The sequence below is a fragment of the Calonectris borealis genome, chromosome Z (assembly GCF_964195595.1).
Source record: "Calonectris borealis chromosome Z, bCalBor7.hap1.2, whole genome shotgun sequence".
NCBI classification, from domain to species: Eukaryota; Metazoa; Chordata; class Aves; order Procellariiformes; family Procellariidae; genus Calonectris; species Calonectris borealis.
The window spans coordinates 59,551,737-59,695,163 of record NC_134352.1 but is presented as its reverse complement, the minus strand read 5'-3'; the positions used below and the strand labels follow the sequence as shown (position 1 = coordinate 59,695,163).

General features: G+C 41.2%; 4 protein-coding genes across 14 annotated transcripts; 2 read left to right on the top strand and 2 right to left on the bottom strand.

Annotated features, from left to right (window-relative positions):
* The first annotated feature begins 39,254 nt into the window (after window positions 1-39,254).
* On the top strand, window positions 39,255-76,640 carry FAM169A (family with sequence similarity 169 member A). 3 transcript variants are annotated; one of them, XM_075136854.1, is made up of 13 exons: window positions 39,255-39,383; window positions 55,235-55,372; window positions 56,799-56,898; window positions 57,952-58,037; window positions 59,427-59,598; window positions 61,925-62,104; window positions 63,384-63,512; window positions 63,731-63,840; window positions 66,022-66,076; window positions 66,432-66,570; window positions 70,249-70,414; window positions 71,287-71,493; window positions 72,266-74,524. In XM_075136854.1, exons 1-13 carry the CDS (start codon window positions 39,255-39,257, stop codon window positions 72,806-72,808), a joined length of 2,154 nt encoding a protein of 717 aa, XP_074992955.1. In that variant the 3' UTR covers window positions 72,809-74,524. The 3 variants fall into 3 exon arrangements, with proteins under 3 accessions (XP_074992955.1, XP_074992956.1, XP_074992957.1); XM_075136855.1 differs by having other exon boundaries at window positions 39,335-39,498; window positions 63,728-63,840; window positions 72,266-76,640; XM_075136856.1 differs by having other exon boundaries at window positions 39,350-39,383; window positions 63,728-63,840.
* Window positions 76,641-78,911: 2,271 nt separating this feature from the next.
* Window positions 78,912-83,486, bottom strand: NSA2 (NSA2 ribosome biogenesis factor). Its single transcript, XM_075136858.1, has 6 exons — window positions 83,401-83,486; window positions 82,974-83,161; window positions 81,729-81,879; window positions 81,218-81,397; window positions 79,864-80,056; window positions 78,912-79,191 (listed from the first exon to the last, which is right to left on the bottom strand). The coding sequence occupies exons 1-6, from the start codon at window positions 83,401-83,403 to the stop codon at window positions 79,124-79,126; spliced, it is 783 nt and encodes a 260-aa protein (XP_074992959.1). The 5' UTR covers window positions 83,404-83,486; the 3' UTR covers window positions 78,912-79,123.
* A 1-nt stretch (window position 83,487) lies between these two features.
* On the top strand, window positions 83,488-102,995 carry GFM2 (GTP dependent ribosome recycling factor mitochondrial 2). Of its 9 annotated transcripts, none has more exons than XR_012670893.1 (22): window positions 83,489-83,858; window positions 84,219-84,287; window positions 84,629-84,716; window positions 85,258-85,342; window positions 87,133-87,178; window positions 88,178-88,275; window positions 89,325-89,450; window positions 89,855-89,943; window positions 91,159-91,247; window positions 91,494-91,554; window positions 91,646-91,831; window positions 94,488-94,568; window positions 95,296-95,444; window positions 95,969-96,109; window positions 96,192-96,291; window positions 97,121-97,310; window positions 98,614-98,690; window positions 99,192-99,330; window positions 99,398-99,647; window positions 101,075-101,190; window positions 101,430-101,612; window positions 102,069-102,995. XR_012670893.1 is itself a non-coding variant. In XM_075136846.1 (22 exons), the coding sequence occupies exons 1-22, from the start codon at window positions 83,623-83,625 to the stop codon at window positions 102,195-102,197; spliced, it is 2,664 nt and encodes an 887-aa protein (XP_074992947.1). In that variant the 5' UTR covers window positions 83,510-83,622; the 3' UTR covers window positions 102,198-102,995. The 9 variants fall into 9 exon arrangements, 7 of the variants coding, with proteins under 7 accessions (XP_074992954.1, XP_074992948.1, XP_074992947.1 ...); XM_075136846.1 differs by having other exon boundaries at window positions 83,510-83,858; window positions 99,462-99,647; XR_012670894.1 differs by lacking the exon at window positions 98,614-98,690 and having other exon boundaries at window positions 99,462-99,647; window positions 102,069-102,652.
* Window positions 102,989-121,454, bottom strand: HEXB (hexosaminidase subunit beta). Its single transcript, XM_075136857.1, has 14 exons — window positions 121,023-121,454; window positions 120,761-120,918; window positions 117,924-117,989; window positions 117,098-117,144; window positions 116,778-116,888; window positions 114,278-114,379; window positions 112,533-112,662; window positions 110,632-110,812; window positions 109,485-109,571; window positions 108,825-108,897; window positions 108,035-108,209; window positions 105,990-106,080; window positions 105,669-105,773; window positions 102,989-103,360 (listed from the first exon to the last, which is right to left on the bottom strand). Exons 1-14 carry the CDS (start codon window positions 121,313-121,315, stop codon window positions 103,297-103,299), a joined length of 1,683 nt encoding a protein of 560 aa, XP_074992958.1. The 5' UTR covers window positions 121,316-121,454; the 3' UTR covers window positions 102,989-103,296.
* Window positions 121,455-143,427: the final 21,973 nt, after the last annotated feature.

Sequence of the window (143,427 nt, the reverse complement as noted above, 5' to 3'; positions counted from 1 at the left end):
AGGGGAGCTGAGAGCCTCCGGATCCAGATGAGATGAGGGGGTACTCCCAAAATGTGGCGATGTCCAAGGTGAGGAAGGAGACACAGCAGCATTCAGGGGAGGGGACAAAAAGGGCAGCTCCCTTGCTGAGAGTCACTGTGCTTTCAGCACTTCTTGGGGTGGTATAAGGTCTTCTGTTATTTAATCTGCTGTTTGCAGCAGATGTCTGTGGAAGAGCAAGTCATCACCAGCATCCAAGCAAAGAGTAAGGCCCCTCAACAGAGTGCAGCTGTTCTGGGGAGATTGGATTTAAATCAGCATGGAGCAGCTCATGCCAGGCAGCAACATGCTGCTGGCCTGGCAGCACTTTTGCTTTTGCAGGGTCTCCCTAGCCAATTTTCAGCCAGTGGGGTCCTGTGCCAGGTGTTGTAAATGCCAAAAGAGACCCAGCAGTAGATCTTCAGCTGGGCTGTGGCCAAGCCTTCCTGTAATTTAAAACTGTTTTGTCTGGAAAGGTGTATGAAGGGAATTATAGGCAGCTAAGCAAAAATTGATACAGATCCTAAGAGTCAGACTCCGGGGTGGAAAATATTGAATGTTCTATTTTCTGTTTCATATTTTGGAACATGATCCCATTAGTATACTGATGCCACATTAGATATATAATTAATTATATTAATTATATTAATTCAATATTAAAATTTTAATTTAATCTAGTTTAACTATGGAAGCTATTTAATTTCTATATTCAGTATCTCTTCCCTGCCACATAACCCAGAAGGGGTTGTAGATGTGATGTGCAAGTTGAATTTTCATCTTGCTCTCGTACAGTTGGACTACGTTTTTGAATGATGCATGTAGTTAAGAAATAAATTAGTGCAATGGAAAGGGAATAGATTTTTCCCTTTTATATTTAAAAAATAATGAAGTTAGATGAGATTTTAATAGAAGAGGCTGAATACCAGGAGGCCTGGAAAAGGGATATGAGGGGGAGAGTGTGTCTGTTCACTGCAGAGTTATGAAAAAGGAGGAGGCAATGAAAGTGAGAGATAATGTGCAATCAGATAAAAAGAAAAAAAAAAAAAACAAACCAGAAAGCCAGCCAACTGCAGAGAGAATGTTTTTGTACTTTGGAGAGAAACATCTCAGTTTAAGTACTAGCCAGAGAGTTACGGAAATCCCTCGGAACCATGTACTGCGGCAGGCTTGCCATCCTGTGCCTTTTCATAGTAAGCCTATTTTAGTACATCCTTTTTGTTGCTCATTTCCTCAAAAGTCATACTGGAAAGCACTTCACTACTTGGCTGTTCAAACAATGAGCTCTACTTGTTCTGTGTTCAGAAGGCAACTATTGGCTCAGTAGACCATCACAATAACATTAAGAGGTGTGTTTGGTGGCTAACGCTTAAAGGCAAGGTTCCTGGGTCTGTTCTCAACTTCTTTGCGACTTGAACTAAAGCCTGTTGAAGTCACCAAAGGCCTATGATGTCACTAGGAATAGAAACTACAGGCTGGTTAGCCTCCCCTTGATTCCTGGGAAGGTGATGCAACAAGTAGTCCTGGAAACCATTTCCAGGCACATGAAGGACAAGAAAGTAATCAGGAGTAGTCAGCATGGATTCACCAAGGGAGTATTCACAAATTCATACACAGGAGCTTCTGTCTGAATGTTAGGAAACACATTTTTACTCTGAGGGTGACTGAGCACTGGAACAGGTTGCTCAGAAAGGTTGTGGAGTCTCCATCCTTGGAGATACTCAAAAGCTGTCTGAATGTGGTCCTGGGCAACTGGCTCTAGGTGGTCCTGCTTGATCAGGGCGGTTGGACAAGATGACTTCAAGATGTCCCTTCCAACCCCAACCATGCTATGACTCTGTGATTCTGTGAATCATGGCATGATCTGTCATAGGCAAATGACTTAGCATGCCAGCGTCTCAAAATACTTATTTTCAAAATAAACATATTATCCATTCTGCAGAAGTACTATATTGGTGCATTGGTGAAGTGTTGTGAGACTAGGAGTCAAGGTTGCTGTAATCATTTCTGTGCAGATTTATTAGCATCAAACCAAGATCTCAGTGTAGATTAAACCCTGCCTACTTTTACACTCCTATGCTTCTGTTCCTTGTGGGTCATCTTTGAGGAGCGTTAGGCAGTGTTTGAGACTTTCTGGGAATGGGTATAGTGGATGTCTTGTAGGTACAGTCCTTCTGAATGAATCGCCTCATAAATTTGCCCAAGCTTGTGGGGGACTGTCTTGATGGCCCTGACAGTCTCCTCCTGTCTTTTGTTCTTCTGTGGTCTCCCTGAGGAGAGAGGAGGACCCTTGCACCCCTCTCTTCCGATGCATTCATATCTCAGGTCAATGTCCTCTGTTGACAGAGGTGGCATGCCCCTTCTGGGAAGCACATCCATAGATGTGATGGCCAGACAGAATGAACTAGGGGAGAGATATTTTTAGAATCCAGTATTTCAGTGTTCTTCCATAGGTTGGGAGGAAATGGTAGACAGCCAGCATTCAAAGACAAGTCAGAGACAAGGAGCTGGGTATCAGGAGCTACATACTTAAATATGTTTGGGGCCTCGCTGTTGACCTGACTTTTTCTGATGTCAACACTATTCTGGACTAAGTGCATTGGTTCACTATTTCAGACATGGAGAAACTGCATACTGGGAGACTTTCAGAAGCATCTGGATCAGAACATAAGGTCTTCTGGAAGTTAGTAAGGCTTCTGTCCCTAAATCATTCAGTTGGCTTTTAAACTTACTCTTGTAAAGTGTAAATGGCCAAGGTAAAAGGATTTAGCTTCTTAGCAGTTGTGTTAGAAGGTCAGCGACTCTGCCACTGAGCGACAGAAGCTACATCGATCGGTTGCATGCAGAAACCTCTGAATACTTTGAGGCCTTTGCAGCTGCATCACTGCAGATTGCATCTTAGGAATTCATTCAGTGCCGACCCACTGACCCTGTTAATTATTCAAGAAGTTACATGACTGGCGAGGACCATATTTCTTTGATTGCTGATACATGCGCATTCCCCAAGTCAGCCTCTCTTGAGACAGAAAAGAAAAAATTACCTGTCTCCTCGCTATGAGTACGTGTGCTTTGGTCAAGTCAACGCTCATTGTGAGAAGGGCTCAGAGTGGCTATGGTAGACCCTGTTAGATGGAGAAATACAACTTCTAGGATTAGAGATTGCCTCCTGGCAATCTCAGATGACTGACCAATTGCAGGTAAGATAATCACACACAACCACTAGCAACGTTGAGGATCTTGTGTCAGAACAGCCGACTCAAAATTATTGTGTCTGATATAGCAAAGACAAAAGTTGCCTGGCCCAAAGAATCTGCCATCAGTTTAAAGCTGCATGGAGCTTTTATTTGATTTGGAGCTACATTTTCCTCTCTGTTTGTTTTCTAAATTATTTTCATTCATTCAATTTCTCTTCATCAAAAGTGTGTCCAGAAGTTGTTCTTGAACACAGATAGTAACTAGCTGTGTTTCCTGAGCCTGGATAAATCCAGTGTGATCACAAGGTCCTTTTGATCACAATTCAGTTGAATAAGCTTCATAATGACGTAAGTCATAATAAAACTTCAGGTCCATTTGAAATAGAGATAATACTCAACTACTGCAAAATATTTAACAGAGACCTTCCTTTCTTAGTCCTTAGAAATGAACAATTTTCACTATTTCACAAGAACTATTATTTAGACACCGGGACAGGCTGACCTCTGTTGAGTAATGACTCGTATTGAGGACATTAAAAATCTAATTTTGAAACTGCAGAGGCAGAAGATGAGTTAAAGATCCCATGTCAGATTTCTAGGGAAATGAACTCCCTCTTCATAAGGAGGATTCTGTCTGTTGTTTAAAAAAAATGCAGTGAAGCCCTGTAATACAAGTCACACAACAGAAAATAGATTGGCATAATCAAATTTGTCTAACAATTAGATCAGGGTAAGGGTTTAACAGCCAACTCATGACAAGGGCTGAAAGTGAGGGTCAAAGAAGTTCTAGGTGTGGGGGGAGAAAGGAGGGCTGCCGGCTTGCTCTTACCAGTGAGAACAATTAACTATTTGAACAACTCAATGTAATCTTTTTCTCTCCTGGAGGAATTTTTTATCCTCCAACACTGAGATGGGAAGTGTTTTGAAAAAATATGCTATAATTGAGTGAGGAATTTTTGGTTTGCTAGCTACTTGCGGAATCTTGTAGAAGAGATCATATCATAATAATTTTTGAATCAGTGAATTTGATCAAAGTTTCTGCTAAGAGTTTAAAAATGAGAGATTAAAAGCAGTCTCCTTTTTCTTGGGTCTTGCACAAAATTTTCTCTAGTATGGTCACCTGACCTAAGTTTTGCCATGAAGGTAAAAGACAAGATGAATTTTTTTAAAGAACTGGTTTGTTGGGAGTTTGGATGGCTTGCAGGCAGTAGATGAGAAGGCAGGAAATTGGAATTAGATTTTGGAAGCAGATGCAGAAAAAAATATAGGAAGAGTTAGGAAGGCAATGTGATATGGCTGACTGTCTCTCATAGGTTGTGCTACAGTGCATGGGAGAGATTTTATGTCCGTTTATTTCCTTTTGTGTAAGTCAAATCAAAGCCTAAAGGAAAGCATATAAGGCTTTACACTTTCTTTAATGCTAAGATCTCTTGAGATATTCCACTTAATAATTTAAGTATTTTTCTAACACTTTAAGTACTTTTCTAGTATCGTTCATACTATATTTCCTATAAAGAAATAGTTGATAAATGAAATAGGTAATCCCAATGTTAACTTGAAAGAAAGTTGAGATTTCACATTAGCTCGAAATAGGATGAAGTTTATTTGTACAATCATTATATTTAGGATTGGGGCTTTTACCAGAATAAAGGTCATTCTCGTCATTGATTCTTTAAGACCAAGGCTTAATGGTTGACTCACAGCATATATGGTAAAGCCTTAAGCACCATAACAAAAGAATGATGCTTCATTGCTCAAATGAGACTGGTTGCTAGGAACTTTTTAAAGCATCTTAAATATAGATCATGATGTTCACAGCTGAAGGTAAATTAATTCTGAGCAGTTCAAAATTCAGTAGCTTTCAGATGCTGAAACATAGTCAAGCATTAGAGATTTCCTCTAGGCTCTGTCTTCTAGGCATTATCTTCTTGTCTTAGAGGAAAAGCTCTCAGCACAAATATCTGAAAAAACATGAAGAATGCTGGCACTGTCCCAACATGTTCATCATTGTCGTAATTTGGCAGGGTAGTCTAGGATAGCCTGAGGTCTCATGTTCTATAGGAGGAGCAGAGCCAGGATTTCCTCATGCCCCTGATCCCCTTTTCATCCTGCTGCCTCCATTCCTCCTCCCCCATATACACCCCTTGCCTCCCAATACCTCAGTGCCTATACAGTCCCCTCACTTCCTTTAGATGTCTCTGGTATCCTTCTTCTATCCCCCTCCCATGTATATATAGTGTATCCAGTTGCTGACTGTGTCTTTAGGGTTAGATTGCATAGAACAAGAAAAGAACTTGTGTTGGCACTTTTCTTGTAGCTGGCACATCTGAATTCCCATTGTCTCTCCCAAATCCAGTGAAACAGAGCTGCCTAATATTCTCAGAGCTAGGGAATCGTCTTCCTGTGCTCATTTTCTGGAGTGTCAGGAAGCTCATTTCAGATCTCTTCTCATGGCATATGATATTGCTGCACATTGTAGCAGCTGTATAGGAATACTGGGAGGACATGCAGAAAATACAAATGCAAGAAATAACATTCACTTCCATCAATTTGCATCTCTGCAGCATAAACGAGGGTAAATTCTATGGCCTTTGTAGGGATGAAATAAAATAACTTTAAAATGGTTCAGGCATTATTTTTGTATAGTTGAATTTAATATATCTGTATCTCCAGGTGTCCAAATCTCTCTGAGAATCCTGAAAGTTAGTTAGTCTCTCTAAGGATGGCCTAACAACTCTTCAAATAGTTTATTTGTATAAAGGGATTCCAAAAGCAGACGAATTAGAGAGGACTAGTTTCCTCCAGATTTCTGTCCCTTTCCCTCTCCAGCTCTCCTCACGTACCTGGGACCCTGCTCCCAGGGTAGCATTAGGTCCTTCCCATGCTCCTAGACCTTCTCACCACCCCCAGCACCTTCAGTTCCTCCCAGAGCAGCTTCAGCTTCTTCCCCTCTTCCCACTGCGCCCCGCTGCAACTCCTTCATTTTCTTTTCATGCCCCTTTCTGACTTGCCTATGGCTAGTTTGAAAACTGCTGCACAAATAGGCAGTACCTACCTACATGACTGATTGGCCAGTGGTTTTTTTCAATTCTGTTAATTTTGGGGAAATGTGTAAGAATTTCATAGAACTATGCCCCTTTCAAACCTTGGATGAAATTGGCATATAGATTTAAAATAGAGTTAGAAGAGGATGTTAAGGGGACACTGAGGCAAGCAGGCTATATGAAGTGGAGGTTTTCAAAAGCACAAGGGAATTTAGGAACATTCCCTGTTTGTGGGGAACTATACATAAAAAGTCCAGACTTTTATCAGGTTGAAATATTGGCTAGGGGGATTATTTTACTTTTTATTTACACGTTTATTCCAGTGAAAGCAAGTTGCATGGATGCTGGTGGGGCAATAAAAGTCTTGCCAGTACAATTTCTTTTATTCAGAAACAATACTGACCCAGGCAATCTTTTATATTTTGCCGTATAAATTTTCTACAGCAGGAGAGCCTACCAGTATCTCTACACTAGCAAACCTTATCTGGTGTATGGCTGTGGTCCCAAATATTTTCAGTATTTCTAGACCATTCCCTGCCCCTGTTTTTAGTATCACCTTGGGCCTCTGTGAAAGCATCAAAGATCAATGCTGTGGCACTTAAGTTTCATTTTCAAAATCAAACATTTCAGTGAGATAAGCCTTGTATCATATGTAATGACGAGTTTTCAGCGGCAGCAGCTCTCAGACGGGTGTGGGAGATTTACAGAGAACAAATTGCTGGGGAGCTGCTGGGGCTGGAGCAAGGGGGGTGGCCAGGAAAATATCTGAGCAGCATTTCTTGCACCTGCCAATTCCTGCCTTCGAAAACATCCTCAGTATCACTGTGTCATATGGGGATTCCAGGAGAATTCCCATTCATTAGCATCTTGTAAGGTTAAGCTCATACCATACAACTACAGTCATAAGAAAAAGTAATCTTTTTTTAACATACTCCATATAAAATTTAAGATTTCATTTAGATTACATATTAGCATGCACTCTGCACAAAAAGGCACCTTAGGATTTTCAAATAATTTTTGCAGTGTCATTCATTTACAGTTAAACTGATGGCAAAAGTGAGCATTCGGTGTTTTCCTGCCAGATGTGGCAGCTGTGTGGAACCTCCTCGCTTGTGGGAGAAGACTTTAAATGCCAAAGGCTGAAGGCCCCCAGTCCAGAAACCAGGCACCAAGTTGTTGTTTTATATCACAATTTTTTAAAGTCATTCTTCTTGTGACTAGGAAGGCCCAGATAGGCTTTTACTCTTGAACCCGTTGGTGGGCAATAGCGCTTTGTGTTTATCCACTCTGTCTCGCTGACAGAATGCTGCCCAGTGGCTCTCCGCCACGGTGCCATTCATCGAGAGCACTCCGGTCAGACTGACCAGTTGAGCTTCCTTGATACAAGAGAAACTGTCCAGACCAGAACATCCCTGTTCCTTCGTTTTGCACAGTACCTCTTTCCAGGGGACTAAATGAATGGCTAGCAAGTCTAATGGGAAACCATAAAAGCTATTAGGTTGCAAGCCAATATCTGATAATGGGAGCAGCAATAGATTATTTATCGTCTGTTGGTTTCAGACTATGTTTGTGGTAGTGTCTTGGCATTGATCTCAGTATGCAGTTGCAAAATGCATTAGCAAAGGTCCCATTGTTTAAGCATCCATTACAGAGCAATGAAACATTTCACCAATTAATGCAAACCTTGGTCAAAGCATGTCTTCGGAAAGAGCTTTGAACAGCCCTGGACCAATTCCTTCCTGGAGGAAGGGATCTGTGCAGCAAAGGGTGGGCAGGTTTGTATTAGCTGGAGAATGAGAGCTCGGTGGATAACACCACCCTCTGACAGCACTTGCATTGCGTCCCTTTGAGCTGCGTTTGTCGACATGTGTGACCTTTTTAGGTTTTCTGCTCTGATGGAGAAAAACACATCTCAATTCTGAATACAGAATCAGCTGAACTTGCCAGAATTTTTTACCAGGAAATTATTACCTCCTATGTATCCCACTAACAGCAGCGTGAGACTTAACTGAATAGTTTAGAAGAATGATTCTTCTAAAACCCTTTTGTCCACAAACATCCTCAGACTATTCTGTTTAAAGCTATTTGAAATTTTCAGCCTCTCTGGATACTGTTAATTTATTTTCAGCAAATCTAACCCTAGCTCCCATGTCCAGGGATTTACACACCACAAGTAATTTTTAAAAAAATTTGTAACATTCATGATTGCATTTTTATTGCAATATCTTAAACAATTCTTAGTTATACCACCTGACTAACTAAATTTGATGGGCTGCTCCCCAGTGAAAACTGAGAGACATCTTAGTTCAGGCAGATATCACAATATATTTGGTTTTGATGTCTATTAGCTGCATTATAGCTGAATATTATTTATTGTGCATCATAATTGTAGGATTTCTGCTGTCCCCTAGTGTCTAGTTCATCTTCTGAGTTCAGTACATCCATTACTATTTCTGTCATCCTATCAGAAATTATAAACTGGCTTGCAGTTTGATTTACACCGGAGAATGCACACAAACTTAAAAAACTCAGTTAAAATATTTTCCAGCATAAAAGCTGACTGCCTGATAAAAGCCTTATGAAATAACCAGCAATTGTATCTGTGTAGCTTTAACGTTCCAAGAACGTGCCAGAGACTTTGTGGAGCCCTTTCACACAAGCTTACAGTGAAAAATAAAAAAAATGAAAACTGGAAACAGCTAGAGAAAGCAGATTTAGTTTTTATTGAAGCAATTAGTGCGATTTTGACACTGTGCTGAATTTGCTTAACTTGTTGATAGAGTGAGGTACACCAGACAACGTTTTGAGAGGGCAGGAGTGGCACAGAGCGACTCCCTCTCCTCTGCATCCTGATGACAAACCAAACTTGTGCACCCAGACCCCATCACCTGCTAGTTTAAAACCACTTTTGCACGAGCAGCAGAGCTGAACAGATGGCAGCATTGCCTGACGTGCGGCATGAAGACTGCAATAACTTTGTGAGATGAGATTAAGAGGAGCTTTATGAGCAAGCCTCGTGTCACTGGTCCCAATCCGTACGACTAGTCCCCCTGCCACTGCAGTGAGAGCAAGGCTCTGCCTGGCTTCAGCAGGCTAAAGATGGGGATAATGTGTGAAGTCTGTAAAGTGACCGTGGAACAGAAATGGTTGTTGACATATAGTTCATGCATTAAAACTCATTTCAAATCACTCGTGTAGAATGACCAAGTCTTTCTATAAGACTCTGTAGAGTGAATCCAAGAGGAGCATAGGGTGGCCCTCCTGTCTCAGCATGTTTTATCTCCATCAGTTAATTATAAGAATAAAGAATGCTCCACTGCTTAAAGACTTTTTTGTTACTTCTGTCCTGCATAAGCATGCTTAGAGGTGTCTTCAAATGTGTAGCAGGGGTTCTGGCCTCCAGAGAGCATCCATACACTTCCTCCAGGCAGGGAATAGTTTACACGACTTGAAATATGCTGTGTTGGAGCTTCAGCTGATGGGAGGAATAGTCTGTTAGGGCAGCTTCTATTAAGCTTATGGAGCAGAGCTTGGAGCCAGCAGTAGAGGTGTCTCATGAACTCTGCTCTGAGAAGCTGTCCTGGTTTCGGCTGGGATTAAATTTCTTCCTAGTGCTGTGTTTTGGATTTAGTATGAGGAGAATGTTGATAACACACTGATGTTTTCAGTTGTTGCTAAGTGCCCTCCTAGTCCAAGGACAGCTCCCGTGCCTACTGACTGAGCTAGGTACACAAGATGGGAGGGAACATAATCAGGACAGCCAGCCCAGCTGGCTAATGGGGTATTCCATACCATGTGACATCATGCTCAGTATATGAAGGGTAGGCGTGATCCAGGAAGTACCGATCGCTACTTGGTTATCGGTCAGCGCAGGTGGTGAGCAATTGCATTGTGCATCACTCATTTTGTATATTCTATCATTATTTATTATTATTATTATTATTTTCCCTTTTCTGTTCTATTAAACTGTCTTTATCTCAACCCACGAGTTTTTCTCACTCCTACCCTTCCGATTCTCTCCCTGTCCCACTGGGGGGGCGGGGGGAGTGAGTGAGCAGCTGCGTGGTATTTGGCTGCCTGCCAGGTTAAACCACGACAGTCCTTTTTGGCGCCCAACGTGGGGCTTGAAGGGTTGAGATAACAATAGATCTGACCAAAGTGTGTTCAGGCAAAATTCTTATAAGCATTCATTATATTGATTGGTCACAATGTTGATGTATTGGCTGTCAAAGTTGTGGGGCTGGCTCTCAATGTTGGGTCATGTAATATCTTGCTTGCAGTATGTGTTCCCGTTTGTGCTGTTTATCATTATTTGGAACTGGGCCAAGATTATCATTTTGCTGCTGTTTTATAAGATGATAAAATCATTGGTTGTAAGTCTAATCTGGTATCTGTACTCGGCACTGCCGTCATTTCTGTACCTCGGGAACCACCTCTTAGAAACTATTAGTAATTGCACTTCTTTCTTCTCGGAGAATGAATTTAAGGGGGAGACAGGATGGGATACTTTCTCCCACTTGTTCATCTTCCCTTCCATATTGTGAGAAACTCCTTTTCCTTCTATCCTTTTCATGAAGACGTCCACAATATTCCCTGAGAATTTTGAATATCCTTGGGATGTTCAAACAAGCATGTTCATATTGCTATGTCTCCTGAATGTGGTTCAGGCCTTGTTTAGGGTTAAACAACTATTCAGGAATACTGTCCAGAGATCAACCCTCAGCCACAAGAAAAGAGGGAGGGCAAATGGCGGTGCCTCGTCAGGGCGGGCGGAGCGGCGGGTCCGGGGGGCGGCGGGCAGTGGGAGATCAACCCCGGCAACAGACACGGTGGCTACTCAAACCCCCACGACAGGCATTGCGGCTACTTCAACCCCCACGACAACTCCTGTGGCTACTCAAACCCCGGCAACAGTCATCGTAGCTTCTCCAACCCCTGCGACAGGCACTGCAGCCACTCAAACCCCGGCAACAGGCACTACAGTTACTCCAACCCCCATGACAAGAACTGCCGCTACCCAAACCCCAGCAACAGGCACTACAGTTACTCCAACCCCCATGACAAGAACTGCCGCTACCCAAACCCCAGCAACAGGCACTACAGCTGAACCAGAGGACCAACCCTTGCTGGTATCCGTCGCCCCTGTACAGAAGAGGAAATCTTGGAAGCAGAGGTCAGGTCGTTTAGAAAGGGATGATGGAAAACCAGGGTCATCATGAGGAGGGGAGGAGGAAGAGGAAGAACTCATAAACGAGACAGAAACCACCCGATCCCTATCCCTGAATGAGTTGTGAGATATGTGGAAAGATTTCAGCCGTCGTCCAGGCGAGCACATTGTTACCTTGCTGCTCCGATGCTGGGATAATGGGGCCAGTAGCCTGGAATTAGAGGGGAGGGAAGCCAGACAGCTGGGATCCCTTGCTAGGGAAGGGGGCGTTGACAAAGCAATTGGAAAAGGGACACAGGTCCTCAGCCTCTGGAGGCGACTGCTGTCAGGTGTGAAGGAAAGGTATCCCTTCAAGGAAGATGTTATATATCGCCTAGGCAAATGGACCACTATGGAGAGAGGTATCCAGTACCTGAGAGAAGCAGGCATGCTAGAGGTGGTTTATAGTGACCTGGACAATGACCAAACACCCAAAGATCCAGATGAAGTCCAGTGCACGCGACCCATGTGGCGGAAATTAGTATGGAGCGCACCAGTGTCATATAGCAGTTCGTTGGCAGTACTGTGCTGGAAAGAGGAAGAAGCACCAACGGTAGATGACGTGGTTAGCAATTTCCAGGAATACGAAGAAACTGTCTCCTCCTCCCTTGTCTCAGCTGTGGAGAAACTGTCCCGGGAGGTCCAGCAACTCAAAGACGATAGGTCCTATTCTCCACCTATATGGACCAGTATCTCAGCCACTAGGAGTCAGTGTTCTTCTGCTCAAGAGAGAGGATACAGAAAGTACACACCACGGGGCACCCTGTGGTTTTACCTGCGTGACCACAGAGAGGACATGAGGCAGTGGGATGGAAAACCTACCTTGACGCTAGAGGCACGTGTACGTGAGTTGCAAGGAAAAATGATCACACAAGGGGGTTCCCCAGGAAAAATGTTGCTCCAGTTTTCAGGAAAAACCTGTCTCACAACGGTCCAGTTTCCAGTGAACAGTTCCCCAGACAGAGTAGAAGGGCTGATCTTACTTTGGATTGTAACGAAGGAATTCTTAACTCGCATTTGCAAGAAGTGAGAAATGGATACTATGACCTAGTAGTCATAGTATAGACTAGAGGGGCCCTGCCTCCGGCGAGGTGGAGGAAAGGGACAACCGGGTTTACTGGACTGTGTGGATTCGATGGACTGGCACATCAGAGCCACAGGAGTATAACGCTCTTGTAGACACCAGTGCACAGTGTACCCTGATGCCATCAGGCTATAAAGGGGCAGAACCCATTTGTATTTCTGGAGTGACAGGGTGTCGTGGTTTAACCCCAGCCAGCAAATAAACCCCACGCAGCCGCTCGCTCACACACACCCCCCCCTACAGTGGGCTGGGGGAGAGAATCGGGAGGGCACAAGTAGGAAAACTCCTGGGTTGAGATAAAAACAGTTTAATAATTGAAATAAAACAAAGTAGAACAGTAATAATAACAATGAGAACAACAACAATAACAGAATACACAAAGCAGGCGATGCACAATGCAACTGCTCACCGACCGCCGACCGTGTGTCACGAACGGGGGGCAAGCCCCCCCCCACGCCTGGTTTTTATACTGAGCATGATGTCACATGGTATAGAATACCCCATTGGCCAGCTGGGTCCACCACCCCGGCTGTGCTCCCCTCTCCCCAGTGCAAGCATCACCCAGCAACAGCCAAAGCATCAATGGGCCATCAACGCTCCTTTCACACTGAACCCAAAACACAGCACACCCCCTAAGCTACTGGGAAGAAAGTTAACTCTGTCCCAGCCGGAAGCAGGACACAGGGGGATCCCAAGAGTTAACTGTATTGGAGGCCGAAGTGAGTCTAACCGGGAATGAGTGGCAGAAGCACCCCATTGTGACTGGCCCAGGGGCTCCATGCATCCTTGGCATAGGCTACCTCAGGAGAGGGCATTTCAAGGACCCAAAAGGGTACCGGTGGGCTTTTGGTATAGCTGCCCTGGAGACGGAGGAAATTAAACAGCTGTCCACCTTGCCTGGTCTCTCAGAGGACCCTTCTGTTGTGGGGTTGCTGAAGGTTGAAGAACAGCAGGTACCAATCGCTACCACAACAGTGCACCGGCGACAATATCGCACCAACCGAGATTCCCTGATCCCCATTCTCACTCTTACCCTTCCGATTCTCTCCCCGCCCCACTGGGGGGGCGGGGGGAGTGAGTGAGTGGCTGTGTGGTATTTGGCTGCCTGCCAGATTAAACCACGACAGAAGCTTCAAGCACAGTCAATGTTGCCAAACCTCAGCGTTTTGATGCAAGCCTGACAGTATTTAGTGTTTTTCATGAAGCCTTCGCCTCCTGGCATCGCATTGCATTCAACTGCTGGCCAGCACAGAGGAGTATTGGTGTCCATGCCCATGGAGCAGGACGATTCGGGGCAGAGGTGGCTCCACCTTGGTGAGGATTGACCTGTGCCGAGGAAGACTGACTGGACTTTGAGTCCCTTGGGAGTGTACCTCCTTCCAGGCCATGAAAGGACCTGTTAGCTCAGACTCAGCACTGGACTCACGCTGGTCCCACACGTTGGCATGGTGGCTCTACATCGGGTAGGTTAGTCTGTGACCAAAATCTGGTACAAGAGGAGGAAGGTGTGCTTGTTTTTCTCCTTAACTGCTTTGATTAGAGTAAGCTGTGCTTTGGGGAATGAGAGCGTGTAGGTGGAAAGGCAGAAAAGTGTTTGGTATGCGAAGGCGTATGAAGAATCTAGCCGGCAGCACAGCGGAGGGAGCAAACAGAGCAAAGATGGAAAATGGAAATAGTTGCAGTTTTTACTTATTTGCCTGGGGTTGGAGCATGTGGCATATGAGGAGGGGGTGAGACATTTAGATCTGTTCAGCCTGAAGAAGAGCAGACAAAGAGGACACCTTTTTCCTCTCTTCAGCTACCCAATGGGACACTATGGCGAAGACAGAGACAGATTTTTCTTGGAGGTGCACAGTGACAGGACAAGAGGCAATGGACACAAGTTAGATATAGGAAATCCTTATTAGGTATAACAAAAAAATCTTCACCACGAGGGTGGTCAAGGGCAGTAACAGGTTGCCAAAAGAGGCTTTAGTCTCTATCCTTGGAGATATTCAAAACTTGATCTGCTTGGACGTGCTTTGGGCAGGGCTTGGACTAGATGACTCATTCCAACTGAAACTTCTTGTTTCTGTTATATTTTGCTGTTATTTAGCCACTCAGTATTTCTGGGTCTGGCTTTGAGTCTTTATGTGCAAACCCTGACATAAGGAGCTAATAAGCAGGATGCTGTCAGGACACAATAATTATTAACCATTAAAAATACAGATTTTGTGAAAGTGGGGCTGGCCCTGGTTTCATTCAGATGCACAAGTATTCAGATTACAGTAGGGTTGGGGGAGTAGTGATGATAGTATAGCTGGATTTCTTGAATGGAGCTTTTTTGTATAGCTTGCAAATAAATGTGTCATACACACATTATATTTTCTTGTACGTAAATCTGCAGCTCGTAAAAATATTTCCACTGTTAGTGGAAAAGTCTTAGCTGAAATTTTCAAAGGAATTTAATCATATTCACCTTCAATGGAGCTTGCACCTGAATCTCTGTGGAACTTCACTGAAAATAGGGACAGTTTTGCAAAGAGGTTCTAGCCTAAAGGATAGTACCTGGCATAAAAAAGGAGGTGCCTCAAGATCTTCCACATCAGTGGAAGTCCTGTTTATTTTAATGGAAGTCCTATTTACTTATTAGACAAATATGTAAATTGGTGTAAATTGGCATGAAATGCCCAGTCAGGAGGGGAGAGATGGGGGCCACAATGTGGGCAGGCACCGTGTCTTTCCAGTACCTCCACGCTGACTGAGTGCAGAGGGTCCCGAGAAGTTTGTGCAGGTGCAGTTGTTCCCTTTAGTATGTACATTGCAATACTGAAGCTGCAGTGCTTGCATATGAATGTTACATATAATATTTAACAGATGTCTGCTGCAAATGTTTTTTTCATACAGTTCCCATTTTTGCAGTAGGTTCTTTGATAGAGACACTAGTTAATTTTTTGTTATTACTTCTTAGTACCAAAAATGAACTTCATGCAGGGTGGCTATAATGTTTTCCATCTGCTAGCCACATCAATAATAAACAACAAACTCATTTGTTCTTTAATTTCCCCATAATGGCACAGAAAACAACCCAAAAGCTTTGCTCATTTATCCACTGCTCTGTTGTTGATACAGAGCCAAATGCAGTCCTTATTTTTAAGTCAATGGAGCGACTACATAGATGAATTTAAGCATATTGAACAAATTACACAAAACAATCTCTTATTTTGTTTGCACATCCACACATGGTGTAAGAAGCAATAGAACAGAATAACAGATGCTTCTGTATTCTTTTTTTCAGTAAGTCTTCAACCAAGCACTGAAACTATTTTTTTACGACACTAAAACCCAATACAACTAATATATTCATAATGGATTTTTATGATCCACTCTTGTATCCCCAATGGCTCATTTGCAGAGCTTAATGCAATTTTCCAAAAGCTGAAAAATGTAATTCAGTGCAGCTTCCTGGTCTAAAATCACATTGATTCACTAATTCACTGTTTATAGCTTCTTGTTGCAGACAAGGCAGTTTTTTGCAGACAAGACCTTTCTTGGTAAGTAAAACATAAACCAACTAAAGACCCCAATTCTTTAGTTGAAATAATCAGGGAAGTGTTTAACCACAACTGTTTTAACCTCAAGTACATTTTAAAAATGAAGCATATGCTTAAGTATTCTTCCAGAGTAAAGAGGCTTTTCTAAACTAGTGCCAAAAACAGTCGAGAAGGACCTGTCTACCAAGGAACCGAAGAAGACAAAATACAACGTACCTAAATTAAAACATGTTTAACTCTTAAGTGCATTTTTTTAATTAGGGGAACAGAGCCAAGAATCTCTGTTACATATATAAAACAAACAGCAGCAAAAAATGTAATGAATATAACAAAGAAGTGACCATGAGAACACCAGACCATCCATTTGTTTATCTCCTCCAAAAATGCTCAGCCATGAACTACATGTGCATATTGCAAAAGTTCTAACACTTGGGCCTGGTGAAATCTCCTTGGCCAAAAATGATGATTTAACCTGTCTTAAAGGTGACTTTTTGTAAAAAAAAAGCTATCCGTGTTTGATAGTTGTGGCATTAAAAATGATAGTTTTCTTTAAACAAAACTAAGGGTTGTGAAACTACATGCAGTCCATCCTTCAGAGCCTGAATACTGCTGGCAAAAGAAAGTCCTGGGGCTCTATTCCCCACCAAACCTAGAATTGGAGCCGATCCTGCCACCTCATTTACTTGAGCAGTTCAGTGACTTTGGTAGGACCGTACATTATTCAAGCATGTCTTGCAACACCCTAAGATAAACATTACTCCCCTTTTTACAGCTGAAAGACCAAGTCTCAGAGAGATCAGAAGGTTTAGGGGGTGCCTTCCAAAGTCTAGCTGCCCCCTTGTCTGCTGTCCGAGCCTGCCAGCAGCTAAGATTTTGACATTCAAGTTCCTCTGATGCCTGAAGGACTTCTCCCAGGCACATTTAGAGGCTCTCAGGTCAGTTCCTGCTGCTGCACAGATCAGCTTGCAACTCAAGCCTGTCGGGATTCACAAACCTGCTGTTTCCTCACCCAGCCTTTTAAGGACCATTTCTCTCCTGTGCCCAGAGACACCTGCTGCATTGAGTCCCCATCCCTGGAAGTATTTAAAAGACGTGTAGATGAGGCGCTTAGGGACATGGTGTAGTGGGCATGGTGTGTTGGGTTGATGGTTGGACTCGATGATCTTAGAGGTCTTTTCCAACCTTAATGATTCTATGCTTCTATGATTGACTTCCACATAAAATGCAGGTTCTTCCTGCTGGAGCAACAGGTGAGGCAACACCTTTGTCTTCTTCACGGCTTGAGGTGGGAGGTTTGGTCTAAGTTCCCACATGTGCCTGGCAGCTTTGCTCTAACCACGAAGCCACAGGTTCTTTGGCTTGAAGCACAAGTTGGGGAAAATGTTCCACATGAAGCCATGCTGTTGGCAAAAAATAAATAAGATGGAGAGTGATGTAGGCTGAGAGCAGAAGCAGCACTACAGCCAGGTGGTTTGGGATCTTCTCTGGGAATGGGCATCCGTGCTCCAAAGCCTACCTGTGCAGTTTTAATAACCCAGTCTCTAATTTCCAGCTGATTTCCCTAACCTTCAGTTTTAGCCTTTGTCACAATTGTTGCTTGATTTAAAATGGAATACAAAACCAGCTTCTCTCCTGAAAAACAGCCTGTAGTAGGTGTCTAGAACACTTTATGGAGAGATGTGTGGTTTAGTCTCCTCAGGCAAAAGCAAGAATAGGAGCTGAGTCTTCTGCAGCCTGTAACTCATCTGAGCAGTAACCATTTGGCATTGAAAGGAAGGGCATCCTGGTCCCAGGAACTGTGTTGGAGGCGCAGGAGTGACCCATAGCACAGCGTAAACAGTGAAGGCTGAAGGCAAAGTTTTGCGATGCACTCTTTTGGATGGCATCGCCTTTTCAGGCTATTTTCAGCAGCTCCCTGCCCAACACGCTGCCTGTTGTCCTTTGCAGACAGAAGCCTGTCAGTTCCCACAGGCATTTATTTGGGAACTGAGGATTTCTCTGCAGAGGTGAGTAGTTATAGCTTTGGTGCTGTGAGACTGTGTCCTACTCCCATTATGGATCTGGGCTTAAATTTCTTGTTTAGAATAAGGCACGAGGTTTTGATTCTGGAGAAGAAAAGCAAAGAACAAAACCCCAGAGGCTCATTCCCTTAAGTCTCCCTTTCTGGCGGAGACTCAGAAGCGATTCCCTCCTTGTGGGTGCAGGAGGTCTCTTCCACCCCAAGCAGGCACCTCTGCAGGCTGATGGCACAGGGCATCTCTTTGGGGGACTTCGGCAGTGCAGGCCCTTCAACATGCAGTCTTGCAATTCAGGAACCCAATCAAATTGGTGGTTATTATAATTATAAATGATGCAAACCTGGAACTTACCAAGCAAAGGCAGGCGGTCCTCTGAGCCTGTTCCCTGAGAAGCTGCAAAAGCCTTGAGAATAGCACCATCTCCTGGAAATGCCTCATATAGCTTTGCTTTTCCAAGTTGGCTGAATGCACTTTTTTTCCTAAAACTACTGTCAATCAAACCAATAGTTTGGTTAAGGTATGGCCTACTGCTACAAGAAAGAAAAGAAAGGAAAAGGAAAGAAAGGAAAAGGAAAGGAAAGGAAAAGAAAAGAAAGGAAAAGGAAAGGAAAGGAAAGGAAAGGAAAAGGAAAGGAAAGGAAAAGGAAAGGAAAGGAAAAGGAAAGGAAAGGAAAAGGAAAGGAAAAGGAAAGGAGAGGAGAGGAGAGGAGAGGAGAGAAGAGGAGAGGAGAGGAGAGGAGAGGAGAGGAGAGGAGAGGAGAGGAGAGGAGAGGAGAGAAGAGGAGAGGAGATGAGAGGAGAGGAGAGGAGAGGAGAGGAGAGGAGAGGAGAGGAGAGGAGAGGAGAGGAGAGGAGAGGAGAGGAGAGGAGAGGAGAGGAGAGGAGAGGAGAGGAGAGGAGAAAAGAAAAATCAAAGTGTATTGGGTTTGCATGGCAAGGTTTTGGTAGCAGGGGGCTGCAGGGATGGCTTCTGTGAGAAGATGCCAGAAGCTTCCCCCATGTCTGACAGAGCCAATGCCAGCCGGCTCCAGGATAGACCTGCCAGTGGCCAAGGTCGAGCCCATCAGCCATGGTGGTAGCACCTCTGTGATAACATATTTAAGAAGACGAAAAAACTGCTGCACAACAGCAGTCGGAAGAGAGAGGAGTGAGAATATGTCAGAGAAACAACTTTGCAGACACCAAGGTCAGTGGAGAAGGAGGGGAAGGAAGTGCTTCAGGTGCCGGAGCAGAGATTCCCTTGCAGCCCATGGTGAAGAGCATGGTGAGGCAGGCTGTCCCCCTGCAGCCCAGGGAAGTCCATGGTGGACCAGATATCTACCTGCAGCCTGTGGAGGAACCCACACCGGGGTAGGTGGATGTGCCCGAAGGAGGCTGTGATCCTGTCGTGAATGAGTGGTTTAGAGGCTGCTTAAGGAATCACCGGCAAAGGTGTTAGCAGAAAGTGATTTTAATAGAGATTTATAAAAACGTGTCTTAACAGAGTTCGATGGCAAGGTTCACTCTATCACTTACTACATGAAGTATACAAAGGAAAATTGTTTTATAATTGAGCTAGAATGATTTGAACAGAGACCGAGGATGAAAAGAGTAAGGGAGATCCTCACGTTGAGTCACAAGGTTCGGAGAAGGCCCGGCTGGATTTACCCCTAGTCTCAGACTTGGTCAATGGTTTATGTCTAAGTGATTATATGTGTTTAGCAGCAGTCTAAGGTTCATTCACAGTTTTAAGGTGAATCACAACATTTTAGCAGCACTTAATCATTAACTAATTTAACATTTACAAAGTAAGTTAGTAAGTACAATCACAATAGTAACTTAATTACAGATTATGCTTACTATTAGTACTCACACACACACACAAAGGTATACTGTACAAAAGGTATACCTGTTAAAAATTCCCCTTGAGTTCAGTGAAATATTCACATCAAATGTCTTGCCATTTCTCAACGGGCGAAGAGTTGAGCCTCAAGGAGTGTTTCAGCTGAGGAGTGTTTCAGCCCAGGTCCCGTGTCAGTTGGTGATGGTCCTCCAAATATCGCAAACTTGAGAGGTCGCGAGCTCTGAGACGCATCCCACTCAGAGGGAGATGCTGGGCGCAGCCCACTGCGGTCCAGAAGAGCTCAAAGGGTCTCACTTAGGACCACTGATTATAGGTTTGCAAGATGGTTGGCTTTAGTCATCTGTAAATTTTCATCCTGGCCACAGTCCAAGGTGGTAGTTACTAAAATTCTCAAGGTTTCACTATTGTTCCACTTGAGCTACGACTCAGATAAAGGCATCAGGGGATGACACCTAGGTCAGGCAGCAGAAGCACGTTCCCAGCCTCAGCTATGCAGAGTTTCTGATACGGTCAAGGAGCGCTTAACCGCCAGACTCAGTACACCAAGGCCAAGGTTTCACAGGAATTTCTGAGATCAACAAGCAGCTCAGATCAACAAGCGGCCCAGGAGAAGGGGTAGGGGGCAATGCACCACCACAGACCCTGTGGAGAGACCGTGCTGGAGTAGGCTTTTGGTAGGACCTGTGACTCCATGGAGAGAGGAGTCCATGCTGGAGCAGGTCTTCTGTCAGGACCTGTGGTCCCACAGGGGATCCACAATGGAGCAGTCTGTTCCTGAAGGACTGCATCCTGTGGGAAAAGACCCATGCTGGAGCAGTTCATGAAGAACTGCAGCCCACGGATGGGACCCGTGTTGGAGAAGTTCATGGTGGACTGTCTCCTTTGGGTGGGACCGCACGCTGGAGCAGGGGAAGAGTGTGAGATGGAAGGAACAGCAGAGACAACATGTGATGGACTGACCACAACTTCCATTCCCCGTCCCCTTGCGCCACTCGGGGGGAGGAGGTAGAGAAATTGGGAGTGAAGCTGAGCCTGGGAAGAACGGAGGGGTGGGGGGAAGGTGTTTTAAGATTTTTTCTTATTTCTCATTATCCTACTCTGATTTGATTGGTAAAAAATGAAATTAATTTCATAGAATCATAGAATAGTTTGGATTGGAAGGGACTTTTAAAGGTCAGCTAGTCCAACCCCCCTGCTATGGGCAGGGACATCTTCAACTAGATCAGGTTGCTCAGAGCACACTCTGACCTTGAATGCCCCCAGGGATGGGGCATCTGCCACCTCTCTGGACAACCTGGTCCAGTGTTCCACCACTCTCACCACAAAAAATTTCTTCCTTACGTCTAGCTTAAATCTACCCTCTTTTAGTTTAAAACCATTCCCCTTTGTCCTGTCACAACAGGCCCTGCTAAAAAGTCTGTCCCCATCTTTCTTATAAGCCCCCTTCAAGTACTGAAAGGCTGCAATAAGGTCTCCTCGGGGCCTTCTCTTCTCCAGGCTGAATAACCTCAACTCTCTCAGCCTTTCTTCACAGGAGAGACATTCCATCCCCCTGATCATTTTTGTGGCCCTCCTCTGGACCTGCTCCAACAGGTCCATGTCTTTCTTGTGCTGAGGGCTCCAGAGCTGGATGCAGTACTCCAGGTGGGGTCTCACCAGAGCAGAATAGAGGGGCAGAATCACCTCCCTCGACCTTCTGGCCACGCTTCTTTTGATGTAGCCCAGGATACAGTTGGCCTTCTGGGCTGCGAGCTCACATTGCTGGCTCATGTCTAGCTTTTGGTCCACCAGTAGCCCCAAGTCCTTCTCAGCAGGGCTGCTCTCAATCCCTTCATCTCCCAGCCTGTATTGATACCGGGGGTTGCCCTGACCCAGGTGCTGGACCTTGTCCTTGGCCTTGTTGAACCTCATGAGGTTCACACAGGCCCACTTCTCGAGCTTGTCCAGGTGCCTCTGATGGCATTCTGTCCCTCAGGCGTGTCAACTGCACCACTCGGCTTGGTGTAGTCTGCAAACTTGTCGAGTGCACTCGATCCCACTGTCTATGTCACTGACGAAGATATTAAACAGTACTGGTCCTAATACAGACCCCTACGGGATACCACTTGTCACCAATCTCCATCTGGACATTGAGCTGTTGACTACTACCCTCTGGATGCAATCATCCAACCAATTCCTCATTCACTGGACAGTCCACCCATCAAATCCATCCCTCTCCAGTTTAGAGAGAAGGATATTGTGGGGCACCGTCTCAAAGGTCTTACAAGGTCCAGATAGACGACATCGGTAGCCCTTCCTGTGTCCACTGATGTAGTCACTCCATCATAGAAGGCCACTAGGTTGGTCAGGCAGGACTTGCCCTTGGTGAAGCCATGCTGGCTGTCTCAACTCACTTCCCTGTCCTCCATGTGCCTTAGCATAGCTTCCAAGAGTATCTGTTCCACGATCTTCCCAGCCACCGAGGTGAGACTGACTGGCCTGTAGTTCCCCAGGTCTTCCTTTTTTCGCTTTTTAAAAATGGGGGTTACGTTTCCCCATTTCCAGTCAGTGAGAACTTCACCAGACTGCCACGACTTCTCAAATATGATGGAAAGTGGCTTAGCAACTTCATCTGCCAGTTGCCTCAGGACCCACGGATGGATCTCATCAGGTCCCATGGACTTGTGCACCTTCAGGTTCCTTAGATGGTCTCGAACCTGATCTTCTCCTACAGTGGGCGGCTCTACATTCTCCCAGTCCCTCCAACAGGCATTAGGGTAGTTGAATTCCCCCATGAGGACCAAAGCTTGTGAACGTGAGGCTGCTCCTATCTGTCTATAGAGGGCCTCATCCACTCGGTCTTCCTGGTCGGGTGGCCTGTAGCAAACCCCCATCATAATGTTGCCCATATTGTTCCTGTCAAGTGTTGCATTCTGCCTTTTGTATTTATACCACCTTAATTGAGGGCTAGCTAAATGCACACTTTGCTCACTACTAAACAGTAATTTTCCTGGTAGTCAACTGATTTGCTACAGCCTTTTCTTTTGCAGTTATCTTAATCTTTTAATTTAACACCTTTGCCCACTCTCTGAATTGAAGACCATTCCTTATATTACCCACTAGACTTTTTAATGCTTGAGACATGACTGAATCTTCTTCTCTCCAGGTGAAACCTAGCCTGAAGATGAAGTAGCTGGCTGCAGCGACAGGACAAGATGCTCTGCTTTGTTAGCTTTAACACACCAACCAGGCTGTGTTTCAGGTACTAAGCACAGATCTGCATGTAGGCTTTGCATGGCCTTACATAGTACCTTGAAGAAACAGAAAATCCTTCTATATCTTAAGGCCTATCATTAAATATTGTCAGCTCTTTGCTTCTTCTAGAACAGGTGAGGAAAGAGTGCATAATTCCTTATGTAACCTTTTTTCCATGAGTCATTATTGATAAGTGGGTACTACCTCATTTGGGATCTCAGCTTATACTTATAACTTTCAAGTCCATACTTTGATACTGCATCTTCTTTCTGTTTCTCATTCTTCTGATTCTGTGAATCTCAGCCTGACCCTTCCCAGACTTTTACCTGCATTCTGTTCTCCTGCATCTATCCCACAAAACGTGTGAGGACAAACTGAGGACAAACAAGGGACTTTCAACAAAACTTGCTTTTGTTTTCTTGCAGTTTCCAATCAGTGTCATTCTTTTATTTTTTTTTCCCCAAGTCAAGCTCAAACTATCTGTCTTTGTTAAACTAAACCCAGTTAAAAGTAAACTCAGGGTCAATCCGATTTCAACTAATGCTTTCACCACTGTCAGTCATATGTGCTACGCTTGCTTCTGCTAATAAGCCATGGCTTACAGAATGAAGAATAGATTGCTTAATAAAACAACACCCTTCATGTTCCACTGGTGATGGAAAATAATCTGCCACACTTTACAATATATAGATGCATAGTGGGTTGAACACAGAGTTCAGACAACTGTTGGTACAGTATAAGAGAACGGAGCTCAGTTTCACTGTAAGTGAAAAATATTTTAAAGGAAATGTATCCAGTTGCTATGCCCAAAGTCCTTTTAGAAATGACTGCCCTTTCTTGAGGAGACTAAATGTATAGTTACTAAGTAAAGAAATATATTTATTAAAAAGAAGAGAGAAATTGCAGTGGCTGCCTGGCTGCAGAGCAGTTGTTAAATAGCAGAAAGCAACCTGTGTGGCCTCTGTGCCCTAGCACCCAGATGTCAAAATGGTCCCTCTGACTGCATCTACTCTGTGTGTCTTCCTGTGCGACATTTGTCATTATCCTGGCCAAGCAGTGTGTCCAGGTCAGGCTTAGAGAAACCTGAAATGAGGACACTAGTCACATCAACGTACATCAAGATATTCAGGGAGGTAACGAGTACTATCATGTGTTGCTTGTTATTGGTAATCTCTTCCATCATTTTTCCTTAGCAACCACTGAGACTGTCTCTTCTCAATTAGGAACTCAATTAGGGACCCTTCAGTGTGAGTGATGATGCATGGAGAGAAGTACATTAGAGATTCCTAGTGGATGAGCAAGCAGAGGGGTGTGATGAGTGACGCTGGCCGTTAAGGTCTCTGAATGCTCTTGGCTTCATTAATTCTATTATGGGTATGTATGGGTGGCTTAATCTGAGATGGGGGAGGAGGGAGAAAAGCAGAATGAAGGTTGAAGTGACGTCCTTCTTGCATGCATTAAGCAAAGGTAGTTTATCTAAGGGAACTGAGCACTTACACAAGCAAGACTTCTCCCTGGAGCTCCCTCCTGTGTCCAGGCAATGGAGTGGGGTGGAAGGTGGTTGCTCTTCAGACCAGTGCAAAAAAAGATCATCTCGGTGACAAACAGCAAACAACCTGGCTTGTCTGAGTATTGAAAGGCAGTCCCAGAGGAAGGTACTACATAACACATGCCTAAGTACACCGGTAAAGCTGGTGGTATAAATGGAGAACAGTGCTTTCTGCTTGATGGCTGACCCGCAGACTCTGAAGCCACAAGACTGCCAAGTGAGAAACATGCGCTGAATAGCACCCACAGTACCTGCTGGGGATGGGAAGGAACAATCAGCAGCAGAAATGTGAAAAAGTAATTTCCTCCTTTTTGTGGCACTTTTAATTTCTCTCTCCCTTCCTACATTATTACTTACGTACAGTGTAAAAAGACCTATATAATCCTGGAGGGTGTTCACAATTCACTGTCTATTTATTTTGGTTTTGGTGCAGAGAGCCATAATGGACCACTGTCGCCTTTTCAAGATGTTGATTAACAATTTCAGTTGTCAAACTGGTCAGATTTACATTGCAGGATCCTTCCTCTCCACCAGCCAAACTGCTTTGGGGGCAGTAGGAGGAAAGCAATGGTCGCTGCAGGAATCAGCTGGGAGAGACAGAGAGCGAGCTCTGGCTGGAGGGCACAGTGTAAGCTCCAGCGTAAAGGTGAAGAAACTCGGATATATTTGATGTTTCTTGTTTAGAAGAGAAGGACCAGCGAGCTGTGCCTCAGGAAATTCCCCTGCTTTCATGTAAGGTTATCACACTACAGGCATTGCTGTATCCTGAAGCTCTGGCAATTTCTTGGCAGCTCAACCGAAGTCAGGAATGATCAGCGAAGTACTGAGAAATCAACAAAAACTATGTGCAGGCATTATGTCAGATTTACTCATAAGTATTTCAAAGCCTTGGTTTAGATCTCAGTTTGTAGTGTTAAAGACAACTTTACTATTATGTTCGATCAAAAAATATCAATTAAGATAATATTGACCTACTTTAAAAGATCATGTGTGGACATGGAGTTAAGCAAGAACAATATTTTGTATTAATACTTATCTTTCATTTTTTGAATTTGAGGATTAATTTTGGTCAACATTGAACTTTCCAAGTTAAATTTAAGCATATCGCAGAGCTTATCAATTATCAGGTTGTAGAGATCTGATTTGTGACACATTTTATTTTAGTTAAGAAAACAATTATTATCTTCTTGAATTAGCCTCTTTAGACAGCCTGCTGTGACTTCCAGAGCTCTAGATGCAGAATTAAACAGTAAACTAAAATTTTTAACTACTGTATTTTACACCTGCATTCATTTTAAAATCTGTGCAGTACCTCAGAAACCTAAAATGTCTTTGGAAAAATCTAAAATCTACAAGCAGAAGCAAAGTCCAACTTCTTTGGCAGTCTTTATAAAAGCTTTTTAGATCTCTCCAGATCTTCCCTGGGAAAAAAATGGCTGTTTTTTTCTTACTGGTCCACTCTGATACCAGTTTGGATGGTCAAATTCTGCCTGTCTAAATTCTGCCCTACAATTCCAGCTGGATAGGACATTAGACACTTCTTGTCCTAAACTGCTGCTTGTGTTCACGGTGGCCTGATCCTCCAGCTCCAGCAGCAGCCGGAGGATATTGGGCATCCCAGTGTGTATCGGTCCCCATTCAACAGAAATACAATATCAGAGCAGTCTGCTCCTCATTTATTATAGTTCACAAGGGGTGTGTGGTGGTGCATTCACACCCCTGCTTTCTTCCCTGGGCCACTTGTTGATCTGGGCCACTTGTTGATCTCAGAAATTCCCATGAAACCTCGGCCTTGGTGTACTGAGTCCGGCGGCTGAGCGCTCCTTGACCGTATCAGGAACTCTGCATGGCTGAGCTGGGAACATCCTCCTGCTGCCTGGCCCAGGTGTCCAGCAGAACAGCACCGAAACCTTGAGAATTTTTTAGTAATTGCCACCTGGGATTGTGGCCAGGATGGAAATTTACGGATGACTAAAGCCAACCATCTTGCAAACCTACAATCGGTGGTCCTAAGTGAGGCCCTGTGAGCTCTCCTGGACCGCAGCGGCTGCACCAGCATCTCCCTCTGAGTGGGAGCCTCTCAGAGCTCGCGACCTCTCGGGTCTGCGATATTCGGAGGATCGTCGGGTCCTGGGCTGAGCCCCCTGTGAAGCTCAACCCTTCGCCCGTTGAGAGGGAATGCCTAGACATTCAAAATGAATATTTCTTCACTGAAATCGAGGCGGATTTTTAACAAGTACCGTCTATATTTTTTTTTTATATATATATATATATTTCTCTCTGTGTGTGAACTGATAGTAAGCATAATCTGTAATTAAGTTGTGATTGTAGAGGACTTACTAACTCACTTTGTAAATATTGAATTAGTTAATGATTAAGTGCTACTAAAGTTTGTTAATGATTAGTTGATAATTAAGTGTTGCTAAACTGTGAATGAACCCTAGACTGCTGCTAAACACATGTAGTCCCTGAGATAAAAACCCTTAGATGATTTTCCTTTATATGTTTCATCCATGTAATAAGTAATAGACTGAACCTTGCCATCGAATTCTGTTAGGTCGTACCTTTATAAATCTCTATTATTAAAATAACTTTCTGCTAATACCTTTGATGGTGATTCTTTAAGCGGCCTCTAAACCACTCATTCACGACAGGGCATTGTAAGAGGAGAAATTTTCACTGGGACTAATGAGCAGGGTTTTAATTGCAGTGGAACTAGGACAACAAAATTTCAATTGCAGCATAACTGATTGAGGTAAAATGAGGATATTATCCTCAGGTCATCCTGGGTCTTTTGAAATGATCAGATATGTGGATGCCAGTACTTCATAACTGTACCATGGGGTTGTTTGCACATTCAATCTATGGCAGTTCTTTTTGATTTCAAGTACGGCCTAATAAGCATATACAAATGCAAAATTGCTAGTAATTTGTTTACCCTTTCTGGAACTGCCAGAGCCTCTCAGAGATAAAAGTGATGAGGAATTATTTTTCCCCATTAAAAATTCCATATTTGGGATTCTTGTTCTTCTGAATTGGAATGAGAAGCCAAACTCTCTCCCAGTCAAAGCAATTAAAAACTCTTTGGTTGCAATTAGATGAAAGCAATGTTCATACAATGTCAAAACCTTGTAATGGAGAGGACACATCTGGTAGTCCAACAGAGGTGAAACTATCGCAGCTCCACCCTCCCAGGTCCAACCAGGAGCAGGGCTGAGTATGGTGTGTAGTCCCAATAGGCACACACACAGACATGTGTATACAATACACATATACAATATACATAGCTGATGAACACAGACAGAAAACGCACTACTCACACAAACACAAGCCACACCGATGGCCTCATCCTGTTCCCTTCTCTGGCTCATCAGGATGAAGGTCAGTTGGTGGGAAACATACCTACACATATAAACAAAATATGGATTGCTCCAGTAACTGACTGAGACCTTCACTAACTGGTCCTGGATCCTCAGTTTCCACAGTTGCTAGCACTTGTGCACACAAGCCCCCAGTGCCTGCAGCCCCATTCACAGACATAAGCACAGTATGGATCCCCCAGTAAGTGTCACCTGGATCCTCTTGTCTCCAGTTGTCTCACACAGACACACACACATACAGGTGCAAACGGGTCTCTCAGTTGACTCCATCCCCCATGGTCTGGCTTGGACCCTCCAGTAGCCACCTTCTTCTGTGGACTCACTCAGAGACGCACGCACCCCCAGCTCCCATGCCACCCCTGCTTGCCGCCTAATCCAGCGTGATCTTTGCTAGTGCTCACATACCTGCTCGCACACCTGCACTCGTGCCAGTCGCTGGCACCATGGACGGATGGGCCCCTGTGACCATGGTCCCTGCTCCAGTTGCTGGCACTCAGACACCCATGCCCACATCTGCACGCAAAGTAGAGTGTCCCTCACCCAGGAAATTGCTTAGAAATGGATTTTAGTGAGAAGACAGGACAGACTGTGCTGACCAGGCACAGGACATGGCCAGACAAGCATGCTGAGCAGCAACATGTTTACATGTCACCACCCCTTTTATCCCCTTATCCCTCTATTTCCCACACTTGTTCCTCCCCAAACCACCTCGATCCCTTCCTTTCCCCACCCTTGGTTTCTCCCCTAGACATCCTTCAATAAGTCTTAAACAATCCCCAAATGCTCTTCCCAGTATCCCTGTTGTGGGTTAACCCCGGCAGGCAGCTGAGCCCCACACAGCCGCTCATTCACTCCCCCCTGGTGGGATGGGGGGGAGAATCGGATGGGTTAAAATCCAGTCTCATGGACTGAGACAAAGACAGTTTAATAGGTAAAGCCAAAGCTGCGCATGCAAGCAAAGCAAAACAAGGAATTCATTCACTCCTTCCCATCGGCAGGCAGGTGTTCAGCCACCTCCAGGAAAGCAGGGCTCCATCACACATCACGGTGACTTGGGAAGACAAACGCCATCACTCTGAATGTCCCCCCCTTCCTTCTTCTTCCCCCAGCTTTATGTGCTGAGCATGACATCCTATGGTGTGGAATATCCCTTTGGTCAGTGGGGGTCAGCTGTCCCGGCTGTGTCCCCTTCCAACTTCTTGTGCACCCCCAGCCTCCTCGCTGGTGGGGTGGGGTGAGGAGTAGAAAAGGCCTTGACTCTGTGTAAGCACTGCTCAGCAGTAACTAAAACATCCCTGTGTTATCAACACTGTTTCCAGCACAAATCCAAAACATAGCCCCATTCCAGCTGCTGTGAAGACATTCAGCAGCATATCCTTCTTGCTTGGGATCCTGTTTGGAATTCATCTGGGTAGTATCTTTCACTGAAGTATTTTGCATATTTTGTAATTGATAGTATGAATTAAAGTCAAATTGAGAAATATGCAAAAAATAACATTTCTCAGCAAAAATAAAATCTTGCTGAAGAACCATTACTTCTCTATCTGGATAATATAACTGTTATTTGTACAAAGTGTGTAACATAAAGAATTAAAACAAATATAGCTCCTGGTCCTGCAGGAATGTATACAAGTACTTAATTACTTAGTATTATTCACTCTGAACAAGTAGAATGCTAAACACAGGTAGTAAATCTCTGCTTGCTCCTAGTAATCAAGAAAGAACTTTATTTTGTTTGGCTTGCCATGAATATTGACTACAGAACAAATATCCCTAAAGGTTATCCTTGTTTCAGGGAAAAAAACTTTAATTTCTTTGCCTGTAGACAAATCAAGGTTTAGGGTTCTTAATCACAAATGCTCCAAAGCAGAACAGTTTCTTGCAGATCACTGTCTCTGAAAGCTGAAAAATCCCTCTTGGCAGGTGGTGATATCTGCCTTTTCCCAGGTGAGGAGGTTCTATTCAAAGCTTCCTTAAGAGTTTGTCCTGAAAAAATGAACACCTGAATTAATGTTACAGGTATTATAGCATTTTAAGGTAAGGCATGTTCAGAGTCACTTACCCAACAGTTTCATTTCATTCTATATTTACATTTGCTCATCTTCTTGAATGTTTGATTTTGTGGGGTAAAAATCACAGACTGGTATTTGGAAATCTCAAAGGATGTGTGTAATTTGAAGAGAATGGAACATGAAGATCAATTTGAGACTGGAATTCAAGTTGTCGCCTTCAAGACCGGGTCACTGAGCCCGCAGCCCCTACCTACCTGTGAAGGTATTACTGCTTCTCGGGAAACTCCACAGGGCATCCCAAGCTGAAGTATCCCTCCATTGTTGTGTTTCAGACCCCTCCAGACCCACTAAGCTTATTTAGCAAAAGGCTTGCAAGTAACGTGGCTTGCACGTCACAAGTAACGTGGTGCCAAAAGCAGTTGCTCCGCAGTATGCGAGAAAGCTCTTAAAAACTGGTGAGTGATTCTTACAAGGAGAAGATGCAGTAGCAACAGAATGATCAGTGGACCTCAGAAAAAGCAAAAGTCAGCAAACTTAGGAAATGGCAGAGGGGAGCTCTTTGGGAGCGATGGCAAGAGGAACAGGCACTGCATTTGGAAAGGAGAAATTAAATGCACACCTATAACATACGAACTAATAGGGCAGGTTAGAAAAGGACCTGAGTATTATAGTACATCGCAAATAGAATATGGATCAGCAATGGTACACTACTGACAGGGAAGCAATTATTTTCACAGGACCATAAGGTAATTCAAGCTGGACCTCAGGAGGTCTCTAGTACAACTTCCTGCTTGAAGCAAAGTCACCTAGGAGGTCAGACCATGTTGCTCTGGACCTTACACCGGTTCACCATGAAAACCTCCACGCATGGAGACCGCACAGCCTCTCTGGTCAACCTGTTCCAAAACTTGACTGTCTTCATCATTAAAACGTCTTTCCTTATATGCTGCCAGAATCTCTCTTTTTTCAATTTTCCAGAACGCATTAACAGAAGTAATGATGACTATGGTAATTACTTTGGTGCACTTGTGCTGGTGTTTTATAGTTTGTAGTTTTTATATTTTTTCCAGTTTTGTGTACTGCACTTAAAAGTATACTGACAAGTTGCAGTGTTGAAAGAAGAACAATAAAGGGTGAAAAGAGGATCAGAAACATGATCCTTGAGGCAAGCATGAAAGGATGGGGTGGTTAGTGAAGAAACGAAAAAACAAGGTACAGCACTGCACATAAAGGCTTAGGCTGTAAGGGGACTGTGATCAATCATGCTCATGGACACAATGGCAAGGGACAAAAAATAATTGACTAACATTGACGTGAAGCTTGGTTAGACATCAAAGAGAGTTTTTTTAAAACTACAAGGCTGATGTTGTGGATTCTTCACTAGAGGTTAAAAGAGCAAATTTAGACAAGTATCTGCCAGAGTTGTGCCTAGGCTCAGTCCTCCCTCTGTACAAAGGGATGGACTGGGGGTCCTTCTAGTCCCATGTTTCTGAGAGAGGGCTTGCTGCTATTAGATGGAGAAGAAAAAAAAGATGTAAAGAATAATACTAGGCTGTCAGACAGCCTCTCTGTCCCTCTTACACCCCCACAAAGGTCTTAAATACTTAGCTCTGTGACCTTACCACTCCCTGTCCATTATTAGAGCTGTGGTGGGTTTCTTCACGCTCATTGGTGATTTTCTGGCCTTTATTGGGACTTTCCCTTCTGCAAAACAGTCTACCCTACCTGTTGTCATCTAAGTGCTTCTTCTTCTTCAGTGTGCTGCTGAGGGAGGTTCTCCAGGTTTCCAGACACAACTTTAGAAGTTCTTCCTACCATCACCCCAACAAGTCCTCCCTCTTCTTCCTCACACAGAATGCTATTCGATAGTGACTGCAAGAACTGAAGACTTGAAATTTGTATTCATTCACTTCAGAAACACACTGCAGCAGATGCTTTCCTCACATGGACACTTCCTCTGGAGTGGGAGGGTATAGGAACAGTCACACAGCAATGAGTGCTGATGCCTCCACTGTCCTGTGCATCAGGATGTACAGGCACATCCTCCTCAGCCACAGGGGAATCAGCATATAGAAACAAGTGGTACATAGGGAGAGCAGCAAGTGAATTTTAAAAGCAATTTTTGCTGTGAATTTTGGAAGTAAAGAAGCAGAAAAGAATTTCTTTCTGAAAATGTGACTGTCCAGTAGGTGAGGTCACTGATTTTCAAGTAAAAAAACATCTGAACAAATAAAGTACTAAGAACTAATCAGAACAATTACCAAATTCGTGTTTTGTAGTAATAAATACACATAGATATCTGAGGATGAAAGAAAGACTTTGCTGTTTTCTAACTCTTTCTAACATTAAAAATGTGTTTAGGTAGAGCAATTGTTTTCATTCTTTCCCACATTGCAGACCTCTGCTTTGCAATGTTCACTTCTATAGAGTAAAATTAAGTCTATGGACAGCAAATTTGCCTTTTTTTTAGTTATCCTTCAGAAATCCTTTAAAAGTTGTCACAAACCCACAGGGCTACATATCCATGTTAAAAATGACTGTATTAGACAAGTGAAAAGATAAGGCTGTGAGCCATTTTTACCTGCAAAAGCATAGTATAGGCAACATTCCTGTCACATGCACAACAACCTAGGGTTCTTTTGGATGTGTTGAAGCTATGGGATGAAATCCTGGCTTCAGGATTACTGTTTGTCTGTGGTAATTTGTGTGTGGTATTTTAGGACAATGGCTGTCCTTCCATTTTTTCCTCTGCCATAAAATGTTAATCTTGTCACAGACGGGGAATGGTCTTATCTATGACTGGAAAATGGTTCCTGTTCAGAGGATTGACAGTCTCATGATAAGAAAGGAAACTTGGGGGTTTATGGGCTGACAGAAGAAGCACGAGGTAACAGGGACACAATAGTGACCAGCCTGACAAGGAGTGGTTCAAGCCCCTCAGTGGTCTGCATCTGCATCTGCAATCTGCTACCAAGTGTTTGCAGCTATCACAGACAAAAAACATGTTAAGAAAGGATTTGAAGGGAGCCATGGAGAGCTGCTTTGGTATTTATTGAAAAAATCTCTAAAGTGCAAAGGAAGTGTGTGTATTTCTGCTAGAAGTTAGGGTAAAAGCGCAGTAGAAATTTGTTTTGTTTTTAAAAAATGAAAGGGGTAATCCCTTTGTAATTAGCTTATACTCATCATTGGGTAAAGGTATTCTCATGGATAGTTACCACAGATTAGTTAAATCCACATGAAGAATTGCTTTACACTAACTTGTTCTTCTCACTACACATTGAGATAAGATAAATTGAGCTTGCTTACCTTAACTCTCTTTCTGCTCTTCATTTCAGTAATATCTTGTAAATTTGATTTAAGTTTTTCAGTGCAATTTAACTGCAAATTTTTCCATCTGTGTCTTTTCCCTCTTTCTTCCCATGTGTGCCCTGCACAGGGCCTCTCTAACTCCCGAAGACGGCGACTAGCGAATGCCTGGTTGACTGCTGCACAGAGCGGATGGGACTGCTGCGGTATTTCATTTCACACTAGGAAAGCCGTGAGGGGCCATAAGCCTTGGGGCCAGAAGGAGCAGTAAGTCATGGGGCCAGCAAGAGGACAGGGGCCCCGAGGCCAGGTTTCAAATTAACTGCATAATAAGAGCATTGTTCAGGGAGATGGGGGGGTAGGGAATATGCATCCTGCAGAGGTCAGACTACTGACTGCAGGCAGTCCTAATAGTGGAAGATGTGGAGGGTGAAACAATAAAGAATCTACATGTTTGAGCAAGCAAATTTGGGCAGTCTTAGAATGGTAAAGCTGTTTTTCAGCCTTTGTGAAGTGTCTTCTCTTGGGTTGCTCTGTGATGGTAGAGACCTCCTAAAGAACTTTCTACATCTACAATTCCACGTGGCATCTTCTTCAAACACACAGGTCTCTGCATTACTAATGCCCTTTTGCTATGAATAGCAGAGCTGACGTGGTTAAAGGCCTGCACACTGTGTGCACATTAATATCCCTGCCTGTGTGGCAATCACACATCTGACTGCAATATCAACACGGCGCAAGAGGAGGTCTATGTTGGTGGTTTACTACGCAGTTCCACTTGCGTGAGGTCAGAAGATCTCCATATATATGATATGACTCCTCAAAACAATGTAAGGAGGAATTATCCAGATTTTATTCTCACCTTCCCATTTTTTTACAAGAGAAAGCTTTCTATTTGGCTCATTTACAGCACCTTTGGTTATTTATGAATGCCCATTCTGTACTTGGGGAGTAAGAAGATTTTGTCAAGAAATGGAAGATGCAGATGAAAGCAGCTTATGAAATAAACCCAAAATGCTCCAAAAATCTTCACCTCCTGGTAAAACTTACTATAACCACACAAAAATGTTTTCATACCAGAAGACAGATCATGGAGTCTTTGAGAGAGTGGGGGCTAGGCCAAATAAGTGGGAAAGCAAAACTCATACAGTACTTAGAAGGAAAAGAGAGATTTCAGGCTATGAAACTGGAAATTGAAAAGAAGGTGTTAATTTATGAACTGTTATTTCTGTTACATGCTGTCGGATAATGAAACTTCTGATGACACAGAAAAATCCTTTCACATGTGGAATAAGCTGACCAGAAAGGGAGATGTCCCTAGCTTTACTACATGAATATAAGAAGAGAGAAATAAACTTGGTTATGAAATTGTGGATGTATTGGGTTTGCATGGCAACGTTTTCGTAGCAGGGGGGCTGCAGGAGTGGCTTCTGTGAGAAGATACCAGAAGCTTCCTCCATGTCCAACAGAGCCAGTTCTAGCTGGCTTCAAGACAGACCCACCGCTGGCCAAAGCTGAGCTAAACAACGATGGTGGTAGCGCCTCTGTGATAACATATTTAAGAAAGGGTAAAAACTGCTATGCAACAGCAGCTGGGAGAGAGGAGTGAGAAAATGGGAGAGACTCTGCAGACACCAAGGTCAGAGAAAAGAAGAATGGCGAGGAGGTGCTCCAGGTGCTGGAGCAGAGATTCCCCTGCGGCCCATGCCAAAGACCTGAAGGTTGTTCTCCTGCAGCTCACGGAGGTCCACAGTGGAGCACATATCCACCCTGCAGCCCGTGGAGGACCCTACACTGGAGCATGCTGGAGCAGTTTGTGAAGAACTGCAGCCTGTGGAAGGACCCACGTTGGAGAAGTTCGTGGGTGGGACCCCATGCTGGAGCAGGGGAAGAGTGTGAGGAGGAAGGAGCAGCAGAGACAATGCATGATGGACTGACTGCAACCCCCATTGCCCATCCCCCTGCACCACTCAGGGGGAGGAGAGAAGTCAGGAGTGAAGTTGAGCCTGGGAAGAAGGGAGGGGTGGGGGGAAGGTGTTTTAAGATTTGTTCTTATTTCACATTATCCTACTCTAATTTGATTGGCAATAAATTAAATTAACTCCCCTGAGTCGAGTCTCTTTTGCCTGTGACGGTAATTGGTGAATGACTCCCTGCCCTTATCTCGACCCACAAGCCTTTTGTTATATTTTTCTCTCCCCTGTCCAGTTGATAGAGCGGCTTGGTGGGCACCTGGTGGCAGCCAAGGTCAACCCACCACAGTGGAACACCCAGAGTTTTGCTAATAAGTCACATGGATGGACCAAATATCTCATCAATAGAGATGGACAAGGTGACATCACTTACTAGAGCGAACATGGCTCTGCAAAGGAATCCCAAGGCTGTATTTGTCCGTGCTGTGGAGGGTGGTGGGAGAGGTTAAAGAAGAGAAAGCTGGAGGATAGATGTACCTGACATAGCTGCTTGATGTGCTCTAAAAGAACCTGCCAGTAAAAGGAACTGCAAGATGCACATTTCTTTCGTTACACCTTTCTTTCTTTGCACCTAATTTAATAACATCCCTAAGATTGCCCTTTTCTAGGAGTGAAAGGGAAAAAATACAGCGAGATGGACAGCGGTTGTGATTTGGCATGTTTTGTATGCTTGGTTTGTAATGCTTTGGTCTGTTACGTAAATCTTGCAAAGAGCACGTTATCCTTTTTTCTAGATGGGTTAGGCACTCCTGAGTCATTAGGGATAAAGGACTAATTCCTTCTTGACTGCCAAATCTTGCTGGCCCTAGCACTTCAACAGGTGTATAGCCACCAGAGCTCCCACAGCAACATCTGCCACCAATTCTTTACTTGTCAAACCCATGTCTCCCACTGGTAAACCCCATTATTTTGCCTGTTAAATTCTTCATTTTCTCGAGTGATAAATCCCAGGATCACTAGCTGTAACATCTGCTAACAAGTATATTTGAATGAAATTTTTTACGGTGAGGGTGATGAAACACTGGAACAGGTTGCCCAGAGAAGCTGTGGATGTCCCGTCAAGTTGGACGGGGCTTTAAGCAACTGATCTACTGAGAGATGTCCTTGCTCCTGCCAGAGGGGTTGAACTAGATGATCTTTAAAGATCCCTTCCAACCAAAACCATTCTATCATTTTATGTTTCTAAGTACATCATATGTCACTGGAACATATGTTTGGAGTACAATTCACAGAACCTGTGCCGAATGCATGGTCAGATGCATATCTTGTAGCTACATACCATGCTTGTATTTAGCACGCTACATAGCGTGCTTGTCATTTAGCATATGATATTCACAACCATGACACCATGAGAACTTGCCACCTTTCCTTTTACTCCTTTATTGGAAAAACCTTTAATCTAAAAGTCCACCTACACAGGCTGTGGGCATCTCCCTCACTGGAGATTAAGAAAAATCAGTTTAGACAGTCTTGGCTCACTGCAGGATGGGCCAGACAATTTGTTGAGGTTTCTTCCAACCTGACATTCCTTGCAAAGTATCAATTGCTCTAACATATCAGAGACAGAAGATGTGAAAATACAGGGTAAGATGCTAGACCTTCCACTTCTGTACCATTTAGTTGTGGGAGCTTCTCCTTTCCTCCACACCACAGCTGTGATGGGTAATGGTCTTTACGGTAAAAATTATCATGGCAATCCAAAATGCCAAAGGAGAGCTAAAGGCCCCTTGTGGCAGGTGGGAATGTGTGTGTGTGTATAATCTGTTGTACCTATATTCATGTGATCATCCCAGTTCTATGTAATGTAATATATAAGATCCCACACTGCATATATTTAAAGTTATTCATGTGAGTAGTTGTATTAGTAAGGTTGAACATACTTTTAAAAATTTGCAATGTAAGCATGGTATAGGAGAGAAGGAATGGATACACCAACTCACAATGAGATTAATATGAATACCAGAAAAAGCACTAGTCATGACCAAGCATCTTTTGTCAAGATTTCTGAAAGCCTCACAACCGAAGTTAAGCAGAAAGCAGAAAGTGCGTATTTATTCGCGGGTTTCGCACAGAGGTTCTTCTGGACATAAAAGATGGCATGAAAGAAGTAATAACAGTAAAAAAAAATAAAATTAAAGGCAAATCTACTTCTGAACAACATTGGAGGTCACCTGTGAAGGCAATAATTTATTGGAGCATTTCTGTCTGAATTTATTTTTCTGCCTTAAGATCACATCTGTCTTTATATTTCATCTCCTAAAAGACTTTATGACCAGGATTTTCATAGCACATCCATAACCTAAGCAACTAAGAACAGAAATATTTTTATTAAATTACATCGTGTATGTTAAAGTCTCCTTATCTCCTTTAAAATAGTTAGTAAATAACCACGATAAAAAATGGATGAAACATTTTTCACCAAAAAAGGCCCAAACGTTCCTGGTCCTTCCATGAAACTGTCAGCAAAAATCAAAGTAGAAAGCACAGCCGATTTCTAGGGTCTTTCCTTCATTTGTTGTGGAAGCAAAAAATACAGGAAGAGGAGTTACTAATTTTAAGAATTTCCTGACAGGGTTAGATTCTGATCTTACTCCATTAACACGTCTTGTTTTCTACTACTATATATCGCAAAACAATTTTCACTATATAACACTGCGTAAAAAAAAAATTCTCTCTTTGTTTGAAATGCAAGTGCAAAATATGATCAATATTACTCTAATTAAGAGAAAAAAATTAAGGTAGCATAAACCTTGGTCCTACTACATAGAGCTGTATAAGTTGATCTTTGAGCTCACAAGGCTTCGTGATGGAGTGTTCTAGTACAACCTAAAGGATATTTCCATATTAATCCGTTTTTCTGTAGCCAACAGACCTTTGTCAAAGCTTGGTCATAAATGGATTTTTAAGGTAATCACTGAATTTAAGTTCTGTTCACGCTGTCTCCCAAAACCTCTTTTGTAATCCAACTGTTTCAGCAAAGTTAAGTTGTTTTGGACACGCACACAATCACAATAAATGCACTGAATCCCTGCTCCTCTAGCCCCTGGAGCGACAAACCTATCTTTGGCAGATAGCAGTGGGAAGTCCATGGAAGGGCCGCTGTCCCTCACCTTGGGCAGTGACCCCATTCTGTGCCCAGCCTCCCCAGTCCCACCGATGTCACCGCAGCTGTGCACCTTGCACTTCCCCAGCTCAGAGCAAAGGACCATACGCTATAAAGCAAGGGTACGTTGCATAGCTGGAGTCAAGGGCGAGTGCTGTCCTCTCGCAAGAACCCTTGTTTGATTTTGTTGTTCTTCAGCTCCCTGGCACGCAGGTCTTCCTGGGGGGTGGACGCTCGGGTGCTGTGGCCAGTGCTGGGCAACACGCCTGGCCATTTTCCTTTGGAAAACACCTTCCTGCCGGTAATTCATTCCCCGCAGTCTGGTGAACAGGAGCAGCGCTGGGGCCTCGGGCTGGCCCATGGCGTGGGTGTCTGTGGGGGACGGGGAGGCAGCCCTTACTGGCCGAGGCCGTGAGGCCACCTTTCTTGCAGAGGGGCTACTTCACCCCTCGCCTCGTGGCGAGCCGCCCAGCGCTAGGAGACTATGCCTGGCCTTGCTCCTTCCTCTCTGCAGGTACCATCGATCTCCAAGGCAGCCCCGCGCTCCCTCTGCATCCCAGGGCCACAGGGCAGGTACTGCCACCCCACTATGGTGAGCAATGGCGCAGGTACCACCACAGCCACCGAGGCTGACCATGGAACAGGTACCAAGGCTGCCGCCACGGCGGCGGGCGATGGCGCAGGTGCCACACGAACTGCCACGGTGGGGGGCGATGGCGCCGTGGCGGGGGCGGGATGGCGCGGGGTCCCGGCAGCCGCCATGGCGGGCGGCGCGGGGCGAGCGGCGGCTCACGGCGTAGCAGCGGGAGTGCGTCAGCGGCGAGGGGCGGGGAGGCCGCCGGGGGAGATGATATCAGGCGCCGGGCAGCAGGACCGGGCGAAGCCAGAGGTGAGCTGGGGACCGCCGTAAACGCTGCCAGGGAGCGCCGCCGCCGCCGCCGCCATCATCTCCATTCATCCCCGCCCCGCCGTCGCCGCCGCGGTAGGCTGCCCGGCCGGCTGAGGTGAGGCGCGGCGGGGCGTGAGGGGTAACCTGCTGAGGCGTCCCGCTTCCCCGCGTAGCCCAGCCGGGCCTGGCCGGGCGGGTGGGAGGACTCGGCGGCCGTCTGCAGAGGCCGGGGGAAGGGAAGCAGGCCCGGACCGCCGCGCCGGAGGGCGCGGGGCGTGCTGCCCAGCGGGAGGCAAGTGGGCGGGCCGCAGCGGCCGCTGCCCCGCGGCCCCTCGTCCGCGGCTGCGGCAGGCCCCGGCGCCAGGTATCCGCCAGCATCGCCGCCGCCACCCCCCGCGGGCGCCGCGCTCCCTCCCTTGGGCAGCGCCCGGCCCTCGCCGCCCTCCGCGGCCATCGCAGCGCCGGGCAGGCCGGCGTGGCCGCGCCGAGCCCGTCGCCGTGCGGGGCGCCGGGGCCGCGGGTGGGGGCCAGAGGGCGGAGGCGGCTCTGTCAGGCGGTGGGGCTGGCCGCCCCTCGCCCGGCCTCGCCTGGCCTGGCCTCCGCGGGCTGCGGGCCGGGGCTTGCGTGATGCCAAGTTTGGCGTGAGTTTTGGCCCAGGCCACTCCGTGTTGGCTAGGGCCAGCCATCTTTTGTGGGGGCATCTCTTGTAGCTTTGCAATTTATGTATTATAGCCATACATGTATATAAGATCTATCATATATACATACACCTTTACACAAATATATGAAAATAATAATTGCAATGCTACAACAGATGCCTCCTGCAAAAGATGGCTCTGTGTGTGCATATACATGCAGATACATGTCGATACACACACACACGCTCACACACACACTCACTCTCTCTTTTCTGTTTTCCTAGATGTGATGTGTGAGGATTTTTGAATTCCGTTTTGAGGTAGGGTTGATTCTTCCCTCTTAAAACAAGGGGAAACATCTTGCCCAAAGTATCTGTTGACGTAGCATTGCTATCCTGCTTATGGAGTGTTAAATCCAGCCTGAGAAAGTGGGTTACTCTGGGAGCTAGAGCAAAAGGTTTTAGTAGCATTAGTGGAAAACAAAATACACTAACTCACTGATTTTATGTATGTATTAATGTCCTATTTAGTGGAAACCATTAAAGAGTGATCTTTAAGCTCTTCTGGACTGTGGAGTTTTCAGTATTAATAATGAGAAATTTGGAAAACTAGACTGTGGTGTGGAGACACTGTCCAGCTGATACTTGTTTTTTTGTGTATGTGCGTGCAGGAGAGAGGAGGGAACTTTTTCTTCTTTCTGCTTAAGTGCAGATACTCATTTTGTAATGGTGTTGGGATGCACCATTGGTCATAGTCTGGTATCTAACCCACCAGTTTTTAAGGGGAGTAAGTATTGTGGCGGAGTGATCAGTATAATAAAATCAGTGCTGCTTCACTGGAGGACCTGTAAAAGATTGCTGCAGATCAGAGTGATCGTGGTCTCACTTCTCCTTCAAACTCTTCCTATAGGAACTGAGTGCATCTTCTCTCTGTTTCCTTAACCACACCGGCACCTTTCTTGTTTAATTGATCTTAATTAATCGATTTAGATAGTGAAGAACTTCTCGCTTCTTGTCTTAATGGTGGCTGGTAAGAAAACATTATAGCACATGTTTCATGAGGGAAAACATCAGGACAAAGTGCGGTTTGTACTAGAAGTGTTTAAATTCAAGTGTTGTTAACCTCAATGATCACCTCAATTTCAACACTGTTTTATGAATGAAAAGCTGCTGAGGACTCTGATGTATCAGACAGGTGTTTAAGTTGCTTCCCCATTCCCCTTCCCCCAATCTGATCTTACTTAGCATCTGCCCTGTATGGAAGCAAATGTTTCACAGTGCCTTTCTTTACTCTTGTGGAAGATGAGTAATTAAAATGGGATTCTGCTGTACTTTTCCAATATACTCTCTCCAGCAATGTGTGATCAAGACACACAGTACCAAGCCTTTTTGGAGTGTTTCATAACTAGCTCCTTTACAAAGAGGCATTACTCTGAGAAATGGCTTGGAAAGTACTCTTAATTTCTTCTGTATGCCTATTAAGGTAGATAATGTTTCTTCACTTTAATAATTAAAACCAGTTTTTTTGTGTGGAGTTTTTTTAATGCCTATTAGTATTGCAAAGATAACACAACTCAGAATGAACCTAAAACTCTCCGTACTTATCCAAACATCCTATCTGTGCAGGGTTGTTTAAATAGTTGTATTTGCATACCTTTAACAGTGCAGAATCTTTGCCAGTGAAAGATGGAGAAAGTTCACTTCGGTATTAAGGCTGACACTTACTAATGCTTTTGTTTTCACTTTTAAATGTAAAAAATGGAAATGTTTGATAGGAAATCACAAAAAGAAGAACATGGAATTTAGTGGTATTAGAGAAACTCATCAGAGTAGAAGAGCCCTTTACTTGCTTACATTCTTAGGTATAATGGGGTTGGTATCAATCTCTATCTCGTAATAACACTAGTAATAATTTAAAGGTGTTACCAATTATGTTTCTAAACTTCAAATACAAATACTGTTAGAGCTGAAGTAATGTGTACTTATGCTTATTTTCACATTGCTATTCCTTGAATATTTCTCTATGCAAGTTACTAGCTTCTCATTTCCTCACAGATAAATACCTTCCTCCAGACTCTCAAGGTTGTAACCTAGTCATCAAATTGTATCAGCTATACATTCCAGAAAGCCATAGTCATCCTTGGATCTGTGAAATGTGTTACTGCTATGGTAGAAGTGCACGCTTTTCTTTGGAACTGCTTTCATCAATGAATGTCTCTTGGGTAATCATTTTGTACATGGTTTAAAAACAAAAACCCTTCTTTGTACAATAGAAATGGGGTTTAAAAAAACCAAGCAAGCAAAATTCAGCTCTCCTCTCAAACTTTTGCTTCCAGCTGTTACAGTATGGATTAAACAATCCTGAGTGGAAAAGCTTGCTTCAATGTGTTTCCTCTACTGCGTTGTTTTAAATATGACTGAAATGCGGTATCTTGATAGCTCTTCTCTTCTGGCAGTTTTGTCTGCTATTGCTGACTTTTTCTGCATGTGACAGCATATATTTATTTAATTATTATAAATTTAGTTGGTGTTCTCCAGTGAGCCTGAAATTTCAAAGCAGCTTGTTAAATATCTCCCTAAAATATGTAAAAGAATCCTGTCCCAAAAGAGTGACAAGCTTTCAAATGTTCCCTAAAATCTCACTAAAATCAGTGAGAATTGTCAGGACTAACATAACTCTTTCTTTGTTTTCGAAGTTAACTGGAAAACCTACCAGTGTTTTAAATCATACATCTATATGTACTAAATGATTCCTTGAATTAAAAATCTAGGAAGATGCATCTGTCTGAATTGTATACCGAACTGTGTGTTGTGCAGCTATTCAAAATAGCATTTGAGATTTTTGATTTGTTTTCAAATCTGAGTTGTTACTCTCTTGGTCCTGTACTTTGTTTTGTAGTAAAATAACATCTTACGATTTTATTATTACTGTAGAACAGGGGACTTGTATTCACAGTGCCAGGGTCTCTCCCTTCTGCTTATGGTTAGAAGTTGTTTATGGGCCAGGATGAATGGAATTCACCGTTACCCTTTCTCCTAGGCTTCATCAAAACATGTAAAGTTAGAGTGGTTAAATAGGTTTCTTTAATTCTGTGGGTCACTGAAGAGGAAGCATAATTGGTAAAGGTGTGGTCTCTGTCCAGTCAGTAGCCCCTGAGGCAGTGCTAGAGGAATACACCCTTCCATTCGGAAGTTCGAGCATAGCAGTGGTTGTGAGCCGGCTGCTGCACCGGCCTTTCCCGAGCACTGAGTATCGATGAACTTTGGTATGCAGCGCTGCATTAGCCCTAACTGACTTTGTGCTTCTAGTACACCAGGTGTAAAAGCGTGAAGTGTGTTTAGGTTAACAAAGGTATTGCTAGAAGAACAATCTTTTATCTAGCTGTTTTGCAGGTGGCAAATCCTACAAATAGAAAGGCTTTCTAGCTTGAATAGCATTTCTCACAGCTGTTGTAGAACTAGGCAGCAATAATTGTAACTTTGGGGAATTTGAATGATTTGTGAGTTGATAATGATAAAATAGTTGGGGATGTTAACAATAACAATGTAAATGTTCTTACAGTGCAGCACAGACAACTTAAAAGGATTTTAAAATGTTGGAGTATTTTCTTTCTTGTGATACTGCAGCATTGAGAGTTTATGTTGTCAACCTTTACTCTGAAGCTGCAGAAAGGAGTTTTCTGAAGAAGCAGGAGGTAACAACCTGATTCCTGCAACTGAGGCTTAAAGCAGAACACTAACTTAGGGTTAGTATCATCAGTTAGCAGTGCTAGTACTGTTCCAGTTTTTTATACGGTACGGTATGGTGATATGTTCGGACGTATGATTAACTTGCTTATCTTTGTTCTAAACCCGCCCCTAACAAGCAAGTAATGTCTGTATTTCTAGAGAAGATCGGTTATTAAAGCTTTTGAGGCATTTTTTCAAAAATTCAAGTACATCCATAACAGGATAGCCTAAGTACTAGGAGGTGTAGCTTCGAAGTTTGAATCTTACAAACATGTATTACAGTGAGAAGCAGGGGAAATGCAGTGTATTCACAGAAGCATGTAAATTCTTAGAAGGATGTCAGGATGGCTGATGATGGAGATAAGGACAGGATGACACTAGGGAGGAGGTTGTGCATGAATTCCTTTCCACTATTAGAGACATTCTTGCTAACATTCTGAGACATAGAACTTCAGTCCTGTGGTAACATGTTTACTGATAGCTAGTGAATGCATGTTAACGAATGTTTTTTATAATGCAGCTGTGATAAGTTGAATTAAAAGAGCAGTGGCTAGACCCAAACAATGAACCATCTGCAAGCATCTGAAAGCAAAGGCAAATGCAGAGCTGCTCAGGAATGTGCTCTATCTGCTAAGGAGTTCGCTAAATATTGGTTCTGATGGCAGTAGATATGGACAGTGGGGAGAAGCGATTCATTTTGGGGAAAATAGTCTGCCCTGACCTACTGCTCATTTGTGTGATCCTGTTGGAAAGCTTAGAGAAGAGGGATGTAATTCAGTTGATGTCTGAACAGATTCTTGAGGGCTCTGAGCAATGAAATACTCTTTTGATGTTTTATTCTTCCTTAGTTTTGGGAACAGGACTTCTACCTAAACAAGAAATACCAGACCTTGCTACTTATTTTTTTCTTCTAGCTGGAACAGCCTGACTCTTTTCTAGCTTTAGTTATATTGATGCTAGGTTTGAATTTGTGTTTCTTGAATGCTTATTTTTGAGAGGATGGAGTTTACTTGTAGTTTTATAGTTCATATGTACCTTTTTTCCATCCTTCTGAAGATGGGATGAGGCAGACAAACATATTCACTGTGGAGTCCAGCTGTGAGCTAGATTGGGGTAGTCTGTCTGTGTGGCCTTTGTAAAGGAGAGGAGGTATTGGTGCTGTTTTGCATGGACGTATGGAAATGCTTACACCTACCACTGTATTTGTAAGAATGGTGTCTGTCACTTGGGATGGTAGCTTGAAATATCTCTTCACAAAATGCCTGGGCTCAGACTGACACTCAGTAATGACTTCCTCATCATGCCTGCAGCCCAAGCATGGTGTCTGCAAGTCCTGATTACTTCCTTTGAACATTGTTCTTGATGCCTGTGGTATTTATTCTTGTCATCTGACTTTCACCCTGCCTTTCACTTGAGAAAGGCAAGGTAAAGTTCCTTCTAGTTATCTGTGTCCCTAGCTCTTCTGATGTTCTTTGATCTTGCAACGCTACAGGCTTGGGGAAGAGTGGCTGGAAAGCTGCCCAGAGGAAAAGGACCTGGGGGTACTGGTTGACAGCCGGCTGAACATGAGCCGGCAGTGTGCTCAGGTGGCCAAGAAGGCCAACGGCATCCTGGCCTGTATCAGAAATAGTGTGGCCAGCAGGAGTAGGGAGGTGATCATGCCCCTGTACTGGGCACTGGTGAGGCCGCACCTCGAATACTGTGTTCAGTTTTGGGCCCCTCACTACAAGAAGGACATTGAGGTGCTGGAGCGTGTCCAGAGGAGGGCAACGAAGCTGGTGAAGGGCCTGGAGCACAAGTCTTACGAGGAGCGGCTGAGGGAACTGGGGTTGTTTAGCCTGGAGAAGAGGAGGCTGAGGGGAGACCTCATCGCGCTCTACAACTCCCTGAAAGGAGGTTGTAGCGAGGTGGGGGTTGGTCTCTTCTGCCAAGTAACTAGCGATAGGACAAGAGGAAATGGCCTCAAGTTGCGCCAAGGGAGATTTAGATTGAACATTAGGAGAAATTTCTTTACTGAAAGAGTGGTCAGGCCTTGGAACAGGCTGCCCAGGGAAGTGGTGGAGTCACCATCCCTGGAGGTATTTAAAAGACATGTAGATGAGGCCCTTAGGGACATGGTGTAGTGGGCATGGTGGTGTTGGGTTGACGGTTGGACACGATGATCTTAGAGGTCTTTTCCAACCTGTATGATTCTATGATTCTATGATTCTATGATTGCCCTGTTTTGGTAAGTCCACAAACTGCATTGCCTGTGAAGTTCATCATTTTGTTGTACATTGTAGCTTCAACTGTGTGCAGATGAAAGAATTTGTTACTGTAGGACACTGAGCGCAAATAGCGGGTAAAATTCAGAACTCGCTTTTATTGAACACCATATTTTTAACCATCTTCTGAAGATAATTGTAATAACGGTTGGAGATAGCTGCCTATTCCCTTTCTGGAGAAAATGCAATTCTTAATCTACAGTAAGATTTAAAATCTTACTGCTCCAAATATGTTATACTTACTGTGGTGCTGATTTCCGGATTGTGATCCTCAAGCTATTGTAAATGGCTGTAGGGCTATATAGTCAGACTCTTAAACTTCTCAATTCTGTGTTCTTGCTGGTCTACAAGAAAGTTTTAGGCTTGACTGACAGGGATCTGTTGTTGCAGTCTTGTTTATTTGCTTTCCTTGCTTCACTTCTGTGACTTTACTCCTACTCCTGGGAAGATCCCATGTTAATTTTTACTCCCCTTTCTGCATTTTCATTTGAATCACCCACAAAACCAATCCAATTGCTGCTTACTTAGCAGGTCTCCTGCTGCAAATGACTTTAAAACCAAAACAAAACCAACAAAAACACCTACAGATAATTTAAAAAAGGGAAAAAGAGCTTGAATACTACTTAACCCTTGAATTTCCTACAGCTCCTCTGCTGAAAGCCGTGACATCCACAGATGTCGTGTGACATACTTGCAGCTCAGGCAACTGTTTTAGTAACTTCTTGGATATGGGGGTATGATTGCAAAGCTTAATGACCTGCTGCTCACCGTAACCATGGTCACTGTCACACTTGAATTTGCATGTGGAATATTCTCGAAGCAGCCATAAAGAGAGTTGCTGTTGTTTGGCTGATGAGCAGTAACTCATTAGACTGTGCTAACATGTGCCTGCAATTGGCTGACCTAATCTGTGCAGCTTTGAAGTCTGGGGATAGGACAGCACAACCAAGCGTTTTAAAAATAGATGCAAATGCGTACATAGGGTTACTGCAACACCAGTCTCACTGTGGTGTTAGGTTAGTTACCTTAGGCTTGGTAGTCCACCAGCCGTCTAACCAGATTCAGTGGGGGTTTTGGTAAGTATGGTCAAGAGAAGAGCTTTCTTTATTGTCCTTAATCTCTGAAATTACTAGATGTATTTATGAGGTGGCCCTTCCAAACTGGAGGGGTAATGTTAGAGGAAGGTATTTCAAACCTTCACACTGAACAAGTCGCTAAGAAACATGGGTGCCAAGTGGGAGTAGGAGATGGTCTTCTGATAGCAAGTGGCAAAAAAAGCTGCAGAAGATCAAAGCGCAGGCATATCTTATCGCCTTGTTGAAGAGGTGCCTGGAGACGCAAGAGGCGAACCTAGGGACGCAAAGTTGTGGAAGATGAGCAGGGGCAGGAGCAGTATGGCTGGGTGTGTCCCAGGTGGCTGGCCAGCCATCTGAGGAGGGAGGCTGAGTGTGGGCTACAAGTGTTGAGCTATAGGAAGGCTTTTAAGATCTTTAAGAGCAGATGCTATGGGATATAAAGTGCAAGCGCAAAATTGGAGGGAGCTGAGGGTGGAGCTGGAGAGCTGCAAAACAGCTGCTCTAAACTGCTGAGGCATGGAAGGGAGAAAGAGCAGCGACCAGAGAGGAAAGGTGGGTCATTAGGGGTATCTGTGTGGGGATTGGTGTTATTTTTTAAGACCCTAAGCCAGTTTGTCTTGTGTAGTGAAGGGGAGACAAAGGAAAGTGGGAGATTAGAAAAAAGAGTGAGTCCTGAGTACAGGAGAGCTCAAATATATGTCAAAGAGGGGCGGATCCAGGAAGTAATAATCCCACTTAGTCCTATCTTTCTGTCTTCTAAATGTTAATTATTTTCAAACACAACTGGAATGGATTTCATTTTGTGTATGGGTATATTTACCTTGAATCTGGGAAGCTGAAAGGGAAGGCATGAAAGGTTTCTTTAAGAAAAACTCATTTTTCAGATTTATTAATTGTGTCTATTTTGAGTAATCTCAAACACAGAGTTTTAATTTAGTAAATCACTGGCACACTTTCCTTGTAGGAAACACTTGTGCATATTAATTTTCCAAAACTTTGTACTGAAGGTAGCGCTCTTTAAGAAACCAGATGATAAATGTGAGACTGTAGAAAAATATAAATAACAGGTTAGTAGTTTGCATACCTAAGAACTTAGTCTTTGATTAAATAGGCTACCTAATCAAATACCTAATTTTAATCACTTGAGAAAAATGCCAGTGGTGTTATGCAGGTGCTTAATCAGGCATATGCTTAAGACCCTTACCTACCTGAGGTGGGTTTGAGGGTGAAGTTGCATAATATATTCTCCTAATACTACTCTGTCACCTCAGTTTTGATAACTGGTAAGTTTGCTGTCCTGTTTTCATTAAAGCCATATAATTTTGTAGTGGTTAACAGAGTTCATGTTTTCTGCAAATCTAACCACCAGTTGATTAAAAGCCCTCTTTAGTGTTGTTGCTTATACTTCCATTAAGAGTATCTAGTTTTATGTTAGTACATTTTCGTGGCAGTTTAGTCTTTTAGAACGAAATGTTAATTTTTTTATTACGTGTTAGAACATCCTGGATATATTTAATTATAGAATGAACTTTTAGATACTTTTTTGAGACTGTATTTTGTTTTAATGAAGTTAATATACCTTTTTCAAACTTTAATTAATTTTTTTAATTGAAAAGAAATCATGTGCAAATACTTTTTCTTTTTTAACGTGGAGGGCTCTTTCCTTCCTTGTTCATGTTTCATTCGACAAGAGATTGTTTGAACCCAGTCGCATAGATCTTTCGACCATAATTCTTGCTGATCTCCACTGCAATTGTGTTTTATACCAGGACTGGGGAGTTTGGATCCTTTACATAAATTTCATAATTCTGTGTTATACAAGTAAATTGAAGTTAAATTGTGGTGGCTAATTAATGAACAGAAAGGATTGATTATTTTTGTTTGTTTATTTGCATTCAAATCAACAGCTTTGATTTGTGTCTCTGATAGAAAACCAGAGCTGCATAAGCTGCTTCAAGCAGATTACAGATAATGTGGTCAGCATATTAATCCAGCTCTTGGTGGATGTTGACAACAATTTCTAGACCACTGCCCTGTGTTTCCTTAAGAACTTTCTATTTGGGATTATATAGGGTATGAGTAGATGTTATTTGGGGCTTTTTGTTCATTTTTTTTTTGGGGGGGGGCGCATAGAAGACTTCTTTTTCCTTTCAGGAAAAAAATAAAACCCTAAACCAGAGCAAATTTATCTGAGTTGGTAAGAACTTGTATTTAAGATTGACGTGTCTGTATTCTCTAAAAATATGAAAAAAAGCCACACTGTAGGGAAATAGCATTTATATACCTCGGTTCTATAGTGCAGATAATGGTTTGAAGACCACTGAGGAATACACAAAAACAAGCTTTTTGAATTAAAACCTGAGAAAACCTACCTTTAAATATGTAGTTATTTGAGCAAGGAGGGTTTGAGTTGTCTATTCTATGTGGCAGATTAAATAGTGTATCATTGTTGATTTTTCAAGCCTGTATGGTTTTCAAGAAATCCTAATATATACTCTATTGTTTAAAAAACAACTTCCTTTTCCTAAAATGTCTTCCTCTTCCTGCAGTCGACACACATTACATTACAAATTAAAATAAATAGAGTTTTAAAAGAGATGAGGATTTTTTTTTAAAAAAAAAGCTTTGTTACAATAGTGGTCTAAATTGTTAATTGTGGGGCAGGTTTTTTCTACGTATTTCAAACTACAAGACTCATCATAAACCAGATAAGTACTCTCTATACGTATTTAAATGATTAATTATCTTAGCATAGGTTTAAAATTTACTTATTTTTATATTAGAAAAGGATGAACAACCTTTTTACTTATTTAAATGTTCCAGACTGTATTTGGATAGAAACAAGAAAAAGCAACATTTAAAAAGAACTCCTCCCAATTTAAAGTATTTGATGTTGAATAAAGAAGAAACAAAAGCAATGAAAATGTATTATGTATGTGACTGCTGGAAATCTAAGCCAAGAAACATTTATGAAATTACATAGTCTGTTAATAGAATTAGTGTTAGTAGAACTTAACAATTTTAGAAGTGGCAGATGTGATGCTTTTTTTTTGTAGTTGAAGCTAGAAGACTGAAAATACTACTTTTTAAAAGTTTTTATTTTTCTTTCAACTTTTATGTAGTTTCACAGCTTTCACCAAACCAGCAATTTGACATTGCAAGGTGGGAAACTAACATAGCAAAGCAGAAATGATGTTCCTGCTGCTCTGAGAAGATGATTGCTGGTTTGGTGCATCATCAGATCTGGTTCTGGAGCGTGGCTTGGGACTTCTGCAGTCCTGGCTTGGTGTTCTTTGGAACATCAGCAGCTAATGTATATATGGAGATATATATTTAGTTTGTCATTTATGTCTCTTCTCATGATGCTACCCCAGGTGTAGCTTATAGCTAGTCTGGGAGATCATGGTAGGGTTATATTTTTAAGATAAAGCTTGGTTCAAGGTGTGTGATGATTCATAAGGAATGCATGGCAGTCCTTGAGGAGTTCTGTGATCCAATACTTCAGCACTTGTTTAAATAGATTAAAGCTTAGGTCAGGCATTACTGCGGTTTAGTTTTCGTCCGAGTAGGCCAATACTTCATCACAGGACTGGACCTGATGCGTGTCCTGTGGGCTGGGGCTGGTATAGTTGTCCTGGTTTAGCAGAAAAGTAGTGCAGGTCTGTTCTCTAAACTTCAAATTTTAATGAAAAAAAAAAAACCCACCCTAATTAAATTATGATTATTTATTGTTAAACACAAATTTAACTCTGAAGATTGTTCACCTGCAATGCAGCTGTTGATTTAGTTTTGCACATATTTGTTATACCAGGCGTGTTTACCTGTCCCAGTTATTTTACGTTGAAAAGTCCTTGATGGATTGTTTGTGATTTTTTTTTTTTTTTAGGAAAATGAGCTGTGCAGTTAAGTTGTGCTGTGTAAGTAATTGTCTACTTCCAGTGCTTGTCAAGTTCTGATACAATCTGTGTTCAAGTATCTCATAATCTTGGTGAAGTATTTCTTGTACTGGGCTCTCTGAGGTAATGATTATTTGCATTTTGTAGATGAGGAGTTCAGGCAGATCAAGTAACTTGTCTGTGCTAGAGCTGGAAATTCGCCCTGATTCCTCTAAATCCTTGGCTGGCAGCCTGACCACTTAGACTTAAGTTTCCAAAGATAAAGGCACCCAAGAACAGTTTTAAGCTGTATTTAAGCCCTCTGGCATGCTGTAAGAAACAATATAGCTTTTGGCTTCTTATGTTTCTGCTATTTTGTGGCACTCAGTATTGAGGGTCTGCAAGGGGGTGAATAGATCTCTTGATTCCTGCTGAAATCCATGTGCAAGCTGAAAACTGCATGTACTGTGCATCTCTCCTTCGTGCACTTCTGCAACGTAATAGAGGTTATAAAGGTGCAGCTATAATTTATAATTTGCAATGTTGCCCACTTATTCTACGCTTAATTTTTTTTTAACCTTAATGCTTATAATAAAGGATTTTGTGAATAAGGAACTGCTTCAGTTGCACAGGAATATGTTCACTCATCCTGTTAAATGTGGTTTTTGTTGGTGTTCCTTGAATTGATGTCTGTTACCCTCTGGTGCTGCAGCTGTTCCTAAAAAAAGGACGTGCCATTTCTCCCGTAGTAGCTTGCATAATGTTCACAGGGGGGAAAGTCATACAATTCCACATTAAAGCAAATGTTGCTCATGCGAGTTTTACATGCAATCTTTAATACTATTATGTGAAATGATATCGTTATGAAGAGTGTAAGATTTATTTTCTTTCACTTGAAACGTGAAAAGCATAATTTGCCTAATTTAAAAAATAAAATAAATTTTATTCCCCCCCTCCAAACACACACCTCTAATATGCCTTTTGTACAAACAGTTGTGATGAATTTGGTTGCTTAAGGCTACATCGCATGTGCTCAGTCAACCTGACTGTTTGCTAACCAATTGGAGTGGTACCGCATGAGCAAAGCGCAGTCCCACAATGTGTGACGAGGATTTGACCTGACAGTTTTACAGTTGTGCAACACATGGAGGCTTAGAGCAACAAAAAGGGGCATGAGGGACTGCATGGCAGAGACCTGTTCCTGCTGCCTTTGCAGAGAAAAATATGTAATGCTCTTGTCAAGGAAAGCTGAAAAGCTATTTTCTCTTTCCCTTTTTCTCTCTCCTGCATTACTTGAGACTGGCTAGATATGGAGCCATCTGTATTTTTACTTTTTTAACAACGTTGACAAACCAATTGTATTTTTGTGAGGGAAATGTATTAATCTATTACTATTGGAAGCCATTTGGTTTGTCTTTGGTATGTTATTTTGCCTTTCAAAATGAAGATGCTTGCATTTTGGACTGTTGAACTACTTCTTCATGCTCTGCTATAGATTGGCATGGGACATTCTCCTTTCATCATCCGTTTAATGCTTTTAATGTAATTTGATAACTTTCTGTGTATAGTTACTGATTTCTTCAGGGATGTAGTGAACTTGTATGTTGTGAAGTATTTCTGATCTCATCAACACTGAGACAAAGTACACCACACAAGTGTTTGAGAGCTTGTCACTTTACATGTCTAATCTGTTGCACGGTAGAAATAATCAATGGTTATTTAGCAGGGATGCCGAGTAGGTTTTCTTTGGTTCAGTCTTGAAGATTGCTCTGTATCAGTCTTTTTCTGCACAACCCGTTCTCTGCAAATTATATAAGATGAAAAGTCAAAAGTGGCTAATATAAGTGAGTTGGGAGTGGATAAAATCAAAGTATGCTATATGAAAGTGTTAAGTAACCCAAACAGCTAAACAGAAGGGAGGTCTTTGAATGATTTTGAGGGTATTTCAAATGAACTTATTAATTAACAGAAAAGAGGTTTTTGTCTTTTTTGCTTATAAGTTGTTGCTTTTATTTTCATAGTGGCGTAGTGGTTGGAACTCAAATAATCTACTGAATTTCATATGGCATGTTTTCTGCATTATTTTATTTTAAAAAAATTTCAGGAATTATTACCTAGAGGCTTTCAGTTGTAGCTTGTAGCTTGCTTGTCTGTTTGTCATGTAATAAGGAAAGCTCAGCTCAATTTGTTATTCTGAGTTATGCAAGCACTCAGGTATTTCTTTAATAGTGGAGGGGGGTTTCCCTTTCTGTCAGCATACAGAAAATTAAATTTTGTGGTTTTCATGTGTCTGTATTCCCTTAAAGCAGAATTAACCTGGCCTGCTGCAGCTAACCAGGTGCTAAAGCCTCATCCCCGTGTAGAAGCAGTGACATGTAATCTCACAGTTACCTCTCTTCCTGTTCCTCTTGCAACGTACTGCTATCAGGCTAGTCTGCTTACGTGTACTACAGTATTGCTGGTTTTTTTCAGAACTGTAATATGGGTGGGTAAACCATACCTGCCAGAGGTGAGGAGACCAGCGGTGGATGAATTGCTTCCCTGGCAGCAGCTCTTCTAGCTGTTGTGCATTGCTGCTGCATTCGAAGGCGCACATGCCTCACGTTTTGGCTCTTTGATGTCCTTTCGCTTGCAAACAAGAGGAGCAAATGGAGTTGGCTGATCTCAGGTCTCTCTTTCCTGCTTCTGCCTGGTTAACAAGGGCAGCACCTGGAAGGTGGGAAGAAATAGATGGAGAATTGAGAGATGCAGTTAAGCATCTGTAAGGGGCAGTGAGCAATAGCAGGAGGAATGTGACAGCCTGGAAGAGAAGGCAAGAGAAAATCCAAATATCAGATAAGGGGAAAGAATGAGCTGAATCTGAAATGTGTGTGTATAGCTAAACAATAGCATTCATGGAAAACATTAGTGTTTTCATCAGCAAAAGCATTAAAGCTAGCAGTTGTAAATGCCAATGAAGTCATGTCTAAGTCTGTTTTTCAATTTTAAGAGGGAAAAAAAATCTCTTTTGTAGAAGGAGCAGCCTCGTCTATTCAAGCAACTTAGTAATATTATTGCTGTTAAAAAGCTTTTAAAATGCAGACTTTTTAATTGCTACTGGGTGAGTCGAAATAAAAAGTTCTTTTGCATTTGATTTACCTGTGCCAATAGAGAACTAAATGGTGGATTAAAGGGAGGGGACTGGAGATAAAGGAAAAAAAATCATTGGAGACTAGGATTTAAAAAAAAAATTTAAAAAAAGACTCCATAGTGGAGACTAGGAATTGTAAATCCCCTATTAAAAGCTTTGGTTTTTTGAGAGTTCAGTGATGAGTTCCTGGGAGCTGAGCGAGACAGATCAAGAGATCCCTGTGTTCCTCTAGAACAGGTTCTCATAAACTTGTGGTAGCTCATGCTTGTGAGAGTTTGGCTCATACCTTGAAAGGAGCTGAGGGGTCTGTTTCTGTGTGTAGTTTTATAGACCTGGAAAAACCTTAGCTGAAGAGCACACAGTAGATTCCAGGAGCTCTTGTTCATCTTAATTTGACACCGCTTTGACAAGGAAAATTCGAATCTAAGAGCTTTCAAGGAGCTATTGCCACTATGGTTGGTCATCAGTGCTTTAGCTTTTGTCTTGTCACCACCTTAAAGTGTCTCTTTAGTCTGTTGTGGGCTTTTGTTTTTAACGAGCATGTAGCATCTCCTGTTCACAGTTGAAATGGTTTGGAAACAGGCACACTAACTGGCCAGTTGTTGAGAGAAGTTCTGAACAATGCTTTGGTTTCTTCAGAGATGGATTTAAATCAAAGTCTCCAAAATAAATGAACTCCTCTTTCCTGTTGTTATCTTTCGGGCTGTTTACTTTTTATTTGAGCGGCCACTTACTGCTTAATCTGTGGCCTCAAAAAACATCAGCTGGGAGGGAGGTAACTGAGCCTGCCACCTCAAGGCAGCATGTCGTCTATTGTACATGCACTGCAAACAGGGGGCTTGTATGTTGGAAATCTGCCACGTTTGGGTCTAGGGGGAACTATGGTCTAAAGCCATGCTTTTCTGCTTATAAACACAGATTGGGTTCATGTATTGTTTTACAGACTGGGTGTTAATAGGCACCGTACTAATTAAATTCCTGGAGCATTTCTCCTTTCTGGCTTGGATATAGAGGGCTCTAGAGAGCAGGGGGGGAGGGTGTGTTCAACAACCTTAGTTACATGTTTAGTAAGCATATGTGATAAACTGTGCATCATATCTCTCAAACTACCTATAGAATTAATGTTGCTTATTTCTCAAGAGGATGCCATTCCCTGTGGATATGTTGAACAGCTACAGTCATGAGGACTTGCAGAGCTCAGCAGAGGACTACTTGTCTGACCTTCGGTGTGGGAATCCAAACCGCCCTGAATTCTTGTCTCTGCCAGACCACGGCAAAGTAAGAACCAGCAAATACCTTACTCGCAGGTTTCTTGATATACTTGTAGATTTAGTCTGTAACTATGGAATCACATAATTATTTTAGCAAAGCTTTTTGTATTTTCCAAATTCCTGTTTGTATCTTAAGCTCTACTCTTTTTCATTTTGTAATTGGGTTTAATCTGGGCATCAGTGACTATTTGCTGCTTCTAGGCAATGGATCTGTATGCATTAAGTAATTTTTAAAAAACCTTAAAATTTCAACTGATGAGTCAAACTCTTTTCTAAAAAGCAGTAACTCAGGCAGTCACAAAAATCTATTGTTGGCTCTTTTTGTATCTCAGTCCTTCCATGTTCTTCATGGTTGGGTTCAATCCTTGATCAGCATGTTTCACTAACTTCAGAAGTGATTCTTTTTATCTGAACTATTCCCTGCTGTTGTTGGGAGTTCTAGTAGAGGCTGGCTGTGACACTTTGTTTTAAACACTTACCCCTTATGTGATAAGTTGGTCAATGTTGATTCTGTCTAGGTGAACGTTTCTTTTAGAACTGGTGCCAATAAAAGCAATGGTGTATAGCTTTAATGAAAGGTAAGTGAGCTGAGAGGATTCTGTGTGGGAACAAAAGTCAGTGCTGCAGATTCCTTGGCAGAAGCAGAGTCTTGAGCACTTTCCTGCATTTCTGCAGGTGCTGTATGCCTAAATACTTGTTTGTATTGCCATCCTCATTTGTTGCATAGCATATCATAATCTTCTTAAATTGGGTAAGCAATTCTATTTACCACACCATTAATGTCTGTCTAGTTTTCATGCATTAAATAAATATTGAAAACAGGTGAATTTAAATATCAGTGCATTTCCACAAGGGTACTCAACTCCTGAAAGGTGGATTGATTTGACCCCTTTCATATTGTTCCTGAGGGGAAATCAAGCAGACAACTTTGGAATTTCTAAAACGTGTGCAGTTTAAGGGAAGAAAACCCTTTTGAAGCCAGGCTTCCCACCTTAGCACATTAGGGCTCGTGTTAACAAACAGCAGTTTTGCTGTGCCAGTTTGTTTCTGTGCTTGACTGCCTGCCTCGTTCTTCTGTTGGCTTTGACAGCTTGCATAGCTGGGACAGTTGAGGTGAACATACTGCTGGCTCTTCGCACAACTTACTTCAGTTGTGCACATAAATGCAAACTGACAGCAGAAAGCTGTAACAGTATAAATTACTGTAGCTAAATCTGCCAGAGTTTGGGAGTCAGAGCTCTTTATAATGTAGTCTGTCTTAAGGAAGAAATGCCTAAAGTAAGGGCCGGGGTCTGGTGCTTGTCCTTTACAGTTAACTGTTAAGCACTCGGTTTTCAATATTCATCTTGCTTACCCTGATAAACATTCTCTGTATGTTTTACTAATGTTGTGTTAGCAGGAATCTATTGAAGTATTGTACACTCTTGTTTCAGATTCCTATTAGCCTGTCAACTGTGGGCTTCGTTCCTCTTTATGGTGAAGAGCAGACACACAAAGTTCTTGCTTTGTTTGCACCAGGGGACTCACTCACAGGTTTTATTTTAAAATTTTAATCTCTGTGTGGCTGTTTCTTTTTCTGTGACAAATACATGTAACCAGGCTTTTGCTCATTCCATGCTAGTGTAGCTCATAACTTTGCCACTTTTGCATTTGTTGTTCACTGCGTTCTTGTTCCCATACTATTATTTTTGTTGTGAATTCATATACACAAGTGATAGAACTTTGCATGCTAATCAGAGTAGAACTGGACCCATTGAATTCAGAAGATATGTAGCAAAATGACATGGTGCTCGTCTGAATCCAAGTACAACATGTATTTCTTGATCTCTTTATGTACACCTCACCTCTCCAAAAGGAATTTAATGGGCATTCATAGAATCCATTAATTTGCCCATGAATTTAGATGCTCTTTATTAGCAGTGATTTAATCAGCATCAAGTGTAAATTTGTCTTTAGTTTTAGGTCCTAACATAGCTCTAGCTAAGATGACATCTCACTGGTTTTGGTTTTTTTTTTCTCCCTTTCTCCCTTCCTTTCCAGTCCTCCATGTTTCCTTCTTCTTCCATTTAATGCCATGTATATGATTGCCAAGTTTGCCACAAATGCCCATAGATCAAACTCTTCTTGATTGCTACTCACATGGCCATCAGCCTTTTTACATTCATCTGACTCCCTAAAACTTGCACAGTTTCAATATCAATATCCATTAGCAACCCAAAACTAAAATCCATGTATGAATGATACTCCTCTTGGCAGGCCCAGTTTGTAGTGGAAGAAGGTGCTAGAGCACAGTGATGAAGGATAGTGCTTGTTCCTGCATGTCATACTGCACAAAAATCTGTGTTTGGTTTTATTGTTCTGTTTTCAAACAAGTTTTGGACTAGGGAGCATTGCATATGATGGGCATGTATAGCACCACGTTTGTTGTGCTATGGTGGTAAGAGCTGCATTAATATAGTGCCAGCTAGAAGATGCATAACTTGGTTACTACAGTGTTATTCCTGATTGTTTAGCAGCTTTAATGAATGTGTTTCTTTTGGAATGGTAAGAATCACTAACTTCTTATTTCCCCTTGTTTCTTTCAAGCTGTAGCCCTGTATCTTGCTGACCAGTGGTGGTCAATTGATGACATTGTGAGAACATCTGTCCCTGCTAGACAGGGGCTTCATCAGGTAAAACATTCACCTAGCAGTTATTCTTATCCTTCAAGATAACGGCAAGTATGGCAAAAAGCTAATGTGTGAGATGTTAAATGTTTTCATTTCATTCAGAAATGAGTTGGCTGTCTTAAGTCAAAAGCAAGGTCAATGGGAATAGAGGAATAGGTACTGGGGGAACGGAACTTGTTTGTGAAGATAGCGTCTAGAGCAAGTGTACAGTAGCTTCACATGTAAGATATTTAGATGTTAACAATGTTAGAGTTTTTTCTTTACTCTTTTTAGAACATCGTATGTCTGTCTGTATTGAAATGTCTTAGTAGAGTGGTGCATTGTACCATAACAGTACCTGTTGGTCTTATCAGGAGACCAGTAAGTTAAAAATATTGTCGGGAACCTGTTTGATAGAGGCTGGTGGCTCTTGGAGCTGGTGACTTGCAGTGGCAATACATGAGGTCTGGGGCAGTAAGTTGCTTGGTATCTGCTTTATTGCTCATCGTTGACCTTTGTTACCATTACTGACGCTTACGTAGCATGGAGTTTTGTTTTTTCCCAGAACTAGAAATCTGCATTTTTCCAGGAGTGTAATCATGGAATCTGGGCACTCATCTTCGATTTTTGTATTTTTTAATTTACTCTAGGGAATTTGTCATGTAGCCTTGTTTTCCATGTCCTTCTTAACGGTAGGATGGTGATTAAATCAGGAAAGCTGAATCTTTTACAGGTAGGGTAGCTAAGACTCTGGGTATTGGGAAGAGGGCATGGTTCCTCCATTCTTCCTTCACAGTGAGTAGGATGGTGATGAACTTAAATTTCATATGTAAAAGGAACCCTGCAGGACAGAGAAAAGGATATTGAGTTCCTTGTTTCATGCCACAGAAACTGTTGTAACTAGTTCTTCTGCTGCATCATGTCCTGTTGTCTGCCACTCTGTCAGCAGTGACTGAGTGCCAAGTCCTGCTACCCCATGAGGCTCATCGTTTCTCCTTTGTAGGACTCCACTTACCTGCTAGCCTGGGAAGTCTGAGGCTGATGTACTGCTATTGTGTTTGATGAATGTTTCTTAAATCCAAAACCAGTTTTGAGTTAAAATCAAAACCTTCCCCCCACTGCCCCACTCCCAGCACTTCTCTCAGCTTTTACCCATTGGATTAGAAGTGACATTTAAGCTGTGAAATATCCTCTGACTATGGTAGTGCTTTATACTTAACCTATTGCTATGGCTTCCGAGCATTTCCTTGCCCTCAAATAAACCCCAGAGCTTCATCCTGCTTTAGTACTTACAGCTTCTCTTGACTCCATCTGCAGCTGTGTTAACTGGCAACTTTGAAAAATAAGGTCCCTGATGTGTCAGTATTAACTAGTCTGACCACTCTTCTAAAATGTTCTTCTGTGTTTCCTTAGGTGAAGTCTGTTGGAGAGCGGGTTGTTCTCTATGTTCTGAACAGAATTATCTATCGGACGCAAGAAATGGAAAGAAATGAGATCCCATTTCTCTGTCATGGTAGCAATGACTATGCTAAGCTCATGTGGAAAAAAGGAGAGGCTATTGGGTTCTATTCTGTTAAACTTACAGGTAAAACACTTGAGTATTGTGGGATGTGGGGAGGTAGAGCGGGGAAATAGGGAGCTTTTTTGAAGAACATTGTGTTTGGTAGACTTTACAAGCCTTGCAGGCCTAATGAGTTGGTGTTTTCCTGAAATCATAAAAGGTCAGATTGCTGTTAAAATTTTTAGCTTAAATGCTTATGTGCTTTAGCAATCTAAGAAAGTTCCTAGATTTCTTCATATTCTACAAAATATATTTAAAACTCTAGAAATCAGGTACACTGGAAAGCTTTTTTTTTTTCTGTAGAACAATTGTTAATGGTTGGATTGGGCTGTGCTTGGTTTTTTTGGTTTTTTTTTTGTTTTGGTTTTTTTGGGTTTTTTTTGACCTACCTCCAGAATGCAGAGATCCTGTTTATCTGAAATGATTGTAGAATCAGATGTCATTATCACTTAAATATTTTATAGCATGGCAGCATAGAAACTTTGCTCACAGGCATAAGATTCAGCTACATGTGGTGATTACAAAAAGAGATTCCCTTTCCTTCCACGGAAGCATTCCCTCAGAGATTACAATTGAGCTGGCAGGTTTATGTTATTAATGTTACAGACTTTCTGTTGTTTTTCTCTTTTTCTAAAACGTTACCATTTCCACTTAGTTATTTTGGAATTTATTGTGGTTTTCATTTTTTGCTGAATAAAATTTAGTATTTGGGTAGGCTGTTTAGCACATCGGTAGCACTTTGTAGAATATAAATATTTGGATCAAGGAGGAACAGTCTGGCATTTTTGTTTCATCTCTAGAGGGGGTTAAATAATTCAGGATTAATGATGGTACTGGAGGCTCTCTGGAGACTTGCCCTATCTAACTTACATCTATGCTTTTGCAAACTGTTAAAAATAAAATAGTAAACTAATAGGTCACTGACCTATTCTTGTCTGGCAATCAAGATAGGAAAGCAACCAGCTAATTTTTCTGATTGTCTTTGTTATCTTTTTGTGTGGGTTTTTTTTTCTTTTTTTAAAAGAAATTATGCATTGCATAATTTGTATAAGTCTCAGTATTACTTTTAATGTCAAAATTGCTGTAGTGTGGTGGTCACAAAGTAGTATTTACATTGCAATGGGTTTTGTTGTGGCCTTATAAAACTGGGAATTAGAATAGTGATTCTATTTTTGATCTAGAGTGGGGACACTTCTCTATGTGGCACTGAAGTTTTGCTGTACTCATGCTCACTTGTTATATTTCTCATGGTGCCCTCTTATTTACTTGTCCTGAGTTAGCAAACACTGAAGGCTGATCTTTGTAGGCATTATCAATATTTCACCCATGTTTGATTGTGTGCTGTATTCTCCAAATGGGTAGTCTACGTGGAGAAACACACCTCTGGAAACAGATGGTTAAGAAAGAGTGGTGGAGCTTGACTGGCATCCCAAACAGTACCCAAGTAATGTAACCTCTCTGCCTCCCTTTTCCTTGCTTGAAAAACGAAGATAAATATGTTCATTGGTCTCAAAAGTACAAGGTTGCAAAGACTAACTATGTTGATAGACAACTGTATGCTTCTCTTTGGCCTTGATAGAGGAAAGGGCAACTTTTTGGCATAGTTCACGCTGACTCACAAAATGAGGGCCTGAAAATGGATTGGATGGTTGATGGGCTATCTTAATGTTGTTATATGGCATCCCTTTGTCACCACTGAGTCCACAGCTACCCTTTGAATCCTCTGATACTGAAGTACCTAAGTGTTGTGACAGTCTATTTCATCTTTGCTTAATTATGGATAATGTGTATTTATGGGAGAATTCCAATGTAAAATGTCCTAGGATTTTTTGTGGTTTCATTTAAAAAGTTGGAATTATTGTTTCAGTCTTTAAACAGGAGTTGAATTATAGTCTTCATATTTGTGCTGAGGAGTGATGTAATTTACATAAAAGTGCAATTCAAGAATTTTATTGTCTCCTTTTCCCTCCTCTCTCTTTCAGCTTCATTTTTAGTATAGTCTTTCTATGGAATTGTATAGTGAGATTTCAAAGTGAGCCTTTCCTCTCTCTCTGCTGTTCTTTTCTGATACTACAGACTTTTTCTCACATATTAATCTATTGATATAACTTGGCAATATTATGGAGTTTGTCCAAAAAGCCAGTAAATGCCTGATGGCAATTATTTATTTTTAATGAATGTTATAAATTATTTTTGTAATTTTTAATATAATTTTATATGATTTAGTTATATAGTTTGCTATAATTTTTATAAATTATGAAAGTCTTTATTTGAATACGCTAAAATCCATGCTGCAGTATGTCAATGCCTGAAGTACTGATGGATATTTTTTCCCCTTCTATTATTTCAGGAAGTGTTTGTAGCTCTTCTCGTGGTCAGAATTATAAGCTGCCAGTGCTAGACACAATGTTTGTAAGAAAGAAACATCGTGGGAAAGACTCTGGGCTAATCATATTGGAAGACTTTGTGGATTCTTTTACTGAAGACTCTCTTGGCCTACGATACCCTCTGTCGTCCTTCATATACACAGGCAAGTTCTTTAATTTATTCTTCTGATCTTCTTTGTGCCTTCTTTACATGTCCAAATGAGTGCTGTCATTCAGGCTCCTGTTTGTGGCTGCATCCTTAGTTTCTGTATTAAATGTTCTGCTCTTCAGTGAAGGTTAAAAATCCTGATTTGTTTAAAATGGTGAAGTAGTTCCTGATTAGATTTTTAATCCTCTACATGAGATTAGATTATTGGATCTCTGATGGCTTTCTGCTACTGTGAAGTTTACCACTGTGTCCCCGCAAAGCCTCCAGAATGGGCAGAGGTGTTTCTGTGTGTGATCTAACGTATATCTTCTTTGCTGCACCTTTTTCTTGCTCACACCTAAGCTTCACAAGTTCATTTAATTCATGCTTTCTCAGAACTTCTGGTCAAATGGACATGTTAGGCTATGTTTTAACTTGGGTATAAGAAGGCACAGTTCTAATGTACAAGGAAAACACTTACGGCTCTTCCATTAGCAACCCAAGAGGGTTATGTCATCTAGGAAATGACATGCATTCTGGAAACGATGTTGCTTGGGACTGTGTTCAGGCAAGAAGCACATTTCCTTTGCCCTGTTTCTCAAGGCTTATCTTACTCTTACGCCATCTGCCAGCCTTCCTTCTATGAACACTTTCATCTGGCCGCCTTAGCCACCAGAAATTTTCTGCTTTTCCAAGTACTGCTGTCTGTTGTTGGATCTGACTAGGCTGGTTTGTTAGTCTTCAACCAGCAAACTGTCTTGAGCAGAATTTAATGACTAATCCACAGCAGAGAAAAAAATAATCCAGAAGTGAACAGTGAGTGAGTGATAAGCCATGCAATGGTAACATGTTCGCATTCCCAAAGAGTGCTTTTCACGAATGCCTATCATAACATGGGGTGACAAAAACCGCTTGACTATATCCTCTGCCTAAGAGCCTTTCCATCCTGGGTTGGGTCTTGTGATTGGCGGAGATAGTGACCAGTGAAGCTGTAAAACTCTCAAGTGGGTGCTTAGAGAAGAAGAAGAAAATCCCATCCATCTTTGTTTACAGTTTAAGATAATAATGGAAGGTGTTTAAATCCAAAGAAAGGATTTATTGAGAAATCTGAGTAGGGTAAAGCAATATTATGTTTATTTCAGACTCGACTGTTTTGTTGAACAGTTCTTTCTGTGGTGGTTTATGTGTATGATGGAAGATTGCAAATTAATTTGATTTCAGATAAACTTTAAAAACTGAGGTACAGCCAAGTATATAGTGTATGTAATACTGTGTTTTTTCTTATGTTTGTTCAGCTTGTAAGCAATATCTTGAGAAGTACCCTGGGGATCATAACCTTTTGTGGGAAGTGGAAGGAGCAGGACATTGGTTCCAGAGAACATCTATTATGTATGTGTTGCAAAAGGAAAAACTCAAAATTGCAGGTATGGATGCTTTGTTTTGTTGTTTTCTGACACTTTGTAAAAGTTGAACAAACACTACAAGTACAACAGTGACTTCTGTCAACCCTGCCCATGGAAACTAGCAGAAAGATTTTTGTTTGTCCTGAGGTCTGTGAGATCATATTTGGAATGGTTAATTGTTATATAAAGGTGCTGTAATTTTCCATTTTCCTGTTTCCTCTTTTAAATCTTAACAGCAGAGGCCTCACAGAAAGAAAATAAGAGTTTCCAAGCAGAGGATCATTTTCGGCAGTCTGCAGCAGTATCTGAAGCAAGTGGACAGAAGACTGAGCTAGAAACACAGCTAAGTGTAGGTACACAGACTTTACCTCTTTTTTTACCTCTTTTTTTGATTGCTTTGTTACTAAAACACAAAGTATGAGAAATGCTTTTTGTCCATCTCATTATAATTGAATTGGCTCAAGTCCGCGCTATATATAAAAGACAAATGCTTTTGTTACTTTTTGGGTGGATGTTATGCTTCCCACCGATGTAACACTGATGACTAAGCTGGGGTTTTTTTTGCTGGAGCGGGTGGGGGTGTCCCCATGAATGTAGAGGGTCTGTGCCACAGCTGTCAGGGTCTATAATTTGAGCTGTTTGGAGGCAAATTAGAGAAGGGAGAGTATTTCAACTGGCTCTGAGATTAAACTGTTTAGAAAGGCTATTGAACAGTACAGTCATCATAAGAGTGGAGAAAATGAGGAAAAGTGTTTATAGAAGTGCACATTCACATCACAGTGGAAAGTGATTAGTTTGCATTCAGTTATACATTGTCCTTATAGAAGGACTGCAGCTTTCTTTGTACGTGTTTGAAATACCAGCCAGGTTTCAGCTACATATGGATCTGTGGTCATGAGTATATTTGTTTCTTTGAACATTATGAAGCTGTTCCTCTATCTCACTTGTGTTCTGAGGCCACACAGAATGTGCATGAGAGTAACTTGTAGCTCCAAATACAGTGAGCATGGATTTGTGTGCTTCAGGACTGTCTGTAGTATTGACATGACCATGCTCTCACAGAAGTCAATGCTTTAATTAAAAATAGGAAATAATGGCTGAGTCAATACTCTCAGCTATTAATATCTAAAATTTAGATTTGAAATGTAAGTCAAATGTCCTTTTTCCTGGTTGAGAAAATTAGCCTTTCCCAAAGCAAAACTGACAGCAAAGTAGTGATGGTTTTGGTCTCTAAATGACCAGAAGCAACAACTATTAGTTGTCTTTCATTTGTAACAGTGTCTTGAGCATCGTCACTGAGTTCTAGATTCAGATTCCAATAATGACCATATCAGCAAAATGATAAAATGGCATATTTTGGTTGTAGAGCTATATGGATATACTTGGCGAAAAGAGCAGAGGGATAATAGTTCTTAAGATTTTTGTTGCTGTGACTTAAGAACTCAAGCCCTGTCTCTTGCCTTCTTCCAGAAGAGGAAGACGGTAGATACTGAAGTGCTCCAACTCCTCATAGCTTGGTAGAATTTCTGGCAGCTCTCTTCTTGGCACCTGCACTATTAATAAGCAGTTCTGCAATGCTTTGAAAACTGCTGGACCTCCAAACAAAATAAAATACTCTACCTCCCCCCATACCAGGAAAAAACATTCCCCAACTTTCATTTTCACCTTTTACTTAGTGCTCCCTATTTTGTGTGTTTTGATGCTAGAATAATTTGTCATTAGTCTACAAATTCTTTTGTATTTAAAACTCACTTGAAATTATTTCAAGCAGCAGAATGTACATATGGTCACTTTTTGCTGGCCTTCTTGGGTGGTACTGGAAGTGAGGCTGGAAAAGCGACATACACCTGGTTGCTGGTTATTGAAAGTTCTAGATTACTTCCAGCAGCTAAGAAAGAGCAATGTGCATAACTTTATTTTAATGTGTACAACTTGTACCCACTTCAGAGTATCAAATGCTTAACCACTGACTCTTCAGCTAACCTGCAGAAAAAATGGAAGTATTGGGATGATGGGGAAGAACAAGAGGCAAAAGAGCTCTACAGAGAGGGAACTCTGACATAATCAGCCTCTTGTGCTGACTGTGCATGTAACCTGCGTTTCTGCTGAAGCACTAAGTTCTGTTTTTTCAATATTACTGTATTGTAGTCCTTTGGGTTTGCAGAAAGGGGAAACAAAAAAAAAAGACTTCTAGCATTTAATTATGTGGACACCTGTTATAAATGAAATGGTTAGGAAAAAACTTGATAGTATTGTTTATAATGACAGGTTACTTTCCAGTCTTACATTCTATGTTGAGACATAAATGCAGAAAAAAAATTAATCCCTGTAATAAAGATGATAAAAAAAAAAATCTGTTTAGAGGTAAAATAGATAGATACATGTAAGTATCTTAAATTAGCTGCTCTTCCATAGGATCATTACTATGAAATAGTGCTTTAGAAAGATGCAACCACAGATAGGGAGATGAAGGTATTTCAGTCAATTCCGAAGTTTTTGGAATAACATCAGCTTTGCTTTTGCTTCACAGGCTGACTCTCAAAAACGTAAAGAATCAATAGATGTCCGTGCAAGCACATCTGAAGGTAAAAATAACCTTGATTATCAGTATTGTGATTACTGTGGATTAATAGGTTAGCAGGCTCTTTTACCACTTTTCATCTTAGCACATTCATCTGCAAAGTGTATAAAAACATGCCTTCCTCTAAGGTGCTGAGGCTCAACTCATAAACCTTTTAGAGGACTTTGGATAAAATTGCTACTAGTCTTGGTAAAGATATTATGCATGTGTACTCAGAAAAAAAAGTACCACAGTGAAATGCTGTTTTACTTGCACTCAGTTTTTTTAATAAAATATTAGGGGGAAAAATTTTATGCAGATCTTAGACTGCATTTGTTCACTTGCATTTATTTTATTGTTTTTTTTCTTTCTTCCTTAAGATCCTAACATAGCTCCTGTTTCCATTTGGACACGAAGCAGTCATTTAAAACGTCCCAGGATCGGAAAAAATAGCTGGGAATCTGAACCTGAAACTTCCCAAGGAAATGAGGAAAATGTTCTTCATGTGTCAGAAAGCAGGTAGAGGAGCCCATATTTTACTGATTTCTTATTTTGTTGCTTGGGCAGTCACAAACTACATCAATGTCTCACAGTGTGCTGGTATTTCTTCTCCTTTCTTCCTACTTTTCTTGCTTGATTTTAAAATTCCTAGAAAAAAGCCTGATGTGAGAAAGAAAATTGAGACATCACCTGAAGAGCTATTGCACCAAAATGTAGTCTCTGAAAGCTTGGCAGATACTGGAAATAACAGTAATAAAACAGTGAGGGCTGAGGGCGTTCTGTTATAACAGTTTGTATGAAGGTATTCGTACAGCATAGTTTCTTGTGATAATATAACTGGACATGTATTCACAATGTTACGTGTGATCTTTAGAGAGGTGTCCCTTCGTGACCTCTTGTTGTGGTAGCATATTGCAGTAAAATAAAGTCTGACTGTTTAGTTTGGGAGCTGGTTACTGCTTGTCACTTAGTAACAAAACAGTTATAGGGAGCCACCCATCTTCAAAGTAAAGCCCTTTGTCCAGACAAATTCTGATTTAAAACCATCATATACAAACTTACATCCTGGGGGAAAAAAAAAGTTGTCTCCTGTTTAAAGGATGTTATCTGGTGTAATAATTGTCAAATGGGGATGTGAAGAATTGTATTACTTGCATTCCATAACAATTCATACAAGACAGGGCCTGAAGTAATAATTTCCGCTGGCTTCTATCCAGAAAGCAGAACTGTGGCTGTTTTTAAAGAAAAAGATTAATTAATTGCTCCTTCCTCCCCCTTCCTGTGTGTGAGTATATGTATGCTCATAGACACACACTGCTCCGCCCCACCCCATGTCTTTCTCTCCCTGTCTTTTCCAAAAAAATCCACTGCAACCCCAAAAACCTCTTTTGAAGAACTCAAGATAACTTGATTATTTTCCAGAAAATCCCTCAAACTTGTTCCATTAGGTTTCTTTAACCAAAATTAGTTGTGGTTTTTTTTTTTCACGTGAAGATGAGGTAACCAGCTACATGCAGCCTGATTTTTGTATTTAAATTGCTCTGTGGAACTGCAGAGATATAGTACTGCTGTCCTGCACTGTCAGTATGCTACCCTAAGCTGGTTCAGACGGGCCAAATGGCATGGTTTGATACTGCCACAAGTTGAGAAATTCTTTGCCCTGTTACTACTAATAATTGGCTAGTTGGTATGTGAGAGGACTAGCCTGTTATTGAATGTCAGTATTTTGGGCCTTGCAAAACAAAGTCAATGAGGAGCCACTGCTCCTTTGAACAAGATGTGTAACATGGTGTTTGTGGGCAGAGCTAAGGGGAATCCTGATGGCAACAGAGCAGGATATCAGCTTGGTTCTTTCCTTCCATGCACGTTAGCAAATGCAGCAGGGTCTTCTGTCAGGGACTTTCTCCTATGGAGTGCCTTCATCTCAAGACTGGCACCCGGCATAAAACCCTCCAATACTGCCTTTACTATGAGATCGTGAAGCAGCCTCCTGCAGATCTATTGCATGTACTTTTTTCTTTGCTTGTATCTAATAGAATCATAGAATCATACAGGTTGGAAAAGACCTCTAAGATCATCGTGTCCAACCGTCAACCCAACACACCATGCCCACTAAACCATGTCCCTAAGGGCCTCATCTACACGTCTTTCAAATACCTCCAGGGATGGTGACTCCACCACTTCCCTGGGCAGCCTGTTCCAAGGCCTGACCACTCTTTCAGTAAAGAAATTTCTCCTAATGTCCAGTCTAAACCTCCCTTGGTGCAACTTGAGGCCATTTCCTCTTGTCCTATCGCTAGTTACTTGGGAGAAGAGACCAACACCCACCTCGCTACAACCTCCTTTCAGGGAGTTGTAGAGCGTGATGAGGTCTCCCCTCAGCCTCCTCTTCTCCAGGCTAAACCGTCCCAGTTCCCTCAGCCGCTCCTCATAAGGCTTGTGCTCCAGGCCCTTCACCAGCTTCGTTGCCCTCCTCTGGACACGCTCCAGCACCTCCATGTCCTTCTTGTAGTGAGGGGCCCAAAACTGAACACAGTATTCGAGGTGCGGCCTCACCAGTGCCCAGTACAGGGGCACGATCACCTCCCTACTCCTGCTGGCCACACTATTTCTGATACAGGCCAGGATGCCGTTGGCCTTCTTGGCCACCTGAGCACACTGCCGGCTCATGTTCAGCCGGCTGTCAGTCAGCACCCCCAGGTCCTTTTCCTCTGGGCAGCTTTCCAGCCACTCTTCCCCAAGCCTGTAGTGTTGCTTGGGGTTGTTGTGGCCGAAGTGGAGGACCCGGCACTTGGCCTTGTTGAACCTCATACAGTTGGCCTCGGCCCATCGATCCAGCCTGTCCAGGTCCCTCTGCAGAGCCTTCCTACCCTCCAGCAGATCAACACTCCCTCCCAGCTTGGTGTCATCTGCAAACTTACTGAGGGAGCACTTGATCCCCTCGTCCAGATCGTTGATAAAGATATTGAACAAGACCGGCCCCGGTACTGAGCCCTGGGGAACACCGCTTGTGACCGGCCACCAAGTGGATTTAACTCCATTGACCACAACTCTCTGGGCTCGGCCGTCCAGCCAGTTTTTTACCCAGCGAAGAGTGCACTTGTCTAGGCCGTGAGCCGCCAGCTTCTCTAGGAGAATGCTGTGGGAGACAGTGTCAAAGGCTTTACTGAAGTCCAAGTAGACCACATCCACTGCCTTTCCCTCATCCACTAGGCGGGTCACCTGGTCATAGAAGGAGATCAGGTTGGTCAAGCAGGACCTGCCTTCCGTGAACCCGTGCTGGCTGGGCCTGATCCCCTGGTTGTCCCGGACATGGCTCGTGAGCACCCTCAAAACCAACCGCTCCATGATCTTCCCCGGCACCGAGGTCAGGCTGACTGGTCTGTATTTCCCCGGATCCTCCTTCCGGCCCTTCGTATAGATCGGTGTCACATTGGCGAGCCTCCAGTCGTCCGGGACCTCCCCAGTTAACCAGGACTGCTGGTAAATGATGGAGAGCGGGTCGGCAAGCTCCTCCGCCAGCTCCCTCAGTACCCCAGGGTGGATCCCATCCGGCCCCATAGACTTGTGAGCATCCAGGTGGCGTAGCTACTTCCAGTTCATCTAAGTTTTATCATCTCAAAAACAAGAACTGAATGTTTGAGATAGTATTACTACTCATTGGGTGCATCAGAGCTTCTCTGATTTAGTCTCTAGCTGATTGGATCTTCTTCAGCCATGATGTGTTTGTTGCCTTGAATTCTTTTCGAGTCATGGTCTTTGTAATATATGTATATTCAATGATTATACAAACATATTTGCTTTTATAACTCCATAATTTTAAACTGTTTCTACAGTGGGGGTGGGAGAAGTTGCTTCCTTTCTCACCCTTCTGTGGCTTCCAAACATGTAATGGATTACTGCTTTCTAAATTTAAAATAACAAACAAATTTCTGACTTTTATTCCTATAAAATGGAAATGAGACAGATGTCTTCATTTTATAATTGCCAAAGCAATTTTTCCTAGTTGATGGGGTTTTTTTTCCTAATGAGGAGTTAGCCACTTTTAGATGTATTTAGTTTTCTGGATTCTTATTTCGTATGGCAAGCATGTGATACAGCACTTTATAATTGGTTGTGAAAGAATTCCCTGCTGAGATCACCAAAATTATGTATTAATCTAAAAGATTAAAGGATATATCTTAATACCTGCTGCAGGCTGGAACTTCCTGCCGACACATCTGAAAGCCCTGAAGACGTAGCAGAAGTACCTGAGGAGAGTACTGTTGAGAAGCATGAGGAAACGATTGTTGAAAATGAGGGCCAGTCTGTATCAGAAGCGGAGCTACATGTATCACCCCCTGAGAAGTGGAGTGAGAAGGAGGTGAGCTGGATGTGATAGCGATAGCAGATAAGTTTAGAATACAACTACAGTTTCTGTTAAATATAGTCCTTGCTGCCTTGATCCATGTCACTATCAACTCTTTGATTTTCTTACTGATGCTTCATGGAGAAGTATATCTGAGAAGCTAAGGCTAGTATAGAATTAGTTTCAGGGAATATTCCATTATACTTATTTTGAACAATAGAGTTCATAGGATCTTCAGTAAGGTGAATTTCTGGCTTGTCTACCAATCTCATTTTCTTAACTGATTTCTTCTACTCACATATTCTGGAGAACTGGAGTAAGGTCAAGATCTGATCTGGTATATCTAATTTAAAAAAAAGTTTCTTTGAAGAAGCCAATAGCTGATATGCATCAGTGACTACTGTTGGCTTTTTTTACTTCTCCACTTAAAGCTTGCCTGCTTTGATGTTTAAATCCAACTTTTAATCTACAATTGTTAACAGCTTGAATTTAAATCTGTGGGTACGCTTTGTGCCTAGCGATGCCTCCAGGTTTTATGTTCTTGCTGATCAGTGAAAAAGTGGATCTTACATTATGTTGGGTTCCAGGAATGACTGCAGCATGTAAGCTTGTGAGGTGCATGAAAACTGCTTAGCTTGGCTCCTAACAGTATAAGCTATGGTCAGAAATTTAGTGCAGGTGACAACACCAAGCTAATATGCTGGTTAAGTTAACTACTCTGCACTAAGCTCTGCCTTCTTAGTACACATTTCTAGATACCTGAGCTATCTGCTTCTCACATTAAGCTGCAAATTTAGATCACAGATACACCCACTAGTCTTGGGGAACAACGGCTGGGCATAATCTTGACTTAGAAATGTGATGTGTTTGTTTTTTTTTTTTTTTAGGAAACTCTGTCAGAACCTCTTAATGGTGAGGTAACAGAAGAAACTGGTAAGACCTCACTTACGGCTGAAGAGGAAACAGCAAATGAAGTTCTAAGTGGTGAATCAAAATTGCAGTCTGAGAGTCAAGGAGAAGAACCCTTAACGCTGTTTGTTCCGTTAATCCTTGAGTCTTCGGCAAAACCTTCAGAAGACACTGTATCAGAGAAGGTGAGAGAATTGAAACAAAATGTGAAGTCATCTTTCCTTCAGAGCGTACATATCTTGCTGTTTTTTCTTTTGTTAAGTAACAGATAGAAAGCAGCCCCTACCGTCTTATGAAATTCTTGGGAGAAGCAATTATTAGGCCAGATGATGTAAATCCATAAACAGAATATACTAACGTTTCAGTTTTAATACGCAGAAGTTGACCATATATGCATGTGATGCCAAAAAGAAAGATACGTTGCTCCAGTTTGCCTTGGCAGTAATGAAACAGCGCTTTCTCACTAAAATATTAGTTGGATATGAGTGAAAAGCCACATCCTTATTTTGTCTAGTAATTCTGCCCTGATGAAGTGTACAAGCAATTAATTACTGGTAAAATACCCTTCTACAACACAGATTTTACTGTTTTTTTTGTTTATAGTGCAAAAGCAGATTGTTATATGCTAGCAAAATGACAATTGTATATGTCTAAAATAAAAAACATTTCTTTTTTTCCCTGGGATTAATTTCAGAATGTTTTTACTGAATAATCCTTTGAATAATTTGAATTTGAAAATAGGAGAGCAACTCTGGATGTCAAATGCAGTTCACAAAATAGTCTTGTGCAAAAAGGGGGAAAGGCCTGGCTTGTTGACTGTACATGTAGTATTAAAAACTGCTGAATGCCAAATATCTTCTGAGGTTGCTAGCTAGGGGCAGTAGTTGTGTTCAGCCTCTTGTATCTTCAATTAATTGCCTCTTCGGTTGTTTTGGCACCCTTTCCCTTCCCCTGCAGGTTTTAAATGCAAATGATTCAGAAGTGTTGTCTGAAGAAAGTACATTAGTAGAGGAGGGCACGGAAGAACAGCAAGAATCTGAAAAGACCACCACTGAAAATGCAGCTGCTTTGGCACCGAAGGAGGAGCCCTCTGACAATGGCCTGTCCAACTCTATGGTAACTGAAGCAGCAGAAGAATCTGTTTCTGAAAACGTATTGCCCAAGCCAGCTTCCTCATTGGAAGATCAAACTGAGGAAGCAGGGCACAACTCACAGGTGGCCCCTGTTGCCTTGAGTCAGAGCTCTTTGATAGTGGTTGAACTGGAGGGTGTTTCTTTTCAGCAGCCTGCTGGACAGGAAGGACAGAAGAACCAGCTGGAAGAGCACTCAGAAGAGTCTGCTGAGCAGATGGATCAGTACACACAGACAGCAGTGGAGCGGGCTGCTGACAGCAGCTCTGAAGAAGCAGAAATTGAGGTACCCATTGTAGATCGGAGAAACTTGCGAAGAAAGGCCAAAGGCTACAAAGGTCCACCCAAGAAAAAAGGAAAGCCAGCTTAAAAATGAAATATTGATTGTTAATTCATCTATTTATAAGAAAGTTATTATTTTGTGTAAAACACTAGGGTGTAACTAAACCATATGGGACATGGGACACTCGTGTTTAAAATTCTGGGTTGGACTTCCTCTTGGGATTCATCACCTTTCCTCGAGTTTTCTTGAATTTTTAACCACTAGACATTAAGCTTCATCAGAGTATGAAAGTAAACAGCTAGTCTCCTCCTTTTATAAAGGATACACGCTGAATAAATACAGTTGTGCTAGCAAAGGGAACAGTTTGCATGTTTGAGGTGGCAGTTGTGGAAGAAAAATGCAGCATGAAATCCTGGCCCTACCAAGGTCTCTTAAATTCCTGTAGACTTCCATGAGGCCAGACATTACTTTAGCACTTTTTTTTAATAACTCTGTGTTCTCTACTGTGGAGAGAAGCAAAACAAGACAAATCCTTCCTCGCTTCTTGTTCCCTCCCCATAGATTTTCTCAGATGAGATTAAGAGGTGAGATTCTGTAATTCTCGGTCTCAAAATACACAAGAAGGTATAACTCAGTAGATCAACATAAGCAGCATGTCTTTCATGAGAATCACTTGAAACAGCTGAGTCAGTAGAAACACGGTCAGTGCAGTATCTGCCATAGCGCAGTCTGATAATAAAGTTCTTTACGTAAAGATTAAGAGATGCTTATGTAATAAACTATTTATAACTTCCCAAGTGAGCATCTCGGTAAGCCTAAGTTTTTCCAGAGTGTATGGCGTGTAGACTCCAGTACATATACGGAATCATTTGAACTGCCTTCGTAACTACTTGCATGTGTTGAGTGGATACTTGATTACTTGTTACATTACAGAAAAAGGATATGACAACTTTTGATCTCGTTTTGGTCAGAATGGAAGTGGTACTTTGTGTTTTCCAAATATTTGGCTGGTGCTGTGGAGTAACTATTAAAATGTTGTGTCTGCCAGGTGTGTGACTCCTGTAAGCGCTGGCATTTCAGGTGGTTGTGACTTGAAATTAGCGTGAATATTAGTGGATGTTTCAGCAAATGCTTGTTTGCTGGAACTGCTATGCCTTTAGGAGTTAGCAGGTGATTGCTTGCAAATACTTCTGATTCCCACTTTCTTTTTCTAACTTGGGTGTAATCCCTGAGATGATAGCTTCCCAGTTCGCAGCTTTTCTTAAAAGCAGCAACCAAATTTTGCTGTATGCAAACAGAAATAAAAACAGGCTTTTCATGCATGTTCCCCTTCAGAGGTTTTCCTGGCAAACCATATATTTAACTTAATTTGTCACACATACAAAAAGTTACTCCTTAGTTTGCTATGTGTTTCTTTCAATAAATGAAGCTCCTCTTGTAATGGGTTAAAAACTCAGCAATAGGAAAGAACAATGGTTCTAAGAACAGGAAATCACACCACTATTTGTCCTGCTATATGCCTTTTCTAAGTTCAGTGAACTAGTCTCCCACAGTGTATCAAAAATAGAGGTATCTAGAAATTGCTGTTCCGGACTTCTGAGTACAAGGTTCACTTGAATAGTTGCAATGCTGTCTTAGCTTTTATCCCTCTTTGAAGCTAATGTAAGAATCTGGTTTTGGATTTTATGCTTATACAGTTTAACTGTATTTATAAGATATTTTAACTGTATAAGATACGTTCATACTACTTCTTTCAGCTGATGAAGTACAATGCTCCTTTTTAATCTGTTAAGAGCAGCTTATAGGAGGAAAAAAAAAAAAAAGGCAGTTTTTAAGAAACATGCATTACCTGAACTTTAGATTCAGGCTGCATGGGATTACCGAGTTAAATCTAGGTTTCTTGAACTACTGCATGTAGCTGTAACTTCCTATCAATGTACCTACAGGTACTCCTTATGAACCCCATGACTGATAAATGTTCCAAGATCTTTCATCATTGTTTGTAAACATATTCAAGTGAACCTTAAGCATTTCTAAAACTAATCATGCATTTTCGATAAAGCATGAGACAAAACTTCTGTTATCTTCTGTATGGCTTCTCTTTTACTGCTAAGATTTATTGTGTTTAAAAAAAAAAAGAGTGGCTAGAAAACACATCTATTGCATTGCTAAGAATTTGGGATTTGTGAGGGCTGGTGGCTTAAAAAAGGGTGGTTGTATACAGTATATTGTGACTCATCTTCCATTTTTAGAGCAAGCTTTACTAAAGATTAATCTGCCGAATACTTCAATTGATACAAATGTATCCACTTTCAAAAAGTTAAGGATTCTTTTGCTTATGAAAAGTGAGTCCCAGTTACTTCAATTACTTCTAGGTGGATTTTTGATACGTATGCTTATCACTTGTATTCCCTGTGAGGTCAGAAAACAGTGTTCATGAGAAGGTAATGTCACTCACCTGGCTTTTACTTTTCACTGGAAAAGTAAAACTAATTTGGATTAGTATCTTTCTTTTAAGACATTTGCATATTGAATACATAAATATTACAAGAAGATTATTAGATTAGGTCAATCTTGGTTTCTACTGAGAACAATCACGTTTCTGATCTCCTTTCAGTGAGTCAGTTTTAAATACTGAACTTAAATTCACATCTTTAGGTATACTCTTGAGTAGATACCTCCGTAAATCTGGGGTTCCTGAGAGGGGGGCTGATGGCCAGACTGTTACGTACAGAGTGTGGGCAGTTGGGGTGCAATTAGCAATTCTGATAACCAGTACAGTCTTGAAAACTGGACGTTGTTCTAATTGTGATCGCAGCAGTACTTTGAACTAAAGGGCACAGTTTGTTTCTGTAACAACTTCTTTGGCATCAATCATGTCACAGTAAATATGGAGTAGCAAAATCAAAAATACAGTTTTTATTGCTGTACTGATTGTCCCATTGGAACAGTAGTTTAATAGTCTATACCTTCTGTTACAGTAATGCAAGGGAACATATCTGACAACCGTATTGACTGAAGTGTTTTACCTTGGGAAAACCAGCATTTTTTAGGCTTGGACTTTTTTTTTCCCCCCAGTGTGCTAACTGTCTGTCTTATTACCATCAAACTCTTACAGAATTTTTAAGCTCTTACTGCACCAGCAACCAATGATTAAAACATCAACTTTATACAAGTTTGTACCAAATGCTATTATAACATGCTGTGGAACTACATGTATACAGTGAAAGCAAGCAGTATTATTTTTGAGCTTTATTTAAACTCTAGGAATAGAGTTTAAAGAACATTAATTTGTGACTTCAGCCTTGCACTTAAGTGGTAAATGGTTTTGTATTTGATTCCAACATTTGTTCAAATGTCTCTCTTGTACCACTTGTTAATTTTTAACAGCATTTGCTTTGCTTCTCCCACATTCTCTTTTGATCTATTTTCATTTCATGCAGAATTCTTGTTTGCTGTTCTCATGTTTCATAGCCCTTAACGTGAAAATGTGTATGTCTTATTTCAAAAGTTCTTTTCACTTATTTGAAATGATGTCTGACCTTGGTTTGTTGCTTTAATACCATTTCATTTGTAGATGTCAGTAATCAAACTGATCATTTACAATGTCATCAACACTACTAAGTTAAACATAGCAACAAATGGGTCTGAGTTTCAGCTTCTCTGCTTTAAGTGACCATTCTAAAATTTTATTTCCAAGAGGATACACTTCTAAATTTATTTTCACAAATGTGGTGTTAGATGTTTTCTAAACTAGTGATACCCTGTTTATAAATCTTACGAAAGATGTGTTGCTATTCTAGAGTATTGTACTTCAGTCTTGTTACAGTGTTAGTTTTTCCTGGTTTTAGTACTGTCTTGGCTGCTTTTGAAATGTTTTGAAGTAGTAATTAAACTTATATTTTGTGATTTTTTTTTTTCTTGGTTTTTAGTATTTGAGTCCTTTCTGCTATACAGGAGGCACGTTTTAAAGTGTTTTCACTAGAAAGTTCACTAGCACCATTTTACAGTCTGTCTGCTACCAAAGAACTTTAAAAGCTCAAAAATTATTAATTGAAAAGTCTTTTATCAATTAGAACAATTTCCTGTACTTAATTAGCGTATGCATCAAACTTTTATTAAAAAAACCTATAGAATAGGCGGTTCTGAATCTTACAGCATGCATTCTGCTGAATATAACAACTATGCAAGATGATGTAAATTTAGCAGTTATTAATGTAGTTTGCTACAGACAAGCCAACTAGAAATGCTGTAACGCACTCCCTACAGTGTGGTACAGTAAAATGTCTTCAGTGCAACAGTTGTGTTATTCAGCCAACAAGCCCAGGTATTTATAGCACAAAATGTAGTAACGTTCTTGAGACAGCTGTAGAAAATTAAAAAACATGTTCATGTTATTTGTTAATGTGCAGTAAAGGGTAAAGCAATAAGAACTTAAATGGAGGCTTATCTGTTTTGACAAAATGCCTTCTTCCAAACAAATGACTTACTGGCTCGTGACCCTCTCTTAGTTTTGAATTACTTATCACTACACAAAGTGAAAGTCACAGGAAGTTACTAACTCTAGACTAGGGCAATGTGTTAAACTAACAAAATAGCCTGTGAGAGGAGAAGACTTTAGTATAATTAAAGCACTGCCTCTATCAGATAGTGTAAGAGAAGTTAGAAAGCTGATACAAAAGCAGCTAGCTTGACTTCCTGGCCAGAGTTCCAGATCTGAAACATAATCTGGTCATGATGATGATTAAGGGCATCTGTCATCCAAGAGGCTGAAAGCTGCAGTTGTTCAGCCTGGAGAAGAGAAAGCTCGTGAGGATCTTACCTTGTGTACAAATACCTAGTGGGGGTGTGTAAAGAAGATGGAGCAAGACTCTTCTCAGTGGTGCCCAGTGACAGGACAAGAGGCAGTGGGCACAAACCAGAATATAGGAAATTCTATTTAAACATAAAACATTTTAAACTGTAAGAGTGGTCAAACACCGGATCAGGTTGCCCAGAGAGGTGGTGGAGTCTCCATCCTTGGAAATACTCAAAACCTGACTGGACATGGCCCTCAGACACCTGCTATAGTTGACTCTGCTTTAAGCAGGGGGCTTGCACTACACAATCTCAAGAGGTCCCTTCCAACCTTAACTACTCTGTGATTCTATAATCTGCTACTCAATCTGCTTATTGCATCTGTGACCACCTCTAGCCTTAAACTTTTGTTAACGCAAAAAATCCCAATGCAAACCTATTCACATTCTGGCTTCTGAAATATCTTGGAAAGTTTCCTTCTTACAATGTTGAGAGGGAAGAGTGCTCTCTCAAACTGGAGAAAGCTTGTAAGGATTCAACTTGGGATTTGTGTTAAAAGCTCCCTGTCTTGAAGTACTGTTATTTAAGAGTAGGAATATAAAATAGTGAGTATGTTTATTTGTAGTGATAGACTGTGCCAAGTTTGTTTACCACCAAATTCTTGACTGGAAGATTAAAGATGCAGTTATATGCAGCATCACTGAAAGCTTCCAGTTTAGAAGCAGCTTTTGTTTCTTGCATTTCAAGGATGCAAGCTAAATACATATTGATTAGTTGATGCTTGTGACCTTTAGTTTTTCGTGAATGTTTCTTAAAGCCACCAAAATAGCTACAAGTAGTTGTAGAATCAGGGTTGTCACGCCATTCTCAAATTTCACATCTTAAAACCCCTACAACTTCATAAATTTAAACTTCTGAAACTGTTCTCCTCTTGCCTGGAACTACAGTGTTACATTCTCCAGCTCTTATTCTTTCTATTAATGGAGGCAAAGGGGAGAAAGATGTGAGGAAATGGTGGGGTGGGGAGGGAAATAGCTGCCCTCCTAATTATCTTCATCCCCCTGCATCCCCATGCTGCTAATGTGTTCTCAAGCCCATTCTTCTGTAGGGGCAAGTATCAAACTGGGTGTTTAATTTCTGATGTCAGTCTGCAATAAGATTCTAGCTGCATTCTTCCAGCTCTTCTGCTTTTCCAGAAACAGAATACAAGTTAATATGTTCTTCTGTACCTTTAGCTATTACAGTAGACCATCATGGGAGACAGTGGCTGTATTTCCCATCACTGGGAATGTGAGCTGAATTAAGTATTTATATAATATATCTAAGCCAGGAAACTGTTACTGTAAAAACACCAAGAAGATTTAGATCAAATCCATACCCCATTAGCAAAACGTGAAAATTGAATCACTTTATTTGGACAGTGTTCAGCTGAGCAAACATAATAAATATAAAACCCAAGCAGTTGTTTCTGGCACATTTAAGTTCCTCACCAGTTTGTGGGGTCAATGTTCTTGAATGGTTGAAAGTTCCAGAGATCTTGCAAACTTGTTGAAACGGCACTGATTTTGCAGGAGCACATGTCCAACGCTTAGTATCAAATACAACTTAAACAAGTAGAACTGCATTAATACAGCCATCATTTTCTGGATTGTTTGTTACTTGTGCATATTTCCCTAGAGAGAAAAGGGAATTAAATGTCTACAAAAGCTTGAAGTAGTTCATATAACAAATTAGACTTTTCTATGTTTGCAAGTTCAATCCATAGGTCTCTTTAAAATGTAGAAAATTCCTGTTCCAAAACTGAAATGCATTTTGAAATCTAAATCTACCTTCTGCTGAGCTGCAAACTTAGGTTCTCAAAATATTTTTTTTTAGGCTGTTTTTTATAAATGGATCGTTTGGAGTTCTGGGTAGATTAAAAAACAAAATCATAGGTTCTGCTATTGTCTATGTCAACCCCTCTGTTAAAAGAAGTCAGCCTGATCCTATGAAGATACTTCTACACAGAACTTGGCACTGAAAACGTAATACAATTGTTCATAGTTCACATGGTTAGGTCTTTATAGACTTGTAGCATTGCTTTATGTGAGACATAAGCAAGCAAGTTGAGTCTTTGTTCTGAACTTCACCTAATTTGATTTTGAAAGTGAACAGAAAGCCTAAGACTAAAACTTCCAAGCTTGCATTTTTAGAGTTGCCTAGTAGTTGCTTCTGCTACAGCCCAAACCTAACATTTGACAATGGATCAATTATGACTATAGGACATAGTCTCAACAATACAGCAGGCAATGAAGACTTAGAACTTTTAAAAGCAGTTCTGCAGTATAGCTAGTTTAACTACTTACCCCAGATAACTTTGCCCCCTTGTGTCACGAGGCCAAGCTCGCTCACGTTCACCTCAATGACGGTCCCCTTGGTAATAACACCCAGTGTTGTATACAAAGGAGAAGAAGGATTCTTTTTTACACCAAGGATAGGTAGGCAAAAAGTAGCTTTAAGTTCAGGATGTGTCACATGTGCCTTCTTGAAACGTAAGCCCTGTTGCATAAGGAGTGTTAGAATGAGTTAATATTTGCTTTAAGCCCTCACAACTAATCTAGTTTAATGGTTTCAGCATTATGTCCTCAGCTTTGTATGTTTTAAGACACTGGGAAGAATGAAACAACTTAGAATACAGAATGCTGTCTGCCTACTATAGAATGCCAGATTTGTTTAAAGACCTGATTAATGACAAAATAAAGCTTTCCATATTTTCAGGATGTCAATTTTTAATAGTAGAACAAGAATAATACTTGCTACCTCAGATGGCTTCTGTTCCGTGAAGAAATGAGGTGTTTATGGTAATGCACTTAACAGTGCTACTGGTTTTTAAGGCTAGAAATTTGTCCTTTTTTCTTGTAAAACTGAGAAACCTTTCACATATTGTAAAATATTAAATATCCATCTCTTATAGCACTTTCTATCTAGCGACCTGTGCTTCGTAAAGGGTACTTTACTATTAAGTACCATAAGCTTTTCTGTGTTAATAAAAATCTATCCAAGGCTTCTGTGTAAGATGACCATCAAAACAGTAATGAGGTACAATCCAACAGGCAGCCTGCATAGCAATTCTGTTGATTCCTGTGAGGAAACAGGAACAGGTATTTATAGAAAAACTACACTGCCTTAGTGAATCTAGTTTTTCCTCCTGTGCACTACCAGGCTGCTAGAGCCCAGGCACTGTTCCTGCAGCTGTGTAAGAAAAGGTCAGGCTGGACGGACAGCATTTCCCTTGCATACGGTCGCAACTGTGCTTCAAGCTTATTTAACAAGCCAGAAGAAGGGAGTTCTGGAGTCCTAGAACAGACTTGGCTTCTGCAGCTGACAGAATCACAGCAGCTAGAAAAAGAAGCCTCCAACTTTAAAAGCTGTTCAAAGTGCCTTTGCTAAAGACCTTCCCATGCTAATTTGACAGCTCGTAGCTTTAACTTACTGGCATCATCTGAGTTATGGGAGTAAGAGCAGAGATATTTCAACACAGACTGCAGGGGCATCTCCCCACCCTCAGGCTATTCGAAGTTTAGATTTCTGCAAGGAATGTTCTACCTCAGTAGTAATCAAGTGCATTATCATAGAAGAAAGTTTCCTCGCCACAGGAACTCAAAGCAGTAAGTCAAAGGAGTTATTACTTAAACACCCTTTAAAGCTCAAGAACGTTACCATTGGTCGAATGAATCGCTCGTATTTAGGAGGCTTCCTAGTAAAGCCATCTCCAACGAAACAAACTTTTGTAACCATTCTCTTCCAAGCCTTCTTCTTTCTCTTTCCTGTACGAATCACTTTTAAAACTTCTGTTTCTCCTTGTGCACGGACCTTTGGCACAGGGACCTCCCATTTCCCCTGGAAGGGCAGAAAAAAAAAGTCAATATTCTTACATGCTGCACTGCTAAATGAAAGGGGACAACCAAACCATAAGAGAAAGTTTCCCTAAAGCATAGTGGTAGACCATACTTTTTATGTAACTCATAGCTACTTATTTTAATTAGCATTTAAAGTTATGAAAATCAAGATATTGCATATGCTTACTTTGTCCTAGATTGCTCAATTACTGAACGTTTCAGGTTTTATTTAGACTTTGCTTGTAGGCTGTAAGTCACTTGAGCATCAGCAACACGAAGTGGCCATTGTCACAAGTAATTGTAAGTATCTGAATTTTAATACAGTTACTTACAGCTTTTTCTTTTCTTTTCTGCTTGATCATGTTAGAGAGAACCTTAGCCCGGGACTGGCCCTCTCTGTCCAGGAGGTATGCTGGTACAGCTCCTTTAGGTGTTTTTTCATCGTTCTTCTTCTTTGTATTTCTCTTTTCATGCATTTTAATGCTGCAAGGAAAGAAAACCAGTATTAAAAGGATGTATCTAAAAATGCATCTTTTTTTTCTACTCTTAACCTAGCTTGTGCCTGCTTAAAATTTTCTTTTAAGAGATATTTGTAAACAAGTACGTATTTATATTTATATAATCCTAAAAAATTTTCAAGGTAAACTAGTAATTTGACTTAACGTAACAACTGGCAGACTGCACAGTGCATAAAAGCTTGTCAATTCCCTTCAAGACAGGAACACAAGACATGCATCTTATTAAGGAATTTCTGAATGACTTACAACGCGCAGCCAAGCACTTTGAGAAATAGTAGCCCTCCCCTCTGACAAAAAATAACATACCACTACTCTTCTGAGATTTGATGGCAATGCTTACAAATCTGAGGAATGTGTGTGTAAAAGGGGTCGCGTTTCGTTAATTTTGAAGCCATTTAAGGGAAAAAAAAGACCCACAAACTAGTTAACAAACCCCATGCCTTTACAAGTAGCAGAGGAAAATAACTGTCTACACTTGGAAAACAACAAAACCGACACGGTGGAAAAAATACGAAGTTCACTAGCAATAAAGAACATTGTTAACAACTTTGATTTCAATTCCTGAACAACAAAGAAAGTTTTCAGAAAAATGCTTTTGTTTATCTATGCTTGATATTGTAATTTATCCGGGAAGATAAATTATCCAGCCTCATGTTCTGCTCAAACACTGTATACGTTATTGTACTTTTTCTATTAACACTGTTAAAAAAAAGCCTGCTGCCTCCTGCTACACTAATACAGCAGTTGATGTAAAAGCCCTAAGTAAATGCATTCATATTTTTGTCATAATTACATTAGTCACTGCTATTGCTCATTAACACTTATCTTAAGGAATGCTTTTAGCAGCAGAATTGTTAACATCCATTGAGAAGAGAGAAAATCAGAAATGTCTTCACTGTGGCAAAACCCATTTTCTCCTACAACCTGAGCGCTATTTAGAAGTATAACGTGCGATCCAAGTAGTAAGAAGTTCTTTGTCACGATATTAACGTCCCATCTCATCCTGTCCTTCACGTGTCAGGATGACTGGAAGGCGTCAGAGGGGCGGTGGGTACTCACGTCTTCTTCATCTGGATCTTCTCAGCGTGCCGCTGCTTGTGGTAGAGCTTGGCCTTCAGCCCGATCATCTTCTTGGCCTTCCGGGACCGCTCGTGAGCCTCGCGGCCCTCCTTCTTCCTCCTCCTCTCGTGGTAGTCGAGGCGGTACCCATAGCGCTTGCGGTGCAGCTCGATGTACTCGTTCTGCGGCTGTGGGCACAAGGCAGCGCCGTGAGCGGGTCTCCCCGGCCGAGGACCGGGCGGCCGGGGCGGGCGCTGCACCCTCACCGAGGCCCGGCGCCGCCGCCACACGCGGCGGGGGCCCGAGCAGGCCGCGGCCCCGCGGCGGCACCCTCAGCACGGGGCGGCGGGGCCCGCTCGGCCGCCTTCACCCCTCCCCCGTCCCGTGCCCCGTCGCCCACATCCCGCCCCGCCGCCCCGGCTCCCACCATGGCGGCGGCTCCGCGGCGTCCCCCCGCGCTCCGCCGAGCCCTCTGCCCCGCCGCCTCCTCCGCAGCGAAAAGGGCGGGCGGGCCGAGAAGGGGCCCCGGCTGGAAACGCTCTCCCGCGGCGCTTTGGTTCCTCCTCGCGGAGAGGCGGCGCTCCGCGTGGCCCGAGGGCTACGCGCCCGACTTGGCGGGGCTGGAAAGAGGGGACGAACGGAGGGGGAGATGCCGGAGCGGCGCCTTTTGCCGCCTGGGTCTGCTAGGTCGGGGCGTCAGGGAGGAACCGCAGGAGAGCGGTTCGGTGTCGGGGAAAGGAAGAAGGGGAGCGCCTTCCGGCGGTATGGCGGCTGTCCCGGCTGGGGCCGGGCCCGCGGCGCCAGCCGGGGCTTAGCCGCGTTAAAGCTCTTCATCCGGAGGCCGCAGGTAGCGCGGCGGCTGGCGGAGCAGCGCCCCAGCGGTCGGTAAGACGGCAGGCGGGGCAGTGTGGGTTTGGGCCGCTGGCGGGGCTCGGCTCGGTGGGTTGTAACGGGCGGTGTGCGGGCACCGCGCCCGTCCTGCTCGCCCGGTCAGCAAAGGGCGGCGGCGGCCGCGGCGCTGGGAGACGGGAGGTTGGTGCGTGAGATGAGGGGTGGCAGCGAGCCTGTGTGCGGGCTCCCTTCACCGCGAAGCGCAAAATCGCCGGAGCTGGATATCGGTGTCTCCTGCAGCGAGCAGCAGCCAGCCGGCGGTGCTGTTGAAGCTTCCGCGCTTGGGCCTTGTGTCGCACTGGCTTTAGCTTAAAAGCTCCTAGTATTTAATGTTTTCTTTCATTTCTGACCCAGGTGCGTACTTTTACCTGCCCCCCCTTCCTCCTTCAAGATCAGAAAAGCTATTTGCACTTCACCGATCGGTAATCAGTGCTCCGGAGCTTATCACTTAGTGCGAGTGTAAACTCTGATCTTAATTTTTCTGCTTTACTGTTTGGAGACTGCTCTGAGAAGTATGTTTAGTGTTTGTGGGGGAGACTGCTCTGAGAAGTATGTTTAGTGTTTGTGGGCTGCATTTTTACGGCTTAATAACATTATTTTTACAGATCTGACACAGATTTAACCTGCAAAGTAGTAACCTGAAAAACAGTAACCTGATCTAACTTGAAAAACAATTAAGTTTCATGACTGATTTATGTGAAAGTAGTATAGTTACCTGTTTCCTGTCATAAACATTTTTACGATGTTTACTTATCTTGGCAGGGAACGGCTTTAGAGACGAGAGCCAGAATGTTGAGAATTATGAGGAAATTTCTGGTGAACGCATTGAAGTCATCAAGTTTGTGCAATGAGGTAAGCTTTTTCCCAAATTTTGATGCTGCCTCTGTGAGCAAAAGAAATACGTGTGTTACTCTTGAGTAAACTTTTTTTTTTGGTCTTTCCTTTAAAAATTGGTATCCAAACAGAATGCATGATTTCATGTTGGAATTGGACTTCACATAAGTCAGAATGTGGAAGTTGAATTTGTAATTTTTCTGTAAACTTTTTTAGGTATCTGTGATTTTGATTGCCTAACGTTTGTCACTGTTAAATTTATATTATTTACACAAATAATTAGATGTATTTAAAATGTGGTGGCTACCGACAACATGCTTTGATGCTATCATAGATTTTTACTGAATTTCCCAAATAATACTGGGGTTGGACTCGGTTTAAACCTCGGTGCTACCATCTTCATGCCTCCGCTTCCAAATAGCTGGTATCTTGAGCTTATATAAATATCAGTTCTTGCAGATGGTTTTTTGAGTTTAATTTTCCACAACTGGTAAAAATGTACCTACAAAGTCAGTATGTATAATGATAAATATTCTATTTTTTTTTTTTCCCTTTTAAGTATGTGTATTTCAGGAAGACAAAAATGAGAGTCGTAAGTGTGACACAGCAAAACTGCAGTCTAAGAAGCTACAGTTCTGCACCAGGTATAAGTTTAAATTTCTTAATAGTAGGGATCACTCTAAAAATGAGTAGGAATACTTTCTAAATTGTCTTTTATTGTCTTCTTTTGGTCATTATTTATGGAATTTGATGTATGAAGCGCAAACAGAGCAGTTAAAAGGTTCAAGGACTGAAAAGAAGTGTTTTGTACTGCTGCTATTTTGTCAGTAGATGTATGTTATGAAGCCTTTAGAAAATAATGAGAAGAAAAGATACAGATGTATAAGAAGTCAGGTCAGTTGTGAAGTGTGCTGGAAGCCCCGTCCAGTTGCCTGAAGTATTAATTAGTTATCAAGTAACTGATGGTAGCCAGCATGTTGGACAAGGGGAGAAAGACAGGAATCTGATTAAATAGAAGTTTTAAGTTATCGTTAGTGTATTTTCTTTGCAGACTCAGGATAAAAGAGAGTAAAAATACGATACTTGGAAAACAAAATTTCTATTAAAAGGAATTTTTGCTGGTTTTTGAGTAGCTGCACTGAGGTTGAATGGAAATCGATTGATATAAGGTAGTGTTGGGAGTCAGGGCCGCTTTTTCTACATCAAGAGACGGGAGAGAAAATATTGGTAACTGGTGGGTAACCAAATTCTTTAAAAAAAAAGGTTAATGGATTCAGCACTGTGTCTCTTAGCAACAGTCTTTAACCTGCAGTCATGCACCTGAGAAGAAGACTTACTCTTAGTTGCTGATGTCAACACGGACTCTGTTGCTACGTATCGCTGTTTCTGTGTAGTTGTCTATGCAATGTCCTTGCTGGCTACTGTACTTATCCCCAGTTTTGCTGTGCTGAATACCTCAGTGGAGTGCTGAATACCTACATGGAGGCAGAGCTTCATTCCATACACAAGAAGATACTGTGACTTAGACAAGCAAGAAATCTCAAACATACTAATGTGTTATTTTGCGGGTTATTTTGGAAACTGGAGGGAAAAAGGCAGCCTTAGCTGGAGTTTTCATTTAGGGTGGTGGTGGTGGGTGTTGGTGAATTTCCATGCTGCTACCTTGCTTCTTCTAAGATCAGTCTTTCTCCTCATCGAGATGTTAACCTATAAGATGCCTCTTTAATGTCCCTCTCTCATAAGAGGGTGAAAGAATGTTATTTTAAATATTGTTGAATTCTGTTTGTCCTATCAAAGTTAAACTAAAGTACTAGGAAAGTGAGTTCCTGAAACACAACTTAAATGGCTTGAGTAACTGAATTACGGATTAGTTTCATAAAAATTTAACTTGGCAGCTTATTTCCCAGCTAAATAGTGTGTAAGAGAGGAAATATGTTTCAAGAAAATACGAATTTAAAACTCCTCAGTCCTGGGTTTTGTTATACTAGGTCAGTTTACATTTTCTGCCTGAGAATTATGCTGTCTAGCTGCAGTGTTTAAAGGTCTTTTGAAATTTGTTATCTAATAGCCAGTTCAGATGAATATCAGCATTACAGTTGTCTTGAACTGTGCCATGTTTTGTTATTGCTTCTGCAGAGTAACATTTTACTGTGCTGATGACACTTTTCTGAGTTGGCTTTTTCCTATTGTTTGTAAATTACAAGGGTTTTGAAGAGTTTCTCTTTTTTTAAGAGAGAGATTTATTGAAAATTAAGTGCAACTCTTTAGAAATTTGAGGTGGTAGAGATTATGGATTGTCATGAGTTGGGGCTCTGAATTTTTTTTTTATAAGCTTTTTAGGAATTTTCTTAAGTATATTTAATTTTGTTAAAATCTATCATTTCTACATTGGGGTCAGTCTTACAAATTGTTGTTTTGTTTTGTTTGTCCCCAGGAGATGTTAAGTCTCTGCGTTCTGTCATTAATCCTCATATATCCAGGTACGTCATGCTGGCTTATTTTTCGGATGTAGCTCGCAGTCAGAACAATTGATGCAATAAAAAGTCATGGGTTGTTGGTATGCCCGTTGCACGCATAGTTCATGTGCATGTTCTAAATGAAAGTTAGTACTTCCTTACTTTTACCTTTCTGGCATTTCAATATAGAACAGTTGTTGGTGTCAGAGGGATCTTGGTCTGTCTCTTGTTTAAATCATCAGAACCAAAACTGGGCTTTTAGGGAAACTCCAAATCTGTGGTGGTTGCTGGGAGCTGAACGAGGGGGAAGGGATGTCTTGGCAACTAGACCCCCGCTGTGGGCAGGGCTGTGTACTTTGAGTTCGTGGGAGTGCTCAGCTGCATTAGATGAAGGGGCTTAGTAACGAGGGCAAGGTAATTAGGGGCTGAGCTGCCAAAGGAATGGTTGGGGGGGAAGTTCCCTTGGAAGACTACTTCAGGCGAATTCAGCTAGCATTAATGGTGAATATGGGGGCTGATCGCAAGCCTGCGATGCGCAGAGCTAGTGAAGCAGTTCTGGAAGCTACTGGCGAGGTGCTTCAGAAAGGAAGACTTGGCTGAACAGAATCAAGGACAACTTCATGGGAACTTGGATGCTAGATTTGGGGCATAAAGGGTGTATATGCAACGGATTGTTTCAGGCACCAGGGGTTAGGGATTGGGATGGGTGAGAGGATGGAGAGGCTGCTTCTGTCTGTGGGGAGGGCAGATGGGTAAGGATGAGGCCAGGAAGTGGCCTTCTCCTGAAGTGAAGCATGGAAACCTGTTCCAAAACTCTTGAGTACTACAGATCTGAAGAAAATCCACCATTTCAATATTAACGTGCTTCATTATCAGAATGTACACTGTATCAGATATGCAACAGAGGAAAAATGTTACTTATCTGGTATGCTATTCTCAGTGAATATTAATTGTTTATGCAAATAACAATACCGCTGAATAAAAAAATTAGTGCAGTAAAAGCAATGTTTTCGCTTTATGCAGAATCCGAAACATTGGCATTATGGCCCACATTGATGCAGGGAAAACTACGACAACAGAGAGAATGCTGTATTATTCTGGATACATAAGAACACTTGGAGGTTAGAAACACTTTGTATTTCAGTAGCTTTGAGAGACTTAATAGTATACAGTAACATGCAATGCAGTTGGAGGTTGCTGGTGGAACAGTTAGTGTAGAAGCCAGTTGTTCCAAAGTTGTACTGGAGTATAATGAAATTTTAATGCACATTCCATTACGTTCTAAGGCAATTGTACTTTGAGAGATCACAGGTTCATATTTTCCTTTTACTTTTAGTGCATTATGTTTTGTTTAACACTCAGTTAGAGGTTCTCCTTGTTCTACTTGTTGCTCATTGGCCGTTCTGTAAAGCTGTTTCTTCAGTTCTCTTTTGACCTGTAAAGAAACCAGATTAACAAAAAGTAACCATTTTTTTTGAAAGCCATAGCACAGGAAGAATTCCTTGCTTCAGCAACTCTCACAGAATTCTTCAAGATTGAAAGGGTCATAGCAGCCTCCATTTGTGCTACTTTTTGTCCTTTTAAATTTAGTTCCCTCTTCTCTACTGTGTATGAGAATGGTAGAAGATGTTAGGCTTGTGGAGTGGTTGAACTTGGTGGCCTGCTTGTTTAAAAATGTGGAACTGCTTCTCTTTTTAATAAAAAATTAAAAAAAAGCCCACAAGCAAAACCCAACCTCTTACTTGTTTGTTTTGGGTTTTGTTGTTTTGGTTTTTTTTTACTTTAGTTTAGTTTTAACTTAATTACCTTTTAATTACTAAATTGTAAAATGTCAGTCACATTCCATACAATGAGTGCAGCTAGGTTTTTTAAAAGTGTAGTTTGTTCATGATTTTGGACTTTGCTTTAGTTTTTAAGTTTCTTACAGTGTTACTAGGATTAAGAACAACAGAAAGGTTGTTGGAATTGCTTGTCTTTGACTTACAGAGCATTTGTTCCCTGGAAAGGGAGCCCAGGTAAATTAGCTGACATTATCATTTTCTGAAAAAGGCTAGTTTTCATAGCTTATACATATATAAAAGGGACAGTATTTCCAAATCTCTCTCGGCATCTGTATTTCAGCTTTTCAATTGTTTACCTATCCAACTGTAATCCTGCTTCCTGTTCACAGATGTTGATGATGGAGACACGGTGACAGATTTTATGGTACAAGAGCGAGAACGTGGTATTACCATTCAGTCTGCTGCTGTTACGTTTGACTGGAAGGACTACAGGATCAACCTGATTGACACCCCAGGTACTACACTTTAGCAGTACTCACATTATTAGAGGAGAGTAGATGAAGTGGGGTGTCGTAGAACGTAAGTCTTAGTTTTAAATACGGTGCAATATTCAAGTGGTTTAATTGTGTCACTAAAAAGGCCTATACTGAGCTCTGTTCAGCTTTGGCTAATTATTGTTTGCTGGTGCCTAATCTAGTGTGTTTAAAGTGAGCTCAGACACTTTCACACTGAATTGCTCTCTGGGATTGCAATGTAACAATCTTGTGTGTTTCAAGGACTGATGAGTGTATGTCTCTGCAGGTGAAGAGAGGATTGTTTTGCCATGATTTTAAAAAAAAATTTAAAAAAAAAATTAAAAATGACCTGTTGATGTTGCCTGTTTGAATTATGATGATATAAAAGGAAGATTGTTTTTTAGGTCATGTGGACTTCACAGTGGAAGTTGAGCGTTGCTTGAGAGTCCTGGATGGAGCAATAGCGGTCTTTGATGCTTCAGCTGGTGTTGAGGTAAAAATAACTGGTAGATTTTTAATTTTTGTCTAATGAGTTAAATCAGACTGAAATAATAATAATTGTACAGATATGTTGCTCTGTATTATCTCTTTTTGATGCTTTGATCAAAATTCAGCTTTGGGAAGCTGAGCATTTAATTTCAAGTCCTGTAGTGTACAGGAATTTGCATAGTAATAAGGGGCAAATAACTGGGATTCCCTTTAAAGTCTGTTGTTTTGTTGTCTGTTAAAGTTTGTTGTTTTGTTGCTGTCCTTTACAAATGTTCATTGAGGTGAATGCTTCTGGCTAGCTCCACCAGTGGAAAGAAATGAATATCTGTTCATTCCTCATTTTCAGATTTCATGTAGAAAATGAGCAATTTTCCGCGAGAATTTCTCCCTCCCCCATGGCCTATTTAACATGCCCTTCAGGGCATAGTGCGGAAAAGGTGGAGGCAGGCTGGAATTTGACTTTATAGCATGAGATGTTTGAGTAGTTCAATCCTGTAAAAAAGTTACATGTTGTGAAATCACTGTGTTCCATGGGACATACCTTTTTCCTAGATGAGGGATGAGAGAGTTCTTGATCAGTGTGAGTGACATTATTTAACTTGCTATTGGAAAGCATTTAGGTGCCATCATACATGAACCTAACCTGAGTAACAGCCCCCACTCCCAACAACAAAACAATTAGATCCGCTTGGGTTTTTTTCTAAAACTGTGTAGGAAATTCTTGCATTATTTCCATGTTATTGGTAAGAGACTATTTCTGAATCTGAACCGATTTTCATATATACCTGTTTTAACTTCCAAATAAAAATGAATGGCTCAGCAGTACACAAATTACTACCAAAACCACAGTGGTTTTTAGTGTCGTATATGTAGCCAGAGAAATGCTTGCCTGTGTGTGCTTAAGTAACTTGGCAATAAAGCCTTACGTCTCTACATCAGTGACTTTTTTCCATATATATGCCCTGTAATGCTTAGTTTTTCTCCATGTTCCCTTGCTGTATGCCTGTGTGCCCTTAGTGAAGGAGGGGGAATGACGACAGCTGAGAGACGAGATGAGACAAAGCTGCTTGTGGAGTTCATCTGTGCTGCCAGATACGGGATTGTCGCAACACATTCAGCGCAGTTCCCTTCTGTACTCTGAACTCAGTCCCTCAGCGGTATTGGGGAGTGTATAGTTCAGCTGTTGGCATTAATGTTTCCGTTTTGTCTTTTGCTTTAGGCCCAAACTCTGACAGTGTGGAGACAAGCAGACAAACATCAGATACCACGAATTTGCTTTTTGAACAAGATGGACAAAAACAGGGCAAGGTATTTAGAGAGTTATTTTAATCATTGCTAAAAACCTTGTAAGAGAATGTATCTAATCAAATTGAAGTTTTTCTCTTAAGCATAGGGCAAGCTAATTATGTTAATACTTACTATATATGTTTGATTATGCAGATGCATATTTTTGTGTAATTGTAGGAGTAATTTTTGTAGTAAATAAGGAATGGTAAACCTGTTTTACTATGTCATTAAGTTTTGTGTAACTTAGTATCTGTTTTTTTTATATAGTTTTACATATGCTGTTGAGAGCATCAAACAAAAGTTGAAGATAAAACCTTTGCTTTTACAGGTAAGCTTAGAAATTAAATGTTTGCTTGCTTGCTTTCAAATGGAACTCCTTTCTTAATTTTTTGCCGCTAAAACCTCCACTGTGTTTGCAGTTGCCCATTGGGGAAGCCAAGACCTTCAGAGGACTAGTTGATGTTGTGACTAAGGAACAAATAATTTGGAAACCTACTTCTGATTTGGATGATGGAAAAAATTTTGAGCAAAAGGTGCTGTTGGAGACTGATGATCCCAACCTGTTCCAGGAAGTCCAGGATGCCAGAAATACCTTAATAGAACAAGTAAAGTTCTAAAGTAAATGCATAATATATTTAAAACTGTTACTTAGAACAGTAGGAAAAACAGGCTGAAAGGGACCTCTGGAGTGTCTGGTGCAGTGACCTGCTCAAAGCAGGGCTAACTTCAGCATTAGATCAGGTTGCTCAGGCCTTGTGCAGTTGAGTTTTCAAGTCTCTAGAGGTGGAGATTACAATCTGTCTGGGCAACCTGTCCCAGCGCTTGATCATCCTTGCAGTGAAACATCATTTCTTTTTGTCCAACGGGAATTTACCATGTTGCAACCTGCGACAGCGCCGCTTATCCTTTCCTTGTGTACCTCTGAGAAGAATCTGGCTCTCTTTCCCCTGAAGCACACCCACCACCACCACCACCATTTCAAGTAGTAAGAGACAGTATTTGCATCCTTCCTTAGCCTCTCCGAGTTAGACAAACCCATCTCTCTGGACCTCCAGCTGCCCTCCAACCACCTTTGTGGTTTTCTACGGTTTGTCAGTCTCTTTTGTGCTGCGGAACTTAAAGCAGACAGTGTTTTAGATGCAGCTTCACAAGTGCAGGGTAGAGGGCACTAACCACTTGCCCTGATCCACTGGCTATCCTCTTGCTGATGCAGCCTGGTATGCAGTTAGCCTTTGTCACTGGAAGAGGAAGCTGCTGACTCATGCTCACATGTCCAGCGGGACCCTCTGGTTGACTTCGGCAGAGCTGCTTCCCAGCTAGTTGATCCCCTATATCTATATCAGCGCGTGGATTTGTTCTGTCCCAGGTGCAAGATTGTGCATTTGTCCTTATTGAACTTATTTCAAGTTTTCTTCACTTCCTTTCCATCTGTGAAAGATGCTTAATGCACGTTGGAAACGTTAATACGTGGTGGCAAAACATGCTGAATATAGAGAGCTGGACTCCCTGGCTGTACAATATGTGCGTAAAATGGAAAATACTCCCTGCTTTATAAATAGGGAACTGAAGAAAGCAGACACCAAGTTTAGCATTCAGTTGGCCAGCATGGCATCTTGTACTGTCTCAGGTGCCAAAAGATACTTTCACACGAGACCTGGCACATGTGACCCAGAATCTACAGGATATCCATACGCCTTCTGGAGTGGCAGCTAGAAGCTGGATGGGATGTTGCAGGCTGGTCAAAATGGGACTAAATACTGCTTAGAGGCAGATGAATCCCACCATAAATCTTGTTCCAGATCCATCCAAAAAGTCCATGGGAGAGATGAGAAAAGAACAGTATAAATATTTCTTTATCATAAATTGTCATATGTGAAGCTAAGAAAGATAATAGAAGCTTAATCTACTTGATACAAGATTTTGCACAGTTGGCAGTTTAGAAGGGGTGAAGAATGGAAGAATTAACGGAAGTAAAAGAATAATTTGCCTGTTGAGCAGTGCAGAACATTTGAAATAGTTTGTCCAGAGTGTTTTCTTCTCCCCTCAGCTGGCATTTTAAAGTCCCACATTTTGTGTAATTTATAAAATTATATTGGAAGAGTTGGTTGTACTTGAGAGACTCTAAGCAAGTCTTCTCTGCAAGTAAAAAGTGGGGTTTTTTTACATTCAGTTTGCTTTTATACAGCTTAAAAGTATAGTAGTGATTACATTTGAATGCATATTTCTGTAAGCAAAAATATAGGAGGTTAACAACTATGTTTATCTTAGATATCAATCCATTTTGCTAAAAGGGCTGCCCTCCATACAATTTGTGAATAACATTGTGCAAGTGCGTAAACAGATGATGCTAGGCTTTCAGTTTCCTTTGAAACATCAGAATTCAGAGAGATCCATTTTATAGTCCTTTGGGTTCAGTAAACACATACACAATCTGGTTTTCAAAATTTCCAGGTCTTAAATGGGGATCCTATTACTCAGCCTTTTATCCTAAGAAATGTATTATAGAAAGCTTTATGAGAACAGTGTCGGGTTTTTTGTTTTCCTTTGGTTTCTGGGCCCTGCTTGAAGCAGGACCAGTAGTGTGATAATTGAGATAACCTTGTGTTTGTAAAATATTTTTTTATATGCTGTCTGTACCTCTTATCAGAAACGCTGTAAAATTTAGTAGTTTGAATACCAGCCATCTTGCACACTTTGCTTTCACTTAACTGAATGAACGCTTTCCTTTATCTGTTATGTTTTATCTATCAGCTTGGTTACTTCTAATTGCTTATCAATGGTTCATTTAAGTATTTGGTCAATTGCTGTTGTAGCCACTAGAGGGAGCAAAGTGCCTACTGCACTTCGGGTGTCCCGGGTCCATGACAGTGCAAGGGTGTAAGTGAGACGAGGTTTAAAAAGTAGTTAATTTATTTGTCAAGCTAAGTGATATAGTTTGGAAACACAGATGAGCTCTTGGACCTACAAGCCTTTGCCATAAAGAAGGTCAAAGCTTTTTCAGTTTCAGGGAGAGGTATGAGCATTGTCTCTCCCACTGATGTTTTGCCTGACAGCAGCTTTATGGGTTGATTTTCTGTTTTTTTTCGCCCTGTCCTTTCTTGAAACCTTCATTTCTGTAATTTTCTGTGGCTTGAGTTTATGATCTCTGATGTCTTTAAAGGCTTTGTTCGTGCTCTGTTTAGCTATGTTTTCTAAATAACTGAAATTTTTGACTTATCTGTGAAACTGCTATATGCCAAATAATGAACTATTCTGTTGAAGGTTGCAGATCTGGATGATGAATTTGCTGAACTGGTTCTAGGAGAATATAGTGAAAATTTTGACTTAATACCAGCTGACAAGGTAATTTTTACATTTCATTATTTATAAAAAAGTTTTTACTAGCTGTTATTCTGAAGGGCTGGGTTTTTCTTCCTTTGGCACATGCAGATTATAATTTTGCAGATGTGCATTTTTTATCAACAAAAAAAATCTTACCAGCTTTTGTAGTGAATTTACAGTACTGTGAATTTAGGACAAAGTATCTTCAAGCTTAGTATGAATTTTATACAATAATGCACTAACTATGATTCTCAGACATGCTAGGCACAACTTTAAAAGCAGAGTACCTTTGGCCAGGAAAGTTTTTTCTTGAAAGTTAGGCTGCTGCAAAAGCGTTTAGGGAAAGGTGAATGGAATTTTCAAGTAGAGTCTGCAGTTTGTGTTCGAGCTGCTGATTCTTACTAACAAAAGTAGCATCTCAACTGCTATGAATTGGTTGGATCTTCAGACACTGCACGTTGCAAGTGGTGAGGTACAACATCCTGAATTAAAAGGACTGTTAGAAAAAGAACAAGAACAGCTGCAGATCTGCATGAAGATCTTAAAAGCAGCGTCTTCTGTTTTAGCATCTAAACATTTGGATTTATGGCTTGGAGCTTATTAAAGGGAGGAATGGAATGGAGTTCGGATGAGTGATGTTATATTTGCAAACATACTTCTTAACTTTTGGGGATTTGTTAGCAATATCTGATGCAATTTAAGGCTAAATTGTAATTTGCATGTTAACAGAAAATAATTCTTTTTGCAGTTACAGTCTGCTATCCGCAGAGTCACACTAGCTCAGAAAGCGGTACCTATACTCTGTGGCAGTGCACTGAAGAACAAAGGAGTGCAGCCATTACTGGATGCTGTTACTATGTACTTGCCTGCGCCTAATGAACGTTCATATGGGTTTCTGTAAGTACAAGGAAAAAAGGGAGGGTCAGGAAAAAGCAAAAATAAGTAGGAAAACATAAAAGAAGAAAATGAAAAATATCAACAAAGCATTCATATCTTTAAAAACATTTACTCTTTTTAGGTATTAAATAACAGTAAAGATGTGCGGACATAAAAATACACTTGAGTACTGAACCTGCTTTGGTTAGTGCAACTGGAATTGTATGCATTTATCTCCAGTTGCCAAACTTGCACTTTAGAGTTCTAAAGCCTATTTTTAATCTAAGGATACTACCATTTTACAGAATTGGGGTCTAGGGATCATCTTCAGTATTGGCTGAGTCACATGACATCTTACATATCCTACTGGAGCTGAAACTGCTTAGGTTAATATTTTCTGGTATAAATTACGATTTTAAAAATCTGCCTCTTAATATTACAATAAGAAACATATTGCTTCTTAAATGAGTGGAAATTTAGGTAAATATAAGTTTGAGTGGATTAATCCTACAAGCATGCTTTTTGTTGTGCTTTTTATTTTGCAGACAATGGTACAAGGATGACCTGTGTGCCCTAGCATTTAAAGTTCTCCATGATAAATGTCGTGGACCACTAGTTTTTGTTCGTGTTTACTCAGGTTCACTGAAACCTCAATCAGCTATATACAATATTAACAAAAGTTGCACGTGAGTAAGATAGAGATGTAGTTTAGTGTAGCATTGGAGTGTCTGTTAAAAGTCCTGAGTAATTCAAGAATTTCCTTTTCAGGGAGAGAATAAGCCGGCTGCTCCTGCCTTTTGCTGATCAGCAAATTGAAATACCATCACTAATGCCTGGCAACATTGCCCTTACTGTTGGGTTAAAACAGGTAATGGAAAATACTGATTCTATAAGGCAGCTTGTTTTACTAGTGTGCTTTCTACCTCTATGGTATTGTATCTCACACGTGTTCTTGATTGTTATAACATATGTAAACTTGCTTTATTTGAAGTACACGTACATGTACTTCCTCCTAAAATGAAATATTACAATATAGAAATGTCAGTATTTGACCTGGGAGATGCCGTGCTGATTACATGGAAAGGACTGAAAACTGAAGGTGTGTTTTAGTAGGGTTCTGAGTATTTACATTGTAAGTCTTAAAATACAATCTAATGCCGTGGAGAGACCCCCCCCCCTTCTATGGGGAAGGAGAGTGATGTTCCAATTAAGTTACCCAAAAGCAACAGTTCTTTTGAACTCAAGTTCAAATAAGTTTGTTTCATGCTTGCTTCTGTAAGTTTACTAATTCCATGCTTATTGTCTGAACAGGCTGCATAGATCTCATTTGCACAGATTTTCTAAAATGTAACCAACTTTGGCATGCATAAGCAAATTTTCATTTACCAATACTGTTCTTTGTGGCTTTATATCTTGACTGGTAAATTAGATTTAAAATGCAGTGAACTGGCCGAAGAAATGTTAGTCTAAATTTGAGCACTGCTTTTCCTTTTCCAGATCACTTTGGTTATCTGAAGAGAGAAGTTACAGTAATTGTTTATAAATAAGTAAATAAGTGGAGTTTAGCACAAGTGGTTTTGAGGAAGAGAAATGGTCAGGGTTTGTGGTTTTGGGTGTGGTGTGGTTTTTTTTTTTCCCCCCACATCCCCTCTTTTCCCCCTCCTGTGTCTGGTGGGTCACTGGGTGTTGACCTATAGAGTGCCACTGGAGATACTATAGTGTCATCAAAGGCTTCAGCAGCAGCTGCAGCACGCCGAGCTGGAAGGGATGCTGGGGGAGAGAAGAGGTCTACCAGTGACGTAGAGAGCCTTCTGCTGGCAGGCGTTGAGATCCCTGACCCTGTCTTCTTCTGTACAATTGAACCTCCTTCAATGGCGAAACAACAAGGTACAACATAGCTACCTAAGAATATGATAAGACATTCCAATGAGATATCCAAGCATAACCATATTCTCCTATGTAAGGAACAATGCTTGTCCCCAATCCATGCACACCTGGTTGACATGAGTGAGTTGCACAGATTTATCAATCAGTGATCTAATAAGGCCATTTTTGCACAGATGATATATTTTATATTGTGGTTGTCAGTATCCTTTGCTATTACTACGTCAAGCAGTATCAGTAGTAGTACTTTTCTAGTTTTTGTGTCTAGCAGTAGTAGTTCTTCATTTTGAAAGATGAGATGGAGGCACTTTCATTTCCTACTGTCATGCTTAGTTTTGCTGCAGTCACGCTGGTCTGCTGTACATAGTGTCCTGAGTATAAATAACCTTGAAACGTGGGGTTTGGGTTTTTTTTTTTTCCAGTCAGCACTTGCAGTTTTACTCTGTGGTGTAAAGTCTTCACTTACCAAGACTTCCGTGTGCCTAGTTAGGGTTCACCCATGCAGTGTGACCTGTAATCTTACTGCCTTTCCAAAGAACCTGTATCAGAGAACTTGGTTCCATTCGACTCTCTTTGGAAATACATACGTAAAACTCTGTACCTTCATTCCAACAGAGCTGAGCTTGGTTGGGGGCGAAGGGGAGGAAGGACAAGTACCAGTGTAGTATGATGAAATGGAGCAAGGTCAAATGCAGATTTGGAGCAGTATGTCTGCAGGCTGAGCCACTGGGTTGTAAGGTGTTCCTGTTTTGTGGGAGTTTTTTTGGTTTTTGGTTTTTTCAAGGACTGTAAGGTAGATAAATGCAGTCTCAGCTGTGAGTTTATGATTCTGTAGCCGCTTTCCTCACCAGTTAAGATAATGGGGAAAATCAGAAAAAAATAATTTGCATTTGAACCTTTTCATGTTGAACTCATCTTGGAAATATTTAGGCAAATCATATGTGTCAGTTAGTTGACAATTTTTCTTACCTGTAAAAAGGGAGCGATACTTTTTACTGACTTGATGAAACACTTACAGGTTCTATTCTGTCTTCATACAAGATACCACTCTGAAAATGATATTTTTAATAATTAAATTAAAGCACTCTGTAGTGTGCAGTTAATTTGTTGGAGAGACTCTGAAGTTGCAAGTTGCTTGTAATTTGACTTGACTTTGTTTGCCAAAATCTATGCTTCTCTAGGGCTCTTTTGGCTCCTTCTGAGAATAAGATTTGACCTTATGAGGAAAGTGATGTTTAGACGTTCATAGTGATTCTCAAATTACTGAAGTCTCTTTAGATATAATGTATTTGATATTTATGTACAGACTTGGATAATGCATTAAGCTGCCTTCAGCGTGAAGATCCAAGTTTAAAAGTGAAGCTAGATCCTGACACTGGACAAGTAAGATGAATCTTCTATTGTTCACCTTATAACCAAGCTTTATTTTAGAACTGTCAAGACCACTCTTCAGTTAGTTCATTTGCATATTGAGATTTTCTTGAATAAAAAGGACTCTCTAAATGTTCGTATTATATATGTACAAAGTTCTGTGCATGAAACTAAAATGGAGCCTTGTGCACCTGTGCTTTACAAAGTAGAGGAAGTCATCCTGTGCTCCGCATGTTTTTGACAGTTCTGTATTTTAAAAAGTTTGAATTACATAATCTTTAAGATAAGGTATGACCTTTTTTATAGCGGTCACAGTAGTGGTAATTACCCTCTCACTTATACGGTGTTGATGTCAGATGACCTAAAGCACTCCTGTTTTCTCTCTAGGCTCCATAGAATTTGAAATCTTTCTAAGAGACTATTAAAAGCGTGCAAGTCCTTGCTTAAACAGTTTGTATTAAAACCTGAGTTTTGCGTGTTTTTCCTCTTCTCTCTTAACTCTCTTTTTACTAGACTATTCTTTGTGGCATGGGAGAACTGCACATAGAGATCATTCATGACCGAATCAAACGTGAATATGGAATTGAAACTTATTTGGGACCTCTTCAAATAGCATACAGAGAAACCATCCTAAATGCTGCCCAAGCTACAGGTGAACTGAGTGAATGGAAGGAACATCTTGTTTCTGGTTTTATGTACTTGAAATGAGTAACTTTCAGATGAATTTTATGTATTTGTTTTTTTCCCAAATGTTTTTTTAGCTTTTTTTCCCCCCCCCCGCAGATATATTGGACAAAACAGTAGGAGATAAACGACACTTTGTAACGGCAGAGTTAGAGGTGAGGCCCAGGTTAGGGGAGAAAGCAATGACAAAACCTGCAATCGAGTATGCTGCGAGTGTCATTGAAGTGCTACCCGAAGAGCTCCAAGGAGCTATAGAAAATGGAATCACAAATTCATGCATTCAAGGTAAAGGAAGTGCTATGACAGCTATACTGGTCTAACATTTTTGTAAGAAGCAATTTAATATGTTTCTAGGAGGAAAAACTCCTTGGTAGCTTGAAAACTAAAAGACAGTAATACTAGATGCAAAGAAAAATTCTGAAATTTCCTTAACTACAAAAACTGCCAAACATTCCTTTCCCTATGCCAGGAATGGAAGTCAGCATGCCTTTGGTTTTAAGGTTGATTTCTTCTCAGTCATCAATAGTGAGCTTGGGTTCTTTTGGTTTGCTTTTTAATCTGGTATAAGAGATAAGGTATATACTTGATGACATCACGTAAACGACAGTTTTGTGACAGAAGTGGTTTTGGAGGCCAACATGTACATACCACACTTCTATTAGAGTTACTGATGGGTTTTTTTTGATTTTCAAATATGTTAAATCCATGAAAGTATACAATAAAGAGCCTTACCTAATTGCAAAGTATAGTCTTTCTGAAGGACTAAAAGCGTCCTTTACGTTTGATTAAAAATAGGAAGTACTTAATAAGTGGTGGCCAAAGAACTCTCCTTTACAGTAAAATTAACAGGCAGTGGATTGATAAATGAGAATTACTCTAGAAGCAGTAGCATGAGGTGTTTTTTCCATGTTGCTTGTTGAGTTGGAAAGCATCTCTCATCTCTGGCTGTGGAATGAGTCTTGACTGTGTGCTTTCTTCATGCTCCTTGAAGACACTTCAGAACTGTGCTGTCTCCAGCCTAAATTTCATGCCATTAAGTGCTTTTAAAAAAAAGAAAAAAAAAAAAAAGATCTGGCCATTTTCTCTGTAGGAAAAAACCTATGTGTTTTTTTTCTTAGATGTGGTTCAGGCCTCCCATCCAGTCTAATACAGTTTTTGGTCTGGTTGAGAGTCCTGGGTTGGAGGGAGATAACCTACCTAGGACACTAGATGTGGCTCATCCCTCATGGACTTGAGTTAACCCTGAGTTTTGGTCATGGGTTAGTATCAGGATTTACAGTGATCACATTGTGTTGAAAAGGAAAATAGAGAAGATATTCTGGCTTCTGGTTAAAAGGTTTCATTACTTTTTCAAATGAGGTCTTGTTTCAACAGACAAGTTTTAGATACCGTAACGTTATTAAAAAATAACAAGCACACTTGGGAACTTCTGGTTCTGAAAATTATCTGTGCTTTTGGTAAAGAGAGTAAGAAAGTATGAGTCTGCATTCCTTTGTCTCCTCTGGCCAAGCTAGGTAATGACAAAATCACAAAATGAGGAACAAGACCAGTAGTCATGCCCTTGGCGGGAGGAAGGGGAAGAAGAGGGGAAAGAGGGAAGTGAGAAGCTCCAAATTAATCCTGAAACTTTTTTGCATGTGTCTTAATATTCTGAAAAACAAATGTGCCTCTTTTTCCCCCCACCCACCTTTCTTTCTTTCTTTTGTTCCTAGGACCTTTGCTTGGATTCCCAGTTCAGGATATAGATGTGACAGTGCAATCACTGACAGTGCATCCTGACACCTCCCACACGATGATATCAGCCTGTGTCTCCCGTTGCTTGCAAAAGGTACAGTGAAACTGTAAGCTGCCGTACAACACAGGAGCATGATATACTACTGGGAAAATGTATGTATACCAGTATCTGCTAATTGTTCTTCTCTGACAGTGTAATGCTCTCACTGGGGACTTTATAGCTTTTGGAAGTAGAGAATTTGAGAGGCAGTGTTAGCTTCAGTTACATAAGTACTTATTATGTCAATTCTCTTTTTAAAAAAAAAAAGTCAACATAACTCCCTTTCCACATAGGCTTTGAAAAAAGCTGGTATACAAATACTGGAGCCCGTGATGAACCTAGAAATCACGGTAAGTGAAGATCATCTCAGTGCAGCACTTGCTGACCTTGCACAGCGGAGAGGTAGTATTCAGGAAATCCAGAGTCGTCAAGATAACAGAGTTGTGGTTGCTGCTGTTCCACTAGCAGAAACGATGGTATGTGATTATCTTATTAATGGTAAAATGCAAATGTGATCTTTGTTTATATGCTTAAAAATAATTAGGCTTCAGTTCACTTTTCCTGTTGTTATGGATGAGTAAGTTTGGAATGGATGTATTTTAATTATTGAAGGTCTAAAGCAAGTGCCCACAAATCTAGTAGTGTTTTTCTGCCTGATTCAGATTTGTTAAACCAGCATATTTTCAACTGTAAGTCAGAGACGTAGTAAATACTATTAAAACAGCTTTTACAGAGAATAGGTTTTTTAAAAGTACATTATTAGGTTGACTCATGTATGTATTGCACTTTTAATATAGTAATATTAAAAAATTAACTTACTAGCACGTTGCAGTATACCCCTCTCTCTCTCTCTCTGACCTAAGCAGCTCTCTGTGCTAACTTATCTTCCCTTTATCCTAAATTGAGTGACATATGTCCTTCATCTTGTCCAGGGCTACTCAACAGTTTTGCGTTCGCTAACATCAGGCTCAGCAACCTTCACGTTGGAGCTTGCCAGTTACCAAGCCCTGAACAGTCAAGAGCAAAGTGCACTTCTTCAGAAGAGGATGGGGCTGGTGTGATCATTTTACTCTGTAGAACAATGAAGATACTTTCTATCCTCCCTGTTACAATATTTTCAGGAGCCTATTTATGTATCCCAGGGTTCTTCTGGGACCAATTGGTTGTGGTAAATGATGCTGTATGAGCAGACTGTGCTTTTAACCGTCCAAGGGAAGGTTCAAGAGACTGTGTTCTTCTGGCACAGCCTTGTAATTGCAAAGCAGCTGAACCAGAGATGCAACCACACTTTGCTGCTTTGCAAATTCTTATCTTACAGGTATCTGCACTGAGAAGTGATGCAAATCCTCTTCATAGAAATAAGCACTAAGTGCACTTGAATGTGCCATTAGGATTGTTGCTTACTTCAGTAAGTAAAGTTTGTGAAGTTTATGTCTATAAATGAAATAAGTTTACAGTTTTGGCAATCTGTATCTTGATTTGTTTTCAGCTGAATAAAAGAATATGATCAATAAGCATTTTAAACTGTACAATTCTGAGTATTACTTCCTGTATTGTTAGAAACCAGTTTGAACCAGAGTTCAGGACTGGGTGTAACTTCTACCTGAGTTTGCTTTAGCAAGTAAGTAGAATGGATGCTTCTGCAAATTGAGTAAGATCTGTGCAAAAAATACAGAGTTCTCCCAGGACAGTGATCCCTACCTACCACTTTGGAGTATGTTGAGGGAGGATTTTTTTTTTACCTTTAGGAATGAGTGATTTAAGCTAGAATGGTTCTGATTTGCTATGTGTTACAAGTCAGTTCTGATTCGCAATTATCTGGTTACATAGGAAAGTGGCAAATGATACAATAAACTTTGAAATAAAAAGATAGTTTGCTCTTTATTTAAATAGGTCTTAGCTTTATTTTCCCTCAACTTTAGAATGTAAGGAAATTACATTCCTTGTAATACATACTATGGTATCATGTTTCAGGTGAAGTGAAGAATCCCTATTTCTAATGAAAGCTAAAACCCATCAGTTTTACTCCTACAAGAATGTCCAAAACTTTATTTTGAAAGTGAAAATGTTAAGTCTTTGTTCAAATATCAAACTGCATGTACATATATTCATACCCCAGAGGCACTTCAGGTTGTTAACTGGAAGTCTGTGCAGCAGTTGTTACTGCCCTCTTGCTTCATGGGCACAGTATCCAACAAACACAGGTTCGGCTGCTATGCCACGGCTGTTAAAATAAAGTGGAAGGTGTATGATTATAATCAGTCAACTGGCTGGTTGTGTAGGCAGAAAGAGAGATACTGGCACTCTATCTTAATCTTTGTGTAAACAAAACTACTTCCAAGAAATAACAGATGGCCTATTTAGGGAGTGAAAAAGGGCCCTGTTCTACTGTTGACTGTACTTCAGTTAAGTACGGTTCTCTGTTTAAATCAGATGTACCAGGCTATTAGAAAACAGTTGGAAAAGCTTAAATTCAGGGACTAGTTGTCTCTATGTTCTGCGAAATCTATTGCTTTTATTGAAGAGAAGTCATAAGAAAGTGAAAATATGAATCAGTTGACAGTTGCACACTCCTCCTGCCCCCAACTCCAATCTTTCCTTCATATGCAGCTCTAATTATGTCATTTTCATTCATTTTTTTGGGGACCCAGTTTTAGTAAACAGGATTTTTTCCAGCTACACTATCATAAATTATTCAGTTCTCATGTGGCTTTAAAAACAAACAAACCCGCCCCCTGTAGCTTATGATGGTGCAATAAGATAGTATAAAAAGATGTTTCAGAGTTAAAAGTAATTGTAGTCAAAATTCTGCTTCTTGGATATTCAAGAGCTAGATAGTACTGCTACAGTGATTGTAGGATAATATCTACTGGTGTTTAAATTGCACTTAAGAGCTGCAATGGAAGAAACTGAATAATGAAATAGCTCAGCTAAACGATTGCTTGCCCTTAAGCAAGGCCTACTCTTAGTAAAAGACAGGATTGTCTCTGGAATATACACCCCCCTTTTGTTTCCCCTCTCCCATCACCATTTCTTTGCAATTTGGGCTGCTGTATCCTACAGAAAGCTGAGTGTAGATCTATATAGCAGCTACTGCTTTCATGGTACTATTTCAACAGCAGTGGCCTTGGCCTTGGATAGGCAGAGCTATTGTTTTTCCAGTGACCATGATCTAGCTGCTACAAAGTTCTGCCTACCCATTCCCTCACTCCCTGGTACCCAGCCACAGAGCAAGCCAGAGCTGTTCATTCTACTTGGAAAGGCTCCTTGGCCTGCTGCAACTGCCATGGTCTGTGTATACCATGTATAAAAATGTTAGAAGGGACATAGTCTTTTGCCCACGTTCTAAGACTTAATCAGTCAGGCTGTTGTAAAATCAGTGCTTTGAGTTCGCACAATGCTAAAGACGACCTGTATACACAAAAGACAACAGAACTGCAGCTCCAAGGAATACTCATTTCATCAGTGGAAAGGGAATGGTTTATCTAGTGTTTTTCTGGTTCAAAGCCTATATAAAAGGAATCGTTTTCAGGAGGACACATCCTTTGTCTATTTATAACAGGAATTGTCCAGCGTAAGTTTATATGGCAGCAAAGCACTTTTAGCACCAGAAAGTAGTTTAAGGAAAAAGTGTGCAACAAGTACAGGGAGTAGTCCTAAGTCTGCCCCTGCATTCTGCATCTCTCATGCTAGCACTACCAGAGCAGCCGCAGTCATCTGGATCAGCTCCCTATACAGCAACACAAGTGCCAGCATTAAGCAAGAAGATGGAGATGCAGCAATAGTTAACCAGGTCCAGGAACAGTGTAGCTTAGTTCACTGTACACTTCACTATTCAGTTGTATCAGTGTTTTCTCTGAGCCCCACCAAGAGATGCACCATCCTGTTAAGTGATAGGATGTTTAATCTTGGTTTTGACATGTATTTGGCATTATTTTCAGCCAGCTTGAAATAAATCCAGCAAGTCAAAACTTACAAGTCTTTCAGTCACTCTTACCTTGATTAAAGAGCTAGTTTGTACTGTAAGTTAAAAGTCAGTGATTCCGACAGATAATCATGCTAGGAATAGTTCGCTCAAGCTCCGCCCTCATGCAAACAGCTCCATTTGATTGCCTGCTGCATTTCTTTAATTATTATTTATAATAAACAACAACTTTTACAAAAAGTCTGCTTTTTCTCCTCTCTGTGTACTCATCCCACATACCCTTTAATATCCTTTTTGTTTGAAATAAGTCAATCATGATGTCAGTTTTTCCTTTAGAGGAATGGGAGACATTGATGAGTTCTAGTATTTCACTGAAAAAAGTTAATGAGTTCTGAAAATGTTAGCTGCAAATCTGTCTAGAACTCCTGTCTTAGTGTATCTGTTCTTCCTCTTCTGTGGACACAAAAACACGTGGCATGACATTTACATAGTCAAATTAGACTGCTAGTTCTCCTTCCTTCACTTCCAGGCCAGCAGTTTGGGCCTGTACTTGAACTCCATTGGTTGCAAGGCATGAGAACCAAGCTTTACTATAGCTATATCTTACCGGAGCATGCGGCATCGATGATTAGTCAGTCTTTTATAGGCATCCTGCAAGTTGGTCACATTCCTGCTGCTCCAGAGTCTTTCCCCTACAGCACTTGCTCGAGGCCTGTAAAGATATACTGAGTTTTAGAGTAGGTATGGTCTATAACCAAGAATGGATTAAAGTTTTTAATGCCAGGTCTTATATATCCAGAAGCACCCATTTTATATCTGCTCAGGATCAGCAGGTTCAGCACTGCTACCACTAACATACAGTCCGGTTGGATTAATTAATGCTCCTTGTAGCTGACTTTCTAAAATCTAACGATAAAGCAGTTCGTACCATAATCTTGGTGTGAGGTTAGTTGCATCCACAAATTCCCCCCACAGGCAGGCTTCTCCACCTATTAAAAGCTTTTTCTGCTTTTCAGATCCTAGGAATTCAAAGCAGGAAGTTAGAATTTCTATTTGCCCAGAAGATGGGCATATATCAACAATTTCGTTTTCCAACACAGAGAGAGAGATTGATGTTGTTTCATAGAATCATAAAGTCTGGAAAAGACCTCTAAGATCAAGCCCAACCGTCAACCCAACACCACTGTGCCCACTAAACCATGTCCCTAAGTGCCTCATCTTCACGTCTTTTAAATACTTCCAGGGATGGTGACTCAACCACTTCCCTGGGCAGCCTGTTCCAAGGCCTGACCACTCTTTCAGTAAAGAAATTTCTCCTAATGTCCAATCTAAACCTCCCTTGGTGCAACTTGAGGCCATTCCTCTCGTCCTATCACTTGTTACTTGGGAGAAGAGACCAGCCCCCACCTCGCTACAACCTCCTTTCAGGTAGTTGTAGAGCGTGATGAGGTCTCCCCTCAGCCTCCTCTTCTCCAGACTAAACAACCCCAGTTCCCTCAGCCGCTCCTCGTAAGACTTGTGCTCCAGGCCCTTCACCAGCTTCATTGCCCTCCTCTGGACACGCTCCAGCACCTCAATGTCCTTCTTGTAGTGCGGGGCCCAAAACTGAACACAGTATTCGAGGTGCGGCCTCACCAGTGCCCAGTACAGGGGCACGATCACCTCCCTGCTCCTGCTGGCCACACTATTCCTGATACAGGCCAGGATGCCGTTGGCCTTCTTGGCCACCTGGGCACACTGCTGGCTCATGTTCAGCCGGCTGTCAGCCAGCACCCCCAGATCCTTTTCCACCGGGCAGCTTTGCAGCCACTCTTCCCCAAGCCTGTAGCGTTGCCTGGGGTTGTTGTGGCCCAAGTGCAGGACCCGGCACTTGGCCTTGTTGAACCTCATACAGTTGGCCTCAGCCCATCGATCCAGCCTGTCCAGGTCCCTCTGCAGAGCCTTCCTACCCTCGAGCAGATCAACACTCCCGCCCAGCTTGGTGTCATCTGCAAACTTACTGAGGGAGCACTCGATCCCCTCGTCCAGATCGTTGATAAAGATATTGAACAACTGGGCCCAAAACTGAGCCCTGGGGAACACCGCTCGTGACCGGCCGCCAACTGGATTTAACTCCATTCACCACAACTCTCTGGGCTCGGCCGTCCTGCCAGTTTTTTACCCAGCGAAGAGTGCACCTGTCTAGGCCGTGAGCCGCCAGCTTCTCTAGGAGAATGCTGTGGGAGACAGTGTCAAAGGCCTTACTGAAGTCCAAGTAGACCACATCCACAGCCTTTCCCTCATCCACTAGTCAGGTCACCTGGTCATAGAAGGAGATCAGGTTGGTCAGGCAGGACCTGCCTTCCATGAACCCGTGCTGGCTGGGCCTGATCCCCTGGTTGTCCCGCACATGGCTTGTGAGCACCCTCAAGATGAGCCACTCCATAATCTTGCCGGCACCGAGGTCAGGCTGACCGGCCTGTAGTTCCCCGGATCCTCCTTCCGGCCCTTCTTGTAGATGGGCGTCACATTGGCAAGCCTCCAGTCATCCCGGACCTCCCCAGTTAACCAGGACTGCTGGTAAATGATGGAGAGTGGCTTGGCAAACTCCTTCGCCAGCTCCCTCAGTACCCTCGGGTGGATCCCATCCGGCCCCATAGTCTTGTGAGTGTCCAGGTGGCGTAGCAGGTCGTTAACCACAGCCATTTTGCACAACTCTGCCCCTAATGCATGATGCATCTGTCCACCTAGTCCAGTACCCTGTCTCACACAAGCACCAGTGCCAGATGCTTGAGGAAGGTAACACTTTTCCCTGTGAGAAGTGGAAAGTTGCATTTTTTTTTTATTTGAGAGTTTTCCAGAGTTCTAGCTGTCACTAAAGTCTTTTGATTACAGCATATCTGATCATAGTGACTGCATGACCATTCCATTTACACCTTACTATGAACGAAAGACTTTCATGCACAGAACATGCATATAAAAAAAGTAACAAACCAGGGAAGTTAAGTGGTTCAACGCTGTAGTATTTCTTCCAGTCTTGCCCATAACTAATGTAGTCTAAGTACCAGGGAGCTGCCAGGATAGTAGTGAATCCAGCTCCAGTCACACTGCTCAGTTCATGAGCATAGTTGTTTTCCATCCACACTTGAACTACAGTGTCTGGTTTCAGCTAAAAGGGGGAAAAACAAAACAAAACAAACCCAAAACCATTAAAGACAAAGCTAATTGCTGTTACCAGGAAAAAGGATGATGGATTTCAAAACCGGGTATTTTGTTTTGAAGAGGAACATTTTGGAAGCTACCTTTTGTCATTTCCCACCTGATTAGCTCTTTGCTGGTTTTAAACAAAGTTCACACTAGAGAGAAGCCTAGGTTATACTATAGATAGTTAATGCCCTAAGAGGGTTCCTACATGCACCAGCTACCTGACCAGCTCTGAGAAGCTGAGCACCTGGTGTTACAGTTGCACAGTTTGTGAGAAAAAAAAATATGGAAACTCATAGAAACTTCCCTACCCTTTATTCTGATGCTCTAAAGCATATTATATTATCAGTGTTCACCTTTAGAAAGCACTTCAATGCTGGTGTTCCTGTTCCACCTATTTTACATGTTCAATAAATGATAATTTCAAGGCAGGCCCCACACATGGGGAGACTTGCTGAAGTCAGCAGACTTGCTTTAACTCTTAAGAGACACAACCATAACTACTGAAGAGTCTACCTTGGAAGCCTCCCACAATATTGTGCTATTATGCAAGAGTATCTTATTTATTTTCCCATCTTACCTTTGCTTTGTTATCAAACACTTCTTGCCAGACCATGTATCCTTTGTTATAGGAGGAAACAATGTCCAAAATCCTAGAATTTAGAGATAAGATCATGTTCATGTGCCTGTACCGATCTCACTGAAGTTCACAAAGTAGCAATATTTTCTACCCTAAGGCACATCAGGGGTGCATAGGGGACCAAGAAAAAACAGTTTTTTCTGGTTTTGGCCTTCAGTGCTCTGCCTCAAAGAGGATGTTCTCCCCTGTATAAGGATATGCACGTGCAGTAACACAAACTGATGTTCAGAACTATCAGCAACTCATATAGGTGTCTAAATCCATGTTATTTAAGAATGAGAGAATTAAATGGCTGCAAAAAACTTAGGACTTTTCCTCCCCACTCTGTGTGCTGACATTACAGCAGACAATTAGTTTAAGACACCCAATAATTCAAAGTGTGCATAGAACTAGTCTACGTGTCCTTGTTGCGTCCCACTTTTTAAAGCTGTGAACTTTAGATTCAGTGTATTAAAATTAAAGAAAGTGGGTAGTCCCCCATACACGGCAATTTTTGAAAACAATATAGGCTAACCTAAATCAGCTTCAGTATCTGCACCTCAATACCACCCTCAGATAGTGGCTGTGAAAAGCTGAGCAAGAATTAAAAAAACAACATACTTCTGAATATAGTAAGATTCCAGTTTAGCGTAGTCAATGCCAAATCCTTGCTTCTTCATGAACTCTTTCACTTCAGGGTTAGATTTCCTGAAATAATAACAACAAAACAAGTTTAAAAAAAAAAAAAAGAGTAAATTTTTTTGTTTTAAACCAGATTTCCCAACCACTTCCACCTATGCACAGCACACTAGCTGATGCCTTAGGCACACCATAGCCTGGAATGCACAACAGAGCAGAAGCAGCAGGCTAACGTGATTTAAGTATTTTGAAACAGTTTCATCCTGATTTGAAATAAAGCCCATAGTCCTACTTCTCTGGTAGAATTACTGGAGTCCCTGTTCTGAAGCAGTCTCTGGCAGGCTGCCTCAAGCTCCTAAGAGCTCTGGGGTTCCTGGCTTCTCTGCGACTTTGTAGGAAGGTTGCCAGCAGGTCTGGAAACTGAGCAGCCATAATACCAGGGGATCTGCGGGACTGACATCAAGAATTTGGGAAAATACCCCAAAAGCAAACCAACACTTTTGTGATAAAGCATTTGTCAGAAATTTTCTTTCTTTTTAAAAATTAAAGCAAGTTCTGAGTGTTCAGATTTGATGTTTCAAGAGAACGCACAAATACTAACTAGATTGATTTGAATACTCATCCAATTAGATCTGCTCCAAATTCTGTATTATTAGTTACTCCAGCAGAGAGACTCCAAAATATTCAAAATGCACAATCAATTGAAAAACTCTATTAATACCTGCACACAAGAGTCAGTACTGCAATACTTAATGTTAGCAGATTTTCTGGAAGGCAGAACTCGATGGAAAGAACTGCTTTTCCTTTAACACAAAGCATTTAAATGTTAATTATCTTATATAGTACTTTTCTACTGTACTACTACTCCTTCCTGCCAGGTTAATTTTCATAAAGAAATCCTTTAGAGTACCTGAACATTTGTGAAACTACTAGTCAAATCAAAATTCTGCACAACATCACTTGCTTGTTGAGGATTACAAATGCTCTGCCTGTAAACAGTTACAGAAGTAAGAGTGGAGACCTTTGGCTTAAGCAATGAAAACTGTCTCACGCAACTGAGTTCCATAACTCATGGATTTAGGCAAGTTTAAGAGGCACTAGGTATTTATTCTTTGAATTGTCACCGTACCAACAATCGAAGCTCACTTCATCTCCTCCCAAATGAATGTATGCATCTGGAAATACACTGCTGATCTCTTTGAAGAATTTAGTCATGAAGTCGTAAGTTGTATTCAAAATGGGATTCACAGGTCCAAAGGACCCAGTTGGCTGTTCTCCACTGTAACAAGGGGTGAGAAGATCTTTTTGACCTAATAGAAACAATTAATAGAGGATATTCAGTTCCATGTTGGTATGCTAACTTTGCTAGCAGGAAGAGGCAGTTACTCATATTAAAAAGGTTAACATTTATGACTTAAGTGCTCATCTATTCTAAGTATAATCAAATAGAGGCAGGATGAAATAAAACAACTTGCCCAAGGTTGAAAAACCTTCTAACTGGTAATCAGGACTCTGACTTTTAGATTTGTGATTTAACACACACTAATTTATGGAATATGTCACTATACCTGGAAAATAGCTTCTGCATGACTACTTGAATAAAAAAGCTTTAATGGATTTAGGAAGGAAGCCAAATATGATGAGTGTGCTCCAGAGGCCTCTTTTCTCTTTTTATTACACTGCTTTGTAACACCTAAGTAGGTGCGAGGTATATGGCTCAAGGTAGATGTCTGCTAGCAATTTACCTCTACACAAGAAAGGAAGGCTAGACAGACATCAAAACTAAGCACTGGTTCTTGAGTCAAGATACCTGAAGCAACATGAGCCAGGATAACAAAATAGGAAAAAAGTTATTGTAAGTAGGTTGGAGATTCCTAAGTCCAGTTTATTTGGTAAACTGTGGTTGCAGCAGCAGCACATTCCTGGCTGTGTGTTTCCTACTCCAAGCACATTTCCCCCAAACAGGGCCCTACTGATAGATTGCTTCAACTACTCTCCTCGCATGCCCATCTTGAATTTAAATGCAAACAGAGCACAGCTACCCAGGTTCATAGGCAAAGCCAGGACTCGCTCCTGTGCATCACATTAAAAGAAGCTATTATACAAGAAGCTATCAGGATCAATTGATTTTAGGCAACAGAGCTGAACCTTGCTCTTAATATGAATATAGACCACCTCACATATCACCAGGCAAGCCACTGGCTTTTATTAATGCTCTGTAACCGCAAAGACCACAGGTGATGAAGGATTCAGAAAGACTGTTTAGTAAATTTAGTTTTTGCCTTATTCCTTTCCTCCTCATTTTAAATTAGTGAGAAAGAGCCTGAGGCATCTTCCAGCATTATGGCCGCATCCCCACAGGATGAGCACAAGACTTGCCCCCATCACTAAAGCTAAAGCTATGAAGCACTAGGAAAATCTTTACTATTTCCAGTTTGGCCAAAACCATCCTACGTTAATTGCACTGAAATCGCAGTCAGTGCGCCTTGAATTAAGCACAAGGTTCCCTGGCCCTTGAGTACACGTAAACACCACCACTCTCAGGATTCAAGCATTCTCTATCGAAAGAAGTATTACTCTGAAAACCAGAAGATAGAGACTGAAGAAGCATCCAACTTTGCTGTGTTTTGTACACTGGCAGATTACCACTTTACTAATAGACAGAAGCATCAACCACTTTGAAAGAACCTTCCCAAAGGCAGAAATCTCTACTCTAGAGACAGCAACTCATTATTTCTAGCCACTGCCTAAACTCAAGAGTACCGGATGAGGGGATAACAACATGAAGTCTAAGGCAAACAATGTATCTGTGCCTTTGCACACATGTCCAGCACAGGAAGTGTCAGCTTTTTCCATCCACTTTAGTTCTTCTAACACATAAAGGTCATGACCATCACTGAGTCTGTCCCTTGCTTACCTCTTATCAAGGGCCTTTCAAAGCACTTTGAAGGCTGCTTTTTAACAAGTTCATTTGGTTGCTACACCCTACATACCACAATCTTTTAACCATTAATACTTTCTTGGACATACCTTTTCCCCAAGACTGTGTGTGTCCTGGAGTATCAAACTCTGGGATAACTCTAATGCCTCTTAACCGGGCATACTCAATCACCAGACGGACGTCAGAAGGAGTATAGATGTGGTTATAGGAGTACGCTCCCTGTAAAGTATTCATGTTTAGAGACAGTTTACAAAATGTTATACCAGCAGCTGACAAAATTGGGATTAAAGTGTTACAATTTAGACTGGAGAGCAGTTTTACAAGTTGGCCTTTTCTGGTTTATCACACATGCAACTGCACAGACAGAACTTTTCGGTTGACTAGTGGCGGGGGGAACCCACAAAAATTAACCCTTTTTTCCCACACTAAGACAGATCTCCTGAGAGACCGTCCTTTCCTCCTTAGCTCACAGTTACCGAAGAAAACAGAAAAGCTAGTTTCTATTCCGTCAGATTCTTGAAAGATTCATTTTTCAGTTCTTCTGTAAAGAGGCAAGTTAGTTTCCCCCTCCACCTCTGCATTATTAGTTCTGAAACATAGGGCCCTTGTTACATGACATGCAAGATTAATGGAAAAATTCTGCCAAGTCAGAAAGAACAGTGGCTTCTTCCAACACCTCTACTTGTCAGTTTTGATACAATGCCCAATTTAGCATCAGGGCATGTTTGTTTTATGACACTGAATTTGAGCGTCACACACTCCCACACAGCCAACAAACGTGACAAATGACCCAGACTGCTACAGTTTGGTGAAACAGATGCTTGCCAAAGAGCCAAACTACGTAAGAAAAGCATCATGACTCCTTATGATTAATAGCACCTTAAGCTTCTATTTATCTGGAATTGGTTTCCACAGCTGAGTTACTCAAAAAAGATAATAGTAAACAAGAAGCCTTTCAAAAAGGCGGCTATTGAGACAAAGGCCATCTCCCTCTCTCCAGCTGTCAGTGGGGAATAGGACAGAACACCACAGCCATTACTAGGAAAAATAATCTGACTACACCATCCAACATCTACAATTTTTTAATTATAAAATTTTTCATGGCATCTGCTCAAGCACTGCCTACATAATTTTCACGAGGGTCAGATTCTAGCAAGCATTTTAAAACAGAATCACAAATCTTGTGCTTAGGCTCAGTCTACTTAATTATTCATGCTTGATTTGGCTACTACTGCACCATGACTTAGCAAGAACCTCATGATGGCTTTCATTAATTAGCAAAATCTGCTTGAATCAGGAAATAAGGAGATACATTGCACTGTATTTGTTTTAGAAAAAAACCTCTCACTTTTGGACCTCTTACAGACATGTTGTGTTTTGTAAAGTTAACTAGAACTCAGAAAGGGCTAAAGTACTACTGCCGTAGTTCCAAATATAGAGCTGACAGGAAACTCTCTTACACTTGTTTGAGTGGCAGGAAGTCTACCAGTTAAACAAACCAACCAAGAGAAATCAAAGCAGTGTTCACCACAACAGGTTATTTGCACACAATTCCTGCCTGAAGGCCTGCAAACACTGAGGATCACTGTCACCAGCAAATTTGCACAGAAGAGTTTGGAAGGTCATTTACCATGCATCCACCAAGGAAGATCTGAACATGGTCCACACAGACACTCAGGTAGGATCCTAAATGTGGACTCGCTGGTTACTGGTCCTCTGTTTCACAATCAGCCAAGGCAGATGTATTCAACCATTGGTAGGCTCTGAATTTTATTTTCACGAAATATGTGCCAGACTTCTGCCCTCCCACCCTGCTCCAATGACGTTTACTCACCTTGTCACTTAACTCAGGGAAAAAAATACTCTGGTAAGGGAATGACTGATCATCTACTATATGCCAGTGGAGAACATTGAACTTGTTAAAAGCCATGGCATCCTGTAACAAATAATGCAATGCAGTCTAATTAAGCACTTCACTCTCACAGAAAACCTATGCAGAAACAGTGGTCTTGTCCCAGTATATCCTGCATGCCTAAGGCAACAACTGAAAAAAAACCCAAAGAAAAAGCATACCATGTTTCATCGAATCCTAGAAACACACGCCAAAACCCACCATTCCTCTGCTATCTGTTTGCACCACTCCTGTCAACAAGTTCTTGCTGATCATGCTACACTGGCTAGTAGAAGGGGAACTGCTATCAATGCTTATACTTTTCTACCTAAATACTTCGGACTCGAAAACTAAACAGCATGAGAGAGTTTCCTATTATTTAGTACATCCCTACTTGCTAGTGACTTCTGCAGAATCCACTTCAAATGCATGCAAAATAAACCATGCATTTTTCCCGCAGAAATACAGAAATAGTGTTCCCCTTATGTTTTCAGTCATTACTGTGTCAGTATTTCCCTTTTTTGAACTTGAAGATAATCAAGATAAATTTTAACACACTTATTTTATAATTATGACTCCAGATGGACAGTTACACACATACTCTGAGTTATGCAAGTTTATTAGAGTCACTGGAAGTGTTGTGTGCTGCAAGCAGACGGAATAAGTGTTCTCTCCATTGTTCGGGACTGAGTAAACGCAACACAGTTGCTTCCATTCCCTTGCCACAATACAATTTTTTCCACTCCTCCCCTTTTCTTTTTTCATCAAGCTGTGTTTAACAAGTGACAAAATCTCTTCAGGAACTCCCACCAAATCCAAAGGAAGATTTATACCTTGTCCATTCCCCAAAATGATCTCATCTGTTTTATTAGACAGCAGGAGTTTTAATTACCATGTCTTCATGCATTTCTATCAAATACAATTTTCTATGTGGAAAGATGGTATCTCCTGACTTCCACCTCAGCCACTCTTTCCTCAAGGATAATGCCCTTCCTGGAAATACAGTACAGCAGCTGGATTCAAGCAGGCACAGAGGTGGGAGGAAAAGCGCACTTGTTCTTAAAATCAGCAAAATGTCATAAAATGTAGCTCTGGGAAAGTATTAGAGCCACAGACATAATTTAAGGAAAGAAAACAGAATAGCAACAGTTAGAGAAACACAAAAATGGTTAGAAATGCAAGTCTCAAAAGTCAAGTTACTCTTTGGACACTGTTGTCTCTTTTAGAAAGGACAACAAATACTGACACAAGTAACTACTTGAGTCTTTGAAGCACCCTCAGTTATAAATGAAACACTACACAAAAACTACTTGCTGAACAGGGACTGATCTTAAAGGTAAATACAAGTGGTACATACCCATGGAGAGGCAAGTTCTGAGCACAGTTCAAGGATGACTCAGAAATGAAGTCTGGTTTTACCTGCACTCTCTTCCTGCCCATCTTAAGCCTGCTCTGCAAAGTTCTGCAACATGGAAGGGAACTTTCTAATACTATTTCATCTTGGAAAAGCAAGACAGAGACAAGACAGGAAACTGCATGTTCTGCCACTCAAAGGCTCCTCAATTTCTAACGCTATTTCATCTTGGAAAAGCAAGATAGAGACAAGACAGGAATCTTCATGTTCCTCCACTCAAAGGCTCCTCAATTTCTAACATTATTTTATCTTGGAAAAACAAGGCAGAGACAAGACAGGAAACTGTATGTTCCTCCACTCAAAGGCTCCTCCATTTCAACCCACCAAATAAGCCCTGCTATAGGGATTTCAACAGCAGAAAAGTGGAGTACAAAACAGAAAAACCCACAGCTTTGGCTGCTGTGATTTCACAAATTCATCACGTTCCCATCAAGCTGGCAGTATACAATTCTTAGTGTGCTTACTTAAGTTTTTTGGAAAAAGTTTTGGTTGGTTTTTTTTTGTGGTTTTTTTTTATCTTTTTGAAGGGACACGGTAAAAGAAATCAGTAGTTTCCAATGAACATTTCCAATCTTCCCCCTTGCTCTGTACTACTTAATTACTGGCTTGCTCTTAGCAGCCTAAGAAAGGACTACCAAAGCCTGGTTATTGAAAAGACTGGAATTGTCCTGCAACCACTGGCACTGAAGCCAGGACTTGCAAGGTCTCCCCTGAACTGCTTGGTGACAGTGAGATGTCTCAAAACATGCTTCCAAGAAATATGTGAGCTGGTTTAGGCAACAGAAAATACAAAAATCCCAAAGTACCACAAATCCCAGCCTCCTTTACAGATTCACTAATCATTGTGTCTGCCCACTCAATTCCTCCCCAGTGTATGTTCTGACCTTCACTTAGCAAAGTTCACTCTGACCTTTTAGAAGTTACCCAGAGGAGATAGGTTCTCCTTTCATAGCAGCTCCAGTTGCTACCTACTTCAGGGGGCAAAACACAACAACGAAAAGTCATTATTAATGATGACTGCCCACTTACCAGGTTTGTAAGAATAGATTTCAATGGTAAATAATGCCTTGAAGTGTCTAGTAAGATTCCTCTATGAGCAAATCTTGGGAAGTCATCAATTTCAGATTCATTGACAAGAAACTATAAGAACAAGATTTAAAAATTAGAATTCCCATTTCATATTCATCATTTCAAACAGGAAATACTTACTTTTCAGTTTGTTAACAGCTTTCCAAGGATCATTTTCTGAAAAAATACTTAATGAAACTAGTAGATCTGCTGTTTCTAGAAGAGCACCTAATAAAGAATGTGTTATCAGGACCGTGGTTTTAGTTAATAGCTATACTTACGCTTCCATAGTCATCTTCATGAACCAACTGGCTGAAGGTTTCTAAACCTGGAAAAAAATCCAAGAAAGGGATCTGGACTACAACCCACTACGTCCTTAAAGTTTTAGTTAAAAACAGGATCATAACTATTTACAGGCGTTCACATAGCTAGAAAGAATGCTTCGTAGCTGAGTTTCTTCCTCTTTAGCACAGTTTCCTTAATTGCTCACGCACCACAGTTAATGAAATTCTGAGGAGAGAACCATTCAAGCTCTCCATTATACACAGGTACTGAATATTAGCACTACAGCTCAGCTGGGCCAAATTAATCCCTGAATAGTGTGGAAGTCACTGAGAGTAAGGTAGGAATTTCTGGTGTTGTCATGCATCTATTCCTGTCATTTCTGGAACTGGTGAAGTTTCTAATTCAGCATGAAAAATCTGCTAATTTTGACTAACATTCCTGTAAGAACACCAGACTGAAACTTCAGTATTATGGTCTTCTTGGTGATGTGTCCAGCATGTTCAGTTATTAGGTGCAGACAGTGAATAATTTGTTCACACCGTAGATCAGACAGCTTTTTAGCACCCAGGATTTGGTTGGCTTGGCTGATTTCAGGCACAGCAAGAGTGCACTTATGGTGTGCCATTGGATCTGAGATGCTGAGCATCTGGACTGAGGGTCTGACCAACACACATCCGGGTATCCTTCTGGCCGCTATGCCCAAATTTACTTCCCATGAACGACTGAATGAGGGCAAGGCTCAGTGGTCAGCTGGTTCTTAGTCCTGCACGGAGTTTGTATAAGCCAAGAACAAATAGCTCTATAGGAAAAGTATCAGCTTACCTCTTAAAGCACCCCATACCTCATCTGCTTTCAGTATAGCCACAGGCTCAGTTACAGTTAAATGATCTAAAGAGAAAGAAGAAAAAAAGTTATTGCTCAAGGAAACGTGGATTGACAGGACAATGCTGACAAGTCTTAAAGAGATTCTTCAAGTGCCACATCTCCCTTTGTTTTTTAAATTCTAACCAATGCTGGTTTTAATGGTGATACCGTGCAGCTGTTTTTCGTTTATGCGCTCCTGAAATAATGCAAGCTACTAGTCAGAGAGTCAACAGTTGATCAGTAAGATGATAAAACAAATACGGTACTTAATAATGGCAATGTTAAATATTGCACATGGGGCAGAATTCCAGTTTAACCCAACTGATTTAAAACATATCAGATTATATTTTTGCATTTAAGACATAGGTGATAAGGGTTGGGTAACTAAGCCAGACCTAACTGCAGTTTACTTCTCCTTTTACCTTCCTTTTATATAGATTATGGTTACTTGACAGGCTATATCTCAAAAAAAAAAAGTAATGTTGTTAGGTGCTTATTATAAAGGTGCTTACTAATTACAAAGGGGAAAAAAAAAGAAAAAAATCAGACCCCACCATTTAATGAGCACGTGTACGGGGGCAGTGAGATGAAGTAAGGTAAGAAAAATGAAGAGTGGTATCTCAAGGTATCTATAACAATCCTCTCTTAAGTTTGAGTACTGAAGTACAGTACAAAATACTGAAAAAACCCAAAAAAGCTAAAATAATTTTGTTATTCCATTTAAGGTGACTCAGTAAATTTTAGTGAAGGAACAAGTACCTTTTAAATATATGAAATTTTTTAAAAATCACATACATATATAGGTATAAAAATACACTATATCTATAAATCTATAGATTTATATTATTATTTAAACATTAAAGCAGTAATAAACTGACGAGAGTCACACATTTGAAGCAGCAGATTAAAAATCAGAGGGGTGAATTGCTGTATAATGATTTATTGGACCTGCCTCAGCATGAAAGAATGGTTGGTTATAAGTTATACAGTTCAAACATATCTCTAAACTACCAGAGAAAAGCCATTCAGGGACACGAAGAAAGTACCTCAAACTTCCATTTTAACGTAAACACAGATTGCATATGCTGGAAGTTCTGGGTAAGAAACAGAACTTGGAAGACTACTGCAATCTCCACGGTCTCTCTGTGGTAAGTTGTAGTTCAGTCAGGGATTCAATTCCAAGACAGCAGGCTTTTTTCTGAACATGTATCATGCCTTAAATGATCGCAGAACAACATGTTTTGTATGGCTATCTGGAACCTTTTACACAACCTTTACAGCCAGCAGGGACAAGGGCAGATAACTTGTACTTTGATTACATATCCAATACTTCTGCTATAGGATAGTCACTGACTGATCCATACTATCTCTGTTAAGAAAAGGAACCAAATTGCTGAATCCAGCAAGTGACTAATAACTGCGTATTTCAGCATTCATTCCCTGAACAAGCTATCCCATTAAAAGTATAAAATTAAAACCTTGCTGAAGTCTGGAGAGCTCGGCTTACTACATGAGGAAAACTTCATGTTATTCGTAACAGGAAACTCCTTTCCTACAACAGAGGGAAAAACTCTTGACTATTCTGAAGAGTGCAACCTAAAAATCACATAATCTGACAGATTCGCTGACAGAAGAGAAGAACCAGCTTTGGTTAATATCTGAAGTTTAGAAAACAGTTCAAAGTTCAGCTAGTACTAAAGCAGTATAATAACCTGACTGTGGCAGAAAAATTCTAAAACATTAGCAATTTTGCTGCTATACCTCATTTTCATTGAAATGTATGATAAATTCGCACACAAAAATTGCACTACTTGGCTAAATGTACCAAAAAAGATTGAGTAAACTTAAAATCACTACATTCTATCACAAGTCAGGTGGAATTAATCCTCCTGCAAACGCATGACTTAAGATTAAAGGGATTTTTTCCTAAGGATCTGTATCCTGGATACCAAACAACTGCCTTGCCTAGTACTGAAGATTATCTAAAGACAGAACTAGATTAATTGAATATATTGAATTCTGTGCTAACCTGCCCAGACAAAAAGCAATACTATCAACTCATCCTTATTTCTGCTAAGAAACTTCTCTGGTGATTAGGACTTGATTTTAGAGTACTTCTCCACCCTGGATTTCAGTCATAGAACTAATGAAGCACAGCAGAACAAATCCAATATAACCACTGTGGTTTTAAATCCTTTCTTGTATCTACTGATAGAGAGAAAGTGGACTTATAAAACTGCCAGACGAAAACAGGAAGTTCACTGAACGCTTTCCAGTTTCCCAGGAAAAACAAAAATACCATGTACGTAAGCCAGTGTAGGTAGCTTAGATTCAAAAGTAGTTATTTCTAAGGACAGCAGATGAATAAGCAAAGCAAGCCACCCTGTACTGAAAGAAAGGATGATCTCTTGACTTCACATAGATCTCACCACACATAACTGGGTACAGCACAGTGTAATACCTCTGATTCTTAATGATAGTTACTAGAAAGGATAGCAGCAGATACATGAGTTGAACGCTAGCTAAGCTGCAGAAATCACAGGTTACATTTCTAACCGGCTTCCTGAGTCACTGTGGGCTGAGATGTCCTGCAGCATTAAGAGCAAGAACTACCTTCTGGTTGCCCCCGTTGTGAAATGTTCTCGAGCGCCTCAGTGAGCCTATGATTTCCAGTTCCTTAAAAAAAATCTGCTGACTTTTACATTGGACACATGATTGCAAAACAAGCATTAACGATGCCGTATAAGCCGAGGAAGGAGAGAGGAACGCGGTGACCGGCTGTGCGGGGTACTCACAGGCCTCGCTGGAGGCGAGGTGCGGGTAACTGTGGCAGCCGGGGTCCCGGGACTCGATCACCACCTGCAGCTGCGACAGCTCGGGCTCCCCTCGGTCGCCGAGCGGCCTGCGGCCCCGCTGCCGCCGGCGGGACTGCCCGAACATGTATTCATAGTACCTGCCAGGGAAGCACAGACGCCGGCGGGGTCCTGAGGTAACCGCTCCCGCCGCGGGGCCGCCGCCGGCAGCACCCCCCGCGCCCCCGGCCCCGCCGCTCCTCACCTGCGGAAGGCGTCCTGCAGCAGACCGCAGGCCGGCCCGGCCGAGGAGCCGGCGCCGTGCACCAGCTGGAAGCGGGCGGGGGCCAGCTGCAGCTGGCGGTGGGACGTGCGGAGCCACTGCGGCAGGGGCCACACCGAGTCCTCGGGGACGGCGCCCGAAGCCAGCTCCCACTCGGCCGGCTCTGGCGTGGGCTCGGTCCGCGGGGCGCCGAGGCGAAGGCTGGTGCTCACCAGCACGGCGGGCACGAGGAACAGCCCCACCAGCAGCCCAGCCAGCCCCATAGCTCTGCCCATGGCGCGGCGGCCACGGCGCCTCCCTCAGCCCGCGGCCACCCGCTCGAAAAGCCGCCCGGGTCCGCCTGCGCCATCACGGGACCGGCAGGGGAGGGCCGCGGGAGCGCGCCGCAGCGCCCGCCCACCCGCTCGCGGCACCGCCTCCCCAACGGCTTGTCGCGGCCCCTCAACGGCCCCTCAACGGTCCCCGCGGCTGCGCGGCCAGGGCGGGGGACAGGGAAGAGGCCCCCACCAGAGGCGGAGGGCGGTCCTCGCCTCCTCCTTCCGCTGTCACCGCGTGGTCTTGCTGGGGAAAGCGCTCGAAGGAGTAACCAGGAGCGTTGATGGATCGGAAGTTTTGAGCGGTTTAGTTTCTGTATGGAAAGGTCTTGATTTGCGTTACATTTTTATAAAGGGAAAACTAACGCATCTCTTTTACTGTTACATAACAATTTCAGTCTCAGCAGAAATTACTTTTTAACAGACTTTCTGCAGATTGTGTTATAATCTATATTGTGAATAAGCAGAAATCCAAGTTGCAGTAAAGTACTTCAAGCTTAAGCCAAACAAACTAGGTGTTTTGACAGATCCCAGTACAGATTTTGGAAAGCTATTGTGAAGTGTTCAGAAGGCAAATCAATCGTTTGAAAGCTGGAAGTCACAGTGGGGATGAATTCAGGTTTTAAGCCACCTCTAACTGAATGGTCGCTGCAAACACTGAAGTGTCATTGCTGTTGCTTCAGCTGATGCACTAGTTCATAGTGATGAGGGAGCTGACACCTGCGTGCTGTTACTGCAGTGTGACGAGCCGCTCCCTTGGTGATCTTCCTTGTGTGGAAGGTTAACCATCTAGTCATGTGCTCCAGGTTGCGAAATAGACTCTTTAAGTTTAAAAAAAAAAAAAAAAGATGAGTGTCTTCGTAATGAAGATTACTTCTGTTTGCAAAGAACACAATGCCATAGGATTAGTAAGAAGCAAAACCCCTCTTTTTCAGTAGGGTTTGTCCTCTTTTGGCCTATGTCTCTTTGGAAGTTTGGAGGAGAACTCTTCCTACGACACACTGGAAAGGCTGGCGCCTCACCCACTTAGTGAATCACGGCAGGGCTGGGCCGCACAGCAGTTTAAGAGGAGGTGAGTCCCAGCTGCCAGGTGTCCCCAGCGCTGCTTGTGGTCCCGCAGTCAGATTTAGGTGATCGCACACTCTGCAGGTCTGGGGAGCTGGTCTAATCTTGCCCCCCTCCAGAAAAAGTGATGGCATACTGGAAAGAGGGGAAATAAACAGCAGGATGAGGGGAAGGTTGGGACTATGTCAGGCCTGCTTAGACTGTGAACTGCACCTGAAGGAATGAATCACAAAACATCCTGGTTTTGTTGTTTGCTGTGCCCATCTGTGCAATTGGAGGCTCGATGGAAGCTGATTGATGCAGGCCATCCATAGCAGAATCTTGTCATGCTATAAGTGAAAAGCAATTCTTTATTCTTTATTCTTATTCTTTATTATCTGATACCAAACAGGCATACAGCACATAATGCCTGCACGTCTTCTCTCCCGCCTCCCAGCATGCTGTGAGATATGTGGAAATGACAGTGCAGTCTTTTCTGGCCCTTTCAGAGGCAATTGTGTTAGTTTGCTGTTCAAGCGGCAGCAGAGGTTTCAGGTTGCATGTTATATACACCCTTCCCTTTGCCTTGCGTGGCTATCTTTTCAACAGTGCTGACTCAGCTGTTTGTGTTCCTAACTCTGTTAGGCATATTTAGAAAATCTGGATTATTTCATAGGTTTCTTTGGCATAACTGAGAGATCAGTAAACTGTGTTGGAGAAGTAGAGGGCAAGGATGAGTAACTGAAGTTGCTGGGGGGCTGTAAGATACTAAACTAAGTCTGCTGTTTACATGTAAGTGTTAACCAGCCTGGCCATCCCAAAGGGCTGGTGGCTATAGACACACTGAGCATTTTTTCTTTCAGTTCTGTTTTCAGTGGTTGTAGCTTCTGTAGAGCAAGGCTCTATTAAGTATGCCTATTTATTAGTCACCTAATAAATAGTCACTTGTTTATTTATTATTGGCATGCTTTAAATAAGCTGTTCTGTGCACAGAAAACTAATTAAATAAATTTTGCCTTTTTTTTTACTTCTTTGGGTAGATTTTCTGATGATCAATAAAGAGACCAGGTAGTCTCTCCTATGTAAGTCCATGAATATAGTTTCTTTCTTTTACTCGTTTGTGTATTGGACAAACTTGTAGGAACTTAGTATCTCTGAGACATCTACCTTTCTGATAGGTTTGCTTGAAATTGGCCACTTGGATTTAAAAGTTATTGGATGGAAGGGTGGAGTAGACAGGCGTGAACGTGCTATCCTCATTTTCTGAGGAAACCTGAGTGTTTCTGAGTGTCTTTAATAACCACAAGCAATCTTGAGTTTGCATTGGTATTTTTAGACACTATTATGTCTGAAGTGCTGTAATGTAACCCAGTTTTATATTACATCTGGGGAGTGGTTCTAAGCTCACAGGGAAGAAGTAGAGGATAAGCAGGGAGCCATAGAATTGACGAGTATTTGACTGCAGGCTGCAGTCCTCCAGTATGTCGGCGTCTTCAGAGGCCTGCTGATTTCAGTGTGGTTTCCACTGAGCATAGCAGACTGATGAAACTGCAGAGCTGGGACTGTAATTGTTTCCAGCACGTGCACCAGGAGGAAAGACATCAGTGTGATTCATCGTCTTTTTAAAAAAAAAAAAAAGACGCCTTAGTCGATTCAAGGAGCATAGCAAGGGGAAATTTAAAAGCAATAAAGAGACTGGGCTAGTACTGCAGAGATGTGGAATGGAGTCTGAGGTTAGAAAGCAACAGGCTGATGAGTGTCTGTGCTTTTCCTCTGTACTTCCTCAGTAGGGAATGAACACAGGATCTGGAAGAATTAATGGATCCCAAGCACACACAGCTGATGCTTTCAGTTCCTTAAAGATAGCTAACATGGCAGAAAGAAAGTATTATGTGCATGGCATAAAAAAATTGTGAATATGAAGCACCTTCCTTTAGATTAATTTATCCTCCAACAAAATCTTTATTCAGAAGGGTACAGGGAAAATAGCCACACTTAAATTATTGTTAAAGCCAAGCAAATGACACGCTCCTTAGCCAGACAGCATGTTTTAGTTACCTTGTCTCTTACGAACCTCATAACCACACCCCACGACTACCCAAAGAGCTTCTTTCCATTTCCCCCTCCCCAAACAAACACGGTATGCCCCCCTGCCACGTGAATGACAAACCCTGGTGTCAGTGATGGAAACACATCTGCATGCACTGGCAAAACAAATGGTTCCTTATGTTCTCTGGGGACGGTAGGACACCAAGAGAAGGTATTTTATGTGCTGTGTTATTCCCTATTAGTCTGTGGGAAGGGGTCTGGGAGATAAGAGTTTTCTTAGTGGAATTTTTTAGTAGAACATGTAAGATGTGGCATGGTCATTTTCTTCGCCTGAAGAACATGCACTGTGGGATTTAATTCTTGAGTAACTTTTCTGTCTTTTACAGAATTACTAGTTGTCTCTAGTTGTCTCTAGTTGTCTTTAACTTGCCTTTTTTAGAGAATCAGATACGGATGTTGGCAGTGGAGGAGAGAGACAAGACAAGATGGACTAAATGTGGATGAAACAGGAGTCTGGGAAGGAAGGAATCTTTTGCAGCTATCTGTAGAAATAAGGAAATGGGGCCATAACAGTTGAGAACAGTGATGGAGAAAACACCTCAGCTGCGACATTTTAATCTCATTTGTGTAAGGAGGCTTTGATAATGGAAGTAGATTTCAGGTAAGAGGTACACCTTATTTTAGATACTCATTACAGTATTAAAGTTACAGGGTTAAAGAAGTCTCACAATTTGTGGGAGAATCATTCTATTTTGTTTGGTTTTCTTTTTGAAATTTGTAGGTAGGCTGATACATCAAGTGATAGCTAAGACTTTAATGATAACAGATATGGTTATGCTTCCAGACTGTACTATGATTAGCAAATGCTGTTTTAAAGTATCTGTGAATTGTTTGACTTCATACCTCTAATTCATAGGACAACCTGGGAAAGCAATGAGAGTATTTCTCAAAGATCGCTGTGCTCCAGTATCAACTCAAAGTCTTGGATGTGGAAATCTATCATGCTTCTGTTATGCTTAGCCTGTTCTGTGAGTTTGATGTTGTGCTCCTGAGAGGAATGGATTTTGGTCCTCTTTTATTGTAGACTTTTTGCTTAGATTGTAAACTGTGTTAGAACAGGAATGTACTCTTATCTATGCCTGTAAAGACTTACACCACTTTATAGCTTATACATACCTAGTGAATGAGTAGTACAAGTACTATTTTGTACTTTTGTGGAAATTTTTAAAAACTCAGAAGTGCAAACAGGTATCGTTATTCAGATAAGGAACCTGCATCCCCTGGTTCTATCAGAGATGGCTTTTCCACCCTCTAAGGTAAAAGTTAAGTGTCAATTAGTTACAGTCTAACCCTTTCGTCTGGGAGGAGAAGGGGAAAAAAATTGTTACAGTGAAAAATAAAACGTGATACGAATATAGCTGAGCTTGACTTCTACAACAGAATTGTACAGATTCCTTCACACACACATCCCTATGTTAAATAGGAGAAAAAACAAAGCAGTTTTGGACATTAAGGAATCTCAAAGGTTCATCTTGCTAACTAAAATAGTGGAATAGGGCTGGACAGCAGTATCTTTTACAGGAGGAAGTGGTAAAGGTGGCTCTCAGTTCTTCCAGTTCTGCTGTGGCTACAGCAGTCACTTCAAAGTGACTGGAGACCTCTTAGCAGTGTTTCCAGGTGTGCAAAGAAATTTACTGTATAGTCTCTGCAGTTGACTCCCCTTCTTATTGAGAAATAACAAAGCAGCAGAGAGGAAATAGTGACTTACTATCACCAAGTAATGTTCTGTGGCCACTGTAGTCTGGTCAACATATGAGGATGTTACTGCCCATTAAACTAGGGTGTGAACTGACACCAGACTGGGAATTCCACATTGGTATCTCCTGAAGACATTTTTAGAGTATGTTAAAGACCTGTCCATTAACTTTTGAAAGAAATTTATCACAGTTAGCAAGAAGTGTGACTTTCCCATTATTTGGAAACCAGGTGATATTTTACTTGCTGCATTTCCAAGCTAATCTAAATTCCTAAGTTAACTGAAACTGACTTAAATTATAAGTAAATGTTTTCACTGTGGTTGTAAGCAGTTCAGCTGTTCCACTACATGAGTAGCGGAACATATCCTTTAAGTATGAGTAGTACATATCCTTTGCAGACGAGCCTGAATCTTTACATGCAGTAGCTTACTCTCTAGGTAAATGGCATAGGATACCTCAGCTGAAGGGCTTGCCTACAAGGAGGTGTTGTGACTGACTAGAATAGGATGATGATTTCATACTACAAGTAGCTGCTCACATTAATTTCCTATAGGGAAAGGTTGTGAAGATTCTGCAGTTTGGAAATGGAATAAACTTCTAGCAGGGAGTCACTTGCACAGTAAATTCCCAACCTAGCTTATACACCGTCTGTATGGTGATTGTATGTCCAGGTTTTGCCAGACTCATCTCCTCTTTTATCCTGGCCACTTTGTACAGATTTATTTTTAAGGACATCCTTTATATATCAGGAGTATCCAGGCATCTATTAGATCTAGAAGGTTGGAAACCCCCAACAGCCTAGAAATCCTGTGTGTTACTACAGAGTGCTTGAATTACGGGCTTAGAACTGGCTGACTTCAAGTATGTTTGTTGGCTGAGGAGAATTTCGAAATGGAAGAAGATTATACAGGAGCTCTGTGTGAGCTACACACTGAGAATGCTGGTATTGATGTTGACATGCATAAGTAATTAGGCATAAGAACTAACCAAAACAGGATGTTTAACTGATGTAACTTGAAGAAAACTCACAGGCCAAAACTGCTTCAAACAATAGCAAGGACAGTTTGTGAATGGATGCACACGTCAGACGCATGATTAGTGTAAGTATGTGAACCAGCTACAAAGCAAATTGTGGACACAGCATATATAATATAGGCGTATTGTTTTGTAAAGGGAATTGTGGTTTAGGCTGTCAGCTTCACTGTGTGTTAATGTCTGATTAGTGTTTCAGTGTTTGCTGTGTTGTTTGAATACAAGAAAATCTGAATGATTCTGGTACCAAGTCAAGTCTGTGCCTTCAGTATTTAAGCCCCTAGAAGGTGTGAAAAACATGCTGGGAGAAAGCATCAGCAAATGCCAGATGTAGAAACGTTCTAGTCTACTGGATGGCTATAAAACGCCTCATGGTCTTTTGTTGATTTGTCTTTTTGCTTTACAGCTGTCTGGGAATTCTGAGGTCAGGAGCAGTGCTGACTCTGGGTTTGGGGACTTCAGACTGATGGAGTCTCCTATTCTGCTGCTCCTAAATAAACTGCTCCAGGGTCTTCAGTTTCATCAGCTCTGATTCTTTGGTCTGCAGCGATTGCAATGAGATAACAGAAGGGGGAAAAGGCTGAAGCAAGTAAGGGCCCTCGTACGGTCTGTTTTGAGTAATGATTTATGCCTGGTCATTACCTGCTGGTTTCTCAGGTTTCCCTACTGTCCGTCACTGCACACACAGTTTGGCACAGTAGGACATGGTAGAGCTGTACTGGATTAGAAGCAAGGTAGTCAGCAAATGAGTCACTAATTTGAGCATGGAGGAATAAGAACTATTCAAGCAGGAGAATTTCTTACGCTTTTAGGACCACTTCTCTGAAGATCTCCAAATCCTTTACCACTACAGCCCAAACATTCAAGTAGTTCTGGCCTTCTGCTAAATAAAGTTGTCCTTCTTGACTTTCTTCTGGGCAGGCTTCGTCACAATTATGCACTATAGTCTCCAGCCCCTTATCTGTCTGGCTTCCTGCAACTGCATTCCCTCAATCACGGAACTCTGTCTATTAAAAGGTCTTTTAATGCAAAACTTCTAATCACGTTAGAGCTTCTTTGTACATATATAGAGAGGGTGCAACTCAGATGGGGAGAGGGGACTCAGACAGGACCAGTAGTTTGTCTGTGCAAGATAGCTATGATAGCAGTGCAAGACAGTGATTTCCTCAAAAGTTTTCTGATACTAAGCATTCAGGGCATCCTGCCTCTTTGCTGCTTCATCGGGGAAATAAAATCCACGATCCCAGCATAACTCCAGCTGATAACATGACAAGGCAGCATAGCACATAGACCAGGTACTGAGTTTGCTAGTTGGATGCTCTGTCTCCTGGAAGTGGACCAAGCCCAGCTGCACAGCAGCATTTTTTTGAAGAGATGACACCAGGCTTCTAAGATCTCAAGGCAGCAGAGCGCATCTACATGAGCAGGCTGGTGAATCAGGAAGAGGTGCGGTACAGGATAATGTATTATGAACCAAAGACAGACCCACACAAATACAACTACTGTACATTTGTTTGAGGTTAAATTACTGTCAGAGCATCTTAGTCATGTATCTATTGCATCATTGTAATAAATTACACATTGAAGACACAGATCCTTCTACATCCTGTGCTTTATACTACACTAAACTGCCTGTGTGTACAAGCTCTAAGAGGGATGTTTTCTAGAGAACCACCTTGTCAGCACTGAATATGAACGTGACAGAATAATTGAAACGGCCCAGAAACACCTAGTACAAAGTGTTTCCCACACAACGTCCAAGGCACAGAACCCTCGCAAGTTTTATATGTTGGAGACTTCTTTAATAATCAAAGGGGATGAGGTCTATACAGAGAGGTAATCCTTTCTTTTTTTTTTTTTTTTTTTTAATTAAACCTAGCAGTATTACGGGGAAAGATGCCAAAAACTTTTCCTCCCTTCTGAAGCCTTGTCTTCGGCAGCAGGTGGTGCTATGCTCTCACTGATCAGCGTTTGGCTCTCATTTCTGAGGACATCACCGTGAAAGTGGAACTACAGGCGTGATGGAAAGAGCAATTAGTCTCGTCTGCACCTTTTGTTAGCCGATTAGAAACCACCCCGCGATTCCACGCGCATAGTTTTTTGCTGAGTTCCTCCATGCTGTGCATATATGGCAAAATAAATATTACTGCATTTTGTCACTGAATAAATCCGTGCAAATGAGATGCCTACTTCATGGTTACTTGTATTCTCAGCAGTTAACACTCAAATTTACTGATTACAGATTGCAGGGTAATAGTTAATTGTGTAATTGTTGCAGCTTCTGAGACAGGGCAAAATTCAGTGCGCAGGGGTAAGCCCATGGTCTTTAAGGACACTAAAAGAATTTTCCAGTAGCAAAAAAGCTAAACCAGCTATGTTTAGAGAGGCACAAAAAAAATTATTATTTCTCAGGACCTGAGTGGATCTTGTTTTGTTCCTGCCTCTCTCCTTGCTGTCACTGAAAATGTTAAACTTAGGATGAATTCACTTGCCAGAGCCTTGGAAAAGTTTTGATCTCTTTCTCCTAATGATTTTACTCTGTACTAAGTCCCCACTAAACAAACACACAGAGTGGTCCCAGTTCTCTAGGGAGGGTTATGCTGGGTCTGTTGTGATGAGAGGTCCAATTTGTGGACAGTACAATTTAGTAGAAGAAGATGACAGGCCTACAGGTAGAACTTCAGTTCAGAGAGACTTTGAGAAACTTAAGGATTGGACTAACAGAAAACTCATGAACTTCAATGATGAGAAGTGTGAGGGGATAGAATAGCCCTGGTGCATCGGTACATGCTGGTAACTTCTTTGGTGCAGCACTGGAACAAGCTATTGGAGAGGCCATAGTGTTTCACCCATAGGGGCTTTTGAGCTTGGCCAGGTAAAGCTGTGACTGACCTCATCTGGTGTTGGTGTTAGTCCACTCTGCACTGAAATTCTTTCCTGCCAATATACGCTACAGTTAAATGAAGTATATGCACTGATTAATAAGGTAAATGTGTATGACATCGAAGTTATTAGGCACAGTACCGTAATGGTATAGTGTTCTGTCCTCCTTAGATACCATTAACTAGGTTCAGCTGCTCTATGCCACCTGGCCATGCTGTGCCTCTCCCTGTTGCAGCTGGAGAGAGAGACCCTGCAGCTTCATTGTTACTGTGCCTTGGTGTGCCAGGGTAGGTAGGGTGCAGGAAAGCTGACCTGGACATGGAGCAGAGCTACCACTGCATTTATGTGGTCCTGGAAGGGGAGTAAATATTGTAGGGAGAGCAGAAGAGAAGAAAAAGGGGGGCGATGTCACTCAGTGCTCCAGGTTTTCCATTGAGGTGAAGTCCCATAAATCAAGTTCTGGCCCAAGAGCAGTCAGATCAGAAAGGGGTTATCAAAAGGTGAAAGGCAGAGATGCTCCGAAAATGTTTGGGATGCTTGTGTTACGATATCTATTTGGTATCTGTATGTCCAAAAGCTCAGATAATGTTGCCCACCACTTATGGCTTCTAGTGTGTTGCCAAACTAGATCTGGTGCATTCTGGTTCACTGCTGGCAAATTGTTACTGATTTTCCATTGTTTTAAAACAGGTCTGTGATCCCGAAAAGCAGCAAGCTGCATGCAGGGTAGTCTGTTAAGAAGAAAATAATCTAAAACCTTTTTTGCAATGTCAAATACAGACTTCTTAATGCAGGATGGAGTGGATGGGGGATACGGGGGAAGGAGGTATGAATTATCCTCCTTAGGCTCATTTCATTTTTATCACAAACTTTGGTTACAGAAGAGGCATGCTTTATGGAGCAGTAAAGAAGCCAGTGGATACAAACCCTTCCACTGGTCCTTATAAAATGAAACAAGAACATGTGTTAGGATTACAGCATGTATGCAAACAGAACCCAGAGTACATACAGGCAAACATATTTTCTAGTCCAGAAAATCAAAGATAGATGGATATCCTTTTTTCCTTAGATTTCACAAGAACTGCAAAAGGAATACTCTATGTTTTAGACAATAATATAGGTAACAGTATATTGAAAAATCCCCAGAGGGGCAAACTTTGAGGAACCTGTTTTGTTTTTAACAACACTTGTCTTTCTCTTGGACAATAGAGTGTTGTAGTGAAAAGTTGCAGATGCTTTCAATAAAAATTGATAGTGGGACACAGGTGAATGCATTACTCTAAAGACTGAGGATAAGGCCAGCTCTACCTGCCATGTAATTTGCAGCTGTTCTGATTTAGCTTGGGATTGTTCCATCTTTGTGACTTTGTTAGCATGTTTTTGGCTAACGTTATATTTGGAGAGCTGTGTCTCCTTTGCAAAGTATTTGGAGACCTCCTAACATAAACACTACTGTTAGTATTTATAGTCCTTATATTCTTAGCTTTGGAAAAAAAATCCATTTTGAGCATAAAGGTGTAAGTCTTGTGATGTTTGTAACAAGCTGCTTGTTTTAAGTTCTCTTACTATTATGTGTTTATATTGCTGTAGTCAAGTTTAATTTCATTCTGTTAGATATGCTATAGACATATTCTAAGAGACAGATTTGATCCCTAGATCAAATAGGGATATTTAGTAGTGCAGAGAAGCTGAGTTGTTTTTACTTGCAATAGCAGGAGTCATGCAGAGTCGCAAGATTAATTTAACCAGTGCTTCGTTTTGGGATCCAAAAAGGAACAATTCACTTACGTTTCTAACACAGAAACATTGCAGAGAATGTATAGGGTATTTTTCTTCCAGCACTGCACAAGTCCATTGTCTCTCTCTTCTTCGTGGTGTTTGTACAGGATATTTCTGTGTACTCTGTCTGCTTTGAGCCATCCATTGTACAAGCAGAATCAGACATGCTCTCTGTCCAGATTGCTTTCTATTTACTATAAAAGAACAAAGAGTTTGAAAGAGAAAGGGGAGGGAATGCATTAGTGATTAGAATGATACATACAGTGAGAAATATTAATTACCTCCTTAGTTTTATCGCAGCTATCTCAATCATTATACACAAACCTTTTGAGAGGGGACATGAGAACCCACCTGGCTTTGGCCACAAACCACATTGAGAAGCCATTCAGCTGGTTATTCACTTCCACCAAGGGGTCTTGTGTTTACCAAGGATAATCTCCTGTGCTGTGCTACTCAGTCTGTAATTCTAGATGTCCCAGTCTTGTAGGTGGTGGTACACTAAACCGCAAGTTTTCTGACTGGTTTAAGGGGCCCGCTGAAATGCTAATCAATGAGGCAGTTGCTGGAGCTGTCTTTAGGGAAGAGGGCTAATAGCTGCAGCAGGACATACTTAACCTGCAAGTAGGGTATGTTATTCATCATCATAACTTGATTTCTGAGGAACTATTGGTGATGGTGGAGTAACCATCATATTTTTCATGGACAGGATGATGAATATTTTCCCATTTTTTGAGTCCTGTCTAAGCCTTGGGTGATGTTTATAGTCTATGTTAGGTTTCAGGGGAAGACAAGTTATGGGGTCATGGTATTCATAGGACTGAAATTAATTTTACCCCCCAGCCATTAAGTATCTCAAGAAATTTAGAAATCTTTTCTAGGTTTTAGTGGATGTAGTGTAAGCCTGTTTTAAATGTTGGTGTTTAGTAAATTTGAGGAGAGGTAGTCAAATTAATCATTTAACTGGGAAGTCGACTGTAGCCTCCATGTTTCTCTAAGACATTATTAGGACTGCCTCCCTTTACCTGAGCATTGAGGTGTTTGGGTATTTTTTAAATGGGTGTGCTGCTGCTCAGGATTTACTAAAAAAGAAGGCATGGTGTGAGAAGTAGTACGTAATTTGAAACAGGACCCACAATGAATTGAGGAGAGGAACTTCTAGGTTTTCAGTGCCAGTGTAAGAAATGTTACAGGACAGCAAAGAGCCTGGGATTAATGTTAATTCTTAGAAACAGAAGTTAGGAGACCACATTATGATGCCATTTTGAATGGGATTGTAAAGTAAATTTACTATAGTCATTCTATGGTTTTTTTCAGGGATCAAATCAGAAATGTCATACTGATACACCAAATATTCTAAAAATCAGTGTGTTTTCATTTGGTAATCTTCACATCTCTTTATAGCTTGTACTTCACTAAACCCAATCCTGCATTTAATTAAATGTAATTTCATTACAAGGAAAACTAGCAGCTACTGTCCAACCCTTACGTTAGTGCCTACTTTCTAGTGGCATTCTTAAAATTGCTTCATTCCTACCTTGCTGTGCTCAAACTAAACCTATCCCTGTCTCTTCTGACATCTTGGTGAAACACCATTTTTATGACAGTGTCTGCTGCTTTTCCTTTCCTTTATGCGCTCATCTTTTCATCTCACATGCCTTTTCATCCCCTCTTCATACTTCTACTATTGTACTAAAAACCTTACTTTTGTGGGGGACCCAAACAAGCTTTTCAGATGTCATATGATTCCTTGAGAACTGTCGCTTTCATTTCAAATAATATTTGAAAACACATTTCTGTTCCTTACAGACAAAAAAAAACTCAAGAAAAATCTCACAACCCAATTCCAAATTGGAGGAATTAAAGGATATTAGTTTTCAATGTCTTCAGAATTTTTAGCTAACTGCTTGATATGTTTTTGGATATGGTTATAGTTACCAGCAACTTTTGTACTAATGGTTTCTATTTCATTTCCATTAGTTGCTTGCTCTGTTTTTTGTAAATATTACCTGCAATTATGTGCCATTTACTGCTGGAAGAATAAGTAAGTGCATATTTAAAATGCAGTCAACTGAAATTTTAGTCTGAAATTGAATTTTTAAGTGCATCTCTTTAAACATGATAGCACTGATGATTCAGTCACATGACTTGCCATTAACTGTATCGCAAACATTTCCTGTAGCTTAACTCACTACCCCTATCCCTTGCCCTCTTGAAATAAATGGACTTCCAGCAACAGTTTTGACAATACTCTTGTCTACAAGTAATAAAACATCTGGAAATTAGGCTAGATGGATAAAACAGTTCCATGTAATAATACGTATCTGGCATTCATACAACCTCTGTATAATGCATGTTTTTTATGGACCAGATGTGGTATTTATGTGTTATGAGGAACAGAGGCATGTTCAGTCATGCTTTTTATTGCATTTAAATGCAAGGTATATTTTAATAACTCTCAAAGGGAATTGTCTCCTATTGATTAGAAACTGTCAGTGTGTTAGACATAAACCTGAAAAAGCAAATGAATCTGTCAGAAAACTGTAGATGTAATTTAAGTTGACATTGAGCTGTATACTTATTGTGAGCTGGCTTCAAAAAAAAAAGAAAAAGAAAAAGGCAACTAATAAATTTCTACTTATTCCTCCAGTGAAGGTGATCTATGAATCCTTTGATCTAGGAGTTGTTTATTTCTTCTCTAGGACTGTGTTTTGTTACATTTACAGGTCTATGAAATAATTATTCTTTTACGTTTATTCTTCAGCCTTTCACATTTTCTCATTAAGACAACAGCTTTGCATAAGAGCCAGCTGCACAGTCTCCATTTTTATAGTCTTGCATGGCATTTTCAAGTTAGGTGAATTGAGCATCTATTGAGTGGAAAAGGGATTCCACTGAACCCTGTCCACCTTGATTTTGTCATTGTTACTTTCCAAACAGCCCTGAAAAGCACGTAACTGAGCTGTTCTCTCCTCTACACCTTTTCTTTGTCTAAGGTTTTTACTATTTTCAGCCTGAATCATCACTGCTTTTTCAAGAATGGCACCTACGACTTTCTTTCATTTACCATTCCCATTTCTGTTGAGCCTATTGAGCTCTGTCCACGTGATACGACCCTACAATGTTCTGCATTTGCTATAATCCTTCTGTTCCATGTCCTTTTCCATGATTATCACCTGTAGAAAAGCTGTCAATGTCAAATCTCTCTTACAGCTTCTTTAGTTATTGTTTTTACTCTGCAATATCTCCTCAAACAAATAAATCCTCTACATGTGTATTTCCAAATATATGTTGTAGGTTGTTTTAAAGCAAGTGGGAGAGGAGTGGCTGGAGAGCAGCCCTGCAGAGGGATCTGGGGGTGCTGGTCGACAGCAGGCTCAAGAGGAGTCAGCCCTGGCAGCCAAGAGGGCAAACCACATCCTGGGGTGCATCAAACACAGCATAACCAGCTGGCCAAAAGAGGTGATTTTCCCGCTGTATTCAGCATTGGTGCAGCCTCACCTGGAGTACCGTGTGCAGTTCTGCGCCCCGCGATTTAAGAAGGATGTGAAGGTCCTTGAATGCGTCCCGAGGAGGGCAACAAAGCTGGTGAAAGGGTTGGAAGGAATGTCCTATGAGGAGCGGCTGAGGACTCTGGGTTTGTCTAGTTTGGAGAAAAGGAGGCTGAGGGGCGACCTCATTGCTCTCTACAGCTTCCTGAGGAGGGGAAGTGGAGAGGGAGATGCTGATCTCTTCTTCGTGGAATCCAGTGATAAGACGCCTGGGAATGGTTCAAAGTTGTGCCAGGGGAAGTTCAGACTTGACATTAGGAAACATTTCTTTACCAAGAGGGTGGTCAAACACTGGAACGGGTGGAGAGGTGGTTGATGCCCCAGGCCTGTCACTGTTTAAGAGGCATTTGGACAATGCCCTTAATAATATGCTTTAACTTCTGGTCAGCCCTGAAGTGATCAGGCAGTTGGACTAGATGATCATTGTAGGTCCCTTCCAACTGAACTATTCTATTCTATTCTATTCTGTTCTGTTCTGTTCTGTTCTATTCTAATAAGGTTTCTCTTACTACTAGTGAAGTTTGGAGAAGAGAGAGATCACCCACAGTAGAGGAGGATCAAATTAGGAAATACTTAAATAAGCCGGACATATACAAACCCATGGAACCTTGCAACCATGAAACAAGCAGGAACAAGTTCAACAACAATAAGTGTGAAGTCCTGCACTTGAGGCAGAAAAACCCCATGCATTGGATGGGCACTGACTGGTGAGAGACCAGCTCTGCAGAAAAGGACTGGGTCTCTTGGTGGACAGCAGGTTGAACCTGAGTCAGCAGTATGACCTTGCAGCGATGAAGGCGAACAGCATCCTGGGTAGCATAAGCAAGATCATCATCAGTGAGTTGAAGGAAGTTAATATCCTCCATTCTTGAAGATTTTTCAAAATTTGGCTGGAGATTTTCAAAAGGGCCATGAGCAAACTGATTTAATTGCAAAAGTAACCCTCCTTTGAGCAAGAGGTTGGACTGGAGACTTCCAAAGACCTTTTCCAGCCAATATTCTATGATTTTGACACAATAAAGAAGATATTCTGATATACTTTAGTCTCACTTGAGGAATCTCAGCTCTCAAAATTAATTTAATCACTTAATGGGGAAGTGCAGAGTAAATGCTATGGAATTTATGGAGTTTATATTTAAAAGTGCTGTGTAGATAAGAAAGACTTTAGAATTGAAATATTTTTAACTTTCTGTGTATTGATAAAATGAATGAATGATCAATCCTTTAATACATAATCAATGTAGTTATTGATACACACACCTCCCCAAGCCCCTAATCTCTACTGTGAATATTTAATTTATTGTGATATTTCATTTAGAAGTGCAGTGTGGAGCCTGAGAGTTGTGATCTGAAAGCTATGACTATGGAGAGTCTCAAAGAAAGATATGACTAAACATTGATTCATGACCCAAAGAGCTACCACAATGTAACTAAAAAATATTTGTAAGCAGTATTGCTTAGTATACTGAGTAAGACCTGTTGAAAAGAATTTCAAGATTTATTGTGAAATATTTTGGAGAAACATTTTTTTTAAGAGATAAAGAAAACCTTACAAAATATCAAGTTTCAAAAAAAACCCCAATACATTTAAAGTGAACCGTGGATTTTAAGAGCTGCAGAACAGTTTTGATTGCATTTAAACAGTAATATTTTCTTTGTATAGACCCCAGTAACAGATGTTGCTTTCTTTTTTGGCAGTCTGTAAGTAATCTCTTTTGTTCAGTGAGCTCTAAGACTTGTGTATTGCATTTGCAGTTTAATTTGTCAGAAGAAGTGGTCAGATCATGTTATTTAACTCCTGCTTCTTGTGGTCATTAGTTACTCGTATTACCTGAGGTACTTTGTGTAAATGTTCTTCATAGTACTGCTACGAATAAATGGTATCAGAAATAGACTACATCAATCTATAATACCTTTTATTATTATAATTTTCAACACTATGTTTGGTCAGCTGAAGAGTGCTTAGAAAGCCAGCTTTGTTCACATCAATTGTGTGGCTAGGGGGAATGTGCAGTCAAATGGCACCCTGTGCTTAGAACTGCGTCTACCCATGTTGATAGTGTGAAATGGCTTTAAAGCAAACTCCTGGATGGAGAAGACTTGTGCTACTCACATTTCATGTTCCTGAAGTAGCACACATGTACTGCCATTTTTCTGCTTTCCCTCCCTGAGGGCTATTGAATGTAAAAGCTATGAAAAGAAGCTTGGAGGTGGCTTTTTGCCTTGGCTGTAGCTGGAACTGGAAAAAGGGAAACAAAGAGAGGAAGACAGTTTAAAGCCATATCTGTCTACTGCTTTCAGTTCTGCCAAGAGCTGCTGTGCCAAGGTGCCGATATTTTAAGAAGATTGCCTAATAACATTAGCCGTATGTTTTGACATATGTAGATGATTATTTTTTAAAAATAATCAGACAAAAAGACATCTCAGGCAAAATACTTACCTCTAGGCAAAGAGTCTGAAGTAATAATTACACATTTTTAAAAAGCTCAAGTTGATCTTCTGATGAAAAATGAGACTTGGATTTTTTTATTATCTTATGTTTTCTTGATACTTCATGTTAGTTGTGCAGAATGATATAACATAGAATCTACCAATGTGTAGTTTACAGGCTTTGCTATTCAGAAGGAAATAGGAAAATACTTAAGTCCTGAAAGAGGGGAAAAAAGTCAGAAAATAGGCTTGCAGACAGGAGTTTGATACTACGTATATGTGATAGCATAATGTTTTAGTTTATCAGTTCAGAAGTCAGAATGGTTTGAAGTCAGAATGGTTTGAAGTCATTTAGAGTTGAGTCTTCCAACGAAAGAAACATTTAGAGAATCTGGTGGTTTGCTAAAGGCGCCTGATTCTGTTGCCGGCAAAGGCAAAGGGTAACTTGTCTGTACTTTACTGAAAGCACGATTGGATGCCTAATAAAATTACTGTGTAATACAGCATGATTGGCAGTTCCTGCTTAGGAAGCCAAGGAATAAAATAGCAGAGGTGTTGACATTCACTGGCAAAACTCCCATTGACTTCACAGAAGCTGGGTTTTAGTCTTAAATGAATGATGTTGAGAAAATGTGCTTCAGAAACTTTCGAGTTTATCTGTTGGTTCACATCAGGGTAGAGTGGACAACTATGCCTGCAGGCATTAACAGGTCAGACCTATCTTTTCATGGTTGTGGGATTTACTGAAATAAGTGGATTGGATAGGGGGTGTGGTACCAAAACCTATCGGGGTGGAATCTGTGCAATCCTTCCAAAATCAGTCCATTACCAGGGTGTGACTGAGTATATTTTGGCTGTGCAATTGGCAGGCTCCCCTCTCTGCAGCTCCTTTTACCTTTATGGACAAATACTGCTAAGCTAGGAGGGCAGCTAAGAGAAATGTATGTTGTTAACAGTTAGGACATAGCCTGAATGCGCTATGCCAAGATGGAGCAAGGCAGGAATGTGCAAAGAGAAATAAATACATGCAGAAAACAAGAAAGGAAAAAATACCATTGTCATGACTTCCTTAAGAATGTGCTTATCTATAAAGAATAAGTAATTGTACCATAAGTAATAATAAAAAAAGGAGGAGGGATGTATTTAAAGAGGGAAGGGTGGAGTTACTTTTACATTTGTGAGCCTAGGTAATATAAATGCATGTCTGTTTCACTAAACTTAATTGCCTAGCACTGTAATAATTAGTGAGACAAAACCACGTCTCCGATCATCTGTCTACTGTCTTCAATGAAGCCAGGATTCACCCGATCCTTTTGCAGATGTCTGATGGTTGTTCATGATAAGGGATTGCCTAAACAGTGAGTTTAACATCATTTCTCACGCGCTTTGGGCAGTTTCTTGCCTTGCCTAGTGCCATGTCTTGTTTCCCAGCCAGAGACAGGGAGCTTGTTCGTGTCCCGCCCTGCCCGCAGAGGTGCTGACTTGGGGCAGGCATCTGCCACCTCGCTGCGAGGGAGAGGAGAGGGAGATGGCAGCAGAACTCAGCCCAGACTTCACGATTGTCACGGTTTAAACAGAGGTGTCTAAAGCATTGTACCTAGCAAGTAAACAGTTGAACGTGATGGTAATTCTACGGTAATAGTTCCGGTGCTGTAACTATAACACTAGAAGAAGAATGAAAGTTTGAAGAGATTTCCTCTTCTTACAAACCTTGTTGTAGTAATAAATTATTAAAGGATCTTCTTCTTTTGGTCCCTTAAAACAATGGACTGGATTTTTTGAGTTTATTTCTCATACAGTATATCAGGGTATGCTAAAATATTCAGAATATTTAGGATATACTAAAAAAATTTGACAAGTTACGGAGTCTAAAGATTAGTCCTTGTTTAAATTTACTCTGAAGATCACAGACTAAATTTTATGCTTTATATTTGGATGCGCTGGGAGCCCTGTGTTTTAAATGTATTTTCATTTCTATAGTCTGTTTATTGAGATGCATTAGCATGAAAAAGCTAAACCACATCGCATTACTTAATGCATGTTTTAGAAGTTCACACGTTAATGTTATTTGGTAGGAAATAAGACATAGGAACTCTAGAAAATTTAAAACTCTTGCTCTTGGACAACACAGCTCTCTTGCAGAAACACATCTTCACTAGACCTGCTCAGAGAAGCAACGTAAAATAATTTTATTTATTGATTTTATAAAAACTGTATGGAATCTGCTGTTTCAATCATAAAGGAGAATTCTATGTTGTTTCTTTTAATTTTTTTTTCTTTTGATCTGACTGTGATCTGGGAAAATCAATGGCATTTGATGAAACCACTTATGATTTTTGTCAGATATTTCTTACCTCAAAGATTTCTCCCCATTTAGCGTACAGAAATCTCAAAGACCTGCAGCAGAAGGAAAGCGTCTTGAAATGTACTTGAGCAGAAGAGAATAGAAGGACTTTCCAAAGTATCTTAGTCATAGGAGCTCAAGTAATCCTCTAGGCAAATTTTAGGATTCTGTTAGCATATGCATGCAGCTTTCATTTGCATGAAAATCTGGCAGTTGTATTAACATTTATTGAGATTTTTAGGTATTTTCTATCTTCATATGAACAATGAACATGTGAAATTTGCTTGAGAAATTTTTGAAGCCAGATTTCCAAATCTTATGAATTTTCATATAATTGGTCATCCATAAATTTCTTTTTTTTTGTTTCTAGCTAAGAAAATGAGACTACACATGTACAAACACATGTTCTAGCTGGGCTTGTGCATACCAAAGGCTGGGCTTGTGTGTGTGCGCGCGCGTGCGCCTTAAGCGTACTGGCATTTCACACAAGCTACTGAGCACTTAGAGATATCTGCTTAGCTATTTTGGTGAACTATTACTTTTGAACTACAAAATCCATTTATGTGTGCTTTGACAACTGCTATGTGAGGACCACTGTCTTAAGGCTGCCAGCCCCTGCCCCCATCTGTTTATTGTGATATGACAAAGCTTGCAAGTATTTTTCTATCCAGAATACTTGTGATATGTGCAGTTTGTCACAATAAGCAATGAATTTCAAAGATGTCTAGAGAATGTACTAGTGGGAATCTTCTGATCTTTTAGCCAGCACAGGATATGATTGCTTCCACAGCTGAATGCGCATTGCTCCTGTAAGGAAAACCCAATGCTTCTTCCAATCAATTATTTGGATGTGGTGAGTCACCAGGCTTTGTTATTCTATTTAAGCAAAATTCTAAGTTTACATACAGATAAAAATAGGTTCTGAAAAGGAAATTGCCTGTTAACTGAAACCTTAAATACATTTCTTTAAACAAGCCCAGTTAGCCCATTTCTTTAAGAAAGCCCAATGATCAGTTAGCTATCTTCCAACTATGCACTTCAAATTCTTTCTAATTTAATGTATTACCTCTTTTACATCTTAACACACGACCTGTTACAAAAGACAGAAGCTTGTCTTTTGTATTTCCAAACTACTGTCTTTTCTTTAAGCCAAAATATACATATGTTGACATGCCAAGTGGCTCCTTCTTCAGATAGGAAAGTAAAAACATGTTCAGACATGTCCTGGAGGTTGGGAAAATCGCCAGAAAGTGTTTAGCTCAAATAAAACATCAACAGTTTCATTTTCACTACTTTCAGCAGCAATCAGATCTCTAATTAAACTCCATTAGCCTAAAATAAAGCAGAGCTTTGAAGATGCAAATCAATAACCAGAGTAAATGCCACATAGACTGTATTGAGAAAATTTTGAAGCTTTGCCCGCACTACACTCTTCCAAGTTTAAGCCCTTCTACTTCAGCTTAACTAAATCGTCCAAATTAACATTTAGAGCAGAGAGGTAACAGGCCTTTTTGGAATACAGTTCTCTCAAGAAATCTGGTTTCCCCTCACTGTTGAAAGTGAAACTTGCAAGATTTTGCCTATTATGATGTGACAATTCTTCACTCATGAACTGTTTTTTCTTTTTAAAAAAATTTTTGCTGCAGCACTGCACCAATAGTGAATTCATCTTCTACAAAGGCTTGCTTATAAAAAGATTAAAAAAAATTCAAACCAACACCATGAAGGATTTAAACCTTTGTATAACACACGGGCTCTGTGGCAGGATCCAATTCACTGGTTTCCTTTGTACACAAGAACAATAAAGTCTCAAATAAAAGCTTCGAGAGAGTACATGAACAAGTCTTTTAAAACAAGCAAATGTGTCCTTTTAAGTCCTTCTCATTAAACAAGACATAGGCTGATGAGGATACTGAGGCTACTTGTGCATATAAGAACTCCTGGGAAACAACCCCTGCTGTAGGCAACATGTTCAAAAGTTAGATCTAAACCACAGAAATACCAACTCCATAGGACACATTTCATTCTGTTAAAATGTCTGGAATCAGATTACTTAGTCCTCACAATCATCAAGCTTCACAGAATAAGACTAGGTAACTGAGACTCTATTTTAACCTTCTCATGTTCTGCCAAGAGCCTTCAAAAGTGTTCCTTTCTTAAGTGTTCTTAAGTATCTGTAAAAATGCTATTTAAGAATATCCAGAATTAATGTGGCCTCAAAACTACTATTAACGCTGTTTCAGATGTTTGTGGTGAATTGTTCAGCAGGAAAATTAATAAAGCCCTACTTACACAAACAAGCTTGCTTTAAAATACTTGTCTGGATCTGTCCTAAACCCATAACAATCAGGAAATTCTGTACTATGTGTCTTTTTAAAGCAGTGGTCCCCAACAAACCATGTTAACCTTCCAAATTTCTCATGCACTCTTATCATCATACTTTTTGAATTGGAAATAATATAAACTTCACAGTTTACTTTGGTTCTGTGGACCACTTCCCATGACTTTATGGCCTGTAGTTTGGAAACTAGTCCTCTAAGATGTATGTATATGATGATGGAAAGCATGACTACGAGTCATCTGTTGGCTGTCACTTTAATTTGGTACAGTGGATGATCGTAGCACTGAGACATAGATTTTTGGCAGGTGAACAACCTGAACTTACACCCAAGGTCCTGATCTAGTTATATATCCATAAGGACAGATTAGCTCAATGTCCCCTGGGCACTAAAAAACAGAAGGAGCAAAAACAGTTTTTCTCTCCTGTTTGCTCTTATCCATCTGAAGAAATCCAAAGCTCTCTCCTAAGTATATGACGCAGTCAGGGCATTTCAGCTCCTATGCATTGCCTTCTTTTTTCGGGCATCTCTCAGTGTATGGCTTGACTCTTCAGCAGGCCTGAAGAGGTGAAGAGCTAGTTCCCTTCAGGCCTGAAGAGGTGAAGAGCTAGTTCCCTTCTGACTTGAGGGCAAAATAGATCTAAGTGACGGGAATACTGTAACAAGTCACCATGCTAAAATGTAAATTTTTGGAGACATACATGTCTGTGTTTTCAGACTTGAGTAACTCAAAGTTGCACCACCAAATAAAGTATGTGTATTCCCATCTCATGTCAAAAATCCCTGTCCTTAAATACATTGAATAAAAGTCCTTAAATAGTCCTTAAGTATTAAAAGTCCTTAAATACCTTGTACTTAAATGTGTAGT

Coding starts and splice junctions, on each gene's coding strand:
- HEXB (XM_075136857.1), bottom strand. CDS start 121,315: ATGGGCAGAGCTATGGGGCTGGCTGGGCTGCTGGTGGGGCTGTTCCTC. Junction 120,919..121,022: donor CTGCAGGACGCCTTCCGCAG/GTGAGGAGCGGC, acceptor CTTCCCTGGCAG/GTACTATGAATACATGTTCG. Junction 108,210..108,824: donor TGTTTGATAACAAAGCAAAG/GTAAGATGGGAA, acceptor TCCCCCTTTTAG/CTGAAACCAGACACTGTAGT.
- NSA2 (XM_075136858.1), bottom strand. Junction 81,880..82,973: donor AAGATCCAGATGAAGAAGAC/GTGAGTACCCAC, acceptor CTTTCCTTGCAG/CATTAAAATGCATGAAAAGA. Junction 81,398..81,728: donor AGAAAAGAAAAGAAAAAGCT/GTAAGTAACTGT, acceptor CTGCCCTTCCAG/GGGAAATGGGAGGTCCCTGT.
- FAM169A (XM_075136854.1), top strand. CDS start 39,255: ATGGCGGGCGGCGCGGGGCGAGCGGCGGCTCACGGCGTAGCAGCGGGA. Junction 55,373..56,798: donor CTCTGCCAGACCACGGCAAA/GTAAGAACCAGC, acceptor CTCTTGTTTCAG/ATTCCTATTAGCCTGTCAAC. Junction 66,571..70,248: donor CTTCATGTGTCAGAAAGCAG/GTAGAGGAGCCC, acceptor TACCTGCTGCAG/GCTGGAACTTCCTGCCGACA.
- GFM2 (XM_075136846.1), top strand. CDS start 83,623: ATGCCGGAGCGGCGCCTTTTGCCGCCTGGGTCTGCTAGGTCGGGGCGT. Junction 84,717..85,257: donor CATCAAGTTTGTGCAATGAG/GTAAGCTTTTTC, acceptor TTCCCTTTTAAG/TATGTGTATTTCAGGAAGAC. Junction 101,613..102,068: donor TTCCACTAGCAGAAACGATG/GTATGTGATTAT, acceptor CATCTTGTCCAG/GGCTACTCAACAGTTTTGCG.